The sequence below is a fragment of the Schistocerca serialis genome, chromosome 4, assembly GCF_023864345.2.
Source record: "Schistocerca serialis cubense isolate TAMUIC-IGC-003099 chromosome 4, iqSchSeri2.2, whole genome shotgun sequence".
Classification (NCBI taxonomy): domain Eukaryota; kingdom Metazoa; phylum Arthropoda; class Insecta; order Orthoptera; family Acrididae; genus Schistocerca; species Schistocerca serialis.
The window spans coordinates 656,611,831-656,756,009 of record NC_064641.1 but is presented as its reverse complement, the minus strand read 5'-3'; positions in this window follow the sequence as shown (position 1 = coordinate 656,756,009).

Sequence of the window (144,179 nt, the reverse complement as noted above, 5' to 3'; positions counted from 1 at the left end):
ATCACACGCACGGCACAGCGGACACACCAGGAACCGCGGTGTTGGCCGTCGAATGGCGCTAGCTGCGCAGCATTTGTGCACCGCCGCCGTCAGTGTCAGCCAGTTTGCCGTGGCATACGGAGCTCCATCGCAGTCTTTAACACTGGTAGCATGCGCGACAGCGTGGACGTGAACCGTATGTGCAGTTGACGGACTTTGAGCTAGGGCGTATAGTGGGCATGCGGGAGGCCGGGTGGACGTACCGCCGAATTGCTCAACACGTGGGGCGTGAGGTCTCCACAGTACATCGATGTTGTCGCCAGTGGTCGGCGGAAGGTGCACGTGCCCGTCGACCTGGGACCGGACCGCAGCGACGCACGGATGCACGCCAAGACCGTAGGATCCTACGCAGTGCCGTAGGGGACCTCATCGCCACTTCCCAGCAAATTAGGGACACTGTTGCTCCTGGGGTATCGGCGAGGACCATTCGCAACCGTCTCCATGAAGCTGGGCTACGGTCCCGCACACCGTTAGGCCGTCTTCCGCTCACGCCCCAACATCGTGCAGCCCGCCTCCAGTGGTGTCACGACAGGCGTGAATGGAGGGACGAATGGAGACGTGTCGTCTTCAGCGATGAGAGTCGCTTCTGCCTTGGTGCCAATGATGGTCGTATGCGTGTTTGGCGCCGTGCAGGTGAGCGCCACAATCAGGACTGCATACGACCGAGGCACACAGGGCCGACACCCGGCATCATGGTGTGGGGAGCGATCTCCTACACTGGCCGTACACCACTGGTGATCGTCGAGGGGACACTGAATAGTGCACGGTACATCCAAACCGTCATCGAACCCATCGTTCTACCATTCCTAGACCGGCAAGGGAACTTGCTGTTCCAACAGGACAATGCACGTCCGCATGTATCCCGTGCCACCCAACGTGCTCTAGAAGGTGTAAGTCAACTACCCTGGTCAGCAAGATCTCCGGATCTGTCCCCCATTGAGCATGTTTGGGACTGCATGAAGCGTCGTCTCACGCGGTCTGCACGTCCAGCACGAACGCTGGTCCAACTGAGGCGCCAGGTGGAAATGGCATGGCAATCCGTTCCACAGGACTACATCCAGCATCTCTACGATCGTCTCCATGGGAGAATAGCAGCCTGCATTGCTGCGAAAGGTGGATATACACTGTACTAGTGCCGACATTGTGCATGCTCTGTTGCCTGTGTCTATGTGCCTGTGGATCTGTCAGTGTGATCATGTGATGTATCTGACCCCAGGAATGTGTCAATAAAGTTTCCCCTTCCTGGGACAATGAATTCACGGTGTTCTTATTTCAATTTCCAGGAGTATATATATATATATATATATATATATATATATATATATATATATATATATATATATATATATACACCTTTTTGTGTACAATTTATGAATTGTACACACACACACACACACACACATATATATATATATATATATATATATATATATATATATATATGTGTGTGTGTGTGTGTGTGTGTACAATTCATAAATTGTACACAAAAAGGTGCTGTTTTGTTTTGTTTTTTTTTCTCGCAGACGGAAGTTCTATTTCTGGCATATCGGCCTATGATTAGGACACTACTACTGAATCTGAATTTACAATTAAAATGAGCAATGCACAAGGTCTGTGATAGGAGGAGGGAGAAAGAGATTGATAGAAGAGTGGGAGAAAATGGGGACAGTGGAAACGAGGAGATGAACAGACAGAGGGACTGAAGATGGAGAAATAGGAGGAAAAGTAGATACCGGAGAGAGGGGGGAGGAAGTGATAGAGAGAAAGGGAAAAATGAGGATATTGGGATATCTACAGAGACAGTTGAGTAGAAGGATATTAGGACATATAACCAATTCCCGTATATATTAGAAACCTGAGATTTCTCTTTTCTTTCTTTTCCATTTAAGAAGACCGGCCTGTACAAGTAAATTTAGTAACAAAATGAAAAAAAGTTTAAACTCGTGAAGTAATTTGTCACAATTACAGCCAACAATACTTCTTAAAGTTGTTGATATGTGTGCTTGTATATGATGACGGTTACTGTAAGTAGACAAACTCGGGAGTGGGCAGGCGGTTTCCCACTCTAACAAGCTACGTCACAAGGTGCTTCTATAGGCTGTTTCTCATAACCGTACCTGTTCTTGCCGGCGCACGCCTTAAATCAGTGTCATCGCAGGCCGGCAGCGTTCGCATTTGGACTGAGTTTACACAATACTATAGAAGTCTGTTTCCTGACTCCTACAGTCGTCAGGAGAGAGCTGGGAAGTATGCGGTGGTGAGGACCTAGCTACGCTCTAGTGCACGGGTCTCTAAACATTTTAGCCTAAGAGCCACAGCGGCTATTCCAGTAAATCCCAAGGGCCATGATCTAGTTATAGTCCAAGTTTTCTTGTGGCCTAATACCCTAGTACTGCTCAGAACTTATCGGTACAGTTCAGAACTTATCGTGACGCCACTGCTGCCAATCCTGACTAGCTGACAGTGCAGTAGTCACTAACGCAGTGAACTGCTTATTGTTTGAAAGTGAGCTGCGGCCTTAATTTCGTTTTTATACACATTTATACCAATAAATGCCACTCCTGAAGGTCGTTGTAACGTACTTTCGCTAGACCTTGTTTGTTTCGTGCCTCATTAACGTGACAGAAATTAGTCAGAACGCAGCACGAGCTACATATGGTATCAGCACTAGGGGATATCTCACCACCGCAAGATTCCTGGCCATTTGGCGGCAATAGTAACTGCCTCTTCGTTCCACAAAATAAATAAATAAATAAATAAATAAATAATAAAAAGCGTTGAAATGTGGGTGAAATCTTACGGGAATTAATTGCTAAGGTCATCAGTCCCTAAGCTTACACACTACTTAACCTAAATCATCTTAAGGACAAACACACACATCCATGCCCGAAGGAGGACTCGAACCTCCGCCGGGACCAGCCGCACAGCCCATGACTGCAGCGCCCCTGACCACTCGGCTAATCCCGCGCGGCACTCATCGTTCCCTGTGGTAACTGTCGGTATGGCTCAAGAAAAGTTGGACAGTACACAGCTCCAATATACTGCAACGTTGAATTACTCGCAAGATTTCATTTCAGGTCTAGATGGTGATTGAGACATCAATGGAACAATGAACGCGGGTCCATTTCACTCCGCAATTCCTGCTGGCACATACGGGCAACTGTCCAGGTCGGTCACAGCCGATGCATGACCTGCGCTGCACGCATTGTTGTCCGACAATGCTAAATGTATAGTCATGACATCTTCCGGAGAGTAGAAAAGTTACATGCTGTAGTAGGCACCATGTTGTGGGTAGCGGCAACATGTGCTATCTGAAAACCTAAATACAACGGGACTAGTGTGTTTTGTGGCAACATTTTCTTAGTGAAGATACAGTGTTGTTTAACAGTGAATATTTAGTTCAGTTAAAATTGAATTAAAGTCAAGTACAGTGCAGCTTTTTAGTCAGAACCCTTGTCCTTAATACTATTAATTGTCATGATTTTGAATTTCAGCTACATTCCTTTAAAGTGGCGTTGTGTAAATATGGAAAAGAAAGAAAGCTAGTGAGTATAGAATATTTAAAGAGCAGAGGGGACATTAATGTTTCGCGTTTGAGTCAAGTAATAAGAAAATGCGTATAATTCACAATGAAAAAATATCATTTCTCAAAGGATACAGTACAAAACGTCATTACGAGACTAAATATTCTCAGTTATTCCTAATTTACCAGAAGCCAACGGCTAGAAGTATATGCGTTCTCGAAACGCGGTTTGAGATCTCAACAAATGTTTAAGAAAGTAAATGCTGAACAAGGAGCACCAACTCGTGCTAATTTGTGCGTGGCTCATGTAACAGCAAGACGTGGAAAACAATTTAGTGATGGCGAAGTAGTAAAGGACTACATGATTGCAGCAGTTGGAAAAACGAGTCAGGAAAAGCTAATTCGTTTAAAAACATTAGTTTGCTAGCAAAAACTGTGGCTAATTATAAATGATATTTCTGAATACATATTAATTCAGTTGCATGAGAAAACTCGACTCTTGGAGTCAACAGTTGTTTCAGATACCACAGGGATTATTTGTTATTCGAGGCTTACGTTGTGGTATATTTGATGTTGATTAGGTAGGATGAAAAAGATTAGCATTCGTGAAATAGTAAATTAGTGTCATTACTGTGGTGTCACCGCCAGACACCACACTTGCTAGGTGGTAGCCTTTAAATCGGCCGCGGTCCGTTAGTATACGTCGGACCCGCGTGTCGCCACTATCAGTGATTGCAGACCGAACGCTGCCACACGGCAGGTCTATAGAGAGACTTCCTAGCACTCGCCCCAGTTGTACAACCGACTTTGCTAGCGATGGTTCACTGACAAAATACGTCCTCATTTGCCGAGACGATAGTTAGCATAGCCTTCAGCTACGTCATTTGCTACGACCTAGCATGGCGCCATTATCAGTTGCTATTAATATTGTGAATCATGTAACGGCAAGACCGACGCTCACCATTAATGGATTAAAGTTAAGTATTCCACCACCTACGTCCGTTTTTTTCTAAAGTCTAAATTCCTTGTCCTGTTCCAGACCTCACGCCAGCCTGCGTGAGCTAAAACGCCTGCCTTTCGGCTTCCTCTCTTAAGGTGTTGGCTCTCCTGCCAACCCACAACAATTACCGTTTCAGATCTCAAGATGGTTCTGGATGAACCGAAACCGGTCATATGAATAAAAATTTTGCAGTCAAGACGGATTATAAGTAACACTGTAAAATTCACTGATTGCTGCTATCCTATTAGAAATTATGACTGTTTTTGCAAAATATACTCTGTGGTCCGCTGTCGCGAAGGTTACATGTGTTTTGGTAGTATCGTCGATTGTTTATTCTGTATGGAAATGGGTCAGGGAATTTCTATTAATTTTGCTGTAAGAAGGAAATAAATATTAAATATTGCTCTTGGCGAGTCCGTCACGAGCAGAACAAGAGTTTACGAGCATTATAGGCCACAGCCCTTCAATCGGTAGAAATCGTGGAAAAAGTGTCAGAACTGACTGTGCGCAACAGCCAAGTCACAATAAGAGGAGAATGTTCGTACCTCAACTGGCTGAGACAATGAAATTTTTCGGATGCTTTGGATGGTTCTGATAAATCTGTTTCAAAATTGTTCAATTTCGAACAAAAACAGAGGCGAATGTAAGTCGCTAAGAACTCACTAAATAAAATCAACAACGACGCAGAGCCACTGAGACGGTTGATAGCAGATGATGAAATGTGAGTTCACGTATATGATGTTGAAACTAAGGCTCAGCCGCCACAGTGGAAGCATTATGGATCGCCAAGGCTACTGAATGATGAAAAGTTCTGTCAAGTGTAATGGTTTTGCACTGTGGTCTTCGATTTTAACAGTGTAGTTCTTTCCAAAAGGTGAAACGATCCAGCATACTTTCCTTAATGCAAAAGAACTTTTTATAGCCGGCCAGAGTGGCCGAGCGGTTCTGGGCGCTACAGTCTGGAACCGCGCGACCTCTACGGTCGCAGGTTCGAGTCCTGCCTCGGGCATGGATGTGCGTGATGTTTTTGGGTTAGTTAGGTTTAAGTAGTTCTAAGTTCTAGGGGACTGATGACCACAGCTGTTAAGTACCATAGTGCTCAGAGCCATTTGAACTTTTTGTATTGCTTCCTTAATTCCTTACTTGTATCAATTACTATCATCGCCAGTGAATTGCATCAGATCTCTCCAGCAGAATCTTGGTTTCACTCATATTCTTCCACTTAATTCTCATTTCACGTAGAGGTTTGTGCGAAACATCTCTGTGCCTAGGAAGGTTGATTTTTTATTTTACAGCAATAAGTAATTTGCACATTGCTGGCACCACTTTCTGATTTTATGTCAAGTCCTCCACTGTTTGTTGGAATTATCGACTTCGTAAAGTTAGCTATAACAATGGGTGTCCTCCCAAAATTTTTAGCGCTCTTTTTTGGTTATTTCAGTAACTCATGTGGTTATTTTGGCGTTCCTTTCTAATATGTCCTATTGTAATAAAGCTGACTTTTGATGTGAATTGTAACCCTTTTATTGTGGCTGGCAATATTAGCCCACAGTTCTTCTTGTGTCGATTCTTTAACACAAGCTGAAGTTATCGACCGAACGCTTTTTACTTAGCAAGCATTTCTTCTTTGTATTGCACACGTTTTCTTGCGAAGTAGTTCGCTTTTCTACCACATCTGAATATCTAGGTAAAATCTATTACTAAGTATACAACCTGCACTGACTGATGCTGATAACCAAAATCATACGAACTGCAGCTCTAGGCAAGACGGGACAACTGAATCTTGGTGCCCCTGTAGGATAGTTGCAGGTTTCTTCCAGGAAAGGCCACTTCTCCCACATAGAGCACTGTTCGCTCACGAGTTTACCTACAGGCTGTACTTATTCTCTGAAACCAATCAACATTCTCAGTGACAAAAGTTCCAGTTGTTCCAATAACATTTTTAACATAATTTTTCTAAAGCTTTCCTTGTTGATCAAGTAAATGTTGCAACTGACAGTCTATTTAAGACACAGCCAGCTCAATATGCCACTGTACCTAGTACCTTGGCAGCCCTCTGTGAAATGATAACCAGAAAAGTGAAAGCGGTGAAAATGAATTAAAATAAAAGTCGACTAGTGTTGCATTGAACGCATTTCGAGCAAGTTATCTATATTACACAGCTACACTAGGTAACACCTACGCTAATACATATTAGACCTTAAAATTTTTGTCTGTGATCAACTCACAAACGAAAATAATTACAAACTGCGTGACTACAACCAGGATTTCCGGAAGATGATGCAGTATTCTCCCCACGTTCGATGTAATGCCACAATCGTACGAACGTTGAGTGACGCCATGTCTCCACAAAATACTTTGCCACACTACTACTGTATACTCAAGGAAAAAAATATTGTGATACCGATAGTGGTCACCGATACTAACAGAACATATATGTCTTCTCTGTTAAAAACCGGTGCAGCTACAGTGTTCTAAAGCTATATGACAATTAACAGCGGAAACCAACACGGATGAAAATGTACGACAACTGAAGGAGAATTGTTCCAGTAAACATGGCTTCGCAAATCTTATTTTAACGACGTAACTGCTGATGTCACTCGCGGACAAAGCCTTCAGTATGAATATTGTCCTAAGAAGTTCAAATGTATTTGAAATGGTAACAATTCCATTAAGTCCCTGCCTAATTGTAGTCACATTTGACACACTGTGTACGTCAACAAGAAATGCAATACTGCTTCTGCACATTATACACCGAAGCGCCAAAGACCTGCATATTCAAATACAGAGTACGTAAATAGGCAGAATACGGCGCTGCGGTCGGCAGCGCCTGTATCAGACAACATGCGCCTGGAACAGTAGTTATATCGGTTACTGCTGCTACAATAGCAGGTTATCAGGATTTAAGTGAGTTTGAACGTAATGTTATAGTCAGCGCACGAGCGATGGGACATAGTGTCTCAGAGGTAGCAATGAAGTGAACTAGAAATATAAAATAGTAAAATCATTACCTTTTCTAGATGGACGCGAGAGGTCTAAGTTCTAGTGGACTAATGACCTCAGAAGTTGAGTCCCATAGTGCTCAGAGCCATTTGAACCATTATGCGCCATAGCGTCGTTTGCCAGTACTGAAGCCTAATACAGAATCACCTCAATAGGTGGCGCTGCGACGCAGCAGTGATAAAAATGAGAGATTGTAAACTGGATATACATACCCACTAAAACTTTATAAATGTAATGCACATAAAACATTGATAAGATGGAATTACTCGTACTAGGGGCAACACCTGTGCAATAACTTATCCTAAAATTTTGACGAAGTAAAATATAAATGAAGGCGGTAAATTTAAAATAAGGAAAAAAGGTGTGTAATACAACACACAGATGCAGTACATAAACAGATTTTTCGTATCATATATTACTAGAACGAGAACATGAAAAACGCAGGACCGTAATTTCAGATAAAGAGGCCACCCAATAACACTCAATACTGCGTCATTCTGAGCTAGGACTCCTAGCAAGAAAACTCTTTTTATAAAATACAAGTGAAATTATTAGGCTTAAAAAATACACACCAACGTGGAAGACGGACGTTATGCGGGTAAACTCCCCCCCCCCTTTTTTTTATAGCTACATTGAAATGTGTAAAATGCGTCATCATTTAAAGCGACAACTCGCAAGTATCCTATTTGAGTCACAAAAAAAAACCCTAATGGCTTGACTAAGAAGACGACATAAGACCAGAGAGGAACAGGCTCATATTTAAGCAGAATTACGAGAGCTCCAGGATTACATTAATAACACCGATTTCATAACATCTAAAAAGGCCTGATTGGCACCAAATATTTGGCCGTTAAGGAGAGACAAATCTTTGTCTTCCATACGCCTAAATATTTCAATTTCTTCCAAAATGTTTAACTTCTTACCCTTTTGCGTAAAATGCAAAATCTTAAGATTCCTTACTTGCGGAGGACTGTGGCCACTGGCTTTAAGGTGTTGGGCAAAGGCAGAGCTCTGTTTTACCTGTCCCCATCTATTAAGAAGATGTTCTTGCAATCTAATTTTGAAGGTTCTGCCTGTTTGTCCAACATATTCTGCAAAGCTTCTATTCTCTTCAAACAACTTACGGAAAGTCAGCCAGATAATATTTGCAGCGACCGACGATATTTCGGCAAGAGTACACCCCGCGATTTTCAAGGCACAAACTCCAACGGGCAGGTGATGTACAAGCAAATTTAATACCTCGCTTCTTGGAGTGATTCAGAGAAGATTACACACACACACACACACACACACACACACACACACACACACACACACACACTGCCATGACACGTGACCAAAGTCAGAGGCATCGATAGTAAAAGACTACGAACTAGCAGGTAAGGTAACATTGATTCCGTCCCTCTGTTTTTTGAGAAGGGAGAGAGCAGAATTCCAAGCAGGGTTTAAACAGAAACCTCCATCCCTGTATACAAGGTTACTCGTTAATTTAATCTCAACAGCTTCCTTAATAACACTGTGCTAATAGCTGAACGTCCAAGTCAATACCTCAGTACTGTTACCTCCACCCTCCAATACCCCGGTATTGTTATATTATCGGGTATCCAAACAATGTTCGGCAATAGCAGATCTACTTCGCTGCTGTAATTGTGTGTGCCGTTTATACTCAGTGCATCTGTCCTCCACGGTCCTGATAGTCTGACTACCAGCTACAAGGAATGCAATATACACCCGACTTACTCAAACCAAGATCATCCTTAACAGAACCCAAAAGCACTCTAATTTTAGATGGAGGTCGGAAGACACATTTCACATAGTATTTCCGTAAAATACGACCGATCTTGTTGCAAGTGCTTCCTACGTGTTAACTCAGTATTATCATCAGTCACCCGATGCACTGTTGGTCGATAGCGGAACGCACGTTCACTGTTTTTCACCATAACCATTCTGACGAAATGTAGCTTCAAGATGGGCCATCTCAACTGGCAATGTCTCAGTGTCGGAAATGACATTACCCTGTGTGCCAAAGTACCCCTTCACACTGAGCCCGATGGTGACAACTAACAGCCTGTAAATACAAGTCAGTGTGAGTACGTTTCCGGTAAACTACGTGTCCCAATGATCCATCAACCTTTCTCCTAACCAAAACATCAAGAAAGGGAAGGCAACCGTCTTCTTACACCTCTACCGCAAAACGAATGTTCTGGTAGATCGAGTTCAGATGTTCTAAAAAAGCAGTCAAATTCTCCGTATCATAAGGCCAAACAGCAAAAGTATCATCAACATATGTGAAGAAACAGGCGGGTTTCAAAGGCGCCGACTCCAATGCACGTTCCTCGAAGTATTCCATAAACAAACTTACAATCACAGGAGACAACGGGCTACCCATCACTACTCCATCTTCCTGCTCGTAATACTGGTCACTGAATAAAAAGTAAGTCGATGTCAACACATGTCGAAAGAGACTAGTTAATTCAACACCGAGCCTAACCTCAATTAACTGCAACGGATCAGAGAGAGGAACATGAGGAAAGAGGGAGACATCATCACAAATTACTAAAATATCATAGTCATCAACCGCATTCCTTCCAAACGGCGTAAGAAATCAGCTGAGTTTCTGATGTTATGTTCACACCGACCAACGTGTGGGCTTAACAGAGAAGCAAGATGCTTGGCTACACGATACGTCGGAGCGCAGATATTGCTCACTATAGAACGAAAAAGAACACCTTCCTTGTGTACCTTCGGAAGGCCATATAACCTAGGGGGAGTTGCACTATGTGTGTTAAGGCTGTTGACAGTGTCCTGCGACAAACGACTTTTCTTCAGGAGTCTGCTGGTTTTTCTCTCAACACTTTCCGTGGGGTCAGCATCGATCCTGCGATACAACGAGTCAGATAATGAACATTGCAATTTTTGTTCATAATCCTGTTTGTTTGAAACAACGGTGGCATTGCCCTTGTCCGGAGGTAACATAACAATGTCAGGATCAACTTTGAGAGAGCGTAAAGCAGTCCTCTCTGCTGCTGTTTCAATAGTCTTGGGTGGATGAATTCTAGTCAACACACGACATGCGGCCCACCTAACCTCCTCTGCAGCCTCAAGAGGTAGTTTGTAAACTGCCTGTTCAATTGAACTAATGAAATCAACTACTGGTGCGGGTGCAAAATTTAAACCCTTCCTTATCACGGATAAGGTTGCGTCGTCATAAGATTTCTCTGCGAGATTTATCACGGAACTTCGAGGTATAAAATTAGAATACGAGCGATGGAAATGCTCAGAATTTGCCAAATGTCGAACAGTAACGGAATTGTATTCCCAGTCAGCTTGAGTTCACGAGCCAACGTCCAACCAATCCCAAGTGAACTTAGGCGATTTCGAAGCAACCATTAAATGAAAACAAAAGAATTCTTTGGAAACAGAATCCAAATGTTGATGAGTAAAACGAATTTTTTCACGCACAAGAGCCAAGCCAGCACGTTGCTTGATGCGATTGGCGGCAGGAGAATTAATAAGGTGCACAACTTTGGCAAATGTTGGGACACGATTTTCATCACGACACCTCAATAAAAAAAAAAAAAAATAAGGAAACGACAAAGCACATTGCAGTCTAACTCGGCAGCTACGAAGTTTATCCAACTTTCGTAAACACCGATACATTACCTCCCCGTAGAGGCAAACAATGTGAGACCTGGGTTTCTCCTGGCTTATACAAGTTTCAAACAACTTACGGGAATTCAGCCAGGTAATATGTACAGCGACCGACGATATTTCAGCGGGAGTACACCCCGCCATTTTCAAGGCACAAACTGCAACGGACAAGCGATTTACTCGTACAAGCAAACCTAAAAGCTCCGTTGTTGGAGTAGTTCAGAAAAGATAAAACACACACACACACACACACACACACACACACACACACACACACACACATTGCTCACTAGTGCTGCCACAGATGACCAAACTCAGAGGCATCGATAATGAAAAACTACGAACTAGCAGGTGAGGTAACATTGACTCTGCCCCGCTGTGCCGGCCGGGGTGGCCGAGCGGTTCTAGGCGCTATAGTCTGGAACCGCGCGACCGCTACGATCGCAGGTTCGAATCCTGCCTCGGGCATGGATGTGTGTGATTTCCTTAGGTTTAAGTAGTTCTAAGTTTTACGGGACTGATGACCTCAGAAGTTAAGTCCCATAGTGCTCAAAGCCATTTGAACCTTGACTTTGGTCGTGTGTGGTGGCACTAGTGTTCAATGTGAGTTTTATCTTTTCTGAATTTCTTTGGTGTTGAATTAACTAATCTGTTTCAACATGTGTTGACATCCACTTATTTTTTGTTCAGTGACCAGTATTAGGAGCAGACAGATGGAATTACGATGGGTAGCCTGTTGTGTCACAGTGAATAAATGAATGACAATAAGTTATATGCACTTTAATATAAAAGTAAATGCTATGTGAACGCACAAAAATAGTTAGCGCTCTGTAAATGACTCAAAATACGTGTGACCACAAATAACTACATAACTGTTGCAAGTTCCCTGAAGTACAGTTATAAATATGAAATTTAGGTCAGCCACATGCTTTTTCTATATAAATTCATTTTCTGATAGTGCAGTACATAGCGTACCATAAAGTAGTTTGATCCAGAACATGCAAAATGTGTGCCATATAACATCGATGAAGGACGTTTAGATCTGTTCAAAGACATTAATGGTGACATGTTAAAAAAATGTTACATAAAACTATAAATCCCAGAGTTGATATATACATAGTAGTACAAGCCATTTAAATTATCATACGACAGAAAATTAGAATTTCTTGAAAATACAGTTATATACATAATAAAATTACAGGCAACTATAAAAATATGGAGTACACATAATCCAGTTTCTGTTGCAGATATTTAAGAAAAAATATATGTGAATATACATCCAATTCCCTCTTATACAGTATAAGTAACTTGAGCTATAGACAACGTATGTTAGTAAGGAATGCCATTTCTTATGACTGCTTATTCAGTTTAGTTCTCATAACTTATTACTCATTCAATCATTGAGTAATTGTTCTGTGAGTATCACAAGCACTTCCTTATAATTACAACATAATTATTTCATGTTTGAAAATCGTAGTAACGTTTAAATGATGATCACTGTATAGAAAATAGTAAGCAACATCAAAAGGTCAGTATAGTCAGAAGTTGAATGTAAACTCGTCTGTGTGTGGAATCAGAACTGCATGGAGTCATAACCTATTGGAGTCAGAATCCTATAGCCGTACATCTTTAATTATAACGGGAATATGACATTCAAAAGACATATCTCATAAAGCAACTAGTAATTACTTAACTTACTCTAATATGTAACACAAAATAGATTTATCCTCGAACTGTTATGTAGTACCTGAAAGAAATGGACTATTAACCGCAAGTGAACCAAATAATTTCTCTTGAGCTTCAGTAGCGCTTAGTGATAAGATAAAAATATTATCTTACACTCATTAAGTTAATGTGTTAGAATCGACATTGCATCACTGCTGTAGCAGAAACATAAGAGAAAGTCTGAAATAAAATTGTTCACATAGAAAGACGCTTAAGTACTGAAGTAACTTGTTTTACGCAATTATTAACAACATACATAAAAATGTAGCTGATCAACTTGCATCAAAGTGTAGAAATGCTACAAGCTGAGAAGAAAAGGTTGTCAAAATTCATAACATATTTACATGCAAGTCACGGATCAGTGCTTTTAGCACGACTGGGTACTTCTGCAATGTCTAGATCTCGGTAACAGACCACTAAAACATTCGTATTGTTAGAATGTAACTCGCTCGCTACGTACGCAATACTCCGATCTGAAAAATATTGTTTAGTTCATACAAATGCATAGAGTTCTGTGTTCTTTGTATTACTTCTCCAACAGAGAAAAATTCAATTACGATCATGTCACACACAAAAAATATAGTGAGTATAAACAGTAATAAGTAGAAAAACAAAATTTTTAATGAGACAATTTCATTTCACAACTTCGCAGAGCTAGGAAATTCATTTAGTGCATACCTCACATAATTCAGCAGTAGAGAAAACATCTTTGTAAAACTATCCATGCTCATTACTCGACAGATATATCCACATATGCACTGTTATCTTCAAATAGTTGAAAAGAAAATGTGTCATTTGCAAGCACTGGTCTTTCATAAAGGTAAAAGTTTCGTGTTTCCTTATGTCAAACTGTTATTCGTTTTCTTGCCATAATCGATAGCTCTTAACGTCATAATACATCTCGTCCGTAGCAACACAACTGCAATAGTACTGTGCTATCAGAAATCCTTTCATGACAAAATAAATCTCTTTTCAAGATATCACTGTGACTCTACTTCGAATTAATTGTCCACAAACGGAAGTGTATCTAATACAGCTGTCGGTTGCTTCCTTTAAAGGTTGTACATTCCTTACCTTGTCTTGTTTCATAAATAGCTGAAAAACATGCTTCCTCACCAAATTGTATAAAATGCCTCGTCTGTTTTCCTCAGAACAACATATTTCATTAATCTTCAGCATAATATCCCACGAATTATAATCCACTCCACATGATATACCACAATTGCACCAGAATATACAGTAGTTGCACCATAATAGCCCATAGTAACATCATAACCCTCACATGTCAATCCTAAAGCAAAATTCAACATCATATTCCATATCTATATCGCACAGTATTTCCTAGATGCATCATGTGTGTGCACACAACTCAGAAATTATGACTATTCAGAATACTTTATAAACAACAGAACAAGAATCAGTCAGAAATGTTCCTAGTTAAACTAATGCCCAACAGAAATATCTTTCTCAAATCAGAACCACTCATACACAGTCTCTCATTCAAAATAAAGTCAGCAGTTATACCTACTTTACAACATATGTGCCCACAGAAAAAGTCATCTCATGCACTTTCCTCAGAAATATCATAGTATTCTGTGTGGTAAAGGTAAAGCAAAATATACATCGCACGTTACCATAAGACACAAGAAAATTCATTACATGTGCTAGCTATCTTTCTGAAGAAAAGAATGAGTATCTTAGAACCTCAAAACCAAGTCTACTCTGCTGTACCAATATCTCGAAAGAAAACTTCCAAACTCACGAAATAAGATAACAGTATTACATTTCAGTCAGATACTTCACCAGTAAACTCAGAATAATACCAGCTGAATTCAAATTGTTCACAAATGGCTTACGATTCCATAGTGCCATAATGCAAATATAGATGCAAAAGAATTGTCTGTTTCCACTGTATTATCAGCTAGGCAGACTATGCTCAGCAAATTCAAAGTACTTTTCTTCACCCCTACACAAATCATAGATCATCACTATTCTTTAAAATTCCGTATTGAGCATATTGACAGTAAGAGATACATTAACAGATACACAGATTAGTTGAGTGTGAAACAGTGCTGAAAGCTAAAGTAGGAAAATCCACTGCTACGGCTGGGGCACAAGTTCGCCACTGCATGTGACTACCAAAGTACAGTAAACCCCCTAGGATACTATTCTTAGTACATATTAATGTTCGTTACGTGATGAAGCACTTGTGATTGATGTGTGTGTATGGTTTCAAGTTACACAGTATTTTCATGTGCGGTTCACCGCACCCAAAAGGGATCTTCATATACCGAGAAAAACTTGTTTTTTGAAGACTTTTCTTTATCAGATAAATGATGCGACTTGAGCAACACTTTCTAACCTATCTGTATACTCTTGATGTTCACTCGACGATTCTGTAGCTTCTTCCTCTTCTCTGCGCCTTTCTTAAAGTTTTCCAATGCTAAATAAATTTTTCGCGGTGTCTTAAACGTCGTGGTATCGGGAAGACTACCAACTGTTTTATCCGATCTGATGGTGGTTTATTCTCTGATATATGGAGTGGAGGTAAACTTATAGAATTATTCGGTAGCTCGTTAATGATATTTTCAAAATCAGATAGGTGTAAATCCCAATTTCTACGTTGCCGATAGAAATACAGTCTGCAAACCTAATTCTTTCGTAATGCAGCCTGAGGGAATACAAGATGGCATAAAACGTGATGTAAATAGTGGTCTGATTCTTCTACATTTCAAAGATTTTAGCCATGTATTACAATGAAATTGCGGGTCATGATCAAAAATTACTTTGTCATCATGCCCTACTTCTTTCAGAAAATTCATTGCGAATGATATAGAAACAGATTTTCCACTAGCTTTCAGTAAAAGTGTAAATGAAATAAGTTTAGAGGTAAGCTCAACGGTTTCAAAAACAAATGAATGACTATGTTTAGATCTCGTAAAGACCGAAAACGTCAACAGCAATTAATTCTCTAAGTTTCACAGGAATGATAGGAAATTGTGAATTTTCCATATTGTTGAAGAAGCATGTATACTATGTGCAGCAAAATGGAAAACTACCAAACGATCCTCAATTAATACAATAGTCTCCACCAGCGCTACAAGCACGATCGCGGCAGGTTGCGACCTCTCATGTCGTGCGGCTTCTCTTCACCGCCGGCAGCGCCCGACCACTTCCGACCCTCCGCAACAACTGTTCGCCCTCTACTACTCGTGATAATAATATCTCAGGACCAGACTTTCTGTACGCACTCCACAACAGAATCATTGGTCAACTTTGCAAAGAAGTATTAACGCCCAACATTCATGGTGAAGTATTTTACTAACGGCATATTTTATCAGAAAGGATGCCATCACCATTAAGACGTACATGCCCTAGGGCACACTAACAGCTTTAGTTTCCCCTTGCTTTCAGCTATTCGCAGTAGCACAATAGAAGAGGCATGTTAGCTAAATCCTAGAGGGCCAATTAAGTGAGTGAGTGTTCTTCCTGTAACTACTGAAAAGGCTGTTGCCCCTCTGCGGGAACCACAGGACTTTGTGGCACCTCCACTGCTACCTTTTCATTGCAGCTCCACCTATGGTACAGCCATCTGTATCGTTAAAATTCGCAAGCCACCCCGCCTTGGCCAAGACCGTGCTGCACTAGTCAATTTTGGGATGGTCTCACATAGAAGAATCCAGAGGATTGAGGTCAGTTAAGTTTGGAGGCCAGCTCGATTTATCTATTCCAGACCGTACTGCAGTGTTGGATGTCGCGTTATACCAGCACCACCATGACCTGATGCCCCATTATACACGTACTACTTTCCCCAACCATGAGCCATGAGCAAAAACACAGGCTACTTCAGTGGGAGACTTCACCAAATAAATTATGTTTCAAGTACATTCATATTAACTATAGCAATATTTTATAGTAAAGTTAGTGGTTGCTTGCAACAACACGTTGGCAGTCAACTCTCTAACGGCTCGTCTGCATGCTCATATTCAAGACTTAACGTTACCGTACCATTTGCACACACGTCTGTTTTCTTTAGACTTTCACTCCATTCCATCCCTGTATGTAACATGTCAACAGGGCATACACACAGATATTGTGATCATTGGTACCTTAATATTTACCCACTTCATTGTGTTAGTTGTTTTTTCTCTGTGTCAAACAGTCTTCCCACAACCATGTCATATAATGTACTACGAGATTTTTTTTTTTTTTTTTTTTTTTTTTTTTTTTTTTTTTTTTTTTTTTGCATGGACGTAATTGCACTACAAAGTGGACTACACTTGTCAGTACACACAATCCAGACTCCAATACCTGATGTGCTGCCCAGGGAAAAATAGACAGTGATGGCTTCCTTATGCCTTGTTTACTTGGAGGTACGAACCAACCTAAATGCATGCTACTCATATGGTATGATTATTAGTCTGCAAATGAAGTAAACTGTAATGACATGTTGTTCAGTATGCTGTGATAGGTCATCAGTAACATGTGTGCAGTCATATCCCTAACACCCAGTATGTATCTAGCAGATCTATAAAATGTGAAAAGGTAAGCGGCAAAAATAATGAAACGTCCTTGCTGATTAAAACTACGAGACTGAGAGGGACTCGAACATGGAAACCTGCCAGCTGGATGCTGGTGATCTTTTAACGGAAAATTCAGAAATTTTAAGCTCAATTTATCAAAAGCGCTTGACCGGTGCTTCGTAATATTGTGCAGCACTTTTTGTCTCTACTTACATACTGAGATGGCAGAAGGGGAAGCAAAATAGGTGACACGTTGGGTGTATTCTACGTAGGTAGAGCTAACATTGCCAGAATACTGTTTCATTTCTTGTATTATGCAGTGTACGATGCTTACAACCGCTCCTACAAATCATTAGTGAGAATGTTGCTTTTGAAATTATTAGCGAAACTAGAAAGACAGAGACCTCATATTATTTCAATCGACGCTTCTCAGCTAGCTTATAAACTTTACTTCTTGAACAGTTAAGATCTTAGCTCAACATCACGGAAACTGGTAAAGGATAACATACCTGGAAACATCTAGCAGTTGCATAGTTTCCTCAATAAAACTTCTTTAGAAATAGTGAGGAAATACCAGATATTTATATGGAAGCTATAAATGAAATTTTCCATTACGGATTTTCATTACGTGACTGCTGCAATAGGATTCACAGATGCCACGGAAAAAAAAACAAAAAAAAAACAGACGACTTTCGTAATACAGAGTGTACATAAAGTCCGGGAACACTTTCAATTACTTATTGACCAATAACTAAACACTGTACAGAAGATGTCATACAAACTGCATTTTTAAGAGAAACTCTGAAACTTTTTTTTCTTCAAAGATTCGATATCGAACCATGAGGGACCCGGCAGACGTCAATACGCTAATAGAATTCTTGCCATACACGTACCGGCATGGCATCGTCGTCTGTGGCAGTCACTTCCCGTATTCTCTCCCGGAGTAGAGGCGGTACATACACCATATCTTTAATGTATCCCCACAGAAAAAAGTCACACAGGGTAAGATCTGGTGATCAGGCAGGTTATTTCATGAAACAGCTCACTCTGCACCTGAACTCGCAACGTTTGCGACTAGCGCTGACTATCGACAAATTATCAAACTACGCAATGGAGGTTTACATGAAAAAAAAAAAAAAAACTTTCATGATTGCTCTTCAAAATTACGTATGTATGACATCTGTACAATGTTTGGTTCTTGTGCAATAAGTAATTGAAAGTGTTCCCGGACTTTATGTACATTCTGTATAGTGTGCACGTAGACAACGACATTCTCGAATGTAGGCGGAAATCAGTCTAAAATTCATAAACAAAATTTATATATTAATATCTTTTGAAATGAACTGCTTTCAGAGCTATAGGAACCACAGCTGTAAATGTATTTACTTTCTGACCAGTGACGTGTTGAATGATCAGAACGAAATGTTTATAGTTAAATAAATGCCCAGTTTTTAGATGTTGCTATGACAGATTTGAAACTGTTTTCTTCCTACATCGGTCTCAAGCAGGTCGTTACAGCCAACCAAGATTCTTGCAGGACAGCTGCCTACGTACTTCTGCAGCTGCGCATTACAGTAACTCTGGTGTACCGTTCCGCAACGACACTGCTCTACCGTTAGAGCGGGACGTCATTGCTATACGCTGTGACACAATGCAGCATTTCCACAGCCAGCTAAATGACGGGGCCCAGGCTCATGTCATAATGCCCCCGAGTAGAGTGGATGCATATACTCCCAGCACAGCTATTAGCGGCGTTTCACGGGCGCCGTGCATTCGACCGCAGCAGTTCCCGCACCAGCCACCGGTCGAACGTGTGTCCAAGCTGCTACGGCTTTATAGAGCAGCGTCCTCAACTAGGCGAAGCCGCTGATGTACGAGTTGTCAGCTAGCCCTGATGGTTCTGGGCTTCGCACTGGATCTTCCGAGGCGAAACCACCCGTTGTGCGTCATCGCCTGACGATCCAGCCGGTCTCCGAGAATCCTGGGTTTATCTCAGAGCGTCTGCGCTTTCGAGACAACCTTTTCGGCCATGCGTACTATACGTTACTCCGCTTTCTAACCACGCTTTGCTGTAATGCAGATTGCGGCCATCGAGCAATGCAGATTGTTATTTTTGAGTAAGCATTCTTAACCCCAAGCTGTCTGTAGTACAACCGATGCCATTCCACAGCTCCCCATACACGCCACTTTGGAGTGCAGAGTACCTATCCTACAATATTAACAGCCCAACGTCGTAACTAGTGCAAAATAGTAATTATACAACTACAGACACTATGGCACACAAGTTAACAAACTATATTTACGTGATTTTCGTAGGCTTCAATGAAATACTGTACTGACAGGAAAAGATCGCAACACCAATAAGGAACTTTAAGACATGAAGAAAAGTTGGTAGGCGTGTTTCTACATGTGAAAGATGCTGTCTATTTGCCCCAGTCGCAAAAGAGTGATGCTAGCTGCACCACCATGACGATTCAAATCGAATTTTCTTTAGATACGCGTTGTAATGGTTGTTAGCGTTGGTTACCTTTGAGATTTGAGGTAGTGAATTGATGTTAGTTGAGACATCCTGCTAAACCCTCAGGAGAGGATAGGTAGTTTATGTTGTGGAAAGGGGCCAAAATAAGCGGCTTTTTTATTTGTACAAAGATTACAATAGCCAACAAATAATTTTTTTAAAATAACACAGCTTTAATTTTGGAATTTAACTAGCGGCATAATGCGCCGTACAATCTCATGCCTTAAGGACAAGACACTTTAATTTAGAAACGGCTGAAAGCCAATAAATTGAAGCTCAACGAAAATCAGAAATTTAAAAGGCAAAGCCTTATCTTAAAATAGTTCCTTAATTAGACTGAAGGCCCAAAGAATCTGACACTTTAAGAGCAAGCAAATTAAATTCAAACTCGGATAAAAGGCCCAACACTTAAGACTATATAACATTAATTCTAAAAATGCCGAAGGCTTTACGTAAACCAGTTCTTAAATTAGGCTGTAGGCCCAAACCATCTGATGCCTTAAGGGCAAAACAACCTTAATATAAAAATCGGATAGAAGCCATACAAGTACAAACAACAAAAAGAAACAAGAAAAGGCTGTAAACCCAAGGGCGCTCAGAAGTTCCGAGGGTTGGCCTGGAATTCAAACACTAACGCTCGCTTAGGTGTGACAGGCAGTCGACCCAACCATTGTCGATCCGACGACAACGCAACCGTCAGACAGTCAACGGACCTACCGACAATTTAACCTCCGCTTCACCCGACCAGCACACAAGAGGGAGTTCAATGGAACAACATAGAATGTATTGGCGCCCACAACCAATTAGACATTGAGCAGTCAAGCTACACACCGTGCTGGACAGCGATAACACGATGAGGAAAATACACTGCCTGAATTTGCGTCAAGGGTCAGGTCAGGTAACTGGAACGTTAACGGCCACAAGGCAGAAGATTCCGCTGGTGTACTTCAATTCAAATAACCAAGCAGAGTTAAACTCCACCGGCGGCTGGCTAAAATTTGCCAACTTGAAAACACACGTTGTTGCTCTCGGGAATATCCCTACAGCTGACAACGAACTTCAAACGACACAACGTGAACAGTCGTGACTTGCTTGTAGATTAAGTCAAAACTCAACTTTCATGTCCAGGAACGTTGAGCCACGAACCTCGTACCATTGGGAACAGCACCACACACTCCGAAACCACATAGGGCCACCAGTGGGCCCGGTCAAACTACGAGCTGCGGAGATTTCCTTGCTGCTCCACGTCAACTGACCAACTCCCAGGCCCGGAAACGGTGAAAGAACCAAAAATACGTCGGGCGATGAGACGACCAACCGAACGACCAAACAAGGGTCGTCCCGCTCCTATCTCCCTCCGTCGGACAGTTCATGTGTGTCGCCAGCGGTCGGCGAGCACTGCCTGTCGGCACCTCACCGGTGCTTCGTCCCCGATTTCACTGCTGCTGCGCCACGATTACACTGCTGGTCCGTCTCCAACTAACTGCCAGACACATGACGACCCGGAAATACTATCTGTCGCTCCAGAGATGGTGCGATAGTGTACGTATCGATAAGAGCTGCTGCTGCCGCTCACAGTCAAGTAAGGTAGGAAGTTAGTGACGCCGCAGCGGCAGCACCGTAACAGAAGATGACAGCAATAAATGGGATTAGTCAAGAAAACCTTTAAGGCGAAAAAGACTCCATTATCAAAACCTGAGTTTGAACGAGCTCGTGTAATAGGGCTATGAGAAGCTGGACGCTCCTTCTGCGGTACTGCAGAAAGACTTGGCAGGAATGTAGCGAACGTACATGACTGTTGGTCACGAGAATATGCGGCCTCAGAAAGGCGGGGTCCCAACAGCCACATGGCATTACCGAGAGGACAGACCATCGTGTACGGTGCTTGCCTTCGGAGCATCATACGGCATCTGCAGTAGCAATGTGAGCAGCAGTTGGCACCACACACACTCTTACAGATCGGTTACTTTAAGGACAACTCTGGGCCAGACGCCCTACAGTGTGCCTTCTACTGACCCCAATCCACCGCCATTTGCGACGAGTGGTGTCAGGCGAGAACTCATTGGGGGAGGGGGGGGGTGAAAGTGGAGATCTATTCTGTTTTCTGATGACAGCTCGTTCTGTCTAAGTGCGAGTGATGGACGTGTGTTGGTTCGGAGGAGGTAAATTGAGGGCCTGCAAACAACCTGTCGGCGTGCTAGACACAGGTGACCTATGCCTACAATTATAGTCTGCAGTGCGATTTCATATGAAAGCAGGACATCTTTTTTATTTAATTTTTATTTTATTTTTAGCCGGCCGTTGTAGCCGAACGGTTCAGGCACTTTAGTCCGGAACCGCGCTGCTGCTACGGTCGCAGGTTCAAATCCTGCCTCTGGCATGGATGTGTGTGCTGTGTTTAGGTTAGTCAGGTTTAAGTAGTTCCAAGTCTAGGGGACTGATGACCTCTGATGTCCCACAGTGCTCAGAGCCATTTGAACCACTTTTTTTTAACTTCTTAAACAGGGGTAACGCTCGCCCACATACTGCTGTTGTAACCCAACATGGTCTACAGAGTGTTGAGGCATGGCACTATACCTCAAACTGACATTGTAAAACACAAGGCATGATTGTTTGCATATTTGCATGCAGCGTGGCGGAGGGTACACTGGTTATCAATATGCCAGTAGTAGTGGCTGTTGCGTAAGAGCACAAGAGAACATGAACTCCCCAACTTTTGACACCCTCCAGATTTGTTGGTTATTTTTCTTTGAATGCTGTTTAATGTAACATAGAAACGGTAATCCGAAATACACGGCACTTAATCTGCCACACTATGCTACATTGTTACTCCTCCTGACTGCATGGAACTTGGCATCAAGGTCGCGAGAACACCTTCAGTTGTACACATTTTAAGGAGCCTTTGCGCATGAACAATTGTCGTGATGTAATGCATTATGGCCAGATTTATACATACAGGTTTAGGCCAGCCGAGGTGGCTGAGCGATTCTAGGCGCTACAGTCTGCAACCGCGCGACCGCTACCGTAGCAGGTTCGAATCCTGCCTCGGGCATGGATGTGTGTAATGTCCTTAGGTTAGTTAGGTTTAAGTAGTTCTAAGTTCTAGGGGACTGATGACCTCAGAAGTTAAGTCCCATAGTGCTCAGAGCCATTTGAACCATTGCAACCATACAGATTTCATTAAGAACTGCACGGTTCGCGGCTTGCACAGCTAGCCCTAAACACTCAGCTACAGGTTTACATCATTGCCACCAGGTGGTAGCGCACTGGAGCAGGCTTATCCCCGTTCAGTTGGCATATATCTCGCTAGACGGCAGCACACACCTCAGATATGCCATTTCACTCACTTTATAGCAAAATTAGATCGAACATCAGTATATTTTATAGTTACAATGATAGAGAAACGTATTTTGTTGGGTTCTCAATGATATATAGTATAATAAGTTTTGCACTTTATCATACAGTAATCCATTCGAGGCGCTGAGTACTGTAAAGCACGTCATCGTCGATTGTGAGACAACAGCATTTATTCATGCTTCTGACATCTGCCAATCTCATGCTGGGGTAGGTTTATCTGTACTGTAGGCCTAAATTGTATGTATGTACACCCAGAAAAAGCTGTCTCCGTGTATTCTCTGATATTCACTTAAATGTGTGCTTTTGGCCCTTCTGGTTCTCAATGCCTCATTTGTTTAGGGTCTTCCAGACCAGATCCGTTGACTGAGAAAGTGACAAAATCGAATAAGCGTGACCACAAGCGAACGTTTAACAAATAAGTGCATGAGAAGCATAAGTAAACTTACACATTTGTTAGGGATCTTGTACATTTGCCCGAAAAAATAAAACAGCACGAAAAGTCCCAGTTAGAAAAAGTGTGTAACGAATAACAGCCATAGCTTATACATTATTTCGGTCTTGTCCTAAATTATTATTATTTCTTTCTTTTCTCATACGTTATGTCTGGTCAAAAATGGAAAGTGACGCGGACGTTGATCAAGCGTGGCTTCCTTTTAACTGTACGGTATATGTTATATTGCATTTAGGAACTTTCGGGTAATATATCAATAATTACGGATTTCTGTAGTTATATATATAAGTTTGGATGTAGCTGTATTGCATTTGATGTACTGGTGGATATTGTGTGGTTTGACTCCTGTAGTTGAAAGTATAATTGGTATAATGTAAACTTTATCCTGATGCCACATGTCCTTGACTTCCTCAGCCAGTTGGATGTATTTTTCAATTTTTTCTCCTATTTTCATTTGTATATTTGTTGTATTGGGTATGGATATTTCGATTAGTTGTGTTAATTTCTTGTTTTTATTGGTGAGTATGATGTCAGGTTTGTTATGTGGTGTTGTTTTATCTGTTATAATGGTTCTGCTCCAGTATAATTTGTATTCATCATTCTCCAGTACATTTTGTGGTGCATACTTGTATGTGGGAACGTGTTGTTTTATAAGTTTATGTTGTAAGGCAAGCTGTTGATGTATTATTTTTGCTACATTGTCATGTCTTCTGGGGTATTCTGTATTTGCTAGTATTGTACAATCGCTTGTGATGTGATCTACTGTTTCTATTTGTTGTTTGCAAAGTCTGCATTTATCTGTTGTGGTATTGGGATCTTTAATAATATGCTTGCTGTAATATCTGGTGTTTATTGTTTGATCCTGTATTGCAATCATGAATCCTTCCGTCTCACTGTATATATTGCTTTTCTTAGCCATGTGTTGCATGCGTCTTGATCGATGTGTGGCTGTGTTAGATGATACGGGTGCTTGCCATGTAGTGTTTTCTTTTTCCAATTTACTTTCTTTGTATCTGTTGATGTTATGTGATCTAAAGGGTTGTAGAAGGGGTTATGAAATTGCAGTGGTGTATCTGATGTATTTATATGAGTGATTACTTTGTGTATTTTGCTAGTTTCTGCTCGTTCTAGAAAGAATTTTCTTAAATTGTCTACCTGTCCATAATGCAGGGTTTTTATGTCGATAAATCCCCTTCCTCCTTCCTTTCTGCTTAATGTGAATCTTTCTGTTGCTGAATGTATGTGATGTATTCTATATTTGTGGCATTGTGATTGTGTAACTGTATTGAGTGCTTCTAGGTCTGTGTTACTCCATTTCACTACTCCAAATGAGTAGCTCAATATTGGTATAGCATATTTATAGCTTTTGTCTTGTTTCTTGCTGTCAATTCTGTTTTCAGTATTTTTGTTAGTCTTTGTATAAATTTTTCTTTTAGTTCTTCTTTAATATTTGTATTATCTATTCCTATTTTCTGTCTGTATCCTAGATATTTATAGGCATCGGTTTTTTCCATCGCTTCAATGCAGTCGCTGTGGTTATCCAATATGTAATCTTCTTGTTTAGTGTGTTTTCCCTTGACTATGCTATTTTTCTTACATTTGTCTGTTCCAAAAGCCATATTTATATCATTGCTGAATACTTCTGTTATCTTTAGTAATTGGTTGAGTTGTTGATTTGTTGCTGCCAGTAGTTTTAGATCATCCATGTATAGCAAATGTGTGATTTTGTGTGGGTATGTTCCAGTAATATTGTATCCATAATTTGTATTATTTAGCATGTTGGATAGTGGGTTCAGAGCAAGGCAGAACCAGAAAGGACTTATTGAGTCTCCTTGGTATATTCCACGCTTAATCTGTATTGGCCTTGATGTAATATTATTTGAATTTGTTTGGATATTAAGTGTGGTTTTCCAATTTTTCATTACTATGTTTAGGAACTGTATCAATTTAGGGTCTACTTTGTATATTTCCAGTATTTGTCGTAACCATGAGTGGGGTACACTATCAAACGCTTTTTGGTAATCAATGTATGCGTAGTGTAGCGACCTTTGTTTAGTTTTAGCTTGACATGTCAACTCTGCATCTATTATCAGTTGCTCTTTACATCCTCGTGCTCCTTTGCAGCAGCCTTTTTGTTCTTCATTTATAATTTTGTGTTCTGTGTTGTATGTGTCATTAATTTCTGTGTAATGACTGAAGTTAATATTTTGTATATTGTTGGTAGGCATGTTAGGGGCAATATTTTGCTGGGTGTGCTGTGTCTGATTGATATTTAGGTTTCAGATAAGTTATTCCATGTGTAAATGTATCAGGGAATGTGCATGGGTCTGCAATGTAACTGTTAAATAATTTAGTTAGATGTGAATGTGTTGAGGTGAACTTCTTTAGCCAGAAATTTGCTATTTTATCTTTTCCAGGGGCTTTCCAATTGTGAGTAGAATTAATTGCTTGGGTGACTTCATGCTGGAAAATTATCACTTCAGGCATTTGTGGCCTCATCTTGTTTGTGTCTGTTTCTGCTTGTATCCACTGTGCATGCCTGTTATGTTGTACCGGGTTCGACCATATGTTGCTCCAGAAGTGTTCCATGCCTGTTATGTTTGGTGGATTGTCTATTTTAATGTGTGTGTTATCTATTGTCTGGTAAAATTTCTTTTGGTTTGTGTTGAACGTTTGGTTTTGTTTCCTTCTATTTTCACTTTTTTTGTATCTTCTAAGTCGTTTGGGCAATGCTTGTAATTTCTGCTTCTTTTCATCTAATTGCTCTATCGCTTCTTGTTGTGAGATTTTACCTAACCTTTTTCGTTTTTTTCTGACATTTCATTTCTTATAAATTGTGTTAGCTGTCCGATGTCTTTTCTCAGTTTTTCTATTCTGATCTGTAGCCTGTGTTGCCATGCTGGTTTTGTGGGTTTCTTCTGTGTGTTGGTTGGTTCTGATCTCTGCCTAGTGTGTATATTTAGTGTAGTGAGTGCTCCTATATAAACCAGTAGTTGTAACTCTTCCATAGTTGTGTTTCATTTATTTTGTTGTGTATGATTGTGTTGATAGTTTTTATTGTTGTTTCGACTTGTGGGTTATTTGGCGGTCTATGCAAGAATGATCTAATGTCTGTATTTGTGTTTTTGTATTCTATATAGGTCAGCTGAAATTTTTCTTCTATATCTAACATGTGTGTCACTTCGTGTTCTATTTGTGCTTGTTCTGGTGGCTGTCTTAAGATTTCGTTTTCCTCTGATTGTTTAATTGAAGCATGTTGTTATTTGTTTGTTTGCTCTGGGATGTTTGAGTCCATTACTGTATTTTCTTCTTCTTCTGATTGCACATTATTTTGTTCCAGTATTTGTTGTACTTGCTGTTTGATGTTTTCCAATTCTGACTGGGGTATCCTGTTATTTTTGATTATTACACGGATCTGATCAGCTAGTCGTTGTTCTGTTAAAAATTTTAATTCTGGGTATCTGGTAATAAATGTTGTGTATACTTGTGATCTGTATCCAGTTGAGTTGGTTCCTAGGTTTGTTGCTTGGTAATAACAGAACATGAGGTGTCGATTAACTTCATCTGACCATCTCATCCTCTGTGTTTGTTTTCCTTCTAGGATGGTTGCAGGAAGCATATCCTGCAAAACACCTCTATTTGGATTTAAATCATTTTCCAGTTGGCTAGCAGTGTCGTTACCATTGTGGGCGGGGATAGGGTTCAAGCACCGTCCCCGACCATGACGGCGCTTGTCCGAGGCTTCTTTAGTTCTTTCTTGAACCAACTAAACACACTAAAAGGGGGGTTAGCCCTATTAGTGGTTTGTTCTTTTCGTCGCCTTTTACGACTGGCAGAACATACCGGAGGCCTATTGTTTTCCCAGGCCTCCACGGGGTTATTATTATTATTATTATGGACTGTTGTATAAATATGTTGATAAGCGTAACTGGTAAATACCACATGCTTTAATTTCATACTCTAACATTCATCAGAATCAAAAAATTTGTGATCACGCAGACTGTATACTCACGAGCCGCAACTATGTACTAGCATTTCACATTTGCAATGCCATATCCGGCGCTTTCTCTACCGTGTGATCTTGCAATGTTAATCACTAAAATATGTCACCTAGACAAATGTATTTCCGATATTGCGTTACTCTGTACTAATAATATTTTATGCTGAGTTTTTTTCCGTCACTCTATGTACTTGAATTGGTAAAAAAATTAATTGTATTCGTATTAAGTGTGTTCACCTTATGTTTTAGGGTTCCGTAGTCAATTGGTAAAAACGGAACCATTATTGGATTACTTAGTTGTCCCTCTGTCTGTCTGCATGTCCAACTGTTAAGACCTCTTTTTCTCAGGATCGGTTAGAGGTCTCATGTTGAAATTTATGTCACATTTCAAAGTCTCTGGCGTAAAACATTCACACTACTAAGTCAATGTCAAGATGCAGCCACATTTGGTACTCGCACTCCCACTCGTCAGAATATATACTGTACTTCCCGTTGACAGTAATCATGAAGTTTGGCAAGAAGCGAGGTTCCGCACTACTAGTAACGGAAAAGAAATTGAAAATTGTTTTGCATGATTGCTTGACAATCCATACAGTGAACAGTTTCTCAACACACAGTTGTTAAAACTATTTAAATGAAACTCAGTGAAATATTCATTGGTCCGCTGTAGCTGTATTTGTTCATGTCACTTACAAACGCACACAGCCGGTTTTACAGTAACAAACTTGCATTCGTAATCCGTCCAAAATCTCAGGGATTTTGATCTGGTTTTCAGTAATAAGTAGAGTGGTTTATCACAAATGTTTGTGTATACAGTTCAAAAATATTTCGCGCTAATTGGTTGAACTACTGTGAAATGACATCCCCTACTGCTTTGAAAACGCTGCTTTTGCTATCTACCAGTGATACGCGTAAGGACGCCCAACTACCGCTCCATTTTGGTGCTAGAATCGCAAGTCTACATCTGCAACTGCATCTATACTCTGCAAGCCTCCGTAAGGTTTATGGCTGAGAGTACGTCCCACTGCATCAGTTATTAGGGATTCATCCTTTTCCATTCGCGTATGGAGTGTTGGAAGGATGGTTGTTTGAATGTCTCTCTGAATACAGTAAGTATTATCCTCACAATTCTTATATGAGCGATACCTAGGGATTTGTAGTATATTCCTAATCATTTGAGTCCTTTATGAACAGCTCGATGTACATACAAGTTTTTCCAGTCATTCGATACCTACAACACGTACAGCATCTACGACGATTCAAAGCAAAGTAATACTGGTAACTGGTGCATATTCAGTTTTTGTAATGAAGTTCTGATATCACATGAAACAGCCACTGAAGCGTTCCGCAGAACAAGAACAATAGTTCTGTGGACAGCTGTGCCGGCTTTTTTTTTTCTTTATCTGAAGACTTCTATAAGGCCTCACCAGTAGCCGCAACGGAGTCGAGAGCAGTTGAAGTCAAAACATTTGCAATTGCCAGTTAGCATAGCACGTTAACGAAACACCAAAATTAATCATACAATTGTGAAAGCGAAGTTACGCAGTAAATTTAATCTTCAGACTAGCAATTAAAACACCAATGGAAGCCTTGAAATTCGCAGGACCGACATCTTGCCAGTATCGACTTCGGTAACTGGCAAATACCGTTGAGATGCTCGATTCCCGTGGTGGATGAAGTAGCTATATACATAGATCTGCTCCGCGCCCTTGTCTGGCTTTTTAAGATTGTGATAACTGGGTATATATGATGCATATGTAAGCCAGTGGGCGAAGGCCTCCACATGGCTACAGCAGCGCTAAACGCCAGAGAGGAAGTAGTCGAGTCGCGGCAACACTGGAGTGCAGGCAGGAAAGCCCTCACCAGCACCAAGGAGGACCCAGACGACATAGCTGCAACGGTCGACGCCGTTCTGTGACAGACAAAGGCCTATTTCTGGATCGCACTGCGTGCTGATATGGAATCTCCGTGCCGCCTACTGCGAAAGGCACACCAGCGACAAGACGTGGAGTGGCGCGCGGTGCGACTATTGCTCACATCGTTATGACGTCGGCGTCCCCCCTAACCGCGTTCCGCCTGCAACGCGAGGCAACACGGAGAAAGCAAATTAATGAGCGCGAGGAACGTCCAAGGATAGTCAGACGCAGAGTGTAGACAATGGAAGTCGTCGGAGCGGAAAAACCACTGATGATTTTCATTGAGAGGGGCGCCGGCGCGCCAGAAGACGATGTTATTAAGGCGCTAAGAGCACCAGTTCTGGCCAGAGTCTTCGCAGATTTCGCCTGGCTTTAAGATGACTGCCAGAATAGTTTACAACACTCCCCTACAAACAAAATCCCAATTAAAGGTATGAGTTCAACATCTCTTGACAAATAATACAGACAAAAGACAGAATAACGTTCCCTAACAGCGGCTGCAAAGACTATCATTGTCATTCTAGCGATCAGTCGGCCTTCGTCCATAAGAGGATGAAATGAGAAGCACAAAATAAAAACCTGTGCGCGACTGTGGCAGATTATTTTTCTGACAGTCGTTGTTGGTGGTCACGAAACAAGTGAGTACAGACAAAAATATAGCTACCGGCACTTTTAGTTTTTAAAAACATAATAGATGGCTGCAAGAAGAGTTCAAAATATATGTCGTACATTAAGGCCAAGTTCTCATTCAAAATGGTCAAAAATTCGATTTCTGTATTCCGTCTTTTGAAAGATATGTATGTGGAGAATGTTGCGACAGAAAGGTCTTTTAATCCATTATGCACAGCCCACTATCCGAAGCAGTGTCAAGGCTGCCGTGGGACGCTCTCAGCCGGAGAGCCTGGCTCAAGTAGAAAATTAGTCGTGCCGTGACGTATGTTCACAAAAAGGTTTATACTGCAGTATGCATGCAAGCATATTCGTTGAAAAAGCTGACGAACAACGTGTGAAGGCTGCCGAACACAGCACATCCAGTTCAGCCAGATCGAATTTTCTCGACAAGAAGAACAAGTTAGAGGAAGGGTTTATTATACGGTCCTTGAATTGCAGACTAAATGTAAGTAACGAAAACACTTCTCTTTGGTATAAGTTTGGTCGACATAGGTAAAAACACAATTTTTCGTCCACCGTATTGGATTATACACTTCGAATTTTCAAAATCTAACTTCAGATTTGTGTTCATCGATATCCGAATTATATAATAACCTGTGCTTTTTATGCAAATTGACCCATTAATACTTGTAAAACTTTCCCCAAACTTTACACAAATTTTTGTCGAGAAACGATTTTTTAAATCCCCTTGCATCATAAAATAAAAATGGTTCAACCTGGTAACTTCTACCTTTGACCCCAAAAACTAAACATTTTTCTTGGGAGCTTACACCCGTAATATTTGAAAGTTGTTAACAATAACTATATTTTGTAAAGTCATAAAGAATGAACAAAACCCCAGAAAACCGAACTCAAAGTTCGAGTTAACACGATATCGTTAAATTTAAGATTATTTCGTTGTGGTTAGGTGTAAGCTCCTATAAATTTAATGTAGTGTCGACTGATGTTACCGACTTCTGATTTGAAATAACATCTGAGGGGCTATGCTGCAGGAAATATGCGTACTTCAAACTCGCAGGGCTTTATCAAACCATTTTCTTTGTATTGACAATCTAAAACAAAGTTCAAAATCCGATCAATCATAATCCCCAGACAGATCCTTTGCATGTCATCTCATCGTCCCCCCCCCCCCCCCAAAATTAAGGTACTTTGACAACTTTTTGCCCATCTAAATGAGAACTGGCCTTACTATGTCAAGCCAAGTAACTTTTATTGAATGCTGCACTACAGTTCAAAGTGACACGGATACGAGAGACTATTTCTCATCGTAGTCACCAGTTTTCAGCAAACAACGTCGGAATGCTCTACCAATCGCTAAATTCCTCCACAATGGAAGTCCGCGCCTTGGTCACGATTACCCCTTTGTGAACATCTTCTCGTATGACACTCTGCTACTGCTATGAATCATGGTTGCCTGGACATTGGCATCTGTGGTCCATGTCTGTGACCTTCCTCGTTAATCAACATCACCCACATCTTTGAGGTCTTGGTCAAACTGTTGCAACCCAGAACGTGTATTTTCTTCTGACAACGCTCCACATTAGTTGCGCCATGCACTTAGCTTCGGAAGATATGTGTAATTTGCTTTGTCAGCTTCCCTTGCATCATGGTCTCTTCCTTGCAAAATACACCTTGCTGATTTTGTCAAACATAAATTATGTACGTTCCGGAAAAAGTGCCCCGCGGCTGTATTATATACGTAATGTGGCTGTGGGAAAGGAACGTTATAGGGTGCTGTTGTTCTTGTTGTCTAGCCACAAGAAAAAAAAGACCTGATGATAAGAAACTGATTTACAGAGACCTCACACGCCATAGAGTATTAACTTGGGTGGCAGCTTCAACTAACAACTGTAAACTACAGATGTGCATTCGACCAGTTGTGAGCAGGCAGTGACAAGTAGTAGACGTGCGACAATAGTGTGTCGACGTTAACATAAATCACAATGGAGGGACACCTCTAAATCAAGTATTCAATAGATTTTCCAGAATGTTTTGAAGAAGACAAAAGTGTGTGCAAAATCCGTACAGCAATTCTTGACTCCCGAGCAGAAACGACGCATGGACGCCTGCTTCGACTTGATTTTAATGCAAAACGCGAATTACTTTTTTCTGAAAAAAAAAAACCACAAGTGGCGAAACTTGATGTTGTCAATACGAAACTGCCAAAAACGATCAATTTGCATTACGGATCAACGTTCTGGTGACATAACCGAAGTTGAAGCCAATGCGACGCACGTGTTGGCCAACATCCCAAAGAAATACAGTTTAACTCGCTTGTACGAAGATCTGTGCATTGTACTCAAAGTAGGCGCAGACTCTGTACAATATCAGAAGCATTAAAACCACCACCTTAACTTTTCGCCGGCCGCTGTGACCGAGCGTTTCTGGGCGCTTCAGTTTGAATCCTGCCTGGGGCATGGATGTCTGTGATGTTCTTAGGTCAGTTAGGTTTAAGTAGTTCTAAGTCTAGGAGACTGATGACCTGAGATGTTAAGTTCCATAGTGCTTAGAGCCACTTGAAACATTTTTTTAACTTTTCGCTTGTTTACTAATTCAGTATCGAAACTAATTAGACTGATAGAGTGTGACGAAAAAACCATGAATATTAGCTGCCAAAAATTGCGTTAAGTAATTTTATGCTTATTTGCTGGGTAGGTTTCCTGGCGGAATTTCGTGTTTGTGTTGCCTGATCTGATCGAAACACTTAATTCTTAGCTGCAATCACCGCGCATCCGGGCAACTACACACAAAAGCAATGAAACAAGGCACTCTCAGGTGCTAAGCCGCAGTTAGCAAGTCAGGTTAAGGACAACTTAGAACCCCAACAGAGTACGTGATGAGATACGATCAGCCGCAGTGTGTACACAAGCTGCTCATTAGCCGTCAGAGGCGGCAGGTGGTATAGGAGTCTCCTGCTGCAACACAGCCGCACTAACCGCCGCAGGAAGTCACCGACTCCATTGGTTGCAAGATGTAGCCGAGTCACGAGGAAATTTACTATGTCGAAAGATATAAGCGCGTAGAACGCGCCAACAGTAATCTATCTAGTTTAGTCTTAAGTTTAAACTCACAAAGTTGAGTTCAAATTCTATACATGACAATTAGAACCTAATTCAATTTGCAAAATCATCGTACCACACTGTTGCTTACTTTCAGTAACTAGCTACATTGTGTTGACGTCATTCAACGGCTACAGAGGTAATATCACGTGAGAAGGCTCTCGGAATAGCGACGTATTCTTTGCTCATTTTATCCTCATTTTATCTTGGATGTTCAATAGGCTAGAGGTATCTATGCTTGTCGCCTACGTACGTCATATTATAACATGCGCTGAGCATTAAATAAATTGTATTCGATGAGGCAGATAACATTCTCATTTTTTCATTAACCCGAGTCAACTATATTTTGACGTATTTCTCTCTCTTTTTTTCGTGAGCAGTTGTCTTGTGTGATACTTGTTTGTTCGATCTGACGATAAAACCATTCAAGGCGCTGGATGCTAATTCTTTAATTATTCATTTAATTCTTTTTACGATCCTGCGACTTACCGCGATTTTTCCATAGATGATTTTAATTATAACTTACAGTACAATAATGTATGTTCCCTTTTCACCAGTCGCCCGGCAAATCAGACAAACATGTTATAACATACTCAAAACTACAATCGCTTCGACTTCTGCAACAAATTATTATTTATTTCCAAACCACTAACTGACAACAACCGTACAATTATGGAAAGCATGCCACGCAATAGAAGTCTGATTTTCTGAGATTATGAGGTGTTACTGGGTGCCTCTGCATAATATACAGGAATTCTAATACTTAAAACGAAAGCAGCAAGGTACCCACTTAGTAATAGTAAGTACACCCGACAAGGTCCTAAATTTTTTTTTTGCCGGCCGTAGTGACCGTGCGGTTCTAGGCGCAACAGTCTGGAACCGCGAGACCGCTACGGTCGCAGGTTCGAATCCTGCGTCGGGCATGGATGTGTGTGATGTTATTAGGATGGTTAGGTTTAAGTAGTTCTAAGTTTTAGGGGACTGATGACCTGAGCTGTTAAGTCCCATAGTGCTCAGAGCCATTTGAACCATTTGAACATAAATTTTTCTTATAAACGAAGAATATATTACATATTTCTATGCAGTTACTTCCGTGAACACCACAGTAAGGCGTTGCAGATCACTTGTTGCCTATAAGTATGTGTTGTAGTATGTCGTAACATAATTATGTAGTCGTCTGAAAATTCGTGGAGTATTTTTTTGCTTACGAGCTCAGTTCTCATTATCCCGTCCTCTGAAATCCCGTAGCCAGTAACACGGCCAGTTTTCAGTCGCAGTATCCTTTTTCTATTTGTAATTCTTTATGTACTGTAAAGAATCAAGTCTCTTTGGAGGAAAACAGTATGATACAAGGTTCGGCGAATAAAATAAATTACAAAACAGAAAGTTGCCAATAAAAGGAATTATGTAAATTCGAAAAAATTGTGTTTCCTGTTCCTTAATTTTTATCTTTCGTAAACTATAAAATTCACCTGTTGGTACCGGGTATGCACTTTTTCTACCTGTGGGGCATAGTTCTATGTGACGTCATCCACGCTTAACACCGATTAGTAGCGTTTCCGTAACTAAAATTAATGTGCCGCAAATTTTAATTCGACTGAGGTTCCATAGATTTCAGACCAAGATTAGATTTTGCTGTTTCCTGTTGTTTGTGTTTGATAAGCTCCAATTCAGAACTTTCCTTTAGCATGAGCGTAATGCTCTGGCTTGTTTGGTTACGATGCCACTGAAGGATCCCTCCCTTCTTCGTAATTATGACAACAAATCTACCAGGAGCGTTCAATAAGTAATGCAACACATTTTTTTCTGAAAGCAGGTTGATTTTATTGAAGATTCTGATACACCATATTATTCCCCACTCTTTTGGCTTCAAAACCCTATTTTCCAACATAATATCCGTTCAATGTGACGGCCTTACGCCACCATACTAGGAGGGCCTGTACGCCCGAATGGTACCACGCTACTGGTCGACGTCGCAACCTACGTCTGGCTGCGTCAGTACCCTCCCATCATCCAAGTACTGCTTCCCATCGAGTGCATCGTTCATTGGACCAAACAGTTGGAAGTGGGAGATGCGACATCCAGCTGTAGGGTGAGGAAGAACAGTCCAATGAAGTTTTGTGAGCTCCTCTCAGGTGCGGAGGCATTACGTTGTCGTGGAGAGAAGGTTCATTTGGATTTCTGTGGCGACAAACACGTTGAAGTCGTTTCTTCAATTTCATGAGGGTAGCACAATACACATCAGAGATGGTCGATGCACCATGCGGGAAGACATCAAACAGAGTTACCCACTCAGAGTCCCAGAAGACCGTCGCCAAAATTTTACCGTCTGAGGATGCAGCTTCCAACTTTTTTCCTCAGAGGATAGAGTGCATGGCACAACTCCATCGATTGCTGTTTGGTTCCTGTTAGGCGTGATGAACCCATGTTGCATCGCCTGTGACGATGGTCGACAAAACGTTGTCACGGACAGCCTCGTAACGCGCACGCAACTCCGCACAGATGGTCCTTCGTTGCTCTTTATGGTCATGTGTAAGGCGACGAGGCACCCAGCGAGCACATGGTGGACGAGTGTGCCACCACTACCAACAGAGACCTCCAGTTGGGCAGCGAGGTGTTTGACTGTGACCCGTCGATCGCCTCGAATGAGAGTGTCCTCACGTTCCAACACTGAGAAGCCGCAGCTTGGTGCGGCCGGCCGGCACGTGGGAGATGGAACAGGTATGGGCGTCCTTGTTGGGATGATAACAGACACCTCTCCCACCGACTCACCAAGCTTTTGTTCTCAGCTAGGTCAACTTAGAAATTGTACAAGCGCCTTCGAACATCGGCGATTCTCAGGTTTTCCGCCAAAAGACACTCAATGACAGCTTTCTGCTTGGAACGCACCTCCATTCCAGAGGTCATTGTGAAGGCGACATATATCGCCTCCGGGTATCTGCACGTCATGAATCTATAGGAGTTGGAGCGGGAATGTTCCACAATGTCCCACAACAAATTACACGTTTCTTTCAATCTATACTGGTCGAGAAAAAGATGTATTGCCCTTGTACAAATCGATGTTCAAGATTTTTTTATTTTCCTTGCACCAGTTAGGCGAATTCCGGAATACGAAATCACCATCAAAACATACACAAGTACACACCCCTTTGGTCCATAAGGGTGACATATTGACTGAAGTGCGACGTTATTTGCTAAACATTACTTGAACATTAATTTTTTGCATGTCCATCCTGTTTTGATTTGGCAAGACAGCCAAGCCACTATGAGGTAGCCGAAAGGCACGCGTTTAAGCTCACGCAGGCTGGCGTGAGGTCTGGAACAGTTAAAGGAGTTGAGTCTAGTAAAAAAAGTACGTAGCTTCTGGAATACTTAACTTTAATCCATAATTGGTAAACGTCGGTCTGACGGTACATGCATCACAAGATAAATAGCAAATGATAATGGCGCCTTGCTAGGTCGTAGCAAATGACGTAGCTGAAGGTTATGCTAACTATCGTCTCGGCAAATGAGAGCGTAATTTGTCAGTGAACCATCGCTAGCAAAGTCGGCTGTACAACTGGGCCGAGTGCTAGGAAGTCTCTCTAGACCTGCCGTGTGGCGGCGCTCGGTCTGCAATCACTGATAGTGGCGACACGCGGGTCCGACGTATACTAACGGACCCCGGCCGATTTAAAGGCCACCACCTAGCAAGTGTGGTGTCTGGCGGTGACACCACACATCCTTTGCTTGGATATCTTTGGGACCACAGCCGTCGACTATTGCAGGAAAATACAACGCCTCCAGCGGTCCTTATGAGTCAGCTGAGACAGTTGGCAGATGGTGGTTGGAGTGCTGACATCATAGTTACGGAAGTCCTGCATAATCCAGTTATGTTGGTCACTGATGAAACGTATATAACCCATTCAGCATCAACTACGGTCTGAAGATGGCGCATCGAAGCGCTGAAACTGGTAGCTACATAATAATAAGATCATAGGCTGTAGGTGTTTCATTTTATTACGTTAGTTGAACATTGTCGTGTCGACAGTGCGTTTTTTCGAGTTGAATGCGCGTGCGTTTCAGGGTAGGAGGCGATATTCGAGCCTGGAAGCGAGACGAGGGCGTAAGTAATGAAAATCTTGAGTGAAACAAGGTTACATGGAATATTGTAAATATTAAAAGTGTGCTCAATGCCTGCAGAAGGTAGGAAGTGCAGTGCGATAAAAAAAAGCGTGGTAGGGGAGACCAGGGCACGTTGGCCATGGGGGCAGGATGGCCCAGTCGAGTTAGTTCAAACAATAGACGCTAGATCGTGCTGGGAATCAATCGGCAGGTTGGTAGCACTGTCCCGCTCTCTCTACAGGAGCAATTTGGCCGGCGGAGCAGTTTTGGACAAGTTGTGTTTATGAACTGTTTTTGTGCGTGTGTGAGTAAAATTCTACTCGTCGGTTAAATGTGTGTTATGTAAAGTTTGCTTAACGTCGTAGTTTAAGGATTATTTCTATATGGCATACAATCTAAATTGGTTCGGTGGGTTTTGTGATGAATAGAATTTATTGTAAACATAGCGATGGGGCAGGTTGGCCCTGAGATGATGGGGCACAATGGCCACCTGGGCTAACCTGCCCCATCCTATGTATGTTTTTAAACTCGATGAAAGACTTGTTATTTTTAATGATAATAATATTTATAATTCGTCGAGTTTATGAAATTATTAACATAATTTTCGAAGTTAAACATATTTTGATGCGTTTCAGAGGTCAAAAGATTGTCATATTCACGAGATAAAAAGCGTTTTAAAAAGAAAACACCAACCTGTAAATTATGTTATAATCTTAAATAGCGATCTGAGTACTCAGAATCTGGCTCATTTCTCTGTTTTTAGAACATCAGAGCTAGGGCCTTAGTTTAAACCATTTGCTTTATCTATAGGAACACAAAAATGGTGCGAAATTATAAAAGAAAAAGCGAAAGAGGAATGATTTCTGAAGATACGATGCTAAAAGCAGTTTTAGAAGTAAAAGAAAAGGGAAGATTTGTGAGGGCTACTAGCGAGGTATTTGAGATTCCAAGAAAAACTTTAGGGAGGTACTGTGGTAAGTACAAACAGACCTCATGTCCACCTACACAGTCAATCGAACTTCAGGAAACTGGAACTGGACCTTAACCCATGCCAATGGACCAAAACCCTCAGCCTGGAGAAGTCCTACAAATACTTAATGACAAAAAGAAGCCTTGGGATAAATTTGGCTATGATAAAAGATTTCAGGTATGAAATGTTGTTAGTAAAATTATTTTTATTTGCAAAGCTATTTTTCAAAAAATGGTTCAAATGGCTCTGAGCACTATGGGACTCAACTGCTGAGGTCATTAGTCCCCTAGAACTTAGAACTAGTTAAACCTAACTAACCTAAGGACATCACAAACATCCATGCCCGAGGCAGGATTCGAACCTGCGACCGTTGCGGTCTTGCGGTTCCAGACTGCAGCGCCTTTAACCGCACGGCCACTTCGGCCGGCTATTTTTCAATTCCTAATGTTTTTTTCTCTATCCCTGCCATTGTTTTTGTGTCTATCTCTACGTCGTCTTGTGCACTGTAGGCCTACTGGTTTCTCTCTCTCTCTCTCTCTCTCTCTCTCTCTCTCTCTCTCACACACACACACACACACACACACACACTCACACATACACACACACTTGAAAAGAAATACTGTGCCTCTATGGATAACTTAACTAGAGTTGTTTATTTTCAGATATTTAATTCCGAACAAGACGATATGCGTGAACAATAACTCATGAAGGCAAGTGACATGTATTATGGTCTTTTCCCCGAAAGAAGTCAGGCGGTTTGCGTATAGATATGCTATTGCATGCAACAATAAAATATCCCAAACATGGACCGAGACCGAAATGGCGGGAAGTGATTGTTTCACAGGATTCTTGAAGAGGCACCCTCAACTCTCCATTCGGACTCCTCAAGCAACTAGTTTAGCCCGGTACACCAGTTTCAACAAGCATAATGTAGAACTGTTTTTTAATAATCTCGACATAAAACTTCCTGGCAGATTAAAACTGCGTGCCCGACCGAGACTCGATCTCGGGACCTTTGCCTTTCACGGGCAAGTGCTCTACCATCTGAGCTACCGAAGCACGACTCACGCCCGGTACTCACAGCTTTACTTCTGCCAGTATCTCGTCTCCTACCTTCGAAACTTTACAGAAGCTCTCCTGCGAAACTTGCAGAACTAGCACTCCTGAAAGAAAGGATATTGCGGAGACATGGCTTAGCCACAGCCTGGGGGAAGTTTCATATCAGCGCACAATCCACTGCAGAGTGAAAATCTCATTCTGGAAATCTCGACATAGTTTAAAAAAATTTAAAAGTGACCCCTGCGGACATCTGGAACATTGACGAAACTGGAGTAACTACTGTCCAGCGTCTTGATCGTGTAGTCGCTGAAAGAGGTTTTCGCCGAATAGGGCGAGTGACATTGGCTGAGAGAGGGTCACTTGTTACGATTGCTATTGCAATTAGTGCATTGGGTAATAGTGTGCCTCCATTCTTCATCTTCCCGAGGTCAACTTCAAGCCTCATTTTATCCTTGACGGCTTGATTGTGTGTGATGGAGCAGCTCATCTTTCGGGATGGATGACGGAGACAAACTTTGCAAAATATACAAAACATTTTGTTCTACACGCTCGCTGCTCAAAAGAACGCCCATGCTTGGTTTTGATTGATAATCACAGTTCACATCTCGACTCTGAAGTTCTTGATAATTGTAAAGATAATGGAATCACCTTTCTATCTTTTCCGGCACATTGTAGCCACAAGCTGCAGCCTTTAGACAGAAGTGTTTAAGGGCCTTTTAAAAAGTTCGTGAACTCAGCATGTGATGCATGGGTTACCAATAATAAACGGCCTATGACTATTTACGACATCCCGTCTATAGCGCAAATAGCACTTCCAAATGCTGCAACTCCCAATAACATAACCAGTGGATTCAAGGTAACTGGGATCAATCCCCTTAACAAAAATATTTTTACTGACAGTGATTTCATGCCTTCCTACACTTCGGATAGGCCAGACCCCAACACTGGAAACAGTCCATCAACTCGAGCTGAGGTAGATGTAAGACTGTTTCCAACTCCAGAAGAGGTCAGACCTTTTGAAAAAGCAGAGCACAGAAAAAGTATGGGAGCAGGGAAAAGGAAAAGAGTTTCTGCCATAGCGACAGACACTCCAGTAAAAATGCCCTCGAGGAAGAACAAAAAGGTGCAAAAGAAAAGAAGACGAAAGCATTCTAAAGAAAACTTAAATCACAGGCTAAAAAAGCATTTTTTCAAAAAAAGTAGGAGCAATGGTAAAATGAAATTAACTAAATCAACTGCAGTAGGCCTAAAACGCAAGGAGAAGCCAATGGAGATGACGATACTGAAGACGATGATAACGATGAGGAAGATGAAAATTCACTGTGCCTAAGGTGTCTCAAGCCTTTTTCAAACAGTCAATCTGGAGCACAGTGGATTCAGTGCACAAACTGCAAGCGTTGGGCTCATCAGACATGCGCGAAAAATGAAATCTGTGGACTATTTTGTGAGTGTTATAACTATGCTGATCCTTTGGATGTGGACAGTGATTAAAGTTGATTGATTTGCATTAAGACACTATTATTCCTACTAATTTTAAGCTTTCCCATTGTCATAATAAAATGTTAAGCATTTAACTCAATATTCATCTTGATTTGATGTACATTAAAGTACGTTTCTTGATAACTATTCGTTTTATTTTGATATCCTGAAGTTATATTAATTTAACTTATCAAAATATTACATGGGTCAACGTTCCCCAGTCTCTGGGCCAATGTACCCCAAGGTAGGGGCAGATTGGCCCACTTGACATATGTCCACTAATAAATTTTTTAAAACTTTCTAACTCATATTTTCAAGGTTAATAATTGTGATCCAGGTTCAATAAGACTGCTCTAAATATTTGGCAATAATTTGATAAATTTAAATATGTAAATTATTAATATAATTATTTTAAATATGACCAACGTGCCCCGGTTTCCCATAATTAATTCAGGAGAGGTAACATAGTATGACGTATGAAGGACGTTGTATAGTATTCTAGTGGCTCAAGAGATTAGCATTAACAATCGTGCGCCCATGATAAGAAGCATCAATTGTGCTCAACGCTGATGTAAGCTCCAACAATTTTCATGAAGAATATTCCAAAGTGGCGCTAATTGTACGGAAAGATACAGTCTGAGTACTGACTGCAATATTGTTTGATTGGAATTGTGTAACGCACAGTGACCATAATGACAAGAAATCCTTACTGATTATTAAAAATAACCATGGGTACAATATTATCCACCGAAAAGGAATGAACCCTGATGCAACTATGTGAAAACATTACCAGTGGGGCTAGGCACACAGTCATCGTTCATAACATTCCCTTGTTCACCTCTGTGTTATTTTTTCTCTCCTAACGAAGTGATTACCAATGACCTTGAGTAAATTTGCCACTGCTAAATAAATATTCTAAACGTAGCGACAGGGAGAAGAATGTTAAACCACGTCCAGCCTCCAGGCAGTGAGCTAAAAGGAACAAAACTCTTCAACAGGACACAAGGCTGGGATGTGTAGGTGCTGCTGACATTACGCGCAGCCACAGAAAACAATACTTACATTTATACAGTTCTCATAATTCCTAAAAAAACAGAGACTACGGCAGAACAATTATAAAACAAAAGATAGCTCTGTAGATGAGATGGAGAGTTGCTGAATATATATCACTCTGAAAAACTTGAAACGAACTAGATGAAGTAACATGATATAGTAACGTCTGGGTAGAAGTGAATGAAAATGCGGGAGCATGTTTCCATGACCTCCCAGCCAGAAATTACACGGCTTGACGTCATTGTGACTATAACGTCAAATGTGGCTGGCCCCACAACGCGAGGCAGTTGAAGCAACGGGAGAAAAACTATGAGTGTCGTAGGGTGAAGAGCTATGGTGCAATGTGAAGGTGCTCTTCGTTAAAACATGGCACATACACAGCATTTGGATGGCTTTATACGGATAGAATCATCGGGAAACTGGAAGATGGACGAAGAGCGAAGAATGTAGCCCACAAGGTTAGTATTGCTCACAACATTGTTTCACGTACATGGGGAGCGTTCCAAACCACCGGCACGGCATCTCGAAGGACAGGGGATCGTCGACCTTAATCAGTGACTCAAAGGGCAACCGCTACATTGTGCAAAAGACAAGAAGAGACCAATGCCAAACAGCAGTTACAATTGCAACCACTTCTACAGCACTGCAAGGCACGCAATCTTACGCTCCACAGTGGCAAGCCGACTGCCGTTGGGGTGGTTTCTTTGCCTGATGACTAGTACGTTGTGTTGCATTGACATCTGCGTATCGAAGACACCGTCTGATATGCTGCCAAGAGCGTAGCGACTGGATTAACAAGGAGTGGAGTCGCTACCTCTTCTGGAGTGAGAGCAAATTCAGTGTGAGTGGTGATGCAGGACGTACGCCTTGCTTCATATGGCGAGAGATGGGAAAACGTTATACGTCCAGACACTATGTCGAACATGATCATTTTGGCGGTCCGCTTGTTATGTTTGGGGAGGCATAGATTTGCAAGTGTGCACTGAATTCAAAATCTTTGAACACGGTGCACTAATGTGTCAACTTTACTGTGACACTGTACTCCTTCCTCATGAGCGTCTCTTCAGGAGTGCATTCTGCTCTGATCTAAATTTTATGGATGACAACGAGCGATCGCATCGAACAGCGCAGTTTCGGGAGTTCTTGGAACTATAAGATATTCGGTGGATGGTCTGGCATGTCCGTCCCCCGAATACAATTCCGTCGAACACGTGTGGGATATGCTGGGGAGAAGTATTGCAGCAAGTCCACGTGTACCAACAACCCAGCAGTTATCAACGGCTGTGGAGGGGGAACTCCTTACTAAGCTTGTAACCAGCATGGGGACACGAGGCAGAGTATGCATATCTGTCTGTGTTACTCACATTTCCTATTAAGAAACACTTTCCGGCATTCGTAATTTTACACTCATGCTCATAAATTAGTATAATGCTGATACATGGTGAAACAACGCTCTGGTGGGCGGTTCGTGGGTTTAAGTCACCTCTGGGTATGACCATGCGGTGCATGTGACCTGCGGTCGTCGCACGGTGGCGCTGGTAGCAGTCCACATACGCAGAGGTGTGTTGGTGCTTGTCAGAGTACAGTGCAGCGAGTAAGTGTGCAGACGTTTTCAGACGTGCTAATGGTGACTGTGTGGTGAAAATGGCTCAGACAACACATACTGATGACGTTATGAGGGGTAGAATACTGTGGCGACTGGAGGATGGTCAGACACAGCAGGTCTTAGCACGGGCCCTCCGTGTGCCACAAAGTGTAAACTCAAGATTACGGCAACGATTCCAGCAGACAGCTAACGTGTCCAGGCGCTACAGCACGGGACGTCCACAGTGTACAACACCACAAGAAGACAGATATCTCACAGTCAGTGCCCGCAGATGGACACGGAGTACTGCAAGTAGCCTTGCTCGGGACCTTACCGCAGCCACTGGAACAGTTGTCTCCAGACACACAGTCTACAGACAACTGAACAGACGTGGTTAATTCGCCCGGAGACCTTCAAGGTGCATTCTACTGACCCCTGGTCACAGGAGGGCCCTTCAAGCCTGGTGTCAAGAGCACAATACATGATCATTTGAACAGTGGTCCCACGTTATGTTCACGGACGAGTCCAAGTATAGTCTGAACAGTGATTATCTACATCTACATCTATACTCCGCGAGCCACCTTACGGTGTGTGGCGGAGGGTACTTATTGTACCACTATCTGATCCCCCCTTCCCTGTTCCATTCACGAATTGTGCGTGGGAAGAACGACTGCTTGTAAGTCTCCGTATTTGCTCTAATTTCTCGGATCTTTTCGTTGTGATCATTACGCGAGATATATGTGGGCGGTAGTAATATGTTGCCCATCTCTTCCCGGAATGTGCTCTCTCGTAATTTCGATAATAAACCTCTCCGTATTGCGTAACGCCTTTCTTGAAGTGTCCGCCACTGGAGCTTGTTCAGCATCTCCGTAACGCTCTCGCGCTGACTAAATGTCCCCATGACGAATCGCGCTGCTTTTCGCTGGATCATGTCTATCTCTTCTATTAATCCAACCTGGTAAGGGTCCCATACTGATGAGCAATACTCAAGAATCGGACGAACAAGCGTTTTGTAAGCTACTTCTTTCGTCGATGAGTCACATTTTCTTAGAATTCTTCCTATGAATCTCAACCTGGCGCCTGCTTTTCCCACTATTTGTTTTATGTGATCATTCCACTTCAGATCGCTCCGGATAGTAACTCCTAAGTATTTTACGGTCGTTACCGCTTCCAATGATTTACCACCTATGGCATAATCGTACTGGAATGGATTTCTGCCCCTATGTATGCGCATTATATTACATTTATTATCGCCGGGTTTTCATCTGGCGTGAAACAGGAACCAGATACCAGCCCCTTAATATCCTTGAAAGGCACATGTATGGAGGTCGTGGTTTGATGGTGTGGGGTGGGATTATGACTGGTGCACGAACACCCCTGCAAGTCTTTGACAGAGGAACTGCAACAGGTCAGTTGTATCGGGACGTCATTTTGTACCAGTATGTCCACCTTTTCAGGGGTGCAGTGGGTCCCATCTTCCTCCTCATGGATGATAACGCACGGCCCCACCGAGCTGCCATCGTGGAGAAATACCTTGAAACAGAATATATCAGGCGAATGGAGTGGCCTGCCTGTTCTCCAGACCTAAACCCCGTCGAGAACGTCTGGGATGCTCTCGGTCGACGTATCGCTGCACGTCTTCAAACCCCTAGGACACTTCAGGAGCTCCGACAGGCACTGGTGCAAGAATGGGAGGCTAAATCCCAGCAGCTGCTCGACCACCTGATCCAGAGTATGGCAACCCGTTGTGCGGCCTGCGTAGGTGTGCATGGTTATCATATCCCATATTGATGTCGGGGTATATGTGAAGGAAACAGTGGCGTTTCGTAGCAGATGTGTTTAGGGACGGTTTTCTCAACTTATCACCAATACAGTGGACTTACAGATCAGAGTCGTGTGTGTTCCGTATGTGCCTACGATATTAGCTCCAGTTTTGTATAGTGCCACGGCGTGTGGCACCACATTCTGCAATTATCCTTAATTTATGAGCATGAGTGTAGAACATAATCATAAATCTCGCTGACTTCAATATAATTGTTAGCTTTGAATATAAATGATATTTACATTCGTCTCAGTGCTTATTTTTGTCGGTTCCCTTATATACTATTCCCGCCCCTTCTATGTATGGTCCAAGTTTCATAGAGCTATAGTACTTGGCAGTGCCACGTCATGCGCAAGTTACTTTCGTTCTTAAGTGTTGCACACCAGTGGACTAATAGTAAACTCAGACTTTTCGTCCTTTACGCGAATTTCTGTAACAAAATATGAAAAAGCTGCACAAATATTCAATTGACAACTTGTTCTAATTGTCCATAAATATAAAATTACGTGCTTCAAAAAACGTAAGAACTGCGTTCGCTCTGACTGCAATATCAATGAGCCGCAACTCAAATCGACCAACCTCCTACAGATACCTCGGTGTAACACTTTCCAGAGATATGAAATGAATCAATGACGTAGGCTCGATCGTAAGCAACAATAGATGGTAGAATTCGATTGAATAGCAATGTGCTAGGAACTAGCAATTAGTCGAGACAGACTGCCTCATGAAAAAGTACTTACGAAGTTTCAAGAACCAGCTTTACTTCGATATGCTTCTAGCCCCTACGTATCACTCGCGTAGCTATCGTGAAGACACCGAGCGTGGTGGCGCAGTGGCTAGCTCACTGGACTCGCATTCGGGAGGACAACGGTTCAAACCCTTCTACGGCCATCCTGATTTATGTTTTCCGTGATTTCTCTAAATCGTTTCAGGCAAATGCTGGGATGGTTCCTTTGAAAGGGCGCGGCCGATTTCCTTCCCAATCCTACCCCAATCCGAGCTTGTGCTCCGTCTCTAATGACCTCGTTGTCGACGGGACGTTAATCACAAATCTCCTCCTCCTCCTCGTGAAGACATTAGACTAACTATAGAGCGCAGTGAGCCGTTCAAGGAATTTGAAGAAGTCCTCATCAACGGCATAAGGGAACTAACAAACGAAATACGGAAAAGAGCTATTTGCCATGCACTTTACAGTGATTTGCAGAGTACGGATGTGCAACTGTAACATTATACCCTCGTTTATTTCTTGTAAGAGCTTGAATTGGATTCTTTCGTGTCGCCGCGCGGGTTTAGCCGAGCGGTCTTAGGCGCTGCAGTCATGGACTGTGCGGCTCGTCCCGGCGGAGGTTCGAGTCCTCCCTTGGGGATGGGTGTGTGTGTGTTTGTCCTTAGAATGATTTAGGTTAAGTAGTGTGTAAGCTTATGAACTTATGACATTTGCCGGCAGCGGTAGCCGAGCGGTTCTAGGCGCTTCAGTCTGGAACCGCGCGACTGCTACGGCCGCAGGTTCAAATCCTGCCTCGGGCATGGATGTGTGTGATGTCCTTAGGTTAGTTAGGTTTAAGTAGTTCTACGTTCTAAGGGATTGATGACCTCAGGTGTTAAGTCCCATAGTGCTCAGAGCCATTTGAACCAGAGCCATGACCTTAGCAGTTAAGTCCCATAAGATTTCACACACATTTTTCGTTCTTGTCGAGCACATCCACGGCATAATCTACGGCACATGGGAACGCATTATATCTTGTTGACACGCCCTAGCTTCCACGCCCATGTAACAGATCGCTTCTTATGGAAGTATTGACGTACTTTTTCTTTTTGTCCATAATAAGTGACATGTTTACAGGTAGCTGTCTCATTCCTGCTTCAGTAGTTGTGATGTTGTTACACGGGGTCTTTCAAAAATGCTTTTAAAAACTTGGGGACTGGTTACTAGCACCAAAGAAGGAAAAGAAATTCATACAAACGTATGCCCGAAAATCCTTCGTTTTCGAGTTCTTGATGAAAGGTGACGTTCAACAGCTTTCCATGCACAACTCAGTTTCATTTTTCTGTACACCCGTCTGACTCACTGCATCCTACAGGGCGTTGTGTTAATGGGGAGAATTGTTTACATTCGTCATTCATCTGTCTTCAGAGTTTCCACTGTGTATACGTACTAGCGATAGTGAGCAAACTGAAAGTGCTCCCTTCCAACATGGTAAGAACATATCGTGAGCAGACACACACAACTTTTACGTGTGGCTGCACGAATCTCTTCCGTTGAACAATTGCTCATAGCTCTTAGTGCACTATACATGTTTAACAAACTTTTTTCCTTGTTTCTTGCCTCCTCCCGAAATATGGAAAGCAAAGAGCTTGCAGTGAACTCGGTGGTTTTCAGACCAGTGTCTCTTACCTCAAATTTATATATTTACCCTCCTCCCATCTCTGAAAATTTGTGAGATCATTACGTAATTACCCTGGATAAATTCTTTCTGAAGAATATTGTCGTTTGCATTAAGTTTACTTCTTCTCAATTGAAATGAAGTATGTCTACGAAACAATCAGGAACATCAGCAAAAAAAAAAAAAAAAAAAAAAAAAAAAAAATTCAAATGGCTCTGAGCACTATTGGTCTTAACAGCTGAGGTCATCAGTCCCCTAGAACTTAGAACTACTTAAATCCAACTAACCTAAGGACATTACACACACACATGCCCGAGGCAGGATTCGAAACTGCGACCGTAGCAGTTCCAGATTGAAGCGCCTAGAACGGCTTCGCCACACCGGCCGGCAGGAACATCAACAGAGGAAAACGTTATCATGAGGCCATTTGAAGAAGCTAGTCCATCAGGAGGGAAATTTAAGAATAGATTATTGCTTCAAAAATGTCACTACTTGCTGAGGATACGTATAATTATACTTCGTGGATGAAACATGGCATAATGTAATTCGTAAACAGAGGACAGTTAAAATTTCATGAGAGCTACTCAAAATTAAAAATAAATAAATAAAATCGATTGTGATAAATGGCAGTGTGGGTAGAAAAAATTCAGAATCAGAAGAGGTAATGGGCACTGTTGATAGATACAGAAGGAACCAAATATTTGTTTGATATAATCAGATCACAGAAACGTTCGTGTCCGATTAAAACAAAAATACTGTTGTTACAACAGTACTGGAATTTAGCACATAGCTGTTCTTTGGTAGTGAACGTAGCACACAAATTCCGTTTATTCATTTTGTTTTCGAGTGATTTGTTACGCTTAACTGAACAATGCTGCTGCAAACGTATAAAAGAAGCTCTGTGTACTAGTGCCAGAAACGTGTCCAATAAAGCAGAAGCAGAGAGGAACAAAAGGAATCAAATGGACACAAAAGAAATAAAGTTCCCGTCGCCCTTCAGAAGAATCAACATTAGCAGCAGAGAGTTCTATTTGTAGCCGACGTCACTGTTCATCGGCAGAGATCGTTCCTTTTGTTCGAGGATGATGTTTGCGTAGCTGGAGTTCATCGAAAGAGCTCAAGGTCAGCTCGTCCTAGTAACCGAACGGTCGAGATTCTACCCCTCGGCCACAGCACCTAGGTCGATCTGAGCGCTTCAGTCTCGGTTTCTGTGGAAGGGGACTGGGTAGGGGTGGGGGCGCCGCTTTTAGCGCCTCTGCTAGCGGAATGGCATATTAATGGCATCGCGGCGGTTCTGCAGACCTGCCTTTTAAGACGTCACACGGCTGTTTTTTATCCGAGACCACGGCGGCGTTCTACAGATCCAAGTTCACCCCAGTTGCCCCGCAAAATACCACGTAGAAAGAATACGAATTCAGAAATAAGTTTCCATTCTGCATTGGATAGCACTTAGTGATGGTATTATCTAACAAATTGACTTAAAAAGAATCATGAGTCTGTCGATTAGGTTGACGCTTTCTCATTTCCTGTCTCCTGCTAATCTTTTCAGCGAATTGTGATATTTTATTGAAATAATACTCAGAAATCAGGGCAGAAGTTCGGCAGACATGAAAAATTTTGTTAGTATGCCTTCTCCAAAGGGTTCAGGAACAGCCCGATCACAAAGCTGGGGAATAGAAAGCCCAATTCCACACTGGTCGAAATTGTATAGGATGAATATTCAGTTTACAAACAACGTTAAAATATAAAGCGCTCAGGAACAGCCCGATTGAGCTCTCCCTTGGGAATTTCAAGAAGACGTATAGTTCAGGGGATCGGCAACCCATTTTTTGTCCTCCTCGAACAATACGTACTCGGCCCAAAAACCCTGTATCCCATGAAACAAACACTTCCCATTACAGCTTAGAAAGCAAAATTTGTAGGAGAGGTGTCAGAATCATCTCGTCAGGGTAACGGTCTGCCTCCTATTTGCTTTAATGTGGTTTTAGGCAAAGTCATCCGAGAGTGTGAAAAAGAGCTTAAAAACCAAAATTACTGAAAAGCCGTACGACTTGGAAGACCAAAATAAGAAAAAGAAAATTTTTGCCTAGTTTTCGCCGACTATCAAGTAATACTAGCAGGTGACGAAACGACAGCAATTAGACAGATTGAAACTCTCAGAGAATGCGCCGAATAGTTGGCCTCTAAATATCCCTCCAAAAAGCTAAGTACATCGCCTCAAAACAGCCTGCTCAAAAACCGATGGCAAAATACAGACAAACCGAGAGAGTTATGTATTTCAGGTATTTAGACTAGATCATTGAACCTAGAGGGGTAAAGAAAAAGGCTCAGAACGCTTGTATGCAAAACCTTAGGAGTCCTTACGGTAAAGTCTACAACATCTAGATTAAGGAATTTATGTCCATATACGCTGTTGTGAAGCTGCCTAAAATCTTGTACGCTAGTGAAATGCTTATACTCCATAGAAATGGCGATCTAGAAGATATCCTGAAATAAGAACGTAAAATCATACAATCGTACTTGGCTGCGAAAGAACAGAGATGGATACAGTCTATACTTTCGAGAAACAACTGAAAAACTGTCGAATCTCGCGGAAGACACCAGACAAAAAGCCTTTAGTTCAATGGACAGACTCCCAACAGCATGACTCACTCACAAAATTGCCACATACAAAGAACAATTCAAAATCGTAACCGAACAGGTAATATCTGACAATTTCGATAGAAAACCATACTGAAAAACAAATACTGATGAAGTGAAGAAAGAAAAAGAATCCACGGGGAGCTGCTTGGAAGCTTTGAAGATTCAGACATAATCGTTTTGCGTCATCCGATAGATTCCAATTACACACAATAATAACGTATAAATTTTGGACATGTATATATGAAACAAAAAATATTAGATAAAATATATTAATAAAATAGTGGCAAATAACCTAATCGCTATGTGGTAAGTGTGTTACATGAGTATGTTTGTTACTTTTATAGAGACGCAACCTGTTACTATTTGTAACTGATGTTTGATTTTTCTCTGCTTCATGTTACGGAGAACTAGTGACGTGGCGAATCAATGAGGTATCAGTATTTAAAGCTGAGACAGTGAGCGTGAATTAAGAACCGACATGCAGAATATAGGAAGGTGGAATTACTGCCCACTTTACTCATTATTGTGCACAATGATAGTAAAAGGAAGACACTTAATTTGAGAAATGCAACTATAACGTATCTGTGGAGGTTTACTATTTCCATTACTTTTGTGTATTTTTATTTATTTGTTTATTATTTTATTTGGGCTGACCGGATTATATCAGCTGCACACATATAACAACACAACAAAATTTTTTCAGTGCCTGTGTGTATTTGTAGTTCAGGAATGTAGGCCTGCATCTAGTGTATTATTATGCATATTATTTTAGTTGCAAATAGAAATAAGAATACTGTTTTGATAATAATAGTAATAACAATATACAGGGTGAGTCACCTAACATTACCGCTGGATATATTTCGTAAACCACATCAAATACTGACGAATCGATTCCACAGACCGAACGTGAGGAGAGGGGCTAGTGTAACTGGTTAATACAAACCATAAAAAAACTGCACGGAAGTATGTTTTTTAACACAAACCTACATTTTTTTAAATGGAACCCCGTTAGTTTTGTTAGCACATCTGAACATATAAACAAATACGTAATCAGTGCCGTTTGTTGCATTGTAAAATGTTAATTACATCCGGAGATATTATAACCTAAAGTTGACGTTTGAGTACCACTCCTCCGCTGTTCGATCGTGTGTATCGGAGAGCACCGAATTACGTAGGTGATGGACCTTAGGTACAGAAGAGACTGGAACAGCACATTACGTCCACATGCTAACACCTTTTTATTCGTCTTTTTCACTGACGCACATGCACATTACCATGAGGAGTGAGGTACACACACACGTGGTTTCCGTTTTCAGTTACGGAGTGGAATAGAGTGTGTCCCTACATGCAAGGCCAATAGATTTTCAATGTGGTGGCCATCATTTGCTGCACACAATTGCAATCTCTGGCGTAATGAATGTCGTACACGCCGCAGTACATCTGGTGTAATGTCACCGCAGGCTGCCACAATACGTTGTTTCATATCTTCTGGAGTTGTAGGCACATCACGGTACACATTCTCCTTTAACGTACCCCACAGAAAGAAGTCCAGAGGTGTAACATCAGGAGAACGGGCTGGCCAATTTATGCGTCCTCCACGTCCTATGAAACGCCCGTCGAACATCCTGTCAAGGGTCAGCCTAGTGTTAATTGCGGAATGTGCAGGTGCACCATCATGCTGATACCACATACGTCGACGCGTTTCCAGTGGGACATTTTCGAGCAACGTTGGCAGATCATTCTGTAGAAACGCGATGTATGTTGCAGCTGTTTGGGCCCCTGCAATGAAGTGAGGACCAATGAGGTGTTCGCCAATGATTCCGCACCATACATTTACAATCCACGGTCGCTGTCGCTCTACCCGTCTGAGCCAGCGAGAATTGTCCACGGACCAGTAATGCATGTTCCGTAGATTCACTGCCCCGTGGTTTGTGAAACCCGCTTCATCGGTAAACAGGTAGAACTGCAACGCATTCTCTGTTAATGCCCATTGACAGAAGTGCACTCGATGGTTAAAGTCATCACCATGTAATTGATGATGTAGCGACACATGAAACGGGTGAAAGCGGTGACTATGCAGTATGCCCATGACACTACTTTGACTCAGGCCACCGGCTCTCGCAATGTCCCGTGTACTCATGTGTGGGTTCATGGCAACAGCAGCTAACACACCAACTGCACCCGCTTCTCCTGTGACGGGCCTGTTACGGACCCGTTTGCGTGCTACAACCATACCTGTTGCATACAGTTGGCGGTAGATGTTTTGCAATGTGCGGCACGTTGGATGCTCTCTGTCCGGGTACCGTTCTGCATACACCCTGCAGGCTTCAGCTGCATTTCGTCGACACTCGCCATAGATGAGTATCAACTCCGCCTTTTAAGAGTTCGAATACACCATGGTCACATTTCCTACAACACTACATTATCACAGACGTCTGGTAACACGTTGTACTACAGTTGGTCTGCGTGCGGAGACGAATGCAGAATAACAATAGCAGCAAGCGCTGCATGCAGACACTGCGACAGCTAGACCAAACCACAACAGTGCACTACAGCCACACTCGTAAACACGGTCGTCATCGTAAACATGTCCCTGCAGATGCTGCTCGCCGACCGTTGCCCGTGTTTGTTACAACACGCAACTGAACGTCGGAGGTTTCAAGCGTCAACTTTAGGTTACGATATCTCCGGATGTAATTAACATTTTACAATGCAACAAACGGAACTGATTACGTATTTGTTTATATGTTCAATTGTGCTATCAAAACTAACGTGGTTCCATTTTAAAAAACGTAGGTTTGTGTTAAAAAACATACTTCCGTGCATTTTTGTATGGTTTGTATTAAACAATTACACAAGCCCCTCTCCTCACGTTCGGTCTGTGGAATCGGTTCGCCAGTATTTGATGTGGTTTACGAAATATATCCAGCGGTAACGTTAGGTGACTCACCCTGTATAATCACCGACATTAATAATTACAATAGGCACCATGTCAAGGACTGCGCGGCCCCTCCCGCCGGAGGTCGGAGTCCTCCCTCGGGCATGGGTGTGTGTGTTGTTCTTAACATAGGTTAGTTTAAGTAGTGTGTAAGTCTAGGGACCGATGACCTCAGCAGTTTGGCCCCTTAGTAATTCACACACATTTGAACATTTTTTTGAATAATTACAATAACATTAATATTTTTTGATGTTAAACAAGTAAGTAAAATAATAAATAAGTAATAATGCATAAACGTATTGTAAAAATTTTATTAGCTGTTGTGCCACGCTGAGCGGCAGGTTTGGACTTCCTGCCACCGGAGTCGGGTGTGTTGTGGATTTTGGATAGCTTGCTCGGCCAAAGAGCTCGCTCTATGTGCGGGGTTCAATGTGAGTACCTCTGGGCCCGTCCACCAATGAAGAAGCGGAGAGCAGTCTATTGGTCGCCAGAAAGAGAGACGGAAGTTCACTTGGAAGCGGGTTGCCGAGGGGCCGGGCAGCTTTTGCAGTCAACGGTCAACGTGAGGCGTGGCCAAGCTGTCATACACACAGTCTAAAAATGGTTCAAATGGCTCTAAGCACTATGGGACTTAACATCTGAGGTCATCAGTCCCATACACTTAGAACTACTTAAACCTAACTAACCTAAGGACATCACACACATCCATGCCCGAGGCAGGATTCGAACCTGAGACCGCAGCAGTAGCGTAGGTCCGGACTGAAGCACCTAGAACCGCTCTGCCACAGCGACCCGCCGCATCGTCGACGTGGAGTACGTACATGGCTTTACTCGGTGGCCAGAGACGACAACAACCACAAACAGCTCCGAAGAAAGTAGTTTTGTTATTATTATTATTATTATTATTATTATCAGTATTATACGGAGCACTGGGAGTGTGCTATTGTGGCTCGCAGTGTTTGGTGGCCAGCTGACAAATTGTCAGAATGAGGTTATTGTACATCAAGTAGCTCGTACAGTCAGGAGGAGACAGTGACTGCTGTATGTCTTTTGAACACGAAGTATTCATTGCAAGTTCCTTTATTACACAGCGTGGCAACGGGATCGCTAGCGAGTGGTTTTGTATTGTGTCTTATCTTAAAGTAGAGGATGTGTTCTACCGTTGTACGAGAGAGAGTTGTGTATTCTATTTGAAATCGCGGTGAAGGCGTGATCCACTACTGTACATAGCTAAACATAGCGGTAAGTTTCCTGAATTTTTCGTTGCTGTTGTGTTCCATAAGCAGCGTAGGTAATTTTGTCGTATGCAGCAGTAGAAAGTTGCTGGTGGAGTTCCTTGGTAGTGGAGGTAGACCCCGATATGATTTTCTAAATTTATCACACTGCTTTTATATGACTGGCCAGTAGTAATGTAGTAAGGGTGAGAGTGTGAATGTTATGTTTTGTATTTTGTTATTTTTGGTTGGCACCTACTTGTGTGTCACAGAGGCTATATCTATTCTGTTGTTTAGGAAGCTTTTTTATTTTATTATTGCGCTATGCCCATTTTTATATAAGTATTCGCTCCAGGCACAATATTGTTGATTTACTAATTATTATCTAATACTTTATTGCTACCATTCTGTTTGCGTGAAAATATTTGCGCTGTTAATAAAGGCTTTCACAAAATAAACAAACGCCAGACAAACCCGCATCCCAAACACTGATCTACCCAAATCCTGCGACACACTGTCAAGATTCTCTACACATATTGTATGTATTTATTGATGTACGTATGAAGCTGCAGTTGTCTACTCAAACATGAATGAACGTAAGAAAACTATAATGGACTCTACAATTCCAGAGCCATAAATATTTCATTGTCAGTAAAGATCTGTACCTTGAGGTATCAGACAGCATTCAATGGTCTGCCTCAGAATTTCGACATCATCGCTAGTCTTCAAAGCTCCACAGGTTATTGAGCCATACGAAATTTTAAACTATCAGTATATTCCTGTAAAATAATTCTGAAATCGAAGGCTTTCCTCAATAGCGATAGTAGTCTCTGGAATCATTACCGCAATTAAAAGAATTACCATTTGTCTGTCCGACTGCATTACTATTCTGATTTGCAACTAATTAACACGTACGTTTATATTCACCAGTCTCTTAAATTTGGCGATTGTGGTAGTTTTACACCCTTTGTGTCCTATAGCATCACTCTCCTTAAGTAGTTCTGAAAGAACAGTTAGACTTTTCGTTTGGACAATTGTTTATTTTTAGTTTAGTTCCGAATTGTTAACTGTCGCATGACTCTTCGCGTTACATGCCGAACTGGAATTCGTACCTGGATATCTGTTTTTGGTGGACAGTGCTCTTGCAATAGACACATTTGAGTAGGTGTTCATCATACAGTGACTCAAAGCTGTAGCGAGTTCCTTTCTGTCCCTCCCGAAATCCACAGAGACTCTCCTGATAACTCCGCCGGCTCTCAGCCCTGGAAGGAGTGATTTAATGAAACAACTCTTACGTCACAGACACTGATATCCTATTCAAACAATTTTGTATTCTCTCTTCTAAAGTGACGGGTAGTCAGTTTAGAATTCCTCTTCGGGACGTGATTTCAGTATGTCATGCATATAAAATATAACAGCCACGCCGTTCGCTTTAAAAGAAATTATGTTACCTGTCGTACTAGTTATTATTTTCGGCTTTGTCGCCGTGTGTGCTTAGTAAAAATAAAAGAGAGGATGAGTGAGGTTTGATGTTCAGACAACAAGCTCTGGCAGCGCAAGGATAGGGAAGGAAATCAGGTGCGTCTTTTAATGGCAAGTATATCGGCGTTTCCAATAAGCGATTCAAGGGACCCGTGGAAAACCTAAATTGAAATTGCTGGCCGAATATCTAAACTGCCGTCCTCCCTGATGTGGTTCTTTGGTTGGTTTGAAGGGGGGGGGGGATAGGTGAGCGGGGGAGGGACCAAACTGCTTGGTCATCGGTCCCTCCCCTAACGTGAGTCCTTTGTTGGACAGGATGGCGAAACAGACAAAATGTATAAGAAGACTGAGAGCATATTTTTTTGTTGCGAATTGAAAGGACAGTGGAGATAAATAATGGTGTAGCTAATAGAGATAATGGGATGAGTAATCGTAAAGGCTTCTGGAACTTCGTGCTAAAATTGGACTCTAAATCGACCCAACCCAAATGAAAATCACAAGAAAATAAGGCATAAGGTTTGCCCAAATGCATAAATTCGGATCTTATACATTGGGAGTATAAATGTTTCATCATTTGGAATTAAGACAGAGTTGTGTACGTTTTGTTCCAAGTAATGATACAAGCCACAGTGTTGGCAGTTGTTTAGTGATGATGAGTGGAACACTACAATACAGTAAAAAAGAGAAGACAGGTTAAAAAAGTACAGGATAGCAGGAAGTAAAAGCTAGGGATGACTAAGAAATTTAGCCAGTTTATACATAAACGAAGTAAAAAATAAATCTGAATGGAGCCTCGTTTACGAAGAATAAAAAGTAATTCCGAAGGAGTAAAAAGTAAATGGTGTAGACGAAAAGTCTGTAAAGAACAAAAGTGAGTAAGCATATAGCAAAAGTGTATCGTAAGTCAGTATGATGAAGAATGATTGTCCCGTTGCATGATGCAAGAGGGGGAGGAGATTGAAGTTAATAAATCGGATGATCATGTAATGTGTTGTATGCTTTATAGACTCTAAATGGTACAATATGAACTGAGTTAGCAAGCGTCGAACATACAGATCTGAAGTCATCAACGTGAGTGCGGGGCAGAGAAACTTAGGGGTATATGATCTATCGTCAAAAAAGCTTAAGAGACCAGAAACTCATTATCAGATTAACAGGACACTATTACAATGACTCCACTTAAAAACGTAAGTGCATATACTTGTCAGTTGAGACATAAACTTAAAAAATACTAACTGGAATAACGTACACAAGCATGTAAAAATGCCTTGAAATAGTGCTGGATAAAAATCGGTTTCAGTTCAATGAATGCAAAGGAACCACAGGAATGGCTTTGACTTCGCGCATATTAACGTAACTTCTCGATGAAAGATGGAGTTTAATTTGTTGACACGTAATATTTATACCGTCTGTATCATAACATTTTACCAAACTGTCTATCATTGCATAAACTAAACGTCCATTTGTTCCCTTTCCTACTTAGTTTCAGAAGTGAAGCAATTTTCAAATATTTGCATAAGCACTGTCTACGGAAACTACCGTACTTGAGTCAGAAACCAACAAATCATACCAATTGTAAAGCAAAGGTAGGACTTCATGATCACAAGCATCGTACCACTGTACAGGATATAGCGTACAAGAGTGAGTGAGTAAAATAAGCAATTCTAAGTGTGGAGAATGATATCTGTAGTTGAAATGTAAAATGATGATCAGATGTGAAAATAAGAGGTAAGACATTCAAAGGAATTAAGAGACAGATGAGTTTAAAATAAAATAAAGGAAAAAAGGAAGAGAATCTACAATTTAGGAAGGAGGTTGCTTTCAAATCACTTATAAAAGAGTATGGCAAAAGTTTTGAAATTCCTACTAAGATGAACCAATAAGAAAATCAAGCAAAGGCAAGAAATGGCCATACAAATAAATGTCTTGCATTACGGGAGTGTGTAACGGGAATTTTGTAACAATTGACGCCTAATATTTCGCAAGATATTACTTTGGTTACTCAGAGAATCAGTTTGCGATGGCACATAGACGTGACGAACGTCATGGGTACTTCCTAATATCGTGTCGGACCTCATCTGGCCTGGTGTAGGGCAGCAACTCGACGACTCTACAAGTCGTTGAAAGTCCCCTACAGAAATACTCAGCCATGCTGCCTCTATAGCCGTCCATAATTGCAAAATTGTTGCCGGTGCAGGGCGTTGAGTACGAACTGACCTCGTGATTATGTCCCATATATGTTCGATGGAATACATGTCGAAAGATCTGGAATGCCAAATCATTCGCTAAAACTGTCCAGGATATTCTTCAAACCAATCCGAATAACTGTGACCCGGTGACATGGGGCGTTGTCATCCATAAAAATTCGGTCGTTGCTTGGGAACATGAAGTCCATGAAAGACTCCAAGTAGCCGAACATAGCCATTTCCAATCAATTACGGGTTCAGATGGACCAGAATACACAGCCCATTCCATGTGAACACAACCCACACCGTTATGAGCCACCGCCAGCTCGTACAGTTGGCAACAATGGTCCGTGTTACCTTACTGATTTATTTTTCGGAATCACTGTTTATACTTTATTCTAATTATTTGCACTAAAATGTCTAGGTCAAGAATTGTTCCTGAGTAGAGAAAATTGATGCGAAAGGGGTAGGTAACTGGTACACAATATCTCACCTACGGTGTGCACCACTTTACTCATACCTATCCTCCAGTTCACAAGCGTCGCTGTAGAAGTCTTCCCATCGGCAACTCACAAGTGTCCTTGTCTGAGACTGGTTAGCAGAATGCATTTTTGTGGCACCCGGTCAGGGTACAGTACATTACTCCACGGTGCTTCACTTTTTAAAGGCATTTGACGATAGATGTGGATCTGAAAAAGCAATTAATCTATCCAAGCGACTTTTGGTAAACAGGAGATACGCAGTCTAAGAACAGAACATTGATTCGTTCACTCCGTTTTTGGTGGACTCCAGTATTCTTTTTATCATGCAGGGCATACTGGACCGTTGACTCCCACTCCTGTTTGCTTATGGTGCAGTTCCGTTGGCGATATCCGACTTCTCCCATTCCATTTGTCTATTCCCCAAAGAGCTATCGTGTCTCCTCGGTTCCCCCCACTATGGACAGTCCTTGTCAGGCCAATATTCACTGCCACCGGCCAGCTAACATACCCATCTCTGATCGTCTTAGAAGACAGGTTTCTTGGCCTGCCACATTGTATCTTCCAATGTGACACGAAATCCAGCACCAATCTCGATGAGCTATCCATCTGGAAAAGTTACGATATTTGGCCATAGGTATTCGGTTCTTTGTATCATTCTTCAGGTTCGTGATAGTGCCGAATACCTTACACCTGTGGCCAGGTGCTGCACTGGACAAATATTTTCCATAAAACCATCCACTCATAACAGAGTAGATGGCCATAGTCCCGTTTTCGGATACTTCACGTTCGACACCAGTATCAGCCTATGGATTGAATTAATGTCTTATGCGATTTACACTGCCTTGACCGACGGCGTGGTTTAAAAAGTGGATTTCAACTGTAGTAACTGCAATTTTTGGCTAAGATCCGTGCTTTGGTCGCTGTGGCATGATCTCTTGAATATCAAGCCCGAATATTTACCATTCACTGCTGCTGGATGGATGTTCAGTCTTTACTTAATACATGGCTTCAGTGCCCTTGTTTTCTGCGGTATCCATGGGTTTGCTCATTTGGGTTAAAATCTTCTCGATATCGATAGTAGAGCCACATTGTTAGCATAACGTCGCTGAGGAAATCACATCCTGTAACGATCAAACGGTCGTAACCTGCTTTCTAGCCTTCGGTCGGTTGGCATACTTGACATAGTGCACCTGTTGATGCTGAGAGAATGACGAATTTCCGGTTTCTTGCAACGAAAATAAAGCCTTAAGATTATCGCGTAACTGAATCTGTAAATTCACCTTAACTGCTAAATAGTTATATATTTTGGAACTGGAGCGCCGAAAGCTACTTGAGGATATTCTTGAACGTCTCTGTTGTTTATATGAATGTTAAAACCACAGAATTGTCACGTAACGCACGGAAACTTGCTTAGGACAGATGACTGGTACTGTGGCTTACAGTTGCCATTCGCTCTGCAAGTCTCCACGTTCTTATGCTACTTTCAACTGAGCGATCGATTTGTGATACGGTGACCATTTGAATCAAATCAAGCTGCTGTACAACGCGGAGAGATGTGTAACGAGCAGTAATAATGTGATGTAGCTGCATAAGCTTTTATATTTGCGCGGCGAACTGACACCCAGTCAGTTTCACGGTGCTGTTTCTTCAACAACAATCTCCAATACGTACGATGTTTTGGCCCACAGTTTCTACTGGAGTAGAACAGCTTGCTATGTACGGAACGATGGCCTCGGTTGGCACTAGCCGACCTAGTTTGGAGGTACTTCCCTATCCATGGTATGTGAAACTCGTCTGAGCAGGAAGAGACTTATCTGGCGGACGGGCACGCTTCAGAGGAGGAGCCGGCCTGTGGTGGCCGAGCGGTTCTAGGCGCTTCAGTCTGGAACCGCGCGACCGCTACGGTCGCAGGTTCGAATCCTGCCTCGGGCATGGATGTGTGTGATGTCCTTAGGTTAGTTATGTTTAAGTAGTTCTAAGTTCTAGGGGACTGATGACCACAGATGTTAAGTCCCATAGTGCTTAGAGCCATTTGGAGGAGGAAAGGCCGGCCGCAGTGGCCGTGCGGTTCTGGCGCTGCAGTCCGGAGCCGCGGGACCGCTACGGTCGCAGGTTCGAATCCTGCCTCGGGCATTGGTGTGTGTGATGTCCTTAGGTTAGTTAGGTTTAACTTGTTCTAAGTTCCAGGGGACTAATGACCTCAGCAGTTGAGTTCCATAGTGCTCAGAGCCATTTGAACCATTTTTTTGCGACCGTAGTAGTCGCGCAGTTCCGGACTGAAGTGCCTAGAACCGCTCGGCCAACGCGGCCGGCTAAGCTGGTTCTGCTTGAAGTTATGTACAAATATAAAATCTGTGAGCATTAATATAAGCTAGTGGCCGTTGATTTCTCTATAAATTGTGATACAACCTTTCTGATACAACCTTTCTGTCTGCTCACTAGAACTTGTTAATTTTGATATTCTTTGCAATCTTAAAGCTTTTATCTTTGGTTTTGTTATGCTTATTTGTGCCTTGTGAGTCCATGTGGAAGGACAAGGTTAAGATGAACGAAATTCAAATTTCAAAGAGAGGGAAGCATTTTTAAACTGACGTACCGAGCTGTAAATTTTATTATCGTTATCGGTATGGATGTAATATTATCATAAATATTTTTCTTAAGAAAGTAATTCAATTTTGAAAAGTTTTACGATTTATCTTTTCAAATAAGAAGAGTAACTAAAAAAATAGAGACTGTCGGATAACTTTATCAAGATTGGTCTTTTATGGCCATCAGTGACCAAAGTTCCGTGGAATTTGATTTTAATAAATGTTGAAGATGTTAATGTTGTCCCTCCTCGATCAGTCGCTCCACATATTTCCCAGTAAACTGTATTGTGAGAAACCACACATTTTTATTCAGTAAGTTTGCGGAGGATTTATGAAGCATTAGTCACCAGTCTCGTTGTCGCAACACTTCCTGTTTCGGCGAACCTGGTCATTTAATTCTATGGTGGAGCCAGTCGAGTGGAGATAGCGAACAGCGGCAAGCGCGCGAACCATTTATCAGATAGGGGTCGGTATCTGCGACACGATCTGGGGCCAGCTCAAGGAGCAGAGAGCGGCTCCCAGAATAGCAACAGCCAGGGGGCAGGGGGCAGGGGGCAAGCGTTTAAGGCTGGAGGCCGACCGGTAACGGCGCGTCGACACGCACACACGCACCGGCCCACGGCGGCGACACACGCCGCGGACACGAGACACAGCGGCGGTGAGGGGCCGCGGGGTGAACAACCCCTCCATCACTGTCCCCGCCAACCGCAGCCTGTCACAGGCACACTTGCGTCTCCCGCACAGTGTCCTCCACTCCAGCTAGTGTCCTCTAGTTGGCATAGTTACAGTGTCAGCTTTACTGACGGGTCATCTGGCGGAATTCTCCGTCCATGCAGATCTGAAATCCCTTTATCCCCGTGGGATGACACATGTTCTCCTGAAAGCGGAGATCACTGAAAATTACCACAGATTCACACAGTACTTTAATGATGTCTGAAAGAACTCGTGTAGGCCAGAAGCGTAAGCACGGGACAAGGCTATGAAGTGGGGTACTCCTCACCCTCTTTCATGTCCACCTCCTCGCTCATTCTGATTAATTTAACAGTTCCTCAGGCGATTTCCTGTTTTTTTTATTTTTATTTCAACGTCTCAGCGCCTTCTTAGAAGAGAATCTTCAGGAGGGCTTTCGGCTTGAATGTACGTCCTATTCGCAAAGTGACTCGCTAATATTAATATTTGCAGTTGTACACCCCAGAATACATTTGAGAAGTCATTTGTTTTTCAATTTCGAGTGTAATGTGACCATTGTCACTTGTTGTCAACACTGCCGTTATTGATCACCGTTGGAAGAATGGTCCGTGATTCACTTCGTCTTCATAATCAAGAAACAGGTACCACCAAAGCGACACATCTTCCCCTTCCCGATTAAAATTATTGACGTGTGCGGTAGCCTCTCTACAAAACTTATGTAATACCAGCCTGTTTCAGCAAAGACTGGCTTAACAAACAGAATATAGTAATTTCGTCGTCTACAGCGAATTTACCCATTTCCTCCCTTCGACAGTTGCTTCCGAGCTATTTCCGCCTTTCTACCTTTCTCCATTCTTTTCATACGTGAACACAATTGTTGACCTCCAAACTACTAAGGGACATAGTGAACGAATATCGATTCATGTCGTGTTGTCTGTTTTCTCACTTTTTGTTTTCATTTTTTCTTTCTTTTGAGGGTCAGGATGCTCTTTATCCTCATGCGTCATGGTGCGTTGCTTCGACTGTCCCAGTCTAGTTACACATCTGGCGTTATGTGTTTAATACACGAAAATTATTTTATTATTCGAAGTACAGAAATGGCCTTTTTTTGTATCAGTGCTGTTCGGCAGTTAGAGTAGACGTGAGTCATTTCTTCTTTAATTTTCTTACTATTGAAAATATTTACGATTGCTGACGGGAGACCGCTGTACAGATAAAACTCAACAGAGCTACAAAACCAACTGATACAGAAAGAAAGTACAGAGACTTGACTGTCACTTTACTGGAGTGATTGCCATATGCCTCCCCAAGATGTGTTGATATTACTCAGTGTGGTGTCACCGCCAGACACCACACTTGCTAAGTGGTAACCTTTTAAATCGGCCGCGGTCCATTAGTATACGTCGGACCCACGTGTCGCCATTGTCAGTGATAGCAGACCGAGCGCCACCACACGGCAGGTCTAGAGAGACGTCCTGGCACTCGCACCAGTTGTACAGCCGACGTTGCTAGCCATGGTTCACTGACAATTACGCTCTCATTTGCCGAGACTATAGTTAGCATAGCCTTCAGCTACGTCTATTGCTACGACCTAGCAAGGCGCCATTTATCTTTTGCTGGTTATCTTATAAAGCCTGTACCGTCAGACCTATGTTCTCCAATTATGGAATAAAGTTTTCCAGAAGCTATGTACTATTTTTGGCTACTATAATTCCTTGTCATTTTCCAGACCTCACGCCAGCCTGCGTGAGCTTAAACGCGTGCCTTTCGGCTACCCGTCCTAGTGGATTGGCTGTCGGGTCAGTCCACTACACTCTGCATAGGAGCTACACATCGGGTAGAAATGACATCCAGGGATTAGGCGAGATGCTTGTTTTATGCTCCTGAGTGAGCCTTATCCGTGCCATCTGTTCTTGGATATTATGTAGTGGACCTAGACTTCTAAGATGTGTGGTACATATCTCACGGCTTGTAGTGGTAATCACCACTGAATTTTTTTCCACATGAATTTTCCCTTATTTCTATACTCATTTATCGTATAATTTTTTGATTCAACCTTTTACTCCGTTGTAGTATCGTCTTTCATCTATTCGCGTCTTTTAAAAATCTCAGTTGACACACTCGACTCTTATTTCTCTGTCGTTTCGTAAGGGTTCAGGCCTCACTTCTGTGGAGAGATTTCATTATTATTATTATTATTATGAGGGGCAGTCAAATGGAAACGGAACACCCGCCACAACGGGACCGTGGAATGGGTCCACCCGAATTCCTGATTTGTGGAACGCTGTCAGCTGCTGACGGATCGACAACCGCACGTGCCTTTAGGCTGTCTCGTCCAACTGGAACCAACGTCCATGCATATATCTCTTCGGGTGACCAAAGATGTGAAAATCACACTGTGAAAGATCCGCGCTATACAGAGGATGTAGTGTTTCCCAACAAGTTTCTAAAGAGTAGCCTTCGTCCGATTGCCAGTGTGGTGTCGGGCGTTATCGTTCAGGATGATTTGGCAATACAGCATTCCTTGAGTTTGACTATATGGCGCGTTGCAGTTTATGCAAAGTGTCTTCATAGCTCTGTGCATTGATTGTATTTATTAGCTGGAGGAACTCGATGAGACGAGGAAGCATCCTGTTCCACGATAATACCTGCCTCCACTTTGGAATACTCAGATGAGCAGACAATTTTAGATCAAACCTTAAGTTATGATATATTTTTCTCGTGATCCGATTCTGATGAAATAAAGCCTATATGTTGCCCTAAGCTACGCACAAGCGACATCCGTGTGAAAATTCGTCTGGCAATTTTCGATATTAGCGTGTACAAACAGACAAACAGGCTGACACAATGGTTTTATAGTTTTATTGTAAGCAAAGTTAGACAGCATCAGGAGGTCTATGACTTATCTTAATAGATGATGAGCGACTGTGGACTCATTAATAAAACCAGTGATATGTGTTTTATTTTATAGCTATTTTGAAGAGGATTGGTGCTTGAACCAGTGATTCGCAGCCAGACCCATGTGCTGCAGACAACTAGACCGTTGCAGCCTGTCATGTGCTGGATGGCCTACAGCGGCGGTCTGTCAATTTGCCTCAAGCTCCACTGGTCTGTAGCTGCGGAAGTCGCGCGCGCCAGGCCAACCTGTGCAGCCCATCTGGCCTGTACTTCATGAACCGTGGCCAGGTGCACATCACAAAACTCACTCCATGTGATACGCCTGCAGCGCTCATCTCGAAGGAGCACAATGTTTCTTGTAACCTATCAAGCTTCTACATTAAGGCTGTAAAACCTACACTGAATCGTCAAAGAAACTAGTGTAGGCATGCGTATTCAAATACAGACATAAGTAAACAGGAAGAATACTGCGCTGTGGTCGGCAACGCCTATATAAGACAACCAATGTCTGGCGCAGTTGTTAGAAAGGGTTACTGCTGCTATAATGGCAGGTAATCAAGATTTAAGTGTTTGAACGAAGTGTTATAGTCGGCGTATGAGGGATGGGACATAGAATCTCCAAGGTAGCGATGAAGTGAGTATTTTCCGGTAAGACCGTTTTACGAGTGTACCGTGAATATCTGGAATCTGGTAAAACATCAAATCTCCGACATAGCTGCAACTGGGAAAAGATCCTGCAAGAACGGGACTAACGACGACTGATGAGAATCGTTCATCGTGACGGATGTGCTGCCAGTTTTAATGCTGGGCTATCAGCAAATGTCAGCCTGCGAACCGTTCAACGAAACATAATCGATATGGGCTTTCAGAGTCGAAGTATCTCTCGTGTACTCTTAACGACTGCATGGCACAAAGCTTTACGCTTCGCCTGGGACCGTCAACACCGACAATGAACTGTTGATGACTGGAAACATGTTGCCTGGTCGAACGAGTCTCGTTTCAGATTGTATCGAGTGAATCCATGGAGCAGGGGACTTCAGTGGTGTGGAGTGTGTGCAGTTGGAGTGATGTGGGACCCCTGATACATCTAGATAAGACTGTGACAGGTGACACGTACGTAAGCATCCTGTCTGATCAACAGCATTCATTCATGTCCATTGTGCATTCCGACGGACTTGGGTAATTCCAGCAGGACAATTCGACACTCCACACATCCAAAATGGCTATTGACTGGCTCCAGGAACACTCTTCTGATTTAAACACTTCCGTTGGCCACCAAACTCCCCAGACATGAACACTGTTGGATGTATCTGAGATGCCTTGCAACGTACTGTTCAGAAGAGACCTCCGCCCCCTCGTACTCTTAGGGATTCATGGACAGCCCTTCAGGATTCATGGTGTCAGTTCCCTCCAGCACTACTTCAGACATAACTCGAGTCCATACCACGCCACGTTGCGGCATTTCCGTGTGGTCGCGGGGTCCTACACTAGTTTCTTAGGCTCTTCAGTGTATTTTGCCATAGCATAAGCAGAAACACGAATTTTTACATTATCATACAAGAGATTTAACGAAATACAACAAAAATATATCGATTACAAAAACAGATAGCACAAAATATCTTATCTAGGTAACAGTTTCAAGAACAAGAAGCAGGAAACAGACTGTCGCTACCAGATTTAGCCCGAAAATAGAAATTATTTATTCATCCTGTACTTACATAATAGAAAACTATGTAATCGTTACAATAGGAAAAAATTACGAGAACCTAAGCGAATAGCAGTGTACTAATAGGACGTCGTTCCGTTTCTGAACATTTCTTGAATTCTTTCCCTCTGAAACGACAAGTGCTCCACAACTGAAATTACGTTGTACCGGGGCAGCACATCTACAGGGTTCCTCTCCAATTTATCATTTCATGGAACCACTTTAAATTATTAATCGACCATTCCATTCTGGAATAGCACCCGGCAGAAATGAACATCAAAATATTTCCATGGGAATTCTGATTTCTCATATTTTATTACTATGGTCGTTTCTCTCCATGTAGGCGGGAGGCAATAAAATATTTTGGCAATTTGAAGGTGGAGCTTGGTGGGTTATTGAAGCTTCGTCAAAATATCTCGCTACAGCGAAAGACACGAATGTTTTAATGATTGCCAGGCCATTTCGCGTGTCATATCCGTCACTCCTCTCCCCTGTTTTGCGATAATACAAATCGAGCAGCCCTTCTTTGAGCATTTTGGATGTCTTTTGTCAGTCCTACTTCGCAAGGATCGCATTCCGCGCAGCAGTACTCCAGAAGAGGACGGATAAAGTTTTTGTAGGCAGTGTGTTTATTACATTTGCTACAGCTTCTAAGTGTTCTGCTGATAAAACGAAGTCTCTGGTTCGCCTTCCCCTCAACGTTTTCTGTGTGGTGATTCCAATTTGTTTGTAATTGTTATCCCCAGGTATTTATTTGAATCTATTGCCATAACATTTTTATTACTTTTCGTGTAACCGAAATCAAATGCAATTTTTCATACTGATATGGAGAGCCTCACGTTTCTTTTCTCTAAATCAATTTTCAAATTCGTTTATATCTTCTCTATACTTTCTAGACGGTTAACGACAGCATCTCCTGCAAATAATCTAAGACGGCTATTCACGTTCTATCGTTTACATAGATTCAAAACAGCAAAGGGCCCATAACACTTCCTTGTGCAGTCCCAGACATGATTTCGGTTCCACTAGATGACAAAATGTGAGCATTCCCTCAGGAAATCGCGAAGCGTGTCGCACAGCTGTGACTGATTCATATGCAAGCAATCTGTTGGTTGTGAGACACGGTGTCGGATGCCATCTGGAAATCTAGAAATAAGCAATAAAATTGATACCCCTTAACGACACCTTTCGTTACTTTAAGTGAATAACGTATCACTTTCGTTTCATAACAACAATGTGTTCTGAATCCCTGATGGTTGTGTACGAATAGATTGTTTTCTTCGAGGTATTTCATAATTTTGGAACACAGTATATATTCCGAAATTCTGCTATAAATCGATGTTCAGTACTTGGTTCTGTGAGTCAGGAGATTACTTTTATTTGGTTTCTTGTGCATTGGTGTGACTTGTGCAACTTTCCAGTCTTTAGAGTCATATCTTTGGTCTAGAGGAGAGTTATATATGATTTCTGAAAACTGAGATAATTCTGTAGGTATTTTTTTAATGATTCCTGAGAGGCCGGTGAAATACTTGTCATTAGTAGCTGGTAATTTGCAGATATTTTTTAATGATTACTGAGAGGCCGATGAAATACTGACCATTAGTAGCTGCCTCCGCAGTAGCGATGTGACGATTTGACGGCTGAGATTATTGGGGAGCTGTTCTCCCATCTTGGCCAATTCGCAAAATGGTTCAAATGGCTCTGAGCACTATGGGACTTAACTTCTGAGGTCATCAGTCCCCTAGAACTTAGAACTACTTAAACCTAACTGACCTAAGGACATCATGCACACCCATGCCCGAGGCAGGATTCGAACCGCTCGGCCACCCCGGCCGGCGCCAATTAGCAGCTCCGTTCATAGGTCCTAGAGGCTTGCGCCGTTTCTCCCACCAAAACTCGTACCTTCTTTTAGAGCATGCAAAAGATGGGTACTACAGCTATTTCTTATTTTTCAGATAGTTAATTTGGTTAAACTTAGCAGCGATGTTTATCAGACAATCGAATATCGTGCTAGAAGCAAAAGTTTCACTCAGAGACAAGAATGAAATTAAATACTAATTTTTTCTGATAAGAAGCTGCAGAAAAGTGAGTGGTAACTGCTTATTTTATAATAAAACCAAAGAAAACCATTTTCCTTGATCGACTATTTGTATTTCTTCTTAATTTTCTCCGAGTGAGTTACAATTCCACAGAGCACACATGTTAATAATCAGCCCGTTAGCAGATGGCGGGTGCCTTTAGCTCGGTAGGCTAGCGTGTCACTCGGCGATTCAACCAGCACTGCGACAGTGTCAGCTGTTGTCAGGCCGGCAGATCCGCCGGACATACGGGTGAAGCGGAGCCCGGCGTGCCAGCCCATGCTGAGTATGATACGGTGACTCGAGCTGGACTGAACCCACTCGCACTGTGCGACCCAGCACCTCTCTGTCGGACTAACAGGGGTTGGCAGCGCGCAATGCACGTCCCTATTCGCATTTGAATCTCAACATAAAAAAAAAAATATTGTACTGAACACAATTAGACAGAAAGACCATTTACTGTATGATTACATGATTGCCGAACAATATAATCGAATTTTATCCTAACAAAAGAACAGACATTACTCTCGCCTGCCCTATCTAGTGGCACATGGCAAATCGGGTATTTATTTGTTCTGAATTTTATTACAATAAAAGGTTAATGCAGCAGGCTCTTTTTTGACGTATTTAATATGAGCATAGATTTCTCGTTTCAAGTAACTGCTGTTCCACATAACGTCTAATTCCTTTATACAGGGTGAGTCACTAACTATTTCCACCAAGACTAACTTCGAAAGTATGATAGGAGCTGAAAAGTTTGTGGGACCAAATTTGCATGGGACAAGGGGGCCATAATATGAATTTGGTTTGTTTGTCGTTAGGTGGTGTTATATCCTAGCCAGTAATGCCATCCGAGCCCGCTGCCAAAAGGTTGGCAGCATCAAAGTCCGGACGCCGTCCGCATAAGCAGCGCCAGCGACACAGGAAATCGCCGCAAGTCTGCGCGCGCCACCGCTGGCTTCTGGTTTCTTAAGCGCTGGAGTCGCGAGCGCTAGGACAGTTCTGTATTCGCCGCTCAGTTGTATACTCGCCACCGAATTGTGTACTTCCTAGTCAGTTGTGTGTTCATCGCAGCAGAGTTGTTGTTTGTTGTCAGCCGACGCTGACCTAGCCGCTCCGACTCGAACTAGACAGATCTCTGTAGACACGGAGTTCACTACTGTGTTTCTGTATCTTCGTTAATAAAGATAAGTACCGACTTTTATTTAATCAGAGTGTTTCGGTTTTCATCTTTCTGTTCACTGTTCCAGCGGACCGGTCGGCCCGCTATTAAAAGTGTGGCAGTGACTTCGTAAGCCGTTTCTACAGCGAATTGCTTGTCGCTACGAACGCCGCCACAAAAGGTGGGGTCACGTCAGAAATATGAAGGTCAGCCTTGTTTTCTAAAGGGGATGCTATAGTTTGGTACTAATTTTCTGATAGCGGCCATCGAGACAAATCCAATGGTGTGTAACAGTAAGGTATCTAAAGGTCAACGAAGATCAAAAAGGCGGCATGAATGTCCATTTACAGTAGGTGTTCGAAGTGATGACCATTGGTATCAATACAGTGCTGCAATCTTCTTATAATGGAATGAGTGGTATTCCTCATAACTTCAGCCCTCATCGAAGCACGTGCTCTCACAATTCTATCTCGTATATCGTGCTAATAGTAAATATTTGTCGAATTTGGCGCATTCGTCTAAAGTACCACTGACATGTAAACACCATTCGACGGTTTCGCAATACAACACTTACAGGAACGGTAAGACTAGTATCGCGGAATCAAGCGAATGTCAATGATGTATTCCTTCGAAGAACAAGTCGATATGCTTCTCATTAATGGAGAATGCCAACGAAATTCAGTGAGAGCAAGAGACTTATACGCTGAAAGATATCCTCAACGTACTTACCCGACACGTCGTACATTTAAATATGTGTATAATAAACTGAGAACAACTGGATCATTAACGCATCGGAAACATATCAGGCAAAGGAAAGTTACTAAGGAGGAAAGGGAAATTGGTACTCTTGCCACTTTGGGTCGAGATCCTTGTGTTAGTTTGCGTCAAATCACAGGGGAGTCTGGCATGAGCCAGAATAGTATTGTTCGTGTTCTGCATCGTCATAAATATCATACATGCCATATCAGTCTAATGGCTCTGAGCACTATGGGATTTAACTACTTTGGTCATCAGTCCCCTAGAACTTAGAACTACTTGAACCTAACTAACCTAAGAACATCACACACATCCATGCCGGAGGCAGGATTCGAACCTGCCACCGTAGCGGTCGCGCGGTTCCAGACTGTAGCGCCTAGAGCCGCTAGGCCACTCCAGCAGGCCATATCAGTCACCACCAAGAATTAAGTGGTTTGGATTGCATGCGTCGCGTTGAATTCTGCCGATCATAGAGATGACACATTTATTAATTTGATTTTATTTACTGACGAGGCTACGTTCACAAACCATGGAAATGTTAATTTCCATAACATGCATTACTAGGCAACTGCAAATCCATGCTGGCTGCGGCAAGCTGCATACCAAAAACCGTGGTCGGTGCATGTATGGTGTGGTATTCTGAAGGACAGAATTATAGGCCCCTATTTCATTGAAGGAAATCTTAATGGTAGGAAGTACGCCACATTCCTGCAAGAAACATTAGGTCTGTTATTGGCCGCAGTACCTTTAGGAACAAGGAACAGAATGTGGTATCAACACGATGGGTGTCTGGCACATTTTCTGCTGATGGCTAGAAAAGAGTTGCAGAGACAATTCCCAAATCGTTGGATTGCACGCGCAGGAGATGTGACGTGGCCGGCTCGTTCGCCAGACTTGACGCCTCTGGATTTTTTTTTTTTGTGGGGAATCCTAAAAGATATTGTTTATAAAGCCGTTCCAACTACACCTGAAGATATGCGAGAGAGAATTGTCGGAGCATTTGCTTCGATAAGTGCCGATTTGAGAAGGAATACCACTCAATCCATGATAAGAAGACTACAGCACTGCAATGATACCAATGGTCATCACTTCGAACACCTTCTGTAGAAGGACCTTCATCCCACCTTTCTGACCATCGTTGAACTTCAAAGACCTTACTGTTACATATAATTGCTTTCGTCTCGAAGCCGCTATCAGAAAATAACTACCAAACTATAGTAACCCATCCCCAATAAAGTTCACATCCCTTCATGGTTGATCTCTCCCCCAACGGTGATGATATGTTCTAGCAGGAGGAGCCGCATGAAGAACTGCACGTGAGAATATTTGTGTCAGGCAGGTCCCCCGTCAGCTTACTGCGAATTGGTTTTCTCACTGGATATGGGGCAAGGGCTAAACCGCGGTACTACCACCACACGCTAGAATCAAAAGAACAATAGAAACAGTGGATAGAACCCTGTTCTTCACCTCTAGAGATAGGGAAGACGATGTCATCCGTGGAAATAGTCATGGTAAAGGTGTCTTGGGATACGTGAGGTGCCAGTTAACTGACAATCTTAAAAAGGGTGGAACAGTATCTACAGAATATCATTCCAACGCTCTAATGGATATGACCGTAAACATAGTTTTTCTGAGGAAAAAATCATATATCATCAATGTAGCACACCACTACCCGTTTATTGAGATCAGCCAACGAAGCACTGGTTGAGTGGGGATTGCACATCATTCGTTAGAAGAACAGTAAGGACCTCCTAAATGAAATTTGTTTAAAAATGTAGATCCACTTAAAAACCAAAAACGCGTAAGACTCGAGATAATAATTTCTCTTTTGAGTAGAAGAATGGCAATTATTTTGATTAAGATAATTAGATTACAGGAGCAGCCAGCTAAATTTAACCCGAAACGTAAATCTCCAGAGCAGCAAAGGCTGAATAATAAATTAGTTAATTTCGGACAGACGCAAAAAAGATTAAATAGGTATTAATAACAAATACTCCGAAATTGAGTTTCAAAATTAGTAAATGACGAAAGGTTCAGCATTAAATTTGTCAAGGATCTCCGTAAAGGGTTGTGCTTACAGAACATCAGCTATCACGTCACCACAAAGCGGGACGCCTCACGATAGTCCGCCCTAGCAACTGAGATTAGCTGCCTCTCAAACACACATAAAAGTCAGTTTTAAAAACAAGAGAAAAGAGATAATCATGCAACAGCGATATGCCAACTCCAGTTCTCCGCAGGTTAAATAAAGGAATCTATTTGTCCTTACGATAATTAATGCAACGAGAACAGTTTGTATACTAAGTAACAATCCTAAACAGAACACTCCACGTACTTGAGGCAAGTAACGGCCGCTGGCATTTACTCTGCAAACAATGCCCGCACAGACGGTCACAGGCAAGTAGCGAAATTCAAAAGCTAGGAGCAAGGTCGCCAACAACATTCATTAAATATATCAACCACCAAATACACTAATAAATACGTATATCAAGTTGAAGGTATTAAATAAACAACAATAAAGGAACCAGAGGGGCTCTCCTGATGGAAGACTGAGCCATAACGAGACTCCAGGTTACAGTGAAAATAGTGGCAGTTTGCTGCCGAAAGTGTTCACTTGTCAAACAGAATAAGGTAGCAAACATGCTCTAGGCAAACACACAGCCGGGGTTGCACAGGCGGAATTTCACGACGTGCAAACAGCACTAGGAAAAACACTGTAGGACGGCAGAAATCTAGTAAAGCAATCCAAAACTCGCTCATCCAGTGTCTGTAATAGAGACTTATCAAGAGACCGCTTCTGCTTCCAAGATGTCAAGTGATGTAGCTTTTGGAACTGCAAGCCCACCGCAGAATAATGAGCCCCTCTGAGCGAAATGAACCGCCTGTTACCCACGGTCGTCTTCCGGCTCCACGTGATCGTGGCGAACAGATCATTTAACTTGGTTTTCTCCAACGTCTGCCAATGGACGTCCCGCGTGCCCGACAGACCAGTACAATGAAAAACTCAGGCTAACTCGACTCCGAGCCAGGCAACAGCCACACGCCACACCGATCGGCTTGATCCCTGTTACCGTCACCTCACTCCTTGTTGGCTCGACTTCGAGAGAGCTCGCTTACCAGAGCCTCAGTTCACCACTCCTGCCCACCTTCTGGCCAAAGATATACCAACTCCCAAACAGGATGCGATACGGCTCAATCAATGCAAATATGTCCTGGAAATGGTAAAATTCAGGAATCTGTTCTAATAAGTGTTGGCTCATCCGTCCTATGCCCCTTATTTGGCTACCTCAGACTCCTAGTTTATCCCAAAACTTCAAAGGTGGTGAGAGTTTTCGTCGAACCAAGGAGTGTTTGCTTCTGCGGAAGAATAATGCTCAGCAGTTCCAGGGGAATGATGAGATAATGTCACTGGATTCACTAGCTAAAGTACTTAGATATTAAAGGAGATAATTTTGAAAAATAAAGGCTTTTAGAGAACATACATTTGTATTTTCACTACATTGTCGATAACGTTTCAGACAATCCTAGTAACTTTTACTTTCAGATTATGATAAAGAAATAATGAGTAAAGGTTATTACGAATTTATGTTATGCTGCTCTCCTCATTAAAAAGTTGCACAGAAAATAAGGCCAACATAAGCGGGCATTTGTGACACTAGAAATACAGATATAAACACAGGAATAGCGAGAAATATGAATCTGAAAGTGGGCAGAAAATTCTCCAATGAAATATCTGGGCAATGAGATACTGACATCGGACAGTTAGACCGAAATTTTGTGGAACTATAGGTGATTACTTTAATGGCAGACAGTATACGCTCTAAGGAATGTTGTTGGCGGCCTTGTGCCTAGCTTTTCGATTTCGCTACTTGCCTGTAACCGTCTGCTCTGTTATTGTATACTAACTGCCAGTGGCCGTTACTTGCCTCAACCACGTGAAGTGTTCTGTTTATGATTGTTACTTAGTATACAAGTATGGTGCAGAGAAATCTCTTCGTTATCCGAGAGAAGCGCGGAAGCGCTGTAACTAATATTTTGTGTATGAAAAGGCCGCGCACAGAATCGTGGTTTTGGTGAGGAAGGGGGGGGGGGGGGGGGAATTTGATGCTCATTTCCTATTTGAGCCAGGAAAATGGAGGTGAAAGGTTTTTGATTAGCCCTGACCAACCGCCATCTGCATAGCTATCGGAACATCTGTCTTACTGTAGCTTGTTACAGTACATTAAGCAAGGTCTGAATGACGAACCGTAGCTGTCGTCCAGGGAAATTATACGAATCGACTGATTACTTTTGCAAAAGATTTTAACTGCGCTTAAATTAAACCTCAGATAGTGACGTCATTTCTATTTAGGATTTTACGACCAGAAACAGTCACCCTCGTTTGGATTTCCGTGCAAAAACAGACACTCTTAAATAAATGGGGACTGAAGGGAGATTAATGGTTCAACTTTGGTACGATGGTTTAAATTCGAGCTAAATACGCCACTTGAAGTTCGTTCTTAGGTGAATTGAATGCGCCGAAACTGTTTAAAGGGAATCATATAAATAAAAAATGCATTCTTGCGATAAACTAAAATCTCGCTTTCAAAAATCCAGGTTCATTCGGATTTTATTTGCAAAAAAAGCGTTTTTTGTGAGACATTTACGCCCGCCACTTGTGTGTTTCGAGCTTGTGTGGATCGGTTCAAATTTTTAAAAGATGGACAAATACATGTAGTTCATGGTCGTCCTGTTGTTAGGTGAAAGATTTATCCATTGTCATGATATAACGGTCTATAGCTGCAAATAAAACTAACGTAAAATCCGGTTCTACCAAATCGCACGCGCTGAGATGTTTAAAATGAGATAGATTGTATTTAAAAAATGTGTTCCAACGGTATTAGCGTTTGCAAAAATCTTTCATTACGCCTTCGCAAAAAATGGCTCTGAGCACTATGCGACTTAACTTCTGAGGTCATCAGTCGCCTAGAACTTAGAACTAATTAAACCTAACTAACCTAAGGACATCACGCACATCCATGCCCGGGGCAGGATTCGAACCTGCGACCGTAGCGGTCACGCGGTTCCAGACTGAAGCGCCTTTAACCGCACGGCCACACCGGCCGGCCACGCCTTCGCACATGAAACTGAGTTTCGCAGAAATACGTAGCATTTTAAGCTCTGCATTTGGATATAAGTAATAGGAACTCAAAAAAATGTTCAAATGTGTGTGAAATCTTATGGGACAACTGCTAAGGTTATCAGTCCCTAAGCTTACACACTACTTAAATTATCCTACGGACAAACACACACAGCAATGCCCGAGGGAGGACTCGAACCTCCCCCGGGACCAGCCGCGCAGTGCATGACTGCAGCGCCTGAGACCGCTCGGCTAATCCCGCGCGGCTAAAAGGAACTGTTTACTATTAAAAACAGTCTTGATCACGATTTATATTTATTAAGGTGACCGGTTTCGGCCACTGCTGTGGTCATCTTCAGACCATTGAGTAGGAACCTCTTTCAGCTAGAGAATCACTACTAGTGGCTATGTCACTGGAAGATGTGTTTGTTTTGACACCGCTGCGTGGCAGCGAGGAGCGTGGAGTTCGTTTGAGTAGTGGTAAGACAGATACTGAGCAGAAGACTTGAGGAAATGTGGACGCAAAGGTAAGTGCATCTGTGTTTAAGTAAAATGATTTGTGTTTGAATATTGTGAGACACAGGAGAAGGATTTGATTAGCGACGTAGAGTGAAAGGAGTGTGAAGAGGAATGAAGGTAATATTTTTATTTGTTGGTACTGTAGTGACGAGTAGCTAGAATTATTGTTGAATGAGACATCCATATCAGGGAAGGTTAGATTGTTCATTAGAGATTGAGTAATTTTCACTGTAAGGTATTTTTCATGTTTATTAATCATCTGTCTGACTTTCATGAGAATAAGTGTTTGATATCAATGTTGCCCTTTATCAGTGTTAATGATTGCTGTAACATGATTTTCACGCAATTAATAATATATCAGATAGTTTAAAAAACAGTTTGTTAAAGGAATATTTCACCTAAGTGCATTGTACATATCTTCGATCCAAATCAGTTTTATTTAAGGCGTGCCTCACTCATTGATGGTTGTAGAATAGTTTACTTGCTGTCTGGTGCTTTGCATTAAGCTCTCAGCAACTGTAGTTAGAAATTTGCAGCTGGTGCACAGAGAGCAGCAAGTACCGCGTTTCTAAGCACTTAACGACTACGAGGTATGACATTTTCATTTCAGGATCAGTTTGCTATGAAAATTGTCAACCTACAGGGACCATTTCATGAACACCGGGCTTAGGTAGATCGTTAAAGCACAGAGACAACTTTGTTGAATTTAAGAGATTAATAGTTAAGTTCAGGATTGAATGAGTTGCACATTTTAGAACGATTATGCGTCAAATTCATGTTGTATTCCCGCAAGCAAATATATTTGGTTTCTCTCGCAGTTGTAAATGCACAAAGTCACCCAAAAGCTATACAAAGTTACAATCAAACTACCGAGACCGTGCGAAATACCAAATCAAATCCGAAGAGTAATTATGGAGGAAACTTTCACTGTTGATTATCATTTAGTTGTTTATATGTTAAAGATTTTATTCACTAATGGTTTAAAATCATTGAAAAATCTTTGGACATGTGAAACAGTGCACGTACCAAATCAGAATTACGCCCACCCCTGTACAAAATGATGTACCGTTTGGTCGAGAATTTAACACATTATAGTTGACCACTCGGAAAATTAATTCAACACAAGAACTGCTGTAAAAAAGTGTCACAAAAAGGTCACCTTATTTTTAACCAAAAGAAAACGTTTTCAGGCGTTTTCTGGAAAAGTCTTGTAGAAAATTTATTTTCCGTCAAAACAAGCTCAAATTCTTCAGTTTTCGTACAGGAATGAAAAGTTGTTAGTATTTTGTCGCGCATACGTTGCTTTGCAGTTCCTCTGTTTATTTCAGTGGATCACACCCATTCTTAATTCGGATCTGTTGTTGCAATATTACGCGCCAAAATTATTCACGTGAGTTTTTTTATAGCGGCGGTTTCTAAATTTTCTGTTTTTATTATTGTATACTTTAAATAAGATTAGACATAACAGGCTGTATGCTTTCCTGAAGTTAATTAATTGTTGCGAAAATCTTTCAGTTTGCGGTGTAATAACATTTTAAGTAAGTTTATTTATGTAACAGGGTTGTATCGAAAGTTTATCTATGTATTATAAAGTACTTAAATACTTATTATCATAAAATTCGCACAGTATTTAATATTCCGTTCGGTTTCGCATTTACGTTTACTGTTATTTTGTGCAACAGTTTTGTTTCTGGTTTTTTCGTATATTTACGTGTACAGTCTCATGCGTATGAGAATAAAATGTGTGTAAATATAAAACAAAAAATTAAAATTACAGTAAGAAATTAAAGACAATTAAAAATATAAAACATTATAAACTAATAATAATAATAATAATAATAATAATAATAAAAGTAAAATGTTAAACAAAATAAAAATAGGAAATAAAACTAAACGACCTCCTGTAGGTATGTGACGTTGACGTGGTGGTGAGACTTGTGTGGTCTCTGGACAGAGTGGGCTATTGGACTGGCTGGACCATACCAGCAGGTAATAGCAGACGAGTCATATTAACGATGCCCTACTCAAGCAACATGGTTCGAAAGACAATAAAAAAATTTACACTGGTTCAGCCGTCATTCGGGTCAGCAAAAATCTATATTTGTGGTGGTCTGGTTGATCATTATATATTTTATGCCTGCAAGCTAAACACAAGGGACCGTTTTCCGAAATTTTTGGATCACCACACCTCTAAACATCAGCATTCAACTAGTACTACATTTCTCTTTTGTTTTCAAATACTTTTATTTTCAGAAACTTATCTATTAAGTGCATTAGTACGTAATTTACGGATTTGTGGATTTACATATTAGCTTCACTCTCGCCTGTTAACAGCTACCTATGGTCACTCAGAAATTCTCTTTCTCAAAGACGCGCGGGATTAGCCGAGCGGTCTCAGGCGCTGTAGTCATGGACTGTGCGACTGGTCCCGGCGGAGGTTCGACTGCTCCCTCGGGCATGGGTGTGTGTGTGTGTGTTTGTCCTTAGGATAATTTAGGTTAAGTACTGTGTAAGCTTAGGGACTGATGACCTTAGCAGTTCAGTCCAATTTGAACATTTTCTTCTCAAATAACTGATGATTGCTCCATGCATGTACTATGCGGCGCTTTTCAACTTCCCACTGATCCAAAACCGGTTATTTTCGTCGCTTGTAAAGATCTTCTAAGCAATGACGAGTGTTATGTCGTCAAGGTCTTGAAAAAAAAAGTCAAATTTCCTTTCATGTATTAAGTTTTGACGATCTCTCAACATATTAATGTAATTGCTGTCCTTTCTGATAAAAAAACTTCTGATTTTAGTTTGCAATTTCTCAATTTCATTGTCGGAAGTCGTTAATATTCCAATTCAATTTTCACTTCCCACACAGTATGACCATTGATACGTATATAATTTACACACACAGAAATATCAAAAGAAAACTGCTAGCTTTGGTTTGAAGGATGATGGTTTACTTCCAGTTATTTCGTGCTAGTAATTTCCTCATAACTATATACAATTTTCTGTAAACGAACTGAAAAACAGACATTGTGCTTGCTACAACTACGAGCTTCCCTCGAAAGTGAATGACGATTGGGGTTGTCCACGCTGGGTCGTAAACAGGTTCCATAATCTGTATTTCCGTTCAGCTTGTCCTGGCCTCTCTCTCTGACTGGTTTACGATCATTCGCCTGTCACATCATAAAAACTAATGTGGTGCATTCTGAGAAGACGTTCAGCTAAGAAAATAGGAGCAAACACTCTATCTACATTAGGCAATCAATGAATTTATCATGCAGAGGTAATACTTGTTCGTACCTGATATTTTTTTCTGCAGATTTATCTGATATCGATGTACCACACAATTAGAAGATAAAAGGAATGGACGGTTCCAAAAACGGAATAATTTGACTGAACTAGTTCCCAAAGATTAACGTGTTTACCTATGTCTAGTGGTGTAACTGAAGAACGCCATTAACAGATCTCATCCTTACTCTCGCGAACTGCAGAAATAAATTGATCGTCGGTTTGCTGTGGTTCATAAATAAATATTAAAACATGTATTTAAGAGCGTTGTATAAATCACATAACGGATGTCATTTTCAATCATTTTCGGAACTTAGTCTTTCTCTCATAAAACTTTGTTACTTTTTGGCACCCCTGGAATGGAGAATCGTTAGGTCCAATATAACAATGCCTCTTTAAGAGAAGAAACGTTCTTAGGTAGTTTCCTGTGAACGAACAGCTCTAAGAGCAGAGCCATTTCTTAGCTGTTCACTTAACAAGCAAAAGTTCTTAATCCCTTGAAGCATAAATGCTTTAGTCATTTGCGTTCAAAATAGTAGAGCCTTTTACATAATTGAACTATGTACCGTAAGGTCAAAAATTCTGTACATCGATACATTTTCCTGTATGTGCTGTACTTCTTAGCTCCAATGATGAAGCTAGAATAAAATTACAGACCATACACAGTAAGTTCAACTTAATTTCCCTAATCTGATTAGCTAAGCAACTAAACATGACGCCGTCTACCTCTTGAGCAGTTTCGTAATCTCTGATACAGCGTAGTTTTACCATCACATGATGATCAATTATTAATTCAGGAATTAAAAATGCTAAATATGTATATTCATGAAGCGAAATGTTTTCTATTGATTAGTAAGAACATGAAAAGTCACTTTCAGTATCATTTATTTACGCTTTGTTATCAGTTCGATCATACCGTAAATCGAGAAAGGGCACGAGGAACCCGGCCACTGTTACCCTATGTCAAGAAGAACCACGACCGTAACACTTAACATTAATTTAGATGGAGCAGACGACGCTGCAATAAATAGATACTGCCATCAACATGTGACTGAGGGTGCATGAGTACCCTCGGTTTGCTCGTGAAAAACAGGAAATACTCTGGGAAAAGCTGTTGCTCTTAAAGATGCCCACTGTTACGTGACTAATCAGAACGTCTACCTAGCGAGGTGGCTCAGTAGTTAGCACACTGGAGTCGCATTCGGGAGTACGACGGTTCAATCCCGCGTCGGGCCATCGTGATTTAAGTTTTCCGTGTTTTCCCTAAATCGCGCAAGGCAAATGTCGGGAAGTTTCCTTTGAAAGGACACGGCCGATTTCACATAATAGCTGTCATTTTCAATCGTTTCCGAAAATTAATCATTCTCTCTTAAAGCTGTGTTACCTTTTGGATAGAATAAAAGTTTTGAACCAGAATGGTAAATGCTCCTATCGTGTTACAAAAATAGCCAGTTATGTCGTAGACAGAGTTATGGATGTGAAAGAAGTGAACTAGCTTTTCTACTTATACGGCAACTTCAAAGACATCTGAATCAAAATAAATTGATATAATCGCTTTTTTCTACGAGTTAAACCCACTTCCTCAGCGTAGTGAACTCTCTCAGCTCAAGGTGTTGGCACATTTGCATCTTGCAATTTGTTAACTAAAGTCCCTGATCCTCTGCCCAACCTTGATAGCCGAAATAAACAGTATATAATATCATGGCTGAAAAACATACATGTAATAGCTAAAAATGTTTATCTCGCGGGATAAAATACCTGGCAGCAGATTTGTTTCTGGGGGAACTCTAAAACAATTTCTTTGTTTGCATGTGGGAGGAGGGTGATTTCTTTTCCCGACGTGACCGTTTCTTCCCTAAACTCAGCTCCTCTTACATGTATGGTGAGAGGTGCACGAACAAGCAGACACTAATGAGCTTATAGAGCGTGGGATGCATCTGCAATAGGAAGGATCAGAAAGTGGGATTGCATCCGTAACAGGAAGTATCCCAGAGTGGATGCACCCTAAATTTTAATGATATGTTGTGTCATACTGCTTGACGTGACAAATTCCATGCTGAACGACGTGATGGCACATATAATGTTGTACGACATTACATCATGTAGCGTGTTACTTTACTTGACGCGAAGCATTGTGTTACATGACATGGGCACTAGTACCAACAACTAGAGAAACGCGAAAATGTCTGTATGTTTTCTCTGAAATGTGTCTTTAAAGCGGTTAGATAAATCGAAGAGCTAGTCCCCTCTTTAACATCCCTCACTCTGTGATCGTATTTTCCATTCTAGGTAATCTACTGGCCATCACTTAAAATACTAGAGATCGGCAAACTGGAAAACGCACATAAACACAAGAAAGAGAAGTTAACTACATTTTAAATATAGATGTAAGTGGAAATAAAACATAGGAGCTAAAATCTCCACAGCACACAAAAGCTCTTCCATTTTGTATGAATCATGTTTATCCGTGACACGCGTAAGCTCTGCAAAAATACCATGAGTGCATAAAGTTTTCTCTCGCATAGATATTTTGATTGTGGAGCTGATCCAGCGATAAATATCTCTATTAGAAATGAATAAACGTGACAGCACATTGAATCTGATGGGCGAGTGGTTCATCACGTAATATTTCATGTTTAAAAACCGAAAAATATCAGTGCGTCCGTAATCTTTCTACTATGACTGCAAACAAAATCTTAAACGTTACTCACCCATCCTGGTAACGATGTCCTAGGTTAAGGGAAAGACGAACAGTAAGGAGTAACATACGCTGTAGCGCTTCGTAGAACTAACCATTCCTTCCTGATAATAATGTTTGATAAGTTGTTTACTAGTACCGTTTTGATGTCTCAGAACTTTTTCGAAAGTTTGGAGTGAAAGGCGTCAGTCAGTCCACCTTTCATGTAATTTCGTGGTTTTATCACGTTCTGCGCCTTTTCTCTGCCTTTTCGTCATCATACTTTTCCCATTGCAGGGAGGTGGATCAAGTTGGAAACCGAAACAGTGTTTCATTCTCATTGTGATTACATTTGATATTTAGCACACCATGTACATGTAACAAGTTGTCCTAGGCATGGGTGGTCCCTGGATTGTATGAATGTATTTGTAATTACAAGCCGGCCGAAGTGGCCGTGCGGTTAAAGGCGCTGCAGTCTGGAACCGCAGGACCGCTACGGTCGCAGGTTCGAACCCTGCCTCGGGCATGGATGTTTGTGATGTCCTTAGGTTAGTTAGGTTTAACTAGTTCTAAGTTCTAGGGGACTAATGACCTCAGCAGTTGAGTCCCATAGTGCTCAGAGCCATTTGAACCATTTTTTGTAATTACAAACGAACACAACTTTATCATTCGGATGGACTTTCTCACTTCATCTTTGCAGCAAAGGTCGGAGAATGAGATCTGGGCTTAACTTTCAAATCTGGTTGTAGGTGCCACTCAAGCTGAACGTGAACTGCGAGTGGTTCTCTTAACAGGCGCCCTTGCTTGACTCTTTCAGACGAACGCACTAGCGACGCATTTTTTTCCAATTTTAGACACCGAACCGATGGAAAATTTTGAGGACGAGGAAACTGTCTTCTGATTGGAGGAGGCCTCTGGCTCTACTGAAAATTCGTATTGTTGACTGGTTAGTTCTCTTCCTCCAAGATTTTTTCGGTCTATGTGCAAGGCAGGTTGGACTTTGTGCATAGTTAGTCCATCGATAGTAAAGCTATCGATGGACTATCGAGTATAGATTTAAGTGTCAGGAAGTCGTTTCTGAAAGTATATGTATGGAGTGTAGCCATGTATGGAAGTGAAACATGGACGATAAATAGTTTGGACAAGAAGAGAATAGAAGCTTTCGAAATGTGGTGCTACATAAGAATGATGAAGATTAGATGGGTAGATCACATAACGAATGAGGAGGTACTGAATAGGATTGGGGAGAAGAGGAGTTTGTGGCACAACTTGACTAGAAGAAGGGATCGGTTGGTAGGACATGTTCTGAGGCATCAAAGGATCACAAATTTAGTGTTGGAGGGCAGCGTGAAGGGTAAAAATCGTAGAGGGAGACCAAGAGATGAATACACTAAGCAGATTCAGAAGGATGTAGGTTGCAGTAGGTACTGGGAGATGAAGAAGCTTGCACAGGATAGAGTAACGTGGAGAGCTGCATGCACTTAGACGGCAATTTTGGAGCGGAGTTAGCTGAGATTTTTCGAGTTAGGAACTTTTTGTAACTTTGAAGTCATTTTGTTAGAAGCTTGTGTGTGTGTGTGTGTTGGGGGGGGGGGGGGGGGAGTTGTTAGCGAGTAATAGTTTTGCTCCCATTTAACTAAACTGAGATGAGGCAGGACATGTTCCTTATGCGGTTATAATTAACTTCGTGCGTCGTGCTTCCAGTTGAGTTTCGTATTTCTTAGCTCTACTGGGCACAAGTAACTTTTGATGACACCGAGCGAGGTGGCGCAGTGGTTAGCACACTGGACTCGCATTCGGGAGGACGACGGTTCAATCCCGCCTCCGGCCATCCTGATTTAGGTTTATCGTGATTTCCCTAAATCGCTTCAGGCAAATGCCGGGATGGTTCCTTTGAAAGGGCACGGCCGATTTCCTTCCCCATCCTTCCCTCACCCGAGCTTGCACTCCGTCTCTAATGACCTCGTTGTCGACGGGACGTAAAACACTAATCTCCTCCTCCTCCTAACTTTTGATGACTCAACTTTTACTAGAAAATGGTAAGCATTTTCGCTTATGCTGTAAATGCTTGAGTGTTTGCATCTCAGCACACGTGCGTCCATGTTATGTCCCTGAACCAGCTGAATTCACGGAGAAAAAGACGACTGAAACAGTTTACCCTTACAGAACCATAATGTTCTTACAGAACCATAATGTTGGGGTTTCACACATGTCCTATTTTTTCTGAAAAAATGACCTTTAGTGCCTTTTATGCACCAAACTACAGTATCTCCTTAAACCTGTCGCCAATAAATACACCAGAACGCCTTCCCATATACTGTGATCACTAATTTGATATGATCTGCAAGATAAAGTTAGGAGTATGCCTTTCGTGAAGCTCATTCCCTGATCAGTCTATCTGAAGCCCACAGTTTCCTTATGATACAACCTAGGGCTGAACTCCAATTAATATATGTGGGACTTCAGACGCCTTGTCACTCTGTGGACGGTTGAAGGGTGTTTGAACTGTATTTACGTAATAGGGAGCTCGCGGCTACAAAAAAATTGTCCTACTAAAATATGAGCTACCGATATTTTGACGTTATGAGTTGGGCTGTTTGGGGGGAGGGGGAGGGGGGAGGAGAAGACCAAACGGCGAAGTCATCGGTCTAATCGGATGAGGAAAGGAAATCGGCCGTGGCCTTTCAAAGGAAACTTCCCGACATTTCCCTTGAGCGATTTAGGGAAAACACGGAAAACTTAAATCACGATGGCCCGACGCGGGATTGAACCGTCGTACTCCCGAATGCGACTCCAGTGTGCTAACTACTGAGCCACCTCGCTAGGTAGACGTTCTGATTAGTCACGTAACAGTGGGCATCTTTAAGAGCAACAGCTTTTCCCAGAGTATTTCCTGTTTTTCACGAGCAAACCGAGGGTACTCATGCATCCTCAGTCACATGTTGATGGCAGTATCTATTTACTGCAGCGTCGTCTGCTCCAGCTAAATTAACCTTAAGTGTTACGGTCGTGGTTCTTCTTGACATAGGGTACCAGTGGCCGGGTTCCTCGTGCCCTTTCTCGATTTACGATATGATCTTACTGATAACGGAGCGTAAATAAATGCTACTGAAAGTGACATTTCATGTTCTTATTAATCAATGGAAAACTTTTCGCTTCATGAATATACATGTTTAGCATTTTTAATTCCTGAATTAATAGTTGACCATCATGTGATGGTAAAACTATGCTGCATCAGAGATTACGAAACTGCTCAAGAGGTAGACGGTGTCATGTTTAGTTGCTTAGCTAATCAGATTAGGGAAATTAAGTTGAACTTACTGTGTATGGTCTGTAATTTTATTCTAGCTTCATCATTGGAGCTAAGAAGTACAGCACATACAGGAAAATGTATCGATGTACAGAATATTTTGACCTTACGGAACACTGAATAGAGTTCATTGTTTAATTATGTAAAAGGCTCTACTATTTTGAACGCAAATGACTAAAGCATTTATGCTTCAAGGGATTGAGAACTTTTGCTTTTTAAGTGAACAGCTAAGAAATGGCTCTGCTCTTAGAGCTGTTCGTTCACAGGAAACTACCTCTGAACGTTTCTTCTCTTAAAGAGGCATTGTTATATTGGACCTAACGATTCTCCATTCCAGGGGTGCCAAAAAGTAACAAAGTTTTATGAGAGAAAGACTAAGTTCCGAAAAAAATTGAAAAATGACATCCGTTATGTGATTTTTACAACGCTCTTAAATACATATTTTAATATTTATTTATGAACCACAGCAAACCGACGATCAATTTATTTCTGCAGTTCGCGAGAGTAAGGATGAGATCTGTTAACGGCGTTCTTCAGTTACACCACTAGACATAGATAAACACGTTAATCTTTGGGAACTAGTTCAGTCCAATTATTCCGTTTTTGGAACCGTCCATTTCTTTTTTCTTCTAATTGTGTGGTACATCGATATCAGATAAATCTGCAGAAAAAAGTATCAGGTACGAACAAGTGTTACCTCTGCATGATAAATTCATTGATTGCCTAATGTAGATAGAGTGTTTGCTCCTATTTTCTTAGCTGAACGTCTTCTCAGAATGCATCACATTAGTTCGATGATGTGACAGGGGAATTATCGTAAAACAGTCAGAGAGAGACCAGGGCAAGCTGAACGGAAATACAGATTATGGAACTTGTTTACGACCCAGCGTGGACAACCCCAATCGTCACTCACTTTCGAGGGAAGCTCGTGGTTGTAGCAAGCACAATGTCCGTTTTTCAGTTCGTTTACAGAAAGTTGTATATAGTTATGAGGAAATTACTAGCACGAAATAACTGGAAGTAAACCATCATCCGTCAAACCAAAGCTAGCAGTTTTCATTTGATATTTCTGTGTGTGTAAATTATATACGCGTCAAAGATCATACTGTGTGGGAAGTGAAAATTGATTTGGAAAATTAACTACTTCCAACACAGAAACTGAGAAAAGCAAACTAAAATCTGAAGTTTTTTATCAGCAAGGGCAGTAACTGCATAAATACGTTCAGAGACCGTAAAAACTTAAAAATTAAAGGAACAAGACTTTTTTTTTTTTAAGACGTTGACGACGTATCACGCGTTATTGCTTAGAAGATCTTTACAAGCGATGAAGGTAACCGGTTTTGGATTAGTCGGAAGCTGAAAAGCGCCCCAAAGTATATGCATGGAGCAATCATCAGTTATTTGAGAAAGAGAATTTCTGAGTGACTATAGGCAGCTGTTAACAGGCGAGAGTGAAGATAACATGAAAATCCAGAAATCAGTAAATTACGTACTAATGCACTTAATAGATAAGTTTTTGAAAAGTATTTGAAAATATAAGAAAAATGCGGTACTAGTTCTATGCTGATAGTTTTCCGCACATTTCGGTTGTTTAACTTACTACAAAAAAGGGCAGGAAAAGTTGCCCATGAAACTCGCAGCGATTAGTTTTTCTATTAAATCGTTAGTTTCTGTCCCCACGGCGTAAAATAAGGTCACACTTAGAGGTTCGGCGATCGAAATTTTTTTTTTATAAGGATCAGGCATAAAATATATACTGATTAGCCAGAACATACGACCACCTACCTAATAGGCGGTATGTCCACCTTTTGCACGGATAACAGCGGCGACACGTCTTTGCATGGAAGCAATGAGGCCTTGGTCGCTGGAAGGAGTTGGGACCCCATCTGCACACACGTCACCTTATTTCCTTAAATTCCTGGGAGGAGGGGGATGAGCTCTGACGCCAGGTTCACTCACATCCCAGATACGTTCGACTGGGGGCCAGCACATCAATTAGAACTCACCAATGTGTCCCTCGAACCATTCCATTTCACCCTGCCCTTGTGACATGGCGCATAATCTTTGCGGATGCCCCTACTGTCCGAAACATGATCTTCATAAGGGGATGTACGTGGTCTGCAATTTGTGGATACCCCTTGGCCGCCATGGTGCCTTGCACGAGCTCCACTGCACCCATGGATGCCCTTGTAAATGTTCCCCCGAGAATAATGGAGGAGCCGCCAGCTTGTCTCAGTCCGGCAGTACAGGTCTCAAGGAGCTGATCCCCTGGATGACGGCGGATTTGCACCCTCCCGTCGGCATGTCGAAGAAGGCATCGGGATTCATCAAACCATGCAGCGTTCTACCACTGCGCCAACGTCCAGTGCCCCTGGTCACGTGCCCATTTTAGTCGTTGTTGCCGATGTCGTGTTGTTAACATTGAAACATGCATGCTTTGTCAGCTGCGGAGGCCCATCGTCAGGAGTATTGGGTGCATTGTGTTTTCAGACACACTTGTACTCTGCCCAGAATTGAAGTCTTATGTTGGTTCCGTCGAAATCCGCCGCCTGTCCTGTTTTACCAGTCTGCTCAGCTTACGATGTCCTACATCTGTAATGAGAGTTGGCCGCCCAACACCACGTCTGGATGAGGTTTCGTCTTGGTTTCGCCACGTGCTGAAGACACTCACCACAGCACTCTTCGAACTCCAGACAAGTCCTGCAGTTTCTGCATTGCTTGAGCCGAGCCTCCGGGCCATCGCAATCTGCCCGCGCTCAAACTCAAATACATGGTGTGCCTTCCCCATTATACACTACTATTATGAGTACAAGCACCTTGCCTCTGTCTGACTGGCAGTCATTCCTCGCCAGGTGACGCTGCAGTCACCTGGACAGTTTTATATCGATAGTAGGTCGGTGGTCATAATGTTCTGGCTGATCAGTGTAAGAGGCGATTACATTCATAGTCCCTGAATTAATTGCGAATTCTCTTCTCGAAGAAATATCTCATGGAGTATCTTTCTGTACTCCACAGGGTTGCGAAAAACGTACATAAGTACCCTGTCAGGATTCTATTAAATCTCAAACCTTATGGCTAATGGGACTGAACTGCTCGTTTGTTATAAACAAAGGGTATTCATAAACAATTTGACTTGAGAGTTCCTTACGACAGATTCTTTGCAGTGGCCTGTGAATGAAGATGGGAACCCTTTACACATATTCCCTAAGCTAAAAGCTGTAAATTATCCGATTGGGACTGGCGTCAAGTTCGTGTAATCTTGTAATAAATATTTTACAACAAGACACACACAGAGAGAGAGAGAGAGAGAGGGATAGAGATTGCGCGCACGTGCGTGCGAGAGGAAAAGAAGCTGTCTATCGGAGATATGCTGGAGATAGGTATGTTTAAAAGAAAACGTGAATTTCTCGTTATGTTTGAGAGAGTAACAGAAGCTATACATCGGAAGTATATCGGGATGTATCGAAGATAAATATGCTTAAAAGAAAATAGACTTTTCTCGTCATATTTGCCTAGGTTTATAGGTTGTATTATTAACGTCAATACGTCGGTGCAAGATTAAAAATTAAAGTAATTCTCACTTATTGTTCCACCTCAGTTACACACTTTTAATAACTCAGAATCATCTTCAGTTCTAATATAAAGTAAAACTAAACATGTACCAACAAATAGTTTACAATAAGTAGAAAAGGAGATAGCTGTACATAAATGTAGAAATTACCTAAGCAGCTCAGTCACAAACACGTCTTACCTTTTCAGAATCACATATCAGAGTACTGCGTTCTGCAACTGCGGTCAGTGTTTTAAATGGGTATATGGTTGGGGAAGGCTGGGGGGGAGGGGGCGTAAGGGGAAATGCAGTGAAGCTGATTGAAGGAGGCGAAAGGAAGCAGAGAAGAGGTGTTGGAGGTATCATGAGCTTAGCAAGAGGGATCATGCTAAAATTATAGAACGCATAAGTACATAAAAATTCTCGTTAAATACTAGTAGTTAATAACAATAAGTATGTGAAATGTAAACGACATTAAATAGTAAAATTATAAAATGGAGCGAGGAGGAGTGAGAGGGGAAAGAAGGTAAGGTAAGGGAAGGGGAAGGGGAGGAGGATAGTGTCAGGGATGCTACGGATTTAGTAGAAGAGGGGTCTTATGCTAAAATGGCAAAAAGTCAATTATGCAAAAAACCTTCAGTTAAAATGCCAAAATGGATGCGCAAAACTGTAAAATGGGATACATTAATCGACTATAAAAGTGGAAATTAAGCAGGGAAAACTTAATTAGTATCTTAAGATACTGAATATGTGAAATTTTAAAAGTATACAGTCATAAGATCTTAATCTGAAAGAATAAAAATATCGTACAATTTTTTCCTTAAAATATTAAAAGTATACGCCTAGAAAAATGGAAGTATAAATAGTGGAAGATATAGAGATCGTAAAATTAGAGAAGCAAAATTTTGTTGAGGAGCTAGAACTGCATGAGGTGTCATCAATTTTTAAAAACATCAATTTCAAAAACATTCAAAATGTAAAACCGTAAAAAGTGTAAAACACTAAATTGTAGAAGTGAAACTATGTGCACCAACTGAAGTTACAGTGTTACAGGATTTGAAAGTAATGGTTAACTGCATTTGCTTCTGCTTGGTGGCGTCGTACTGCGCTCAGTTTTGCAACGTGAACGGAAGCCAGTATTCACCACGGCCTGTTGCTAGGAAGTTGTATGAGCCGATGCGCTGCCGCTGTCTCTTCTCGGTGAGGGGAGCTGTTGATCATAAACGCTCTGCTGTGACGTGGACGATTGGACGTGGCTTTCAGAGTTCCTAAAATATGCCCTGTTAATAAAGTCGTTCTGCTGATATAATGTGTTTCCAGGATTTTGTAAGCGGTGCGTAAGAGTTTGTTTCTTGCAACATTGTCAGAAATTGTACCCTAGCTTCATTGTGCAACACATTGATATACGTATCAATAGTTTCATCAACATGCTTCGATGTTAAAAGATTCCTAGGAAACGCTATTTTATTACTGTGAACTAAAGCGTGCTCTCTGAAGCGTATTTCAAACGGCGGGCCTGTTTCACATGCGAAAACTTTTGAACAGTTCTCACACTCTGGTTTGCATGCACCTTCTGCCGTAAATTTCGGCGCTTTTCTAGGTGTAGCTAGTTAATTATAGAACGCATAAATTTTAACAGATAGAATTTTGTCATTTTGTAACTTATGGTCGCTACCCCCAACGTTGTTTCCTGTTATATTCAGTACGTTGCTGTCAGTACGTTGCAATAAGTAGTCTAGTTGCAGTCTACATCTACATCCATACTCCGCAAGCCACCTGACGGTGTGTGGTGGAGGGTACTGTGAGTACCTCTATCGGTTCTCCCTTCTATTCCAGTCTCGTATTGTTCGCGGAAAGAAAGATCGCCGGTATGCCTCTGTGTGGGCTCTAATCCCTCTGCTTTTATCCTCATGGTCTCTTCGGGAGATATACGTAGGAGGGAGCAATATACTGCTTGTCTCCTCGGTGAATGTATGTTCTCGAAACTTCAACAAAAGCCCGTGCCGAGCTACTGAGCGTCTCTCTTGCAGAGAGTTTATCTATCATCTCCGTAAAGCTTTCGCGATTACTTAGTGATCCCGGAACGAAGCGCGCTGTTCTCCGTTGGAACTTCTCTCTCTTCTATCAACCCTATCTGGTACGGATCCCACATCAGTGAGCAGTATTCAAGCAGTGGGCGACAAGTGTACTGTAACCTACTTCCTTTGTTCTCGGATTGCGTTTCCTTAGGAATCTTCCAATGAATCTGTCTGTCATCTGCTTTACCGACGATTAATTTTATATGGTCAGCCCATTTTAGATCACTCCTAATGCCAACTCCCAGATAATTTATGGAATTAACTGCTTCCAGTTGCTGACGTGCTATATTGTATCTAAATGGTAAAGGATCTTTCTTTCCGTGTATTAGCAGCACATTACACTTGTCTACATTGGGATTCAATTGCCAATCCCTGCACCATGCGTCAATTCGCTGCAGATCCTCCTGCATTTCAGTACAATTTTCCATTGTTACAACCTCTCGATATACCACAGCATCATCCGCAAAAAGCCTCAGTGAACTTCCGATGTCATCCACAAGGTAATTGATGTATATTGTGAATAGCAACGGTCCTACGACACTCCCCCGCGGCACACCTGAAATCACTTTCTTCGGAAGCCTTCTCTCCATATTGAATGACATGCTGCGTTCTGTTATCTAGGAATTCTTCAATCCAATCACAGAATTGGCCCGATAGTCCATATGATCTTACTTTGTTCATTAAACGACTGTGGGGAACTGTATCAAACGCCTTGCGGAAGTCAAGAAATACGGCATCTACCTGGGAACCCGTGTCTATGGCCTTCGGAGTCTCGTGGACGAATAGCGCGAGCTGGTTTTCACACGACCGTCTTTTTTCGAAACCCATGCTGATTCCTACGGAGTAGATTTCTAGTCTCCAGAAAAGTCATCATACTCGAACATAATACGTGTTCCAAAATTCTACAACTGATCGACGTTAGAGATATAGGTCTATAGTTCTGCACATCTGTTCGACGACCCTTCTTGAAAACGGGAATGACCTGTGCCCTTTTCCAAACTTTTGGAACGCTACGCTCTTCTAGAACCTACGGTACACCGCTGCAAGAAGGACAAGTTCCTTCGCGTACTCTGTGTAATATCGATCTGGTATCCCATGGGGTCCAGCGGCCTTTCTTCTTTTGAGCGATTTTAATTGTTTTTCTATCCCTCTGTCATCTATTTCGATATCTAATTTTGTCATCTCTGCGGCAATATAGAGAAGGAACTAATGTGCAGTCCTCCCCTGTGAAACAGCTTTGGTAAAAGGCATTTAGTAACTCGGCCTGTAGACTGTCACCCTCTGTTTCTGTGCCATTTTGTTTACAGAGTGTCTGGACATTTTGTTTTGATCAACCTACCGCTTCGTCATAAGACCAAAATTTCTTAGGATTTTCCGCCGAGTCAGTACCGAGAACTTTACTTTCGAATTCATTGAACGCCTCTCGCATAGCCCTCCTCACACTGCATTTCGCTTCGCGTAATTTTTGTTTGTCTGCAAGGCTTTGGCTATGTTTATGTTTGCTGTGAAGTTCCCTCTGCTTCCGTAGCAGTTTTCTGACTTGGTTGTTGTACCACGGTGGCTCTTTTCCATCTCTAGGATCTTGTTTGCCACAAACTCATGTAATGCATATTGTACGATGGTTTTGAACTTTGTCCACTGATCCTCAACACTATCTGTACTTGAGACAAAATATTTGTGTTTAGTCGTCAAGTAGTCTGATATGTACTTTTTGTCACTTTTGCTAAACAGTGATGGTGACTAATTTGTTATTTGTAGCCAGCAAATCTACAGCAGTATTTTACATACTATAGCTCGGCAATACACAGTTGCGTTTAGTTGCTGTTAGTTATATATTGTGACATTTAACAGTTGCTAATAGCTACAATTAGTCAACCTTTTGTTGTTGGTACGATTCTTAAATATAGTTAGTTTTTTAAATTTTTTGAGCAGGTTTTTTGTAATCCGATCATCTATAGTTGCAAGTTGCTAGGCATTCACAGTTCCTTGTAGTGAAGCGTTTTCAGTTCGAAATCGTTAGCCACTTGAATTATCAGGCGATCAACAATTCGTTATTTGAGATACTAAACCATCTATAATCTACAATGGTGACTCACACTGAAGAGCCAAAGAAACTGATACACTAGCCTAATATCGTGTACGGCCCCGCAAGCACGCAGAAGGGCCACAACACGACGTGGCATGGACTCTACTGATGTCTGAAGTAGTGCTGGAGGGAATTGACACCATGAATCCTGCAGGGCTGTTCATAAATCCGTAAGAGTACAGGGGGATGGAGACCTCTTCTGAACAGCACGCTGAAAGGCATCGCACATATGCTCAATAATGTTCATGTCTGGGGAGTTCGGTGGCTAGAGTAAGCGTTCAACTTAGAAGAGTGTTCCTGGAGCCACTCGGTAGCAATTCTGGACGTATGTGGTGTCGCATTGTCCTGCTGGAATTGCCCAATGGACATGAATGGATGCAGGTGATCAGACAGGTTACTTAAGTGGTTATCACCTGTCATTCGTATACAGACGTATATAGGAGTCTCATATCACTCCAACTGCACACGCCCCACCCAGCTTGAACAGTCCGCTACTGACATGCGGGGTTCATTGATTCATGAGGTTATCTCCATACCCCCACACGTCCATCCGCTCGATACAATTTGAAACAAGACTCGTCCGACCAGGCAATATGTTTCCAGTCATCTACAGTCCAATGACAGGCTTAGGCGAAGCGTCAAGATTTGTGTCGTGCGGTCATCAAGGACACACAAGTGGGCCTTCGGCTCCGAAATCACATATAGGGTCTGTAATTTTGTGGGTCCATTCTTTTACTTTTCTTATATACTGGAGTTCCCTGCGCTTCTTTCCAATCACTTGGGACTTCGTGCTGGGCTAGAGATTCACGATAAATGCAAGCTAGGTAAAGGACCAATGCCGTATAGTAGTCTTTGTAAAATCGAACTGGGATTCCATCCGGACATGGTGGTTTAATTCTTTTTCAAACCTTTCAGTAGTTTCCCTGCACCACTTATGCTTATTTCTGTGTCGTCCATAGAATCTACCTATGTCCGAGGTCAAACGACGTTATATTTGTACTGTTCTCCTGTGTAAACTATTTCTTCAACGTGAAATTTAAAATATCGGCTTTCGCTTTGCTATCTTCAACTGCCATACCAGATTGGTCAACAGCGGACGAATAGAAGCCTTAAGCCAGTTTAGAGATTTTACATACGACCAGAATTTTCTAGATGCTAAGGTGTGACGGTGGTAATTGTTGTATGCTTCGCGCATACACGCACGGTCACTACTAATCTTCGCTTGTCGTTATTTGTGCGTCTCCTTTTGAAACTAAGCCAACGACCTTGCCACAGTGGTACCACCGGTACACGTCAGATCACCGAAGCTAAGCGCTGTCGGGCTGGGATAGCACTTGAATGGGTGGCTATCCGGTCTGCCGAGCGCTGTTGGCAAGCTGTGTGCGCTCAGTCCTACTGAGGCAAACTGTGGAAATACTTGATAGAGACGTTGAGATACGGTCGGGAGAGCGGAGTGCTGACCATATGCCCCTCCATATCCGCAGTTGGGCCGAGGACGACACGGCGGCCGGTCGGTACCGTTGAGACTTCCAAGGACTGTTCGGACGAAGTTTTGAAACTAGAGTGCAACAGTGTCGGATTCCTCAGCATCCGCCGAATTTCATTATTAAACCATGGTGAGTCTTTTCCATCCTTTATTTTCTTACTAGATACGTAACTCACCAGACCACGATTTACAATTCCCCTACATCCATCTTACTGCAACTAAGTGACGCCAAGTCACTTTCTAAGTAAGCTGTTAATACTGCTTACCTGCTCTATTTAGCAGAAACACTCTCCTAGGTTTCTGGGCTCATTTATTGACTTTCGTAATCATAATTGCTATAGTGACAACATGATCGCTAATTCCCGTTTCTTACTGACATTGACGGTAAGATCCAGTCTATTCGTACCTGCAAGGTCTAAGATATTTCCATTTGGTGTGGCCTGCCGAGCTAAAATGGTTCAAATGGCTCTGAGCACTATGCGACTTAACTTCTGAGGTCATCAGTCGCCTAGAACTTAGAACTAATTAAACCTAACTAACCTAAGGACATCACATACATCCATGCCCGAGGCAGGATTCGAGCCTGCGACAGTAGCGGTCGATCGGTTCCAGACTGTAGCGCCTAGAACCGCACGGCCACTCCGGCCGGCCTGCCGATCTAGCTACTAAAGATAATTTTCAGAAATCGTATCAGATGTATTTCGCATGACTGTCTGTCTGTACCCCCTGCAATGAATTCATAGACATCACAGTCTATACTCGACAGGCTAAAGTCGCCTACAACTAGTATTGCATAATCTGGATATTTACGAGCTATTGACTGTGACTCTAGAACTGTCAAAGCGGAATCGTGTGGCCGGTAAACAAATCCAACAGTTAACTTAGTTTCACCTACACCTGTTATACGCGACAAGATTACCTCAATGTCACACTCAAATTCGACTTCAAATAGAGACAATATTTTTGTCAACTACTATGGTCACTCCTCATCCTATAGCCTCTAATCAGCCGCCTTCCCGACACACGTTCCACGACTCGCTGAATGTCTCAGAGCTTTCCATTTCGGGTTTCAACCAGCTCTCGGTCCCAAGAATAAGATGAGCGCGGGAAATTTCCTGCAGGGCACTAAATTCTGGAACTTAATTACGAATACTTTGACAGTTTACTGATAAAATTGTGACGGTCGAAGTATCTTTATTCTGAACGCCGTTTGACTTCCCTTGCTGTGAGTAGACTGGATAATAAATCCGACACTAGTAAACCCTTATAAAATTTAAGGCTCCAGTAGAACTGAACATTTTGAACTTGGTCCAGTGTGTAACATCCCATTGGAGGTCCAATAACTAAAGCATGACCTATAAATATGACTTCCTTTGAATAAAATGTGAGCTAGTGAACCTTACAAAGGCTTAGTAGCAATGTAATATTCCCCCCACCCCTTTTTAGTGTTCCAGGGTTAATAATGTTTTCAGTTACTGCTCTATTACTGCAGTATTTGATTTGGAAATGGAGCTCTTCTTCATCCCTCTTAGCACTGTTAGCTTCAACAAGAACAACACCCTAAACTCACTTGTTAGGGCCACAGTTCCTTCCATTTCCTTGCACACAGCTTATTAAATACATCTGAGTCGTAATGCGAGGGAGGGGGTGCGGGGTAGGAGGCGATCTGGATATCGAAAAGGATCATTAGAGACAGATGAGAGACACTGTTAATTTTCATCTGAAGCATCTTGCACTGCTAGAGGCTAACAAAACAAAATTCAGAACCAGTGTGTCCTTAGAGCGAACATTATATTTCCTAAATTAGATCTTATTCATTTAGGGCAGGCAAGGGCAAGCCAGCAGTGACCTGCGTTAAGATCGATTGTCGCCTCGTCACCACGCGACATCAACGATCCAAGCCCGTAAGTCAAAACTACATCAGCAGTGACATCAATGCTTATGAGATAACTCGCCGATACGAGTGACACGCATTACCCAACACGCCAGTCCAACATATTTTGCTTCAAAACACCTGTTTTTCAGAATACATTCATTTATTTTCACGTGAAATTTCATCTGCAGGCTGGACTGAGGTCAATTGTGGGCGGGATGTAGTCCGCTGGCTGCTGGTTTCCCGCCCGGGATTTAGAGGATGTGGAGTGTGTGGTCAAATGACAATGTCACCTCTGGGGCCCACTCTCAACTATAGCCTAATTTTTATTAGTTGACTTATGTCGTTTAATTTTCCGATATGAGAACAGGCAGGCACAATGCTCTACACAGAAAGCGGAGCATTGCAGATACTCATAGGCATCTGAAGAAGGTTTATGCAGACCTGACAGTAAACAAAAGCACGGTGAGTCGTCGGGCTAGATGCCATCATCGCAACAAGTTCGAACAAACTAGTCTCATCCTCTACACAGCGGCGGGCCGCACACAGCTGTGACTCCATCCCATTCGAGATGATCGGCAGATCACAATCAAACACCTCACTGTAGTGCTGGACCTCTCTGTTGGTAGCGCGGACACATTCGTCCACCACTTTGGTACTCGAAGGTTGGCTCCTTGTTTGCTAACAGACGACCATAAAGAAGAGCGCCATAAAGAGCGACGGAGAACCGTCTGTGCAGCATTGATTGCACGCTATGAGGCTGGCGGTGACAATTTTTTTGTCGAACATCGTCACTGGCGATGAAACGTGAGTTCATAACTTCGAAGTGGAACCAAAACGGCAATCCGTCGAGTTGTGCCACACCACTCTCCCCTCCAAAGACAAAGTTCAAACCCTCAGCGTCAGCTGGTAAAGTTATAGTAAGCCTCTTCTGGAACTCTGAAGGGGTTATTTTGTTTGTCCTTCCTCATGGTGCAACGATCACCGTGGAAGTGTATCGCGATATCCTCAGGTAATTGAAGAAAGACTGCAGCGTGTTCATAGATAGAAAAATGTAAACGAACTTCTCCTTCTCCATGACAACGCAAGCGCTCATACAAATATGCGCACCCTTGAGGAGCTCAAAAAACTTAATTCGAGTGTTCTTCCTGTTCATCCTACAGCCTGGATCTGGCACCTTCCGACTTCCATATGTTTGGCCCAGTAAAGGATGCACTCTGCGAGAAGCAGTATGTGGATGATGGGGAGGTTATTGATGTGGCATGATGTTGGCTCCAACGTCGATCATTTAACTAGTACCATGCATGATTACAGGCCGTACCAGTAAGGTGGCGTAGGGTCATTGCAGTGAAGGGCGTTCATGCTGAAACGTACGGTATCATAGCCAAAAGGATGAAGAATAATATGGTATTTGGAATTCTGTAAAAACTAACCAGCTTGCAGGAAAAAAGGTGTTGCATTAGTTATTGAACACCTCTTGTATTGAAACATACGATGTTCATCGTTTCCATTGCACTCGTTACTTGCATGAGAAAGCAACCAGGGAAAAAGACGGACACAAAATCCATACAATGAAATAAACAATTGACACTACTTGCAGGTGTGAGTGAGCTTCAGCCCGGCGCCTGCTACGAACGATGTCCGAGTGTCTGCAATTTCCTGCCTGGGAGAAACTATCTCTTCGTCTCCCGTTCTGTCACAATAGTGCGCTGCTCACACGGGAGCTTACCCCTACACGGCGGTCATAAATTTTAAGCCTCAGGAGACGGTAACAGATACGGGTCATAAATTTTATGCGCCGCTCTGGAATACAAGGCGCCGCGAGAACGCTGAATTCAGCAGCTGCCCTCGCTTTGCCACAGAAGAGACAACTCGAGTGCCCAGGGTGCTATCTCGCCAGTGAGGTGAAAATCGCAAAAAATGCTCACGACGGGGTTTTGTGCAGAACGATACAGCGTTACGGAACATCGTTTACCAGTGCACACGAAATCCACCCTGAGTAGGAGAGTTCGGCCAAAAAGGCAATATTTCAGCGAATTTCTCACTCAGTCTTCATCATGAGTTTTAACGTTTGTGGCCATGGATATAAATTAATATTTCTTGTAAGACACAACTGACAAATAACAGGGACGAATCATCTTCAACTTTTGTTATCCTATGATCCACAGTTGTGTGTAGTATTACGCTGATAATGACCAGATTAGGTCCGTCTAGTATATGTTAATGGATAGAATCAAATTTTATCATTCCTTACGCAATTCGCCTTTGTTTATTTTGCAAGGAATCGGTAGTGGTGCGCTTTGTAGCTGTTTCTCTATAGCGATCGCTTTGTTGGTCTTAAGGCTGGCGTTCTGTTTTCACTCTTTTGAATTACCACTCACACAACACTGAGAATATGATCGCAAAGAGATTTTGTTGAAAACAAAACATGAAGGCAACGCATGTTCGTATTTTAAGTGTTCTGGAAACACCAGCTTTAAAACCAGCAAAGCGAGCACACATGTAAAGAAGCTACTACGAACCTTCCCATTGACGATGTCCTAGAAAAAGTAAAGGTTCTTGGCTCAGGGCTCACTATCCTCTCATTTTCTACACTAAAAGGTGAAATGTATTTATTTCATAACACCTTTATTGAAATTAATAATGCTGAAAACGCAAACAAACGAAAGTCTACGTACTACCGCGTAGCTAGGCCCTGCGTCCGCACACAGAACGATGTCTTCACACTACCTGTTCTGGATAAAGAGACACATTGCTCTTAGCTGAAGCCCAGCAATATAGTTACAAGGCCCAAGATAGAGTGCAGGCTGTACTTGACCGGCTTAAAGCTCTGTGTAGAAAATGAACACAGGAAACTTTGCAGTCAGGGCAGCCACAACTTGGATATACCATTTTGAAAACATAAGGCCGCTTCAGCTGTAAGCCCTCTATTTACTGGCACGCATTTTCGCTGCATCATCAGGTGCTATAAAATCTTCATGTTACGATCGAGGAAAGAGAACGGGATGATACAGCGTTCTTAGTCAGCAACCGGAGCAAGACTTGATTTTACTGCACTTGATGATGCATCTAAAATGCTGCTAACCCGGTCGTATCTATAAATAAAGAATGTACAGCTAAAGCGGTCTTACCTTTCCAGGATAGAATGTAGGTTAACTCACCGACGGCCGCCATTTTGAGGCCCATCGGGATGCTTGCTGCTTATTTTCTGTATAATTGTTCTAAAGAGGAGTCCTCGACTGCCTCATGTATTACTAAGGTAAAGCACTAATTTCAAACTGAATGCCTCTGAACGTCAGTAACTAAAGAAGTAAGCATAATGTATAGAAAAAAAAATTTTACGATGAGGAAAAACCACAGTTTTCGTACTGTTCTCGCTGTGGCCATAGAATTCGCAGTTCGTGTTACAGCAGTGAGCTCAAACACCAAGTGCTGTTGTAAGTAACTTTAAAATGATAATCTCCAGTCGTCAGCAGTAGAAATCTAGATAACCAATATTGGGATGAAAACGTAGTTATTACCTGGAAAAACTGAGACCGTAGGTCTAAAACAGAAAATTCTGGAGTCTGTTTTGCGAAAACATTTAAATAAAATAAGTTACAAATTTAACATCGCAAACCACGCTTCTGTCATATTAAGTTTCCTTTAAGAGATCAGAGTGACACGTTTCCCACTGCAAGGTTTCTAATCATACTGCTTTCGCAAGCTCTCATTTATTGTCGAATTGTTGTACTTACGAGAGGCATAATTTACTGCAGGAAATTTCTATGGAAAGAGTAGTTTCCTTGGGGATAATGGCGTACAATAAGGTATGTCTTCCTTGCAGGTGTATTACCCAGGCACGAAAAATTCGTAATGTACTTGCTTCATAGCTCACACACTGTACAGAGCTGTAAGAAGCAATGACATTATTTCCCACGAACATAGTGACAGCAAATGTTTCATCCAAAACACAAACTGGTATTCAACCAGAAATCTAGAGTAAAGATTGGTATTCAATATTTGCGTTTGAGTTTCTTTAGTAGTCTCAGAACAGCTATAAATACATCATGTCTCCTCTTTACTGCCTGATGGGGGCAGATACAGCTACAAATCTCCCGAAACTCTGCATTTTATTGCATTTCAAGTCTGAAACCTCCTGTTAGATAAATTTATGAATTATTGTGCTGATAAACCTCTTACGTTATTTGATCTTCAAACAGCTGAGCAGAATTGAACGTACTCAGACATCTCTCTCTTTACTTATTCTGATCAATACTAAACTGACACACAATATTTTCAGCGCAACGCAATCTGACTTTCAATAATCCCTACAAAAGAATGGCCCTGACTAACAATAACCTATAACTTTCATGAATCACTTACCTCAAAAAAATCTTCGTTACTCGAACTACTGCAATACAGCGAGCGCCAATACTGCCAGCTAAATGAAAGATTCTAACTATTGAAGGCACTAACTTCTGATAGGCATAGTTAGCAAATGAAAGATTTTGATAGAGAACAAACAATGTATGTACCTTAATAATGTTCAAAAGTTGTCATATATATATATATATATATATATATATATATATATATATATATAAGTTCATGATATACAGTATTACAAATGTACTCTTTCTGATGGACTCACGTCCAGATCGCCCGCTCTCAAAATTCTGCCATCTCTCTCCCCACATCCACCACTGCTGGCGGCTCACCTCCAACTGCGCAGTTATCCGCGCTGTTCACATCCAACTGCCCAACACTACAATAGCGAATATTCCAACAATGCAAACCAGCCACAGACTTCACACAGCAGTCAGTGGTTTTCGTATAGAGCGCTACGTGGCGTTACCAACATAAAAACCTAAACAGCCAACTTACAAGTCGAATTACTTTCATTGCAACGAATAAAACACAAACCTTCGCTAGCCCATACGGTACTATACGGCTAGTTGCTGGGTCGGTATAATGCACACGTCAGTTCATGGCGACATCTGTATACATATTGTTCTGAATAAATGAATGCGTCGCTCCAGCTTAGAGCTCACCATCACATTAACCGAGTCCTGAACAGGATGCAGGCTACGCTCGACTACTGAGGGTGATAAAGAATAAAAACATAAAAAAATATTCCGATGACCTTTTATAAGCCAGACGAACAATATAGACCAGTTGTGTGGTGGTGAAACAAATTCAATGGATTTAAAATGACGCACTGGCGTTGCGATTCCTGATTTTTGACACCGGTCATTACTTTTGTTCGATGGTACAATGAACGCGGATCGATATAGAGAGAGCAGTTGTTTGTTTGTCTCTCAGATACATATGCTGACAGAAAAAAGATGGTTCAAATGGCTCTGAGCACTATGGGACTTAATAGCGGAGGTCGTCAGTCCCCTAGAACGTAGAACCACTTAAACCTAACTAACCTAAGGACATAACACAGATCCATGCCAGAGGCAGGATTCGAACCAGCGACCGTAGCGGTCGCGCGGTTCCAGACTGCAGCGCCTAGAACCACTCGGCCACCCCGGCCGGCATGTTGACAGAAAACTCTGATATTTTAGTATTATCATTGTCCTTACTATAATTAATTACTTTACACCCTATCCATTAGACTCCCTTACCTCGGTTAGTTTCTCGAACGGTTTTTCACGTTTTTTATGCCATATGGAAAGCGGGAAGCAGGAAACATGAACCGAATTGCATACATATTTCGTGTGCAGATAAGGAACAACATTTTTTGTCAATTTTCTTGGTTATGCATTCTCTTCTAATATTGTGGAAGATGTAAATATAGCCGGCCGCGGTGGTCGTGCGGTTCTAGGCGCTGCAGTCCGGAACCGTGAGACTGCTACAGTCGCAGGTTCGAATTCTGCCTCGGACATGGATGTGTGTGATGTCCTTAGGTTAGTTAGGTTTAAGTAGTTCTAAGTTCTAGGGGACTGATGACCTAAGATGTAAGTCCCATAGTGCTCAGAGCCATTTGAACCATTTTTTTTAAATATATACAAATTTTTTCTCACAGATGAACTGTCGATAGTGGAAGAAAGGAAACATATGAAACAGTTCATTGTTTGAAGCCTTATAGGCTGCTTTTTTGTGTCTTGCCTCCCACTTTCCTTACTTTCAATTGTGAAAGTGGTCCGCAGCCACCATTATTTTTATGAACGATGTAATCCTTTCAGAATGACTGCCATTAGTCGGATTAAAATATCCTTTCATCTAGCATTCATAAATCCAAATTAAATTTTGTTGAAATAAATGAAAATTTCAGAAAAAGACTTATTTATTTCGTCTTCTCTTTAAGAATACTTTTGTTACGAAACATGACACGTGGATTTCACAATATTCCTGAAATATGCAGAACGTTCAAAAGGGCTTCTGGAATTTTAAGTACATTGTCGTACAGGATCACACCATATCTATACGTACCACACCTAAAAATTTATTCCTATCACTGTTTCCTTTACGATTACCAGAGATATTAGTGGTTTAAACCACTCCTCGTGCCCGTCACTTACTCAATACCAAAACTTAGTTCTACTATACTGCTTTATTGACTGTGGAACGTGGAATATGAAGAGCTACACAAACAAACACACACACACACACACACACACACACACACACACTTGCAGGAATGATTTTGCAGATAAAATGGTAGTGGAAGACATGTTAATGACTGCAATTAAAATGAACTAATTTGTTTGACGTGTAACCAAGAAAGATCTCTGCTGGTCTCCAAATGATAACAGCCAAGAGGGAGACCTAATGGATCCTGATCCAATGGCATCAGAAAACGTGTAGGTATAGCGTTACCGTTTATCGCTGAAGATCATAAAGCATGGGACAGTTTAGAGGAGGTCCTTACTCAGCAATATCTAATAGCAGAAGACGCATCGTAGATGGGTTACTTTCGCTAGTATAAATACTGTATTCTATCTTATATGGGCCGAGAAAATTGAAGTTAGTTGCTCTTTTATAAAAAACAAATGTATAAAGCAAGAATGACTATGGTTTCCCTCTTTTCGATTTCCTCTTGTCGACTACCGTCTGCAAGGACAGATATCTGCCGTGTCCTTATCGGAAGATCTTTCCTAAAATTCGCTTTTACTGCTTTAGGAAACCTGAGGGGTCCCCAAATAGCTCATTAAACTGCGGATTTAGTTATGAAACGTCCCCTTAGAACAATAATACATGACTGTGCTTAAACTGACACACAATATTTTTAGCGCAACGCAATCTGACTTTCAAAAATCCCTACAAAAGAATGGCACCGACTAACATTAACCTATACCTTTCAAAAATCACTTACCTCACAAAAATCTTCGTTACTCGAACTACTGCAATACAGCGAGCGCCACTACTGCCAGCTAAATAAAAGATTCAAACTACGGAAGGCACTAACTACTGATAGGCATAGTTAGCAAATGAAAGATTTTAATAGAGAACAAACAATGTTTTTACCTTAATAGTCATAATATATATATATAGCAGTTCATGACATCCAGTCTTACAAATTTCAAAACTCCGCCATCTCTCTCCCCACATCCACCACTGCTGGCGGCTCACCTCCAACTGTGCAACGCTACGTGCTGTTAACATCCAACTGCCCAACACTACAATGCCAGACAACAATGCAAACTAGCCACATACTGCACACAGCACAGCCAGTGATTTTCATTCAGAACGCTACGTGGCGTTACCAATAAGAAAACAGAAACAGCCTCCTTACATAGCCCCCATGTTCCCCACAAAAAATTTCACAAATTGTTTTGGGCACTGGCCAATACATATTTGTTAAAAATTTTTTCACAATTACAGTAACAAATCAAATGCACACACCCATTGATACAATGTTGGTTAAATGCTAAAATTTTCTCACAGTCCATAAAGACAGTCCTGATCATTCATCACAGTAAAACTGCCATTTCTTTTCTCAAAGTCTGAGCAGTAAAAGACAATGCACATGGAAGTAGTGGATTTCCATGCAGTCTTGAATAAGTAGTGTTGTCCCTCCACCGGAAAGACAGTGCTGACTCTGGACATGCTGACAGGTAATGGGCCACAACAGAGCAAACCCACAGCAGAGTCATTCAACGTTTTGAAGAAAATTGGTAGGTAGGTCATCACAGAGCAGACCCACTGTAGTCCTGGTAGAGATTACAGTATTGGTGGGCCACCAGAGGTGCAGACCCACTGCAGTCCTTGTAGAAATAATGGTATTGGTGGGTCATCAAAGATGCAGACCCACTGTAGTCCTTGTAGAAATAATGGTATTGGTGGGTCATCAAAGATGCAGACCCACTGTAGTCCTTGTAGAAATAATGGTATTGGTGGGTCATCAAAGATGCAGACCCACTGTAGTCCTTTTAGAGATGGCCAGCAGCCATCTGTTGTGACTGTGCAGGTGCACAATCACCATTGAAGAGTCTTGCGGATAGTATAGCAAGTCCATAACCACCACTTGTGAACTCACAAAGTTTCTGGAATTGTCCTTAGAACCAGCAATGCTATTATCCAGTCCCTTGCTGAATTATTAACACACGTGCAAACACTATCAGTCCCTACTTCTCTCATATTGTCCATATACTATGACCAACAGAAACGTGTGCAGTGAAATGTAACTTACAATTTACTTAATCTGATGAACTGGTGTCCATTACAATTTTATAACATAAGAATATAATTACGAAGATACACAATACATCATTAAAGAACATAACAATACAGATAACATTTGTAGTAATAGGGGCTTTACAAAAGAATAGAAATAAACATATACATCAGTGTTACAGGAATTATGACATAAGTAAATACATAAAAGATCAGAATAACTTTTGAAACATCAACTTCTCACATGAGCATTAAAACAAAACAGAATAAATAATGTCTAAACATCTTTACAAAGTAAATAACATATTATCAGAAAAATTATGCAATGTAACTCTCATCAGGTAAACACATAAAGACAGGAAGAACACAACTACCCAAGGGTACACAAACACATAGTGGGATAACACAAGGAAAGGACAAGGTTTGTTTTACTGCAGTATTTTGCAAACAAAACTTTCTTTACTTCTTAGAGATCTCCCTTCCTTCTTCATTATTTCCAAAAAGTCCCATCTATACCTGCTTTCTATACTTTTCTCGTATAACTTCTCAATGCATTTCTTCCAATGCATCGCAACTCATTCTCTTATATAGTCTACCCCCTCTTAAGCTAACTTAAATCTACTGAGCACAGATGCTAAACTAAAGAACGAGGCAATGCAGCAGCGCAAAACAGTTAATACAAACAGCAATAAAAAAAATGGAAATTTTCGAAGCAAGCTACAGTAAACCTAAATTGCCAAGCAAATGCAACATTACAACTAATATGAGCCAATGTGCAGCAACAAGGAAAATAAAGCAGTAGTAAAACTAGCTTAACAGAGTAATACAAACTGAAATTTAGTAGCACTATGCCTGGCAAACAGCAGCAGCAAATGCAATAACTTATATCTAAACATGACAAAGCTCAAGCAGAAAAATATTATAGTAAAGAGAACAATGCAGATATGGGAAATGTCTATTCACATCATAATGTCTATGTCATTAAAGTGGTGCACCACAAAAACATATTCTATGAAATAAATTACCAAATACTTGAAAATAAAATTATGTATGCAGTTCCTGTGAAGGGAAATGTCTTTTTGTGCTCCCTCATTTTTTTTGGAAGTATCACAAAATTATTATTTACTGGATCTGTAGACAGAAAATATCTATATTAGTACATCTATAAAATTTTATTTTAAGCAATGCTGCAGTGCAGCTGGAAACTAGATATTAAACAAAATAGGCAAAGCAAGGCATGAAACGTCATTCACTAGCCATATGGCATTTCATAATGCAGTAAACAATCTTTCAACTAGCAAGACAATAGACATGAAATGTTTCTCATCATTTCATTTCAGTAAATATCATAAATTAAGAACTCTACAGTGTAATCATGTTTTCAAGTTTGAGAGTGTCGTATTTATGATGCTTTCTACAAAGGAATGTCAATAGTGAGGACAATGGCCTCTTTTTCTTTTTCTTCTCCACCTGTGCCTCTGAAAGGCACACACTAATGGCTTTTTTCCAGGTGTCTGTCGCGCAGCTGGGTGCCCAAGACGAATTACGTGAAGGTGGTCATTTAACTTTCTTACCGAAATATTTACGACAGCAATTTCCGCTACAGTGACAGTCTCATATAAAAATATTTCACAGGACAAGAATTTGCGTTACAAATCTGTAGAAACAAAATCCTATTGATATAACAGTGTCCAAAAAATTGTCGTCGGCATTCAAGCATTTACATACATTTCATAACTCTTGAAGTACGATTCTTAGTTTCCAACAACCTTTTTCACAAACCAGAGTCACTAACCACTACTCATTATTCCTTACCTTATTCGTCGACACTTCTTCAATATTTCTTCATAACAGATACGTAGCATAATCAAATAACTCATATGGCATCAGCTTATTGATCATAAACATACTGCAACAGCATAGTACACATAGTCATCGTAATAATAACATCATAACACCTCAGTCAAGTCTCAAAAACTCGTAGCTTTCTGCAATAATGTCAAAACCTCTACTCATTTCAATAGTGTCATCTAGCTCCAACGTACTTTAAAACTCATGATCCCATACCAAATACATTATTCAGAGGTCTCATAGTATCACAATGGTTCCGAAAAAATATGAACAGTTCACAAAGTACAGACGAAATACAATTTCATAAGTGTGAAGTTATCCATATGTGTAATTGCGTAAACATATGTCACTGATGTAGTAAAAAAATGTTTGTTTCTCTGTTAAATAATCAGATAGCTGTTTAATTTATGTGTTAGAGAAATATGGTACCGATGTGTTAAGTTGTATAAGCAAATACCATATTAGCTAGGGCTCCTTGTGCTTGCCAAACACATGGTACACAAAGTAGGCGTGTACCCGTGAGGATTAATGTAATTATACCCTCAGGTGTTACAGATCACAGCAATGGAATGAAATGTATCACGGAAAACCTTTGTATCATTGTACTTCAAATATCTTTTAAAATAAATAATTAAAGTGCAAAATTAATCACTCAAATACGTGTCCTGTAGCGCTAAATGTGCGTCTTGTTGTAAGATAATCTCTGTGGAAGTGTCGTAGTTATTGCCCTCCGAAAGCTAAGTTCAGCAGAAGAAAATGTACTTACCTCATGATAAACAAAAGTGAAATGCTTTGTGTATAGATATCTTAGTTATTATGCTTATTGCCATGATGAAGAAAGTGCTGTGCTGTAATGCATTGTTGTGCTGTGGAAAAGGCAGTCTCATTGTAGCTATACCACCAAAGTTACTACTAAAACATGTTTTACTTTCCAGAATAATACAGAGAAACTGTGCAGATATAAAACAGAAGCACCGCAACAGCAACATTGTAAATTGTCACTCACTAGTAGCGTCGTGATAAAATCGTGTAGCTGTCACTGTGTCATCTGGTATCGCAAAGAAAGTACTTTAAATCCAGAATGTATTTTCAAGTAAACCAAAATGTTGCATTAAAATCTCATTAGCAGTACCAGTATATGTTCTAAGTATGTAAGCTTTATAGTCGTTACGTAATCGTGCAACTAACAAGCAAGAATGTACACACACAATAACACTGTGACGTCTGTTCACTATAACAATGCATTCGTAATTTCTGTTTGAATAAGTTCTCTTGGTTCTTGATTGGATATTTAACTTCAAACATTGTTGCATGTTTTTATTTGGTCATCAGTCTACTGACTGGTTTGATGCGGCTCGCCACGAATTCCTTTCCTGTGCTAACCTCTTCATCTCAGAGGAGCACTTGCAACCTACATCCTCAATTATTTGCTTGACGTGTTCCAATCTCTGTCTTCCTCTACAGTTTTTGCCCTCTACAGCTCCTTCTAGTACCATGGAAGTCATTCCCTCATGTCTTAGCAGATGTCCTATCATCCTGTCCCTTCTCCTTATCAGTGTTTTCCACATATTCCTCTCCTCTCCAATTCTGCGTAGAACCTCCTCATTCCTTACCTTATCAGTACACCTAATTTTCAACATTCGTCCATAGCACCACATCTCAAATGCTTCGATTCTCTTCTGTTCCAGTTTTCCCACAGTCCATGTTTCACTACCATACAATGCTGTACTCCAGACGTACATCCTCAGAAATTTCTTCCTAAAATTAAAGCCGGTATTTGATATTAGTAGACTTCTCTTGGCCAGAAATGCCTTTTTTGCCATAGCGAGTCTGCTTTTGATGTCCTCCTTGCTTCGTCCATCATTGGTTATTTTACTGCCTAGGTAGCAAAATTCCTTAACTTCATTGACTTCGTGACCATCAATCCTGATGTTAAGTTTCTCGCTGTTCTCATTTCTACTACTTCTCATTACTTTCGTCTGTCTCCGATTTACTCTCAAACCATACTGTGTACTCATTAGACTGTTCATTCCGTTCAGCAGATCATTTAATTCTTCTTCACTTTCACTCAGGATAGCAATGTCATCAGCGAATCGTATCATTGATATCCTTTCACCTTGTATTTTAATTCCACTCCTGAACCTTTCTTTTATTTCTGTCATTGCTTCTTGAATGTACAGCTTGAAGAGTAGGGGCAAAAGGCTACAGCCTTGTCTTACACCCTTCTTAATACGAGCACTTCGTTCTTGATGGTCCACTTTTATTATTCCCTCTCGGTTGTTGTACATATTGTATATGACCCGTCTCTCCCTATAGCTTACCCCTACTTTTTTGCAGAATCTCGAACAGCTTGCATCATTTTATATTGTTGAACGCTTTTTCCAGGTCGACAAATCCTATGAAAGTGTCTTGATTTTGCTTTAGCCTTGCTTCCATTATCAGCCGTAACGTCAGAATTGCCTCTCTCGTCCCTTTACTTTTCCTAAAGCCAAACTGATCGTCACCTAGCGCATTCTCAATTTTCCTTTCCATTCTTCTGTATATTATTCTTGTAAGCAGCTTCGATGCATGAGCTGTTAAGCTGATTGTGCGATAATTCTCGCACTTGTCAGCTCTTTCCGTCTTCGGAATTGTGTGGATGTTGCTTTTCCGAAAGTCAGATGGTGTATCGCCAGTCACATATATTCTACACACCAACGTGAATAGTCGTTTTGTTGCCACTTCCCCCAATGATTTTAGAAATTCTGGTGGAATGTTATCTATCCCTTCTGCCTTATTTGTCCGTAAGTCCTCCAAAGCTCTTTTAAATTCCGATTCTAATACTGGATCCCCTATCTCTTCTAAATCGACTCCTGTTTCTTCTTCTCTCACATCAGACAAATCTTCACCCTGATTGAGGCTTTCAATGTATTCTTTCCATCTATCTGCTCTCTCCTCTGCATTTAACAGTGGAATTCCCATTGCACTCTTAGTGTTACCACCGTTGCTTTTAATGTCACCAAAGGTTATTTTGACTTTCCTGTATGCTGAATCTGTCCTCCCGACAATCATATCTTTTCGATGTCTTCACATTTTTCATGCAGCCATTTCGTCTTCGCTTCCCTCCACTTCCTATTTATTTCATTCCTCAGCGACTTGTATTTCTGTAATCCTGATTTTCCCGGAACATGTTTGTACTTCCTCCTTTTATCAATCAACTGATGTATTTCTTCTGTTACCCATGATTTCTTCGCAGCTACCTTCTTTGTACCTATGTTTTCCTTCCCAACTTCTCTGATGGCCCTTTTTAGAGATGTCCATTCCTTTTCAACTGTACTGCCTACTGTGCTATTCCTTATTGCTGTATCTCTAGTGTTAGAGAACTTCAAACGTATCTCAACATTCCTTAGTACTTCCGTATCCCACTTCATTGAGTATTGATTCTTCCTGACTAATGTCTTGAACTTCAGTCTACTCTTCATCACTACTATATTGTGATCTGAGTCTATATCTGCTCCTGGGTATGCCTTACAATCCAGTATCTGATTTCGGAATCTGTCTGACCATGATGTAATCTAATTAAAATCTTTCCGTATCTCCTGGCCTTTTCCAAGTATACCTCCTCCTCTTGTGATTCTTGAACAGGGTATTCGCTATTACTAGCTGAAACGTGTTACAGAACTCAATTAGTCTTTCTCCTCTTTCATTCCTTGTCCCAAGCCCATATTCTCCTGTAGCCTTTTCTTCTACTCCTTCCCCTACAACTGCATTCCAGACGCCCATGACTATTAGATTTTCGTCCCCCTTTACATACTGCATTACCCTTTCAATATCCTCATACACTTTCTCTATCTGTTCATCTTCAGCTTGCGACGTCGGCATGTATACCTGAACTGTCGTTGTCGGTGTTGGTCTGCTGTCGATTCTGATTAGAACAACCTGGTCACTGAACTGCTCACGGTAACACTCCCTCTGCCCTGCCTTCCTATTCATAACGAATCCTACACCTGTTATACCATTTTCTGCTGCTCTTGATGTTACCCAATACTCATCTGACCAGAAGTCCTTGTCTTCCTTCCACTTCACTTCACTGACCCCTACTATATCTAGATTGAGCCTTTGCATTTCCCTTTTCAGATTTTCTAGTTTCCTTAGCACGTTCAAGCTTCTGACATTCCACGCCCCGACTCATAGAACGTTATCCTTTCGTTGATTATTCAATCTTTTTCTCATGGTAACCTCCCCCTTGGCAGTCCCCTCCCGGAGATCCGAATGGGGGACGATTCCGGAAACTTTTGCCAATGGAGAGATCATCATGACACTTCTTCAATTTTAGGCCACATGTCCTGTGGATAGACGTTACGTGTCTTTAATGCAGTGGTTTCCATTGCCTTCTGCATCCTCATGTCGTTGATCATTGCTGATTCTTCCGCCTTTAGGGGCAATTTCCCACCCCTAGGGCAAGAGAGTGCCTTGAACCTCTATCCGCTCCTCGTCCCTCTTTGACAAGGCCGTTGGCAGAATGAGGCTGACTTCTTATGCCGGAAGTCTTCGGCCGCCAATGCTGATTATTTATCAAAATTTTGGCAGTGTCGGGGATCGAACCCAGGACCGAAGACGTTTCGATTATGAATCAAAGACGCTACCCCTAGACCACGGGTACAACCGCACTGTAACACTTTCTAAGTCTGACAATGCGTACTAGAAATGTGAAGTGAAAAGTTTTATGGCAAAGGCAAAGTTAAAAAGTAGATTATCTTCCAATAAACGGTTTTACATGTGAAATGTGATGTAAACCTTTACTCTTCCTAGTACGCAGAGTTTCAACTTCAACGCAATTATCATGAGGTATACGTCGGATTCTGTAAGGTCCATTGTAAACTAGAAATAATTTGTGACTCAAGTGTTTCTTCTTATGTGACAATGAATGAGCTTTAAAGAGAACTTTCTGACCTATATATAATTTCTTTGCATTTGCTTTACCGTGTAGTTTTCTCCTTTTGTCTGCTGCAGATTTTATATTTTTAAGAACCAAATCAATTATGTCTTTGTGTCGAAGTTTACGTGTATTCGGGAAAGGTACAAGCTCTCTGATTCTTTTCGGTGGTTCTTCATTCTTCAGTACAAGAGTAGGTGGTAAAGCAGTGGAATCATGAGGAATTTCATTCAGCACATTCTGAAATAAGTGTAAATATCTGTCCCAATGCTGATGCTTTTTGTGACAATAAAGTCTCCAAAGCTTATTGATTTCTTTCATAATCCGTTCAGACGGGTTACAATGTGGTGAGTACAATGAAATAAAAACAGGTTTGATTTTATGATTCCGAAGCATGCGTGACCAAACAGCAGATCTGAATTGCGGTCTGTTATCTGAAATGACTTTACTAACGTGTCCAACTTCACATAAGAAATTTTTAACAAAGGCGTTGGATACAGACCGTTCAGTGGCTTTACGTAACGGTGCTAAAGAAACAAATTTTGAAGTAAGTTCAACAGCGACTAGAACGTACGAAAATCCATTAGATGTTCTGACAAGCGGTCCCAAGAGATCAACAGCAGCAAATTCTTTTAATTTAGAAGAAATAATTGGAAACAACAGAGCACGATGTGAGATAGTAGATGGTTTCGCCTTTTGACAAAGTTTACAAATAGACAAGACTCTTCGAATTCGCTTTTCCATATTGTTAAAATAACAAGTCGTTCGAAGAATATGATAACATTTTCGTGGAACAAAATGTACGTAGCTGAAATGAATGTACCAAATGAGCTTATTAACAAAATCGTCTGGAATGCAATCCCTGTAATTATTACCACTCTGCCAACGGTTGTCATACGGGTGGTGTCTGCTTTGGTCACGATTTGTGTTGTGACAATAGCCTTGTCGTGTCTGGTAATTATTTCTTTCATCGTGGAATTGCGACGGATGTGACCTGTAATTGTTGTGTTCCTGTTTTCGCGTTCCGCGACTGTCGGTGTCAATTTCCAGTTCTTGTAAGAGTCCCTGAAAAGCTTCAATGTCGTCTTTGCAACGTCCTGCCAAAATAATACGTCGCAAATGTTCAGGTAATTTGATTAAGCAAATGCGCATGAGTTCTGAGGGGCTGTATGGGTTTGACAGGTACTGATTCTTGTGCAACATGTCTTCAAAATATTTCACAAGACTGGAAAATTCAGATTGTTCGAAATGTTTCATCATTATGATGCTATGTTTTACTCGGTCTTGTGTAGCTTGAGACCAATATGCTGAGAGGAAGGCATGGTAAAATTCTCCTTCACTGTGACAATCGTGAATGACCGATCGCATTCTTACAGCTGGTTCATTCTCCAAGTAGCCACACAAATTCTAACCTGTGCTCCTATGACCAGTTGGGAGAAAAACGAGAGAATTGATGAAGCCACGCTTGTGGATGAATGTCGTTGCCGGAATTCTTAAATGTGTTGAATTTACGCGTAGTAATATACAGCTTATAGTCAAAATCATCATGTCGACGATTCACATATTGGTCAATGTTACTTCGTGTCGGCGGTTCCATCTCAAAATTCGGTGCACCTTGCCAATTTCTTCCGTAATTTCCGAAGTGCCCTGTGTTATTATTTTGTAGCTGTTCCGTATTTCTATGTCCCTCTTCCCGTGTTGGAGCACGAGTGTCCTCTGAAATATGTAATTCTTGTATTACTTGTGCCAACTGATCTTGTACTTCCCAGATTTCTCTTTTGTACTGTGTATTGAATTGATTTTGATTTTGTTTGAATTTCCTAATTTGTTCGCACTCTTCTGTGTCATTAAAGACTACCGGTTTTGTGTCATTCAGACTATCATCTACCTTCGCAGATAAATTATTTAGCTGATCAGAAAGTTCAACTATTTTCTCTGATAATGAACTAATTTCCGCCATGTGTCTTTCTGAACCAATTTTCAGAGTATCTACTGTGTCCTTTAAGTTTTCCTGAGTTTTTCAAGCTGCGTAAGCGAATCGGTAGATGCAACTGAGTCAATTTTAGCTTGCAAGGTCTCATGATTTTCATGAACAATTGTTTGTAGTTCTTTTATGGCTGCTTCGTGATTCTGTAATGCATTTTCATGACGCGAAAAAATAGGTTGGAAATGCTCACAAATTTGTGTTTTTACGTCATTACAGACTTTTTGATATTTCGATTCGATTTTATGTAACTCAGTAGTTAAATCATCATGTGTTTGTTCAAGCGTGGTGTGAAGATTTTGTTCCATTGCGTCTGACTGTTGCTGTGTTTGTCTCTGGTGTTGTTCCATTGTGTCTAACTTTTGAAGATTTTGTCCCATTTGTTTCTGATTTTGTTCAAGCGTTGTGTCTAACTTTTGTAGCCTTTGTCCCATTTGTTGCATTAACTGTAATAACAATGTACTGGTGTCTGAAACATGTTCCTTTAGTGCTTTTCGGCAGTGAAGTTGCACCGGCAACATTCACATTTTGACAAGCAGAAAATGTTCTTGCCTTATTTGAGAAAACGGTGAGGACCCAAAACCTGAATCTACAGTATTTGCAAGATTGTGTCCTGTTATATCGGATTCCTGAGGCGAAGTGTTGCTGACCGATCGATCGATAATGCTTCTCTGTTCACTAATTGTTTCACTGTCTACACCATTATGTGCCACCCGCTCCATTTCCCTATGCACAATTACCAAATTACTACTTTGAACATTAGTTAATTCATTACTCGGTGGCGCTAACACACTGCTTTCGTCTTCACTGTCATTTCTCAGTTTACTTTGGAGCCTAGTATTACGTTTTTCACACGCCATTATTGTCACAATAACACAGAAAAACACAATTGGAAGAGCAAAATAAGAAAATACATTAACATAGCACTGAAAATAATATCTAGTTAATTGCAAGCGCAGCTGCGAAATACTTGGTGCAAATCTACATGCATGCCACAACAACAATGAAAAGACTGCAACAACAAAGGAGATTCTCTCTACAATTACGCGCTAGCCGTAAACAATAGCTACACTAATTACACAAACTACAAGAAAAAAATCAGAAGATTCCAGTGAGGTATCCTCGGCTAAGCGTCGACATATGAAACGTCCCATTAGAACAATTATACATGACTGTGCTTAAACTGACACACAATATTTTTAGCGCAACGCTATCTGACTTTCAAAAATCCCTACAAAAGAATGGCCCTGACTAACGTTAACCTATACCTTTCACAAATCACTTACCTCACAAAAATATTCGTTACTCGAACTACTGCAGTACAGCGAGCGCCACTACTCCCAGCTAAATAAAAGATTCAAAACTACGGAAGGCACTAACTACTGATAGGCATAGTTAGCAAATGAAAGATTTTAATAGAGAACAAACAATGTATTTACCTTAATAGTCATAATATATATAGCAGTTTCATGACATCCAGTCTTACAAATTTCAAAACTCCGCCATCTCTCTCCCCACATCCACCACTGCTGGCTGCTCACCTCCAACTGCACAACGCTACGCACTGTTAACATCCAGCTGCCCAACACTACAATGGGAGACAACAATGCAAACTAGCCACATACTGCACACAGCACAGCCAGTGATTTTCATACAGAGCGCTACGTGGCGTTACCAATAAGAAAACAGAAACAGCCTACTTACATAGTCATTGCCCCCCCTTCCCCCCCCCGCTCCGTCGCCCCATATAGGTGACTTGTGTGTTAAATACTAAGCTATGTTACACAAACCCTCAGTACGTAGTTCTCGATCCGACGTCCAATAGTACTTAAACGCTCTAATCCGTCAAAATAAAAAGTAGATAGAATAATAAGTAAATAACACATGAAACGGAAACCAGTAAAATATTAACGACTGCGTGGATCAGACCAACATGGAATCAATGTAAGGCACCACTTCATAGGTTCTAGACACCAGAACGTAAATGCACTTCCACCAGTAAGTCATTAACTTGCCGCTAGACTGGACAGTTGATTTTCCTGGCAATTAATGTAACAGAGTTTTTTGTAGACTTGTCGTTTGCGATGTCTCAGCTTGAGTTCCAGGCTTCGTAGGTGCTACCCTCTGATACTGAAACACCAATACTTTGGACAAAAGTATAGAGTGCAGTTTTTAGCTCTGGAAAACTTACTTCTTAAAAAAATTTGTGCGTGAATACTGTAACAGAAATTAATACCAGAAAATTAAAATAGCTCCATGTCAACAGCAACAGGTCAACAGCTAATGATGTTCTGCATCAGCAGCCTTATAAAAATTATTTAAACAGTTAGTATGTCATGTGACAAGAGAATGTGTGTTTTGGAGAAGTGATTTCCTCCTCTTTGCCATAGTAGAGCAGACGCAGATTTCTTCCAAGTAGCACACTGAAGACCCTCGTAAGAGATCCCACTTGCAGCTGGTTCGTCCCCATTACTTCCGAAATCCACAGGGGAACTCCCAGAGAGTTTCACGACTAACACCCCAAGGAGAAGGAGGTAACAGAGACTGACTTGCTCATAGTCTCCAGAGAGTAGCTTCCAGTCTTTTCGAAACTTTGAAGCGGTTCAGCCCCGTGTATATATTGTAATTTTCTTCACATCCGCTCCATGTTGAGCTGCATTCCACGTGCACTATAGTTTTATTGTAGGGGAGAGTGCTGTACCTTGGTTTTCTACCATTTTAAATGATATCGTCCACATTTTGTCTGCTGCACACTTTTTCTGCAGTTAGGAAACATACTCTGGGAAAGAAAGAATTTTCCAGCATGGAAAATATTCCAAAGTACAACATAGTCATAAGTCTAGGAAAATACATTTTATTGAATTTTAAAAGAGTTGTAATGAAAAAAACCTTCTCAATACTGTATTTAATGGTCTCTTGGTTACATTATTACATTACTGCACAGCAATAATCTGCACAGAAATAATCAGCAAGCCAAATTAAGTAGAAGTATTATAAAAAAAAGTTAAAAGTTAAATACAGTTTGAAAATAGAACTGTTGGTAATTAAGACTAAATAGCGCGTACTTCATGGAAGGAGGCGCAAGATTGTGCATGACCATCTCAGTGCGACTTAACGGTCCACATGTTACGCACTTAATTTAAAAAAAATATATACAGTATATAGAATTTTACCCACCACTAAATTCTGTAACAGGAGAATTAACATTATCTTACAAATAGCTTTAATATATTCTACAGCACTTAAATATGTGTAAGTGAGAATATTTTCAAATGCTGCAAAAAACACACCCTTGTCTAAGAACAGTCAATCCAGCAGAAACCTCCGGCATCCGCTTATATTGCCCGGTAGTGCGCGTTACCTCATGCTTTCTTTCTAAAACTTATGACTAAATTCGAGTATCAATGAGAGAGAATCCTGTGCTCCTTGTGGTATCGCCCAGAGATCGGGGTGCCACACCAAAGTCAGCAACGCGAATCGATACCAGACATTGGCGAGGGTTCGCTGCAATCCACAAACAACTAACGGGAGGCGGTCTCAGTATAGCAGCACTATCACGCTGAGGTCAATATTGTGTTGAGCATCACAATTCAGCAGTACGTGACCTCAGATACAGCGTCAACATCCTCATGTAGGACAGTTACAATTGTTAAAGTTTCTGCTGAAATGTGCTTTCGTAAGTTTTGCATTTTGTAGTTCAAGAGAAAAGGTTGTTAATAAGTGCATCAGGCGATGCTTTGCTACTCAATGACAGGTGTAAATTTAAGTTTGTCAACGTTAAGTAAATCTCTTAGTCAGTTATACGATAAAGTGAACTAATATTTCCTGTGTTTTAGTTGATGAGCTTTCTCCCAGAACAAGCAAAGAAAGCATAGCTACGGCTGGAGGAACATTCTTAGGATCACTATCCTCAGTGTACAACACTCTCGCCTTCGAGGATACCGAAACGCAAGTACTGGTATTTTGAACTCTTTTTTGTAGTCTCCTCGAACATTACGTTATTATCGTGCCTCCTGAATGTTTCGCTGTCTACGTCTACATCTATATGGCTGTTCTGGAAATTAGACTGAAGTACCTGGGAGAGGGTCCATCGAACCAACTTCACAATAAATCTCTATTACTACAGTCTCGAACAGCGAGCGAAAAGGACATACACCTATATTTTCTCGTGCGACCTCTTATTCTCTTGATTTTATTATGATAATAGATTTTCCCGATGTAGGTCAGCGTCGAAAAAATATTTTCTCATTCGGAGTAGAATGTTTGTGATTGAAACTTCGTGAGAAGATCCCGCCGTAACGAAAAACGCGTTTGTCTTAATGATGTCCACCCCAGATCCTTCATCATGTCAGTGACACACTCTCCCCTATTTCTCGATAATACAAAACGTGCTGCTCTTCTTTGAAATTACTCGATGTACTCTGTTAATCCTATTTGGTATTCAGAAGGAGATTTTCACTCTGCAGCGGAATGTGCGCTGATATGAAAATTCCTGGCAGATTAAAACTGTCTCGGGACCTTTGCCTTTCACGGGCAAGTGCTCTACCATCTGAGCTACCGAAGCACGACTCACGGCCGGTCCTCACAGCTTTACTTCTGCCAGTATCTCGTCTCCTACCTTCCAAACTTTACGGAAGCTCTCCTGCGTACCTTGCAGAACTAGCACTCCTGAAAGAAGGGATACAGCGGAGACATGGCTTAGCCACAGCCTGGGGGATGTTTCCAGAAGGAGATTTTCACTCTGCAGCGGAGTGTGCGCTGACATGAAACTTCCTAGCAGATTAAAACTGTGTGCCCGACCGAGACTCTGAGACTCGAACTCGGGAGACGAGATACTGGCAGAAGTACAGCTGTGAGGACCGGGCGTGAGTCGTGCTTCGGTAGATCAGATGGTAGAGCACTTGCCCGCGAAAGGCAAAGGTCCCGAGTTCGAGACTCGGTCGGGCACACAGTTTTAATCTGCCAGGAAGTTTCATATCAGCTCACACTCCGCTGCAGAGTGAAAATCTCATTCTGGAAACATCCCCCAGGCTGTGGCTAGGCCATGTCTCCGCAGTATCCTTCCTTTCAGGAGTGCTAGTTCTGCAAGGTTCGCAGGAGAGCTTCTGTAAAGTTTGGAAGGTTGGAGACGAGATACTGGCAGAAGTAAAGCTGTGAAGAACGGGCGTGAGTCGTGCTTCGGTAGCTCAGTCAGCCTTCAGCGGCGCAGCGGTTCGGACGGCGTTTACGTCCCTGCCGCACGTTTGCGCGAGAGGTGTTTACGTTAAGTGTGTAGCGGTGTGGCGCGGTTTACATTGAACGAATCATGGCCTTGTCGTTCCGCAAATCGACACTGAAATTTAGTTTTGTAAACGAATATGCTCGACCGAAGGCTTACGAGATCGAACGTTATTTACAGGACGAGGTGAAAATCGAACCTGACGTTCTAGTTGGAATACACTTGTCTATAGTCAGCAGCGTGGTCTATGTAAAGCTCATAAATGAAGCGGCATGTGACGAACTACTACTCCGACACCGACAAGGACTTCGTTTCTGTCATTCGTACGGGAATGTTGGAGCGGTAACAGTTGAACACGTCGGCATGGGACTCCGAACGATCCGCGTCTTTGAGCTTCCATTCGAAGTGCCAGTAGAATTAGTGACAGACGCCCTGCGTCCTTACGGAACGGTCCTATCCCACGTGGCTGAAAAGTGGGCGAGTTTCAAGACGTATCCTGTCCTCAATGGCGTTAGACAAATACGGATCGAACTCCGAAAACACGTCCCGTCATACTTGTCCATCGCTGGTTGTAGGGCGATTGTCATCTACGACGGACAACCAAGGACCTGCTCAGGGTGTGGGAAGGAGGGACACGTACGTTCGGAGTGTGCTCAACGAAGGTTATTACAGCTGCCACGAGATGATCCACCCCTCACGCCGCATCCAACTGTGCTCCCCATGACTTATGTCGCCGCAGTACGCGATGACGTGAGCCGCGAGACAAGCGTACCAGAACACACAGACAGCGGCAGATCGTGGCGAGCCACGGAAGGACGGCGTTGCGCTGGACCGCCTGCAGCAGTCACAGGACGCCCTCGCTTCGGTGCTGCTTGCGGCCACTTCAGATAAGGCACTTGCAGACGTCGATAATACGGCGGCGCACGATTCCGACGCCCCCCCCCCCCCCCCCCCAACTGGAGACCATGCTGACCTCTGATACCGAGGCCCGGCAACGTAAACAGCGATCACCAAAACGCCGGAAGAAGCGCCGACTCACGGTGGAGAACGACCACTCTGATCTAACTGACAATTCTGAGACGTTTACGGTACAGAACAGACGATCATGGATACACAAGAACTGCCTAGCGTGGATGCAACGGTGCCCAGCGGGACGGCGACACGACCTACCGCTGACGATGCTCCAGACGCAGCGAAGGAGTTCGATCGACGGCAACAGGCTACTGAGGAGGCTACGGCGCCTGCACCGCACGACAACGATGGGACATTAGGGGACTGGTCAGAAGACCCACCCCCGTGGGGAACAGATGATGCCGGAGGAACTGCTCCGACACACTCTCCCGGTGTAAGATCGGAAGAGTGCACGGAATAACGGCATACCATATGAGGGGACGGCGGGGGACGATAGTGCGACAGCAGCCTATGTACGGAAGAATTAGTGACCGTACGGTACCCTATCTACGTTGACAGCCATGCAACAAGCTTATCGGATAGGGTATGTTAACATCAATAGCATTGGGGCGCCGGTAAAAATCAAGATGCTTAGTGACATGATAAAGGCTGCGGATTTAGGCATAGCACTATTACAGGAAGTTCGGGTACTTCCCCCCTCGGACTTTTACGGTTGCGACATTTACTGTTCCCCTTGTGACGAGAGACGTGTTGGCACAGCTATACCATTAAAGGAAGGGATACGTGCAGACGAAATAGAGTATTTGCCTTCTGCCCGCGGTACGGCCGTGACCATAGGTAGAATACGTTTGCTCAACATATACGCACCGTCAGGCTCGGATAAGAGGAGGGACAGAACAGATTTTTCCGCCCATGAGGTTGCACCGTTGTTCCAAGGACGATGCAATGGTTGCATACTCGGCGGAGATTTTATTTGTGTGCTCGACAGAAAGGACCAACAACCTAACTATATTACTAGCCATGAACTTAGGCAGCTGGTCAACGGGATGGAATTAGACGATACATGGGACCTGAAGTATCGCAACCAACCAGGATATACATTTCTTACTAGCCACTCCGCGAGCCGTTTGGATCGGATCTACGTTTCAAGGGCGTTAGCAATGTTGATGGTGGACGCAGAAATATGGCCGACAGCGTTTACAGACCACGAGGCATATATTTGTACGGTTAACCCTGATAGACAGCAGGTATGGAGACGGAGGGTAATTGGAAGACGAACGTCTCCCACCTGCGAGATGCAGAATGCCGACGCATGATGGAGGACGCGTGGCATGGCTGCCTCCGTCGACGACATTCTTTCGATTCTGTCCTGCAGTGGTGGATCGAGTGCGCGAAGCCAGCTTTACGGAGGACGTTAATAGGTTACGGGAAGGAGGTTTCTCAATGGCAGCGCACGACCACTGAGTTTTACTTTACGGCTCTCCGGGAACTGTTAGCTCAACCACCTACACCAGAACGCCAGACGGCCGTCCACCGGGTTAAGGCGAAGCTGGTACAACTTGCGACGCTGAGGATGGCAGGTACGATGATACACGCGAGGTCGCAGGATTTCCTGCCCAACGAGGTTCCCTCGATGCATTATGTGATAAAGGAAAGACGAAGAAGACGCAGGAATTTAATACATGAGATCGATCTCGGCGATGGCCGTCGTTTTACAACACAAAGGGACATAGCACAGGCGCTCACGGATCATTTTAGCAGATTCTATGCGAGCAACGGGGAGGGTCAGAGGGAGCTGGGAAACGTCCTGGAAGAGATCCCAGACGCGACGAGGGTGAACGGGCAAGCGGACGGGTTATCTGAAATTACGTGTGAAGAGCTGGAGGAAGCGATTACATGAGGTGCCTGCAACAAGTCCCCAGGTCCAGACGGATTCTCATTGGAATTTTACCGTGTTTTTGTGACCATTATGACATTGATGTGGCTATGCATGTTTCATGAGCTTCTGCGGCAAGAAGTACCGGTTCACATTCAGTTCACGGAAAGACTCATGATACCGATACCAAAGCCCTGTGGTGGCAAACGGCCTTCTGATTATCGCCCCTTGACCCTCCTTAATAATGACTACAAGATCTTCATGCGCATCCTGGGCAGTCGTATCAATAAGTCGCTGGAGAATCAAATACATGCCGATCAGACTTGTCTTGGCGGCATCAGTAATATCCACACAGACTTGGGAGACTATCGTGACGTCGTCGCCCTCTCGGCTGCATGCCGCCTCCGGGGTGCGATGGTTGGAGTAGATTTCGATCATGCTTTTGATCGCGTGGATCATGTGTACCTCGCGGTGGTGATGAATATGATGGGTGTCTCGCCATTACTGACCACTGCTGTGATGCGGCTGGTGCGTGGCGCCAGATCAGCGATGGTGGTCAACGGAGGGAGAACTGAGCATTTTAAGATCTTAAGATCAGTGAGACAGGGTTGCCCCTTGTCGATTCTCCTTTATGCGATCGCCTTAGAACCGTGCCCCGCAGGCCTTCGCCGCCGTCTTAACGGGATCTCCCTACGGCATTTATCATTCAAATGCAGAGCATACGCGGATGACATCGTGTTCTTCGTACGGAATGAGGGGGAGACTCAAACAGCACTGGATTGGCTACAGACGTATGGGAGGGCAGCTGGAAGTGTCGTCAACTACCGAAAATCACAATTCATGCATGTGGGGCGTGGACTAGAACCAGGAACGGAAGGACCCTTACCTGTTGTGCAAACCCTTCGCTGTTTGGGTATCACCTTTCATAAGGAGACAGCGGGAACGGCTGCGGACAACTACCGAAGGCTTTTACTCAGAGTCCGCACGGCAGTAAGACTAAAGGCCCTACGGTCAATGGATATGCTGCAGCGAGTGTTACTCGTCAACATTTATCTCGCGCCCATGATGTGCCACCTGACACACCTTCTCACCTTGACGTGCACGATGGTTATGAGGATTCAGGCGGCTTTTGGGTACTATATATGCCTGGGACAGCTCTTTAAGGTACAGTACAACACGCTTACCCTCGCAGCGCGAGAGGGAGGCGTTGGTTTAGTGAAAGTGCACGAGAAGGCGCGCGCCATGTATATTAATACTATGCTCAAACGGTGGCGCAACAGGAATCACTCGCTTACGGGGACGATCATCGAAGAACTAGTACCAACATCGCATCTTCCTCCAGTCAGTGTCGGCCATATATCGCCCCCGTTAACGTATGTGCGTACGTTCATCGTGGAACACAGTTACGTTCGAGAGCGTTTACCGACGACCCGACAGTCGACATCGAAGGACGTGTACCATCTGCTTCTTCGACAGATCGCCCGGAATAGCTGTTAATTGGCACGTGGTGTGGCGCACGGTCCACCGTCCCCACCTACCTACATCAGTCAGATCAACATGGTACATCGTCGTGAACCGAAAATACCCTACGAATGATAAACAGTACGCAATACATTTGGCGGATTCACCCATGTGTCAGCAATGCGGCGTGCTGGATACGGACGACCATCGGCTGGTCTGTGGCGAGGCATTGGCTGTCTGGACTCTCGCAAGGCAGATAATAGCGTTCATGCGGCGCACTATCTATACAGCAGTCTCTCCTGACATAGTATTTTTTCCAGAGGAAACGTATTTTCCGCGTTATAAGACGAACGCAGTGGCGTGGATCACAGGTGCGACGGTCCATTACATCTATAGAGACACCCGTCAGAACGTACTGAACGTCCTGGGTTACTGGCAATACTTGCAAGATGGACGCACAAAACTATTATGGCTACACAAGTACAAGGATTGGTATCCCAATTTCCTAGTAACGGTTTTTGCGGACCCGCCATGTACTTGGGGTGTGCAGGGTGCGCAAAGATGAGCGGCGGTGCTGTCGTTGTGAAACCGACCAAGTAAAGTGATCAGCTAAAGACACTATGCGAGTATGCGACCTAGGAAAAACCAACGCTTGCACAGTTAGCAAATGGATGTACTTCAAATTTTGTTTTCATATCTATAAATACTTTCCTTTAGGGTGCCGGAGATGGCCCCACTTTAATTTTGTTGCTATTTCATGCTGTATGGTAGGACGGCAGCGAGGTTCCTTCCAGGACAGTTATTATGTGTCAGGACGTACTATGTTTATTTTGTGAATAATAAACGTTTCTGTTTCTCCTACCTTCCTTAATAAAATAATAATAATAATAATAAACCTAATTCCTGGCAAAAAGAGTGGTTCCCTTGTGTAAACAAAACAAAAAAAGTTGGTAGAGCACTAAAAAAAAGGTGGGTAGAGCACTTGCCCGAAAAAAATAAAATAAAAATAAAATAAAAATAAAAAAGATGGTATAGCACTAGCCCGCGGAAGGCAAAGGTCCTGAGTTCGAGTCTTGGTCGGGCACACAGTTTTAATCTGCCAGAAAGTTTCATATCAGCGCACACTCCGCTGCAGGGTGAAAATCTCATTCTGGAAACATCCCCCAGGCTGTGGCTAAGCCATGTCTCCGCAGTATCCTTTCTTTCAAGAGTGCTAGTTCTGCAAGGTTCGCAGGAGAGCTTCTGCCAAGTTTGGAAGGTAGGAGACGAGATATTGGCAGAATGTGGGTTTTTCAGGTTAGAGAATTCCCTCTCTAGGCCCGACAAGACGCCTCCCGAGACGCAGCAAGGTAGGAGTAGGCAAAATGCAACAGGGAATAGCAATATTAATGTGCTAATAGTAAACTGCAGGAGCGTCTATAGAAAGGTCCCAGAACTACTCTCATTAATAAACGGTCACAATGCCCACATAGTACTAGGGACAGAAAGTTGACTGAAACCAGACGTAAACAGTAATGAAATCCTAAACTCACACTGGAATGTATACCGTATACCGCAGAGACAGGCTAGACAGTGAAGGGGGAGGCGTGTTTATAGCGATAAGAAGTGCAATAGTATCGAAGGAAATTGACGTAAATCCGACATGTGAAATAATTTGGGTGAAGGTCACGGTTAAAGCAGGCTCAGACATGGTAATTGGATGTCTCTATAGGCCCCCTGGCTCAGCAGCTGTTGTGGCTGAGCACCTGAAGGATAATTTGGAAAATATTTCGAGTAGATTTCCCGACCATTTTATAGTTTTGGGTGGAGATTTTAATTTGCCGGATATAGATTGGGAGACTCAAAGTTCATAACGGGTGGCAGGGACAAAGAATCCAGTGAAATTTTTTAAAGTGTTTTTTCTGAAAACTACCTTGAGCAGTTAAAGAGAGAACCGACTATTGGCGATAACATATTAGACATTCTCGTGACAAACAGACCCGAACTATTTGAAACAGTTAACAAAGAACAGGGAATCAGCGATCATAAAGCGGTTACTGCATCGATAATTTCAGCCGTAAATAGAAATATTTAAAAAGGTAGGAAGATATTTCTGTTTAGCAAAAGCGACAAAATGTAGATTTTAGAGTACCTGACGGCCCAACACAAAAGTTTTGTCTCATGCACAGATAGTGTTGAGGATCAGTGGACAAAGTTCAAAACCATGGTACAATATGCGTTAGATTAGTATGTGCCAAGCAAGATCGTAAGAGATGGTACAACAACCGAGTTAGAAAACTGCTGCGGAAGCAAAGGGAACTTCACAGCAAACATAAACATAGCCAAACCCTTGCAGACAAACAAAAATTACGCGAAGCGAAATGTAGTTTGAGGAGGGCTATGCGAGAGGCATTCAATGAATTTGAAAGTGAAGTTCTATGTACTGACTTGGCAGAAAATCCTAAGAAATTTTGCTCTTATGTCAAAGCGGTAGGTGAATCAAAACAAAATGCCCAGACACTCTGTGACCAAAATGGTACTGAAACAGAGGATGAGAGACTAAAGGCCGAAATACTAAATGTCTTTTTCCAAAGCTGTTTAACAGCGGAAGACTGCACTGTAGTTCCTTCTCCAGATTGTCGTACATATGGCAAAATGGTAGATATCGAAATAGACGACAGAGGGATAGAGAAACAATTAAAATAGCTCAAAAGAGGAAAGACCGCTAGACCTGATGGGATACCAACTGGCTCTGAGCACTATGGGACTTAACATCTATGGTCATCAGTCCCCTAGAACTTAGAACTACTTAAACCTAACTAACCTAAGGACATCACACACATCCATGCCCGAGGCAGGATTCGAACCTGCGACCGTAGCAGTCCCCCGGTTCCGGACTGAGCGCCTAGAACCGCTAGACCACCGCGGCCGGCGATGGGATACCAGTTCTATTTTACACAGAGTACGCGAAGGAATTTGCCTCCCTTCTTGCAGCGGTGTACAGTAGTTCTCTAGAAGAGCGTAGCGTTCCAAAGGATTGGAAAAGGGCACAGGTCATCCCCGTTTTCAAGAAGGGACGTCGAATAGATGTGCAGAACTATAGACCTATATCTCTAACGTCGATCAGTTGTAGAATTTTGGAACACGTATTATGTTCGAGAATAATGACTTTTCTGGAGGAATCAGCATGGGTTTCGAAAAAAGACGGTCGTGTGAAACCCAGCTCGCGCCATTCGTCCACGAGACTCAGAGGGCCATAGACACGGGTTCACAGGTAGATGCCGTGTTTCTTGACTTCCGCAAGGCGTTCGATACAGTTCCCCACAGTCGTTTAATGAACAAAGTAAGAGCATATGGACTATCAGACCAGTTGTGTGATTGGATTGAAGAGTTCCGAGATAACAGAACGCAGCATGTCATTCTCAATGGAGAGAAGTCTTCCGAAGTAAGAGTGATTTCAGGTGTGCAGCAGGGGTTGTCGTAGGACCGTTGCTATTCACAATATACATAAATGACCTTGTGGATGACATCGGAAGTTCACTGAGGCTTTTTGCGGATGATGCTGTAGTACATCGAGAGGTTGTAACAATGGAAAATTGTACTGAAATGCGGGAGGATCTACAGCGAATTGACGCATGGTGCAGGGAATGGCAATTGAATCTCAATGCAGACAAGTGTAATGTGCTGCGAATATATAGAAAGAAAGATCCCTTATCATTTAGCTACAATATAACAGGTCAGCAACTGGAAGCAGTTAAACCCATAAATTATCTGGGAGTACGCATTAGGAGTGATTTAAAATGGAATGATTATATAAAGTTGATCGTCGGTAAAGCAGATGCCAGACAGATTCATTGGAAGAATCCTAGGAAAATGCAATCCGAAATCAAAGGAAGTAGGTTACAGTACGATTGTTCGCCCGCTGCTTGAATACTGCTCAGCAGTGTGGGATCCGCACCAGATAGGGTTGATAGAAGAGATAGAGAAGATCCAACGGAGAGCAGCGCGCTTCGTTACAGGATCATTTAGTAATCGCGAAAGCGTTACGGAGTTGACAGATAAACTCCAGTGGAAGACTCTGCAGGAGAGACGCTCAGTAGCTCGGTACGGGCTTTTGTTGAAGTTTCGAGAACATACCTTCACCGAAGAGTCAAGCAGTATATTGCTCCCATCTACGTATATCTCGAGAAGAGACCATGAGAATAAAATCAGGGAGATTAGAGCCCACACGGAGGTATACCGACAATCTTTCTTTCCACGAACAATACGAGACTGGAATAGAAGGGAGAACCGATAGAGCTACTCAAGTACCCTCCGCCACACACCGTCAGGTGGCTTGCGGAGTATGGATGTAGATGTGGATGTAGATGTAGAAGTAAAGCTGTGAGGACCCGGCGTGAGTCGTGCTTCGGTAGTTCAGATGGTAGAGCACTTGCCCGCGATAGGCAAAGGTCCCGAGTTCGAGTCTCGGTCGGGCACACAGTTTTAATCTGCCAGGAAGTTTCTTATTTGGTATTGATGCTACACCGGGCAACAGTACTCCAAAAGAGGACGGACAAGCGCAGTGCTTGCAGTCTCTTTAGTACATTTGGTAATGCTTCTAAGTGTCCTGCCAGTAAAACGCAGGCTTTGGTTCGCCTTCCCTACAACAATTTCTGTGTGTTCTTCCAAGTTTACGTTCTTCGTAATTGTAATACCTAGATATTTAGTTGAATTTACGGCAGTCTTTAGATTTTATTGATTTATCGTGTAACCGAAGTTTAACAGATTCCCTTTACAGCTCATGTGGATGATCTCTCACTTTTTATTATTTAGGTTCCATTACTAATTTTCACACCATAGAGATATCTTATACAATTCGCTTTGCAATTGATTTTGATCTTCCGATGAGTTAACTAGACGATAAACAACAACATCGTCTCCAAAATCTATGACGGCTTCCCATAGTGTCTCCTAAACCGTTCATATAGATAACGAACAGCAAGGGTCAAGATCACTACCTATGGAAATTCGCGGAATTACTTCTGCTTTACTCGATGATTTGCCGTCAGTTACCTCGAAGTGTAACCTCTCTGACAGGAAATCACGAATCTGTTTTGAGAAGTTAGCAATTACAGGAGTCACATTATAGTTAAAACTACGTTGCCCTGTGTGGAGTTGCTAGTCTCACATTGGGCAGCTCCCAGGTGGCGGATAGGGGAATGCTCACCAGATATATTGGGTATCTGTGGAAATAAAATACCAGGGGTGGACCAAAACTGGTGGCAGCTGCCTTGTAGCATGATATTGGCTTATCAGAGGCTACAGAAGGAAACTTTGACAATAAATTAGTTGGTCTCGCAGGTTGGGGGTTGTGCAGTGGGCCAGCTCCTCACTCACGTGAAAAGCTTAAAGTGCTAAAAAATCTAATAACATGCCTAGGAAAAACAGGAAATTTGGACGATTAACTGGCGAAGAAAATAGGAAAATGACATTTGAATGCTGGAATGTGCAAAGTATTTTAATAAAATGGAATCTATTACCAACAGAACTTGACAGTTTCAAAATGGATGTTGCCGTATTCTCTGAGACCAAGAGGAAATTCAATGGAGGACAACATCTTGGTAATTATGAACATAGTTGGAATGGGGTGTCCAAAGCGGTAGGAGCCAAAGCAGAAGTCTTCATTATGATAAAGAAAGCATGTAAAAAGAGAATCAATAATTGGAAATTAATGAATGTATTATTGTATTATTGTGGTAGAAATGACTCTATTTGCCAGAGAAGCTGTAATTATTGGTGTATATGCACCCACGAATGATGCAATAGACCAGAAGGAAAATACTTTATGGACAATCCTTACCGAGACTATAGAAAAAATCCCTAAGAAGAAAGAACTGGTTATCATGGGGGATATGAACGGAGGAGTAGGAATTAGAGAATCATGTCTGATACTGGGAAAACATAAAGAAACAGAATATAATGACAATGGAGAACGACTTACTGAAATCTCTGAACAGTTTGACTTGAAAATAACCAATACATTTTTTAAACACAAGAATATTCGTAAATGTACTAGACAACAGAATACTAGATGGTTCAAATGGCTCTGAGCACTGTGGGACTTAACACCTGAGTTCATCAGTCCCCTAGAACTTAGAACTATCTAAACCTAACTAACCTAAGGACATCTCACACATCCATTCCCGAGGCAGGATTCGAACCTCCGACCGTAGCGGTCTCGCGGTTCCAGACTGTAGCACCTAGAATACTAGAGAACTTAGTTCTACAATAGATTGTATGATCATTTGACAGACAGGGAGTTTCAAAGCAGCAGATGTTAGATCTTATAGAGGAGCCCAGCGTGGATCAAACCATTCTTTAGTAATAACGAAGAGGTTTTGGCCATGGAAGAATGCAAGGAATGATTCTAATAACATTAAAACGAATTGTGCTGAGAAAGCTGAAACTCTATACTTCACTTTTGACAGCCTACAGTATGAATGTACACGAACATTCTTTGCTGCCAGATGGAAAAATCATTGCAAGAATCATTTGAAGGACGTACAGAGGAAATGTATGATTACATAAAGTCCCATGTTATAAGTATAGCAGCAGAGGTGCTGGGATAAGGGAAAACAATCACAGCTGTACAGCAGAATGGCGGTCGGATGAAACAGAATTGGTAGTTAATGAAACGAGGAACACAGTCAACTGAAGGCTGCATGATAAATCGAAAGCAACAAGAACAATCTACAAAGAAAAGAAGAATGAAGTGATAAAAGAAATAAGGATAGCGAGGAATGAAGCATGGGAAGGACATGTGCCAATATCAATAGCAAACTAGGATTTGGGAGAGCGGAACTAGCGTCGTCAGTATTAAAAGGACTTCGACAAGAGATAAAAGCCAAAACCACTCTTCAACTTATACCAAGAGAATGGGAAATTATTAAATGAGGATAGACAAGAGTATCTGGAGGAAGGAACAGTGGAAGATAAGGGGCAGGAAGTGGAGGAGATCCAAGTGTTGGAAAGCGAGGTGAATAATGCATTAAGAACAGGGAAAAACGGTAAATCACTTGGGCCAGCAACGTCAGTGTGGAGCTCTTCAAATATGGTGGCGACGAAATTGTCAAACTAGTAACACAGTTATTCAATAAAATGTTACTAGGAAATTCTGTACCCAAGGAAATGAAGCTGGGCTGTATTAACGATTTATTTAAGGAAGGGGTCACAAAAGCTGCTATAACTACCGAGTAATTTGTGTTCTAAACACATTAATAATTTTTGGGAAAATAATTAAGAATATGCCGGTAGATCATGCGTAGACCATATTCTCACATTACGACAGGTCTTAGAGAAACAAAGGGAAAAAATAAAAAAAAATATTGATTAATTTTCATAGATTTAGAAAAAGCGTATGATACTGTCCCTCAAACTACTTTGGAGAGCATTACATTTGGCAGACATAAACGGTCCTTTAATTTAAATAATACTAGAAATATATAAAGATAATATGCGTCACGTGAAAATTGGTGGTACACTTTCACAGAAATTTAGAAAAAGCAAGCGTCTGTTACAGGACTGCCTATGTCACAAACATTATTTAAAATCTATACAGATATCAGTCGTAAATGCAGTGGGATGGGGCCAGAAATTAAAGATTATTTACGCCACCTACTATCTGCCGATGATGACCAAGCAGATATAGCACAAGACGGGGAGGATGCAAATTATATGTGTAACTAATTAGCAACTGAATATAGAAACTGAGATTTGAAGATTAATTACCAGAAAACAGAATTCCACACTAATGATCCAGATGACTTACACTCTTACATGGGATCCATTTTAGAGTTGCAGGGAAAATCAAAGGTAGAAATTTAAAAAAGAACTAGCAGTGGAAGGAAGGTCATTGAGATGCTCAACTCAATCATATGGAGCAGAAATTTAGTAAACCGAACCAAAAAATCATATATAAATCGATACTAGAGAGCGTAGTTTTGTATGGAGTGGAGACATGGACTAAAGATCTGAAACACCTAAAAAAAAAAAAAATGCAAGCAGTAGAAATGGACTTCTGGAGAAGATCAGCAAGAATTTCTAGACAGTAATAAACGACGAAATAATAAACAGAATGGAAGTAAGGTAAAGAATACATGACGTGACGGATAGAGGGAAGTTACAATGGCACGGACATGCAAGAATTCCGAAAATGATCCTGGAATGGGAACCGGAGGGAAAGAAGGGGATTCCCTGTGACCACCTGGCTCAAAAGTATACGATTAACAATGAGTAACTACGTTCTCTCTTTCCTTGTCTAGATTAGGTATCAAGAAACCAGTATCAGACTTACAAAAACAAAAACGACGTTCCTCCATCGAGTCAACATACTGCACCACCTCCTCCCGAACAGGTCATGAAGGCCCAATGGTACTGATCGGCCGCCGTGTCATCCTCAGCTCATAGGCGTCACTGGATGCGGTTCACATTATGGCATGTGTACAGCACACCGCTCTCCCGGCCGTATGTCAGTTCCCGAGACCGGAGCCGCAACTTCTCAGTCAAGTAGCTCCTCAGTTTGCCTCACGAGGGCTGAGTGCAACCAGCTTGCCAACAGTGCTCGGAAGACCGGATGATCACCCATCCAAGCGCTAGCCCAGTCTGACAGCGCTTACCTTCGGTGATATGACGTGAACCGGTGTTATCACTGCGACAAGGCCGCTGTCAGACACTGTAACAGTAAAAAAAAAATGGCTCTGAGCACTATGGGACTTAACATCTGTGGTCATCAGTCCCCTAGAACTTAGAACTACTTAAACCTAACTAACCTAAGGACATCACACACATCCATTCCCGAGGCAGGATTCGAACCTGCGACCGTAGCAGTCGCGCGGTTCCTTACTGAGCGCCTAGAACCGCGAGACCACCGCGGCCGGCGTGTAACAGTAAAACTACTATATTCTGCGTAACAGTTGGCCATGTTCGCTTAACAATAAAACCTAATTAGATGATCGTTTCTTACTGTTTACACGGAGTAAGGCAAATGTGAACTTATAATAAAAACGTGGAATGCTACAGGTTTCGAGTAAGTTACAGTCGTTATGCCGGCTTACGCAACAGAGAAGTTCGTGAAATGTGTGTGTGTGTGTGTGTGTGTGTGTGTGAGGTTCTAGACATAACCGATTACAGAGTTTGTGAGAAGCTGTGATGAAATATAAGCGTGATCATTGGTGTAAGGCAACTAGCTCGTACACAAATTGGATGTATTGCTTACCTAGTCACTCGGAAATATATCTTTGTGCTTACATACATGTCTGAAAGTATTTCTGACTCACCTAGTTTGTGACATGATGTGAAGCAAGTGGTATAGCCATAGGTGTCCACAATGGGGGCGAGAAGGGGACACTTGCTTCCTCCTGGAAACTGTGTCCAGGACTCTTATCCATTACGGAATTCTCGTTTTTCCTAGCAATTATTGTCAGTGACTCCACTGAACTGTATATTGAATGTGACATGAAATACGGGGTTTTTGTATATTTTTTATTGTGAAGTTACTCACGGGAAATTATACTGATTCCTTTGGGCAGCGGCGATATTGGCGCCATCCTGCTGTCAAGATGCGAGACAATCTTTACAGAAGAGAGCCGAAATAGCGCCCTCAATCAATCTCTGGCACTTGCTTGTAACACGCTTATCGAGCTGAAAATGCTGAGCGATCCAACACCCTGACGGGCGGATTCCCAGCACAACATACCCAACGGAACAGTGTTCGTGACCGTCCTCCGTCTCCAACACCCTTAAGGAAATACATAGGAAGCAAGAAAATGATGCAATAAATCCAGTAACTTGTTCGCATGTGAAGAAAACAGCGTTGAAAATGGCATTAAGGTTGGATACGTCTTCCTTAGAGTTTATTCTCTTTCTCCTCACCGAGGAGTATCCTCTGTTGGTTATCTTTGTTGATATCCAAAAAGGTTTGCTCAGTCGTGCAGATTTGGTTTTCTACTTCATATTGCTGTAGTTCAGTTTTAGCCCAACATTATAGGAATTATTTTACAATTATTTTCCATCTTCATTTCGTAACTGTTTGAATATCGTGTCTTAAATCATATGATGATATAATTTTATGTTGTTTAAGCGTAAAGGTGACATACATTCATATTACTAAAGTAAGACGTACATTGTATATGCTATTGAGGTACGGTTATTGTGTGTGTTTGTCCAAGTAATGTACCTTGTAGGTAGTAAAAGTACATGAATCGCTTGAGATACATTATATTTTATGCTTTGCTTTTCAAATTTAGTTCTTGGTGCATGATACGTTTGCAAACTTTCCAAATTAGTTATGTCAAAACCGGCAATTTTAAATCTTGCTTCCTCTTCGAAAAACTTCTGCTGATACCCATGGGTCCACAAGTCTATGGTTACGTTTTAACGTACATTATCGATTATGTACGGTGATCTCCATTCATTGTCTTGAGCTTTTATGCACTTCAACTTTCCTATAAGTACGTCGTTTACGAACAACCGCCTATTTGTCATTATTGTCGTCTCTGTCACTAACCACCAAATTAGTCAAACTTTTTGAATTATACAGCTTACGTTATAGTTTGCTTAAAATGTGTTTAAAGGTCTTTTCACCATGGGAGTGACGTGTAACAGCACAGCACTATTTGTCGGAACATGTTCAGAATCTGCGCCTCATGGAATATACATTCGGATGCATCTTATCTCTAGACGGTTTGTTATTTAACCTGATGGCTACGAGACGCCATTGCCTAAAGTGCAGACGACGGTTCTGTATAAGGTCGATGGTTCTACAGCAGCCAGTGAGTGGCTATATTAATTACTCTGTTGCACCTCTTTGCTCTGAAATGTTGGAAGGCAAGTGAAGGTGCTTTAGTAATGAGTAGCGGAAGCAGTCGCACCTTCTTGGAAGACAAATGCTGTTGATGGAGCTTAAGATCTACCGGGTGATCAAAATGTCAGTTGTTGTTGTGGTCTTCAGTCCTGAGACTGGTTTGATGCAGCTCTCCATGCTACTCTATCCAGTCCAAGCTTCTTCATCTCCCAGTACCTACCGCAACCTACATGTTTCTGTATCTGTTTAGTGTATTAATCTCTTGGTCTTCCTCTACGATTTTTACCGTCCACGCTGCCCTCCAATACCAAATTGGTGATCCCTTGATGCCTCAGAACATGTCCTACCAACCGATCCCTTCTTCTGGTCAAGTTGTGCCACAAACGTTTCTTCTCCCCAATCCTATACAATACCTCCTCCTTAGTTATATGATCTACTCATCTAATCTTCAGCATTCTTCTGTAGCACCACATTTCAAAAGCTTCTATTCTCTTCTTGTCCAAACTATTCATCGCCCATGTTTCACTTCCATACATGGCTACCCTCCATACATATACTTTCAGAAACGACTTCCTGACACTTAAATCTATATTCGATGTTAACAAATTTCTCTTCTCCAGAAACGCTTTCCTTACCATTGCCAGTCTTCATTTTATATCCTCTCTACTTCGACCATCATCAGTTATTTTGCTCCCCAAATAGCAAAACTCCTGTACTACTGTAACTGTCTCATTTCCCAATCTAATTCCTTCAGCATCACCCGACTTAATTCGCCTACATTCCATTATCCTCGTTTTGCTTTTGTTGATGTTCACCCTTCAAGACACTGTTCATTCCGTTCAACTGCTCATCTAAGTCCTTTGCTGTCTCTGACAGAATTACAATGTCATCGGTGAACCTCAAAGTTTTTATTTCTTCTCCACGGATTTTATTACCTATGCCGAATTTTTCTTTTGTTTCCTTCACTGCTTGCTCAATATACACATTGAATAATACCGGGGAGATGCTACAACCCTGTCTCACTCCCTTTCCAACCACTGCTTCCCTTTCATGCCCCTCGACTCTTATAACTGCCATCTGGTTTCTGTACAAGTTGTAAATAGCCTTTCGCTCCCTGTATTTTACCCCTGCCACCTTCAGAATTAGAAAGAGAGTATTCCAGTCAACATTGTGAAAAGCTTTCTCTAAGTCTACAAATGCTAGAAACGTAGGTTTGCCTTTCCTTAATCTAGCTTCTAAGATACGTCGTAGGGTCAGTAATGCCTCACGTGTTCCAATATTTCTACGGAATCCAAACTGATCTTCCCCGAGGTCGGCTTCTACCAGTTTTTCCATTCGTCTGTAAAGAATTCGCGTTAGTATTTTGCAGCTGTGACTTACTAAACTGATTGTTCGGTAATTTTCACATCTGTCAGCACGTGCTTTCTTTGGGTTTGGAATTATTATATTCGTCTTGAAGTCTGAGGGTATTTCGCCTGTCTCATACATCTAGCTCACCAGATGATAGAGTTTTGTAGGGACTGGCTCTCCCAAGGCCGTCAGTAGTACTGATGGAATGTTGTCTACTCCCGGGGCCTTGTTTCGACTCAGGTCTTTTAGTGCTCTATCAAACTCTTCACGCAGTATCGTATCTCCCATTTCATCTTCATCTACATCCTCTGTCACGAAGTCAGTATAAATTTGAAAACAAGATAAATCACGGAATAATGTAGATAGAGAGGTATAAACTGACACACATGCTTGGAATGACGTGGGGATTTATTACAACCAAAAAATACAAAATTTCAAAAATGTCCGACAGATGGCGCTTCATCTGATCAGAATAGCAACAATTAGCATAACTAAGTAAGACAAAGCAAAGATGATGTTCCTTACAGGAAATGCTCAATATGTCCACCATCATTCCTCAACAATAGCAGTAGTCGAGGAATGATGTTGTGAACAGCACTGAAAAGCATGTCCAGAGTTATGGTGAGGTATTGGTGTCGGATGTTGTCTTTCAGCATCCCTAGAGATGTCGGTCCATCACGATACACTTGCGACTTCAGGTAACCCCAAAGCCATAATCGCACGGACTGAGGTCTGGGGACCTAGGAGGCCAAGCATGACGAAAGTGGCGGCTGAGCACACGATCATCACCAAACGACGCGTCTAGCAATATGGGGTGGAGCGCCATCCTGCATAAACATCGTACGTTCCAGCAGGTGTTTATCAGCCAGACTGGGGATGATGGGATTTTGTAACATATCGGCGTACCTCTCACCCTTCACGGAAGCAGTTACAAAACCAGAATCACGCATTTCCTCGAAGAATAAAGGCCCGATAACGGGAGATGTGGTAAATCCAAAGCATTACGTGACTTTCTCGTTGTGCAATGGAGTTTCCACAACAGTTCTAGGATTTTCGGTAGCCCAAATTCTGCAGTTGTGGGCGCTGACTGACCCTCGGAGCGTGAAATGAGCTTCGTCGGTCCACAACACGTTACTCAACCAGTCATCTTCTGCCTTATTTTGAAACGCCCACACCGCAAATGCCCTCCGCTTCACTAAATCGCCAGGTAACAGTTCATGATGCCGATGGATTTTGTACGGATAGCATCGGAGAGTACGCCTCGGTGCCAACCAAACAGTAGTATATGGAATGCCGGTGCGACGTGCGACTGCAAGAGCGCTGACTTCCCCGTGTATAGACGAACCCGCTACAGTCTCCATTTCTTCCGGAACTGTCTCAGCAGCATTACACCTTGTGCTCGGACGGCCACTACGGGTCTATGGTCTAAACAACCCGTGACTTCGAACTTCGAAATCATTCTCGCCACAGCTCCATTTGTCAACGGGCCTTTACCCGTTCGAATCCCCTTTCTATTGCGATAGGATCGTAACGCTGAACTAGCACATTGCCCATTCTGATAATACAGTTTCACTAAAAGCGCCTTTTCAGGTAACGTCAACATGCTGCGACTGCTGGCGCATCTGATTCTCTCTCTCATTACAGCTCCTTTTATACACGATTGTCATGCGCAGTCACTGACGTTTTGCTGTCCAGCGCCATCTGTTGATCATTTTGTGAACTTTGTTGTTCTTTGGTTCTAATAAAACCACTTTCTATCTACGTTATTCCGTGGTTTATTAAGTTTTCAAATTTATACTTACTTTTTGATCACCCGGTACTTTATACGTACTACCAACATGGACTTTGACTGCAACAGAAAAGAAACGGAATATTGGCTCCATTCCAAACTACTTATAAGGCTTTAACTTTGTAAGGAACCTTTCTTCAAAACATTACTCGAATAGTTTTTTCTGGTGATTGTTTAGTATCAATCCATACTGCACGCTCATCATACTGTTCATTCCATTCCACTGGTGCTCCAATAGCCCTTGAGTGCGCAGAGGACAGTATGTCGCCAACTAATATGGAAATCCTCTCATTCCCAACCCAGGGGGAAAGGATGAGAGCTAGTCTGCGTATTGATGTGTGGTTGGAGATGAACGTTAGCAGAACTACCTGGTGAACGAACTGTCAATCTTTCTTGAGTCAAGGACAAGTATGATAAAACCAGCTTTCTTCTTCACAATATGAAGGGGACTCTAACACGAACCCAATAGAATCTTCCTGGTTTTCAAGCCGCGTCAGTTTGAAGAAAATTCTCGAGCTTTTGATAACCATCTCTGCCATCGCCGTCAGGAGTAAAACCACTGACTGGCGGGGCTGTTTTATTCTTTTTTTCTTTCTTGTTATTTCACTTCCCCACAATGGCAGCGGGCTGGCAGCGGACCCGCGGCTGGCAGAATTTTCCACTTAGCAGTCCCGACCCGCCGCGGGACTGAGTGACATCAGGTGGCGCGACGGACTGGCGCCACGTTTGAAACTCCTCTCCCACCTCCCTAAAAGCGTCAACGTTTCGTCATTGTTTCCTTTCTACATCCTAAGCCATGGTCTCTGTTAAAATTGTTGCTGTTCGTTCTAGTCTCAGTCGCCTCTTTCATAACGGAATCCCAGGATGTTGACGCATGAGCATGTTTTCAAACAGTATTTTGTGTCCGTTTTCCAGGCAATGCTCAGCTATGGCCGGCTTGTGAAGCTCCCTTTAAGACGTCGCTTGTGCTTGGTACAACGTTCTGCAACTGTGAGAGTTGTCTGACCTATAGCATTGATGCTGTCGCATTTGTAAGGAACACCATAGTCACAGCACACACCACACCATAGTCCTAACTTACTTCTCGTTGCCCCACAGCAGGGATTCCCAGCAAAATTTTCTCGAAGACCCCCTCATCGAGCATGATTGGTACCTTCTCATATCACAGTATCAAGTACCTAAAAAAAGCCAAATTAAGAGTCTTTTTGTACGTTTTCTATTTTTGGTACTTAGAAAAAAATTGACATATTCACTACTGAAAAAATATTGGGCTTAAAACTTTTTCAATTTAGCCATCATTGTTATTGTTAAATTTTTCATTATTCCTCAAAATCTATGTCTTCAGATTTGGGTATTTAGTATAATAAACTCCTTAAAAAAATAAAAATTGATTATGGACTGAAAATGATAGGAAAAAATTAAAACTGAGTGTATTGGTCTTCCAGGTGTACTACACTTAAGATTGCATTGAGTAGACATATGTGAAGAAATAAGAAAACAATAATTTCATACAAGCTATTATTTATTTGAAAAAATACAGTTACAGCGGAGTTCACCATCAGTATACAGTTACTTTCAGTTCTTAATGAGATGAGTTCAATCTGACCTTTGAGTCCATTATTTCTGAAATATTAGGTTCCAGACTTTCACTCTGAAATCCGACCGCTTGTCGAGCCGATTTCTATATTTGTTTTTCATGAAACGCATGGAAGAAAATGTTTGCTCACACCGATATGTGGTTGCAAATAGACCGTCTGCACTGCCTTATCTACAAGTTTCTTGTACTCCTTGCGTGCTGATGCCCAGAAGTCTGTAATTTTATCACCGATGAAGATGTTTATCATCGTACCACAGCTGGACAGATCCACAAGTTGATCTTGCTCTTCTTGAGTGAGGCCTTGGATTTCGTCTATTTCTTCACAGCTGAAGGGATTTCGAATCCATCTGTCGTCAGGTTCAGGGAAATACTCTCTAAAAGTGGTGGCTAGGCTGCGTAGATGCTCGGCTACATTGATCTTGATCTGTTCAGGCAGACTCTCCTCTGATGACTCCAAGAATTGTTTTAAAGCATAAAAGTTAGTTAGTGACTCGTTTCCTATCCCTGACACTCAGATCTGACACTTTTTGACCACAGCACTAATCTTATCCTCAACTTAGAACATGTCAACATTTTTTCCTTGTAAAGTTTAACACATTCAAGTGTCCAAACACATCAGTTAAGTACGTAACTGAGCAAAGCCAAGAGAAGTTAGTGAGAAAATCCGTATACTTTGTGTCAAGAAGGAAGACAAGAACCTCGTCTCTAAGTTCCAAAAATCTTGTGAAGATCCTACCTAGAGAAAGCCATCTTACTTCGGTATGAATAAGAAGTTGCTCATGCTCACTGCCAATCTCTTTACACTCTAGGAAGACGCTAGACGCAGCTCTGTTCGAGCAGGAAGCGGCCAAAACAAAAAATCTGTTATCATACCAAATATATTTAGTATATTTTTTTATACTAATAGCATCTTGCGGACCCCTCTGGCATAGCTCGCGGCCCCCAGGGGGTCTGCGGAACACTTGTTGGGAACCAATGCCCCACAGTATGGGTGGAAAGCAGCTGGCTTGGCCTCTTCAGCGTCAGATTCACAAGGCGTCCTTCCTCTACACCTAAAAGCGTTTGCGATGTCTCTCTTGCTATAACCATTCTCTCTTAACATGTTTCTCAAGTGCTGCAATTCAGACTGTAGGTGGTCGTCGTTAGAAATAACTTTTGCTGTGTGTATTGACGCGTCAAGGTCCGCTTTCTTGTGTACAGGATGCGTTGGCTTTCTGTACACTGAATGGCCAATAGGCCTCCTGCCTTCCGCTCAACTGAAACATCCAAGAACGGTAGCTTTCCATCCATCTCCATCTCGATGATAAATTTAATGTTGGGGTGACCACCGTTCATGTGATCGACTAACTGCTGTAATTTATTTTCTGAGTCAGGACATATCAGGAAGATGTCAACGACGTGCCTAAGAAAGCAAGACTGACGCAATACGGCCGAGTTCAGAGCCTGCTCTTCAAAGAGCTCCACGAAGAAATTCGCGACTGTGTTATTTTGTTTTCTTCCTCGCAAATGGGTTTCATTATATATATATAATGAAACCCATTATATATATATATATATATATATATATATATATATATATATAAAACCTGAATCGAAAACAGTCAAGATTTCGTTTCTAGTAGTAACAAACAAGTCACAAAATCAGACATTCGAGTTGAAAGTGATTTACGATCGGAGTGCCTTTCACATGGTCATTTATGTTGCATTTCGCCAACTGGCAGTTCAGAAAAGCAATTCATACTTTCACTACGCAGTTTTCGAAGAACGATTAGTTTTGTATATTCTGTAGTTTTTAATTCTATTGAGTACAAAGAATTAAAAGTACCTTACAAACATTAAAATGATACCGAAGTAGTCTTTTCAATTCATATTCTACGTGAATTATCATCATTTCGTATTCAATACCTTCAAATAGGCCGAATTCGCTACGGGAAGCCGAAATTTATGTACTGACGTAATCCGCAAGGATGTCCCAGACTAGGACATATATCGAATCCAAAAATCATTTAGCAAATGTGGAGAGTTGCCGTGTTCGCTAGTTCATCATATATTTCAACTTAATTTCGTAGGCTGAATGACATGCGTTTAAAACAAGACTAAGGTAATATAGTTTCCATAAAAATCATGGGAAATACTTCTGAATGACACTAGCAATAGTGAGAGTGATACTGTAACGACATAAGAACTCGAGCCCGAATTTGATGTTAGTCAAATAAACAGTGACTTATTTACGTACCGGCTCGTTTTGAATAATAAATTATTCATCATTCTCGAGAAGGGGATAATTTTAAATCAATGCTGTTCCAACTGCACTTAAATCAAAACAGCGACACGAAAGCATCTTTGAACTTTCTCATGCTAACGTCAGTGTGTGCTCTATGTACTAAGTGAGTAAATCCCAAATGGTTTAATCAAATATGTGAGCGATAGTAGCACTGAAATATAGGACGAGAAGGCAAAGAGCTAAATTCTCGGATTACAAAGAGTGTAACCATCCGTCCTTGCTGTGCAGCTGTACATCGAAAAGCGAAGACGGAAATAAGAGTGAGATTAAAATTCAGGGCGAAAGAATATTAATAAGATTCGCTGATGGCGTTGCTATCCTCAGAGAGGTTGAAGAAATATTACAGTGTATTTTAAACAGAATTATCAGTCTAATGAGTACACCGTATGGCTATGGAGTAAGCCGAAGGAGGTAATGAGACGTATCAGAAACGAGAACGACGAGAAATTTAACCTCAGAATTGGCGATCACAAAGTAGACGAAGTTTAGGAATTCTGCTGCACAGCCATCAAAATAACTCGTGATTGGAAGAGCAAGGATGACATAAAAAGCACACTAAAACTGTCAAAAACGACATTCCTGGCCAAGAAAAGTCTACTAGTATCTAAAATATGGCATAATGTGAGATGTGAGGAAGCAATTTCTGAAAAAGTACTTTTGGAGCAAAGCATTGTATTGTAGTGAACTGCGGGAAAACCAGGGAAGAAGAGAATTGTCGCACTTGATATAAGGTGCTACAAAAAATATTGCAAGTTAAGCTTATCTATTACGGATATTTTAGAACCCGTGACTGTTAACTGAATATATAAAAACGGAACCAGTCACTTTTTTGATTACTTTTAATTGCATGAAACGGTTTTCAAACATTTTCAAGTTCATCTCCAGATGGTTTTCTGGAAGTTACATCACTATTTTTAGTATAATGCTGGGTGATGGTTTGTGACAATATGGGCGGCTTTGTTCTGTTAGTGTCCATCTGTCTGCTTCCATTTTGATGGCCACTTGGTACATCACTTCACACACTTTTACACAACCAGTATGCATTTACACTGTGATTGGAAATTGGCACAGGAGATGCATTCGTGGTGTGCCGCATCAAACCACTCAGAAGATTGATGACACACTTTTTTATGTGTGTATGGGGAGGAGGTGGGGGAACTGCCACGAAACAAAAAGAAAAGAAGTGTACAGTCGTCTTCAAAACGTTACTCTGCGCACACGAAGGTCCAACGGAAGTATGTGCAACTGATTTAGATCTACGTCCCTCATCGTCTTCCGGAGTCTTGTTCTCCTGTTACACACAGCAGCACGCAATCTGTGTTAGTCTAGTTCGAGCTTAAGAGAGTTGAGGCGTGCAGGAGAGGAAATGGGTCTCGTCAGTGCCGCCTACGCAGAATGTGGTGTTCCATTAAACTGTACAAGCGCTGCGTATCTGGGGCGCGAATCTCAAAAGAGCTAATTTAGAACACTCCACGATATTTAGCGTTATTTCACGCTCTGTTAAGTAAAAAGGAAATATAAGGGCGTCTGTTATAACTACAGAAAAGGTATTTTGTAAAAAGTTGTCATACTGTAATGAGAAAGAGATAGAGAAAAAGTTCGGCTTCCTTTTAGGGAAATTTAATTAACTTTACGCGACAGACACGCGTTTACTCGGAAGCTACACCACTGAAACACCGATTCATCTGGAGGAGCTAGTGACGCGAATAGAGCGCAATGTTACGCTCGCCGTTCACAGGTCTGTTACAAAGGGTGGGTTGCAAAATTTGTCCGCCGGCTAATAACGCAGCTCTTTGTGAACATGATACGCTCGATTAGTTTCTCATATTTGCAGCCACGTTCTATCATACTCTGTTACATAAGCCCCAAGGCTGCGTGTACTTCGCTAGCACCCACTAGGGAGTTAAGATGTTTGCTTAACGGTCGGTAACGTCTTATTTCGTAGCGCAAAGCAATCTTTTCTTATACATGTAGATAATAGATTACGACTGTCGTGATATGTGCGAGAAATAATCACTTTGGTAATGGTTGAGAATTCATTAGCCGACATCTATTAAGTAAAACATTAATCTCTGGCGAAAATTAACGTGAATTGCTATATGAAGAGATAAGGGTGTGCAGCAGAACTAGATCTTTACGCTCTTGCAGTAACGACTGCTGTCGGCAGGGGATATGAATCTGATTCTATTCTTCTAGAAAGACCAGGAGTCTTTTGAAACCGTTTCTCACAAGTGGCTTCTAATCAAATCGGGTGACTGTGAAGTGTCTAAATCGTGCGACTTGATTCGTGATTTCCTGTCAGAAAGATCACAGCTATTAGGGATTAACGGGAATTCATCGAGTAAAACCAAAGTAATTCTTTGCTATCCCCAAGGAAGTGTTATACATCTTCGTCTGTTCCTAATCTACATAAATGATATACGAAACAATTTGCGAAGCCCTCTTACATTGTTTGCAGATGATGGTATAATTTTCCGTCTACTAAAGTCAACAGAAAAGCCCGCCCGGTTGGCCGTGCGGTGTAACGCACGGCTTTCCGGGCGGGAAGAACCGGCCAGTCTGTGGATGGTTTTTAGGCGGTTTTCCATCTGCCTCGGCGAATGCGGGCTGGTTCCCATTATTCCGTCTCAGTTGCACTATGTCTGCGATTGCTGCGCAAACGAGTTCTCCCACGTACGCGTACACCACCACTACTCTACCACGCAAACACAGGGGCTACACTCGTCTGGTGTGAGACGTTCCCAGGGGGGGGGGGGGGGGGGGGGGGGTCTACCGGGGGCCGAACCTCACAATAACCCTGGGTTCGTTGTGGGGCGGCGGA